Consider the following 144,179-nt stretch of genomic DNA (forward strand, 5'->3'; position numbering starts at 1 on the left):
AAAGTGGGAAAATACAGAATAAAAGTCTCAATAGGTTTCGGGAATGAAGCAGGGTAGTTGTGAGCATCGCGAAGACTCCAGTAAAAGTCTTCTAAACAGAGAAATCAGTGTTAGCACCAGGGTACTCAGTCAAGAGGCAAGGGAGTGCGGAGAGGGCTGCACCGCTCTAAGTCAAAGGAACCTGCTGCAATTCTAACAGTGTGAGCACTATCTTAAAGTGGAAATTCCAGGAGCATCCATATTTCTAAACCAACTCGTCACCAAAAATTCAATAGTTTCTCTTTGTCACAAGGCGCACCTGCAGCATTCCTTGATTTTCCCATCCCACAGAGCTCCAGCGGCCATGTGAACCTTTTCAACATCTTCATTCCTGATACACAATGAATACGAGGCTTCTTCTCCTCATTAAATTATCCTGTTCTTACCAGGAGTTCTCTTCTCAGGCCTCTCTCGCTCTAATACACAATACTCCTTCCTCTAACTAAGAACTCACGAATGCGCACTTGTGAGAAGAACAAACATGTAGAGCACGGAAAAATATATCTCATGTTGCAACAAAGGCCCGGCCAACCAGCTTTAGTTAATCGTTGTCAATGTGCTCTCTAGTCTCTACAGTGAATACGCTTTGAGGAATATGTTTTAATGGTTCACTTTACCGGAAACAGCTTCACTTTACTAGAAACAGATTCACTTTACTAGGAACAGGTTTACTTTACGGGTAACAGCTTCACTTTACTGGGAACAGCTTCTCTTTACTGGAAACAGTTTCACTTTACTGGGAACAGCTTCACTTTACTGGAAACAGCTTCATCTTACTGGAAATAGCTTTACTTTATGGGGAACAGCTTCACTTTACTGGAAACACTGGAAACAGCTCCATTTTATGGGGAACAGATTCACTTTACTGGGAACAGCTTCACTTCACTGGGAACAGCTTCTCTTTACTGGGACCAGCTTCTCTTTACTGGGAACAGCTTCTCTTTACTGGAAACAGCTTCACTTTACTGGGAACAGCTTTACTTTATGGGGAACAGCTTCACTTTACTGTAAACACTGGAAACAGCTTCACTTCACAGGGAACAGCTTCACTTTACTGGGAACAGCTTCTCTTTACTGGGAACAGCTTCACTTTACTGGGAACAGCTTTACTTTATGGGGAACAGCTTCACTTTACTGTAAACACTGGAAACAGCTTCACTTCACTGGGAACAGCTTCACTTTACTGGGAACAGCTTCTCTTTACTGGGAACAGCTTCTCTTTACAGAGAACAGCTTCACTTTACTGGAAACAGCTTCACTTCACTGGGAACAGCTTCACTTTACTGGGAACAGCTTCTCTTTACTGGGAACAGCTTCTCTTTACTGGAAACAGCTTCACTTTACTGGGAACAGCTTTACTTTATGGGGAACAGCTTCACTTTACTGTAAACACTGGAAACAGCTTCACTTCACAGGGAACAGCTTCACTTTACTGGGAACAGCTTCACTTTACTGGGAACAGCTTCTCTTTACTGGGAACAGCTTCACTTTACTGGGAACAGCTTTACTTTATGGGGAACAGCTTCACTTTACTGTAAACACTGGAAACAGCTTCACTTCACTGGGAACAGCTTCACTTTACTGGGAACAGCTTCACTTTACTGGGAACAGCTTCTCTTTACTGGGAACAGCTTCTCTTTACAGAGAACAGCTTCACTTTACTGGAAACAGCTTCACTTCACTGGGAACAGCTTCACTTTACTGGGAACAGCTTCTCTTTACTGGGAACAGCTTCTCTTTACTGGAAACAGCTTCACTTTACTGGGAACAGCTTTACTTTATGGGGAACAGCTTCACTTTACTGTAAACACTGGAAACAGCTTCACTTCACTGGGAACAGCTTCACTTTACTGGGAACAGCTTCACTTTACTGGGAACAGCTTCTCTTTACTGGGAACAGCTTCTCTTTACAGAGAACAGCTTCACTTTACTGGAAACAGCTTCACTTCACTGGGAACAGCTCCACTTCTCTGGGATCAGCTTCACTTGACTGGGAACAGCTCCACTTGAATCCTCTTTAGTACTGAAACTTGGACTTCGCCTGACCCCACCATTGATCTTGGCGTGCCCCGGGGGCTATAACGTAGATCACAAGCCACATGTTAATAAAAGGGGGGGGTTCTGTTTATAAACTGTTGGTGTCCTGACCGCTAACACCAGATGAAGTCCCGGGTTGTGATACGCTGGGCTTCTCTATGAAGACTAAGAAAGGATGTGTGTCCTCGGGTACGCTACATTACCGCCCTCCTGCGCCTGCATCTCCCCATTTACTCCCTTTGATTGGGGGTGATTGCAAAGTAGCATTGACACATTCTAATTTCTTTATATTGGGAGACTTTAATATGTGTGCGGAGGAATCCCCCCTTCCCCGGCACAGAGAATTATGTAATTCCAGCAATGTTTCTGATCTCAAACAGATGGTCTCCGGCCCGACCCAGACCTGTGGCCATACCTTAGATCTTATTTTCACCTCGGAGAGACTGGTTTCTGTACGGGATGCCACACCACTCCCCTGGACAGGCCACACCTTCATAACTTGTCTCCTCCATTATATGATTCCACAAACAAAACCGAGACCTCTCAAACCATCAATAGGGCCTGGCATAAACTAGGCGACTCTTTCTGCAAGGAGTTATCCACTCTGGCTCTATCTTCGACCCAGATAAATCTATAGATGCAAATTGTGTATCGATGGAAGCAAAAACTCATGAACTTCTTGATTCTCCGATCCCCCAACAAATCAGGAAAAACGTAATTGACCATATACCCCTTGGTATAATCCTTCCCTAAAACAATTAAAACTAGCTTGTAAACAATAGCGTTTGGAAGGCTAAAGAAAAAGCCCTGCTAAAATCTCACTTACAAAGATATAAGAATGCAATTAAGAGAGCAAAAGCTGACTATCACGCTTCAGACATTTTAACCGCCCCCGATAGTACTAAAAAGGTATTTGAAACTGTGGGAGAACTATCTAACCCAACCTGTATGGAAAGAACCTCAGCCTTGCCGCATAAATTATGTGATAACCTGGCAATATTTTTCAAGGAGAAGATAAATAAACTTTTAAGAGAGATCAAGGCCCTTCCTACTTTTACTAGTCCAGTAGCATCCAGAATGATCTCTAACATAAATTAGGTCAATAACCTGGTCTCTCCCATCCCCGCTATTTCATTCGTTTCCAAAACTTTGCGGGTTAATCACTGAAGCGCCTAGTGAAATTTGAGCCTATTTCGGGAGAAGGCTTCTGTGCCCTGGATAAGTCTGTCTCCTCAGAGTCCCCCCTATATTCGCTTCCTAACAGAATTTAGAAAAACTTGGTACTTCCCGCTACTACGGTTAATATGTGATCAATCTTTAAACAATGGGACAGTCCCATTAACTCCAAAAAAAGCAATTGTCTCCTCTATTTTGAAAAAATCCTCATTAGATCCAGCCATTCCAGGTAACTACAGACCCATTTCTCTGTTGCCTTTTCCGATTAGAATATTGGAACAACACATAGGAAAATTCTGTCCCAACACCATGAGCACAACACCTTCCTGGAAGAAGACCAATCCGGTTCCCGTCCAGGTCACAGAACCGGATCATCTCTCCTTCAGGCTCTGGATGAGCTCCGCACGATAACTGATGATGGCAGATCAGTTATCTTCATCCTACTAGATCTATCTGCCGCTTTTGATTCCATAAACCATGAGATTCTTCTAGAGGGACTCTGCAGCAGGAGTACAGGGTGTTACACTGAACTGGTTGCAATCTTACCAGTCGACGCACAGCCAGGCTGCGTCTCTTCCTCCGTATCGATCTGCCTTCAGGGATATGACGCAAGGTGTTCCCTAGGGGTCTGCTCTTAGTTCTATTTTGTTTAATCACTACATGAGACCCCTGGTGACCTTAATTAAGCCTCACAACGTCTGTGTGGTGAGTTATGCAGACGATACGCATCGATTCTAGCACTGAACAGAGACACTCTGGGCCAGATTCATGGAACAGTGGCGCAGCGCGGTGCTGCGACAAAATTGGCGGTGCTGCGTCACTTTAGAAATGCAGGGATGAGCCGTATTTATTAGAATATGGCGCACCCCTGCGTTTCCCTCTGCACTGGCTAGCGCCAACTCAGGCATCCTTGCACCATAGTGCAAAGATGTCTGCGTTGAGGGGGGTGATTGTTTATGTGCCGTGATTGTTTATTGTTTATGTAATGGCGATTTGGCACCTCTGTGTGTGCTGCGCAATGCAGCACACCCAGAAGTGTCAAAGCGTCATTTTCAAATGGTTGTTTATGTGCAGGGAGGGACACCTTCCCGCACATAAACAATCATTTCTGGCATTTTGCTTTTTCTATGCGTGCGGCAGAATGCAGCACGCATAGAAAAAGCAAACAATGAGGAGGAATAAAAGTATTCCTCCTCGCTGCGCCCTGCTCACGCCACCCGTGATTTCATAAATCTGAGGCAGCGTCAAAATGCAATGGGTGTTGTTGTGGCACGTCCACGGCAACACCAGTCACGCCCCTTCCACGCACATGCTCTGCATAGCGTGTTACCAAAGCATCTGCTGCTTAAGCTCCAATCTCTGCAGAATGCTACAATGCTGCTGTTTTTTTAAAAGTCCCAAAATTCAGCACTGTCAAAGTATTTCTGGCCTTCATTGGCTGCCAATCTGCAAGAGGGTCAAATTTAAGGCCCTTTGCCTGGTCTATAAGGCGCATCACAAGATAGGCCTGTTCTACCTTAAAACAGTCTTCCTTTGGCATGTGTCCAGCCGTAGCCTTCCGTCCAGCTCAGCTGAGCTGGTGGCCATTCTCAGGTTCAATAAAGCAGATGGAGGGGGGGTAAGAGTTTTTCCTTTTCCACCTGTAAACTATAGAATTCCATGCCTCTCTCTTTAAGATCCCAATCGAATATGATACATTTTAGGTAAATGTTAAAAACCTGGCTTTTCTTCTCTCTTTCCAAATAGGTCCCAACCGTATGGCTTGTTTGAGGACTCTAGCGCCAAGACGCTGTCTGGCATTCACTGGCTTTATACGTTTTTTGCTTACTTACTTACTTAAGAGTAGGGGTGAAGCCATCCTAGGCTCTGTCATCTTCAACCTCTGCTTGGAGCCCCTTGGACCTCACTCCCAACAACACCATCAAAATGTACCAGCATGTCACCGGCTTACAAGTACAGGTGACAACCTCTGCATGCGCCCCGAGCACCGCAAGCGCTGCCCGCATCTCATTCAGACCTAGATGTCTAGCACCACCCTTGCAGTCTACCTCAGCGTACAAAGGTCTTTCTTCTCTCTTCTTCAGCGATAGCAAATAATAGCAACAACACACACACAACACATCATTTAACTTCCAACCCGAAATCCCTAGAAACCCAGCAACCCCCTACTAAAATGTAACATACAATTAATATTATTACAATTAAAAAATACGTTAAGATTAACATAATATAATAAAAAATATAAACTACAAATTAAACAATTAACATGGTTAATCATCAATTAAATGATTAATTTGTAAAAATAATACATACCATTAAATTTAAATCAATGAAAAAATTTTTTCCCACACTATTCCTCTACAAATTCAATAACCCGCTCTTAAAATATCTTAATAATAATAACATTAAAATTAACAAAATAAATTAAAAATATAAAATAACAATTAAACAATTAACACAATAGTAGTTTTTAGAAATGGTCCTTTCTGCAGGGTCACCGCCAGATTTTTTGCCTTTTCCATCCACTTTTTGCTGAATTCGTTTTGTGTTGGCTTTATGACTCTGGGCACGTTACCACTGCTATCCAGTGCTAACGTGCATATACTCTCTCCCTAAAACATCATTTTAGGGAGAGAGTAGACTTCCTAAAGTCCTGTACATACTCTGCCAGGAAGAAGGACTGCTGTGCTGCTGAAAGGACGGTCTCTTTGCCGGACTGCTACTTTGCTGGACTCCTGCTTTGCTGTGCTGACCTCCTCTGCCTGCTGCCCTCTTGCCTCGGAGTGAGATGGACTCGACCTGCATCTCTACAACCCAGAACTCAGAGTGACTCCAAGAGCCCGCTGGCTGGCCTCCTGCTTTCTGATGTCTCAGGGACACAAAAGACTTCCAACCAACCTCCCCCTGCACCTGGACTCTGCCACCTGTAAGTCTGCCCTCGCAAAGCAACGCCATGCAAACTGCGCACCAGGATTTAAGGCACTCTGTTCAGAGGGCCTAATTGGGTGCCTGTATCCAGCCTGCGATCTTTCGAGGTCGGCCTGAACTCTTGTCTTTGTCCCCTTCCGGTGCGGCTAGATTACCACAGTCGACTTGTGCTTTTATGTGCTTTTGTCACCTACATCTTTAAAATTGCATATCTCAGGATCTATTTATTGGATTTTTGTTGTTTTGGTCTTTTTCTTCTCAAATACACTTCCTCTGTATTTGTGGAGTCCTTTCTGTGGTGTTTTCACTGTGTGTCTGTAATTTAAGTGTTCAACAAATACTTCACACATTGTCTCTTAAGTTAAGCCTGACTGCTCTGTGCTGAGCTACCAGAGGGTGAGCGCAGGTTAATTTAGGGAGAGTGCTTGACTTACCCTGTCTAGTATTGTGGTCCTTACTTGGACAGGGTGCAAATCTCTGCCAACTAGATACCCAATTTCAAGCAGTAGTAAATTGAGTAATTTAGTTTTTAAAAGTTCTTAACATCAACTTTAAATTAATTTGAATTTATTTTAATTTAATTAACTTCCCACACTAACCCCAAATAAACCCAATAACCATAGAAATTCACTTAAAAACCAAATGTTACAGGGAAGTTAGTTAGGCTCACATTTTAAATGTACCAAACCATAGAAATTCACCAGTTATAGTTAGAGTTATCTCAAGTAGCTATTACTCGTGCCCCCGCCATGCACAGTTATGTGATCAATAATTTTACTGCAGATGTTACAGTGACATTATCAATAATGTTATCAAAGATGTCATGAGTGCTGTAATTTGTGCAGTAATTAGTAGTGCAATTTCTTTGTATATATAGATAGATAGATAGATAGATAGATAGATAGATAGATAGATAGATAGATAGATAGATAGATAGATAGATAGATGGATAGATAGAGAGATAATCCCTGCGGCCAACCCCTATGAACACCCAACCCCACATGCCCCCCCTCAACCCGGGGCTTGGCCTAAATGTTAAATTTTTTTGGGGGGGAAGGGGGACCACGTGGCCCCCCTCTGAAGGCCGATTTCACTCCAGGAACCCCATCACCTGGAGCCCAGCCTAAACATTTAATTTTATTTTGAGGGGAGGGGGTCCATGTGGCCCCCTCCCCAGGCTGATCTCAGCTCCAAGGACTCCATCCTCGAGGCCTGGACTAATTTCTTTTTGAGGGAGTGCACGGTCCCTTCCCTGGGCCAATCTCTGCCCTGGGGGCCCCATCCCCTGGGGCCCGGCCATGTGACCTGAGTGCCTCCCAGAGCACCCAGTCTCAATGATGGGGACTATGTTGGGAGCCTGAAGGCCCCCACAGTCCAGCTGTCTGCCTACCTCCTGTGGGAGCCGGCATTGCAGTCACAGAGAGGGAGCTGCGAAAGCACCTCCCTGTGACGCCGCGCTCTATTGCGGCGTCCGTTTCTCTTTCCGCGTTCGGGCTGCCGCTCTAAGTATCGGGGCGTCGGCATCACCGCGGCGAAGTTTCCGCATTTCTTTTCTGGCGGCACGGCCTAGAAAGCACATTTCGTGCTCTCAGTCGCGCCGCTATTCTATCTTGCTTTCCTAATGTTTTTCCTTCCTTACCTGGAGGGGAGGGAACTCCTTTTGTTTTCTTCTCTTCTTTTCTTCTTCCCTTTCCACTTCGCCTTTTTTCTTGTTCAGGGATCCATGTTGTCTTCCTGGTGTTCTTTTTCCCAGCATGCCTTTTACTTTTATACTGCTACTTTTTTCCTATTCTGTTCTATTAGGCCTTTCCCAATCCAATATGGTGTCGCTCTGTCTTCCTGTTTTGTCACTTCCTGTCTCCTGGTATATAAGTCCTTCAGTCCTGGTCTTCTTTGGGTTGAAAACACTTCCGCTTGGTGGTGATCCTCGCTCCTGTTTCTTCGTGTTTTTCTCCAGTTCCTGTTGCTCTTGATTGAGATTCAATTTTTTCCCTTTTTTCCATTATTTGCTTTTTCCTCTTTTCAGGAGTTCCTGTGCGTAGGTTTTTCCCACATTTTGTGTTTTTTTTCCCTCTGGGACTCCTTCTGGAGTGTACGGTCTGCTTAGACGTTTCCTGTCAAGCAGCACTGTGGCTACCAGAAAGGGTCGCCCTTATCCTGGTCAGTCCAGAACCATCAGAAGCTCGGTGGTCTTTCAAGTCTCCCAGCCAAAGGTGAGAAGCGACGTGCAGACCATGACACTCCCTCAGTGTGACAGCAATGTTTCCTCTGTCTCCCTTCCTGCATCTTTAACGCAGTCAAGCACACTGACAACAGGTAGAAAATGGGGTAACCATGCCAATAAAGAGGGCACTTTCCTACAAGGACGTTCTACCATCAATGGTATAGTCGGTGCTGCTGGTGGTGGGTCACGATTTAAAGAGGGGAAAGAGCGTCCTATAATGGAGATGGGGTTAGAGCAGTGATGCTTAGATGAGGTGTGGTTATGATTTATTTACTTACAAGTGCGATGTTCATCCCAAATAAGTAAACCTCTGATCACAGCGAGGGAGAGCTGTTTGACAGCTTTCCCTCGCTGCAAGCAGAGTGTTTGCTGTGGTTTGGCAGCAGCTGTCAAAGCTGTCCCTAAGCCACAGAAAACAGTTATGTCCTGGGTGTGGGCACCCCGGGATATAGCAGGAGGCGGCCCTAAGGGGTGCGGTCCCCAGGGTCATCAGTGGCTCCTCACAGGGGGGTCGCACTGTCCCCCTCCCACGAGTATAGCCCCAGGAAGGTGGTAGTCCCTTGGGTTACAGGGGTCCAAAATGGACTTCCTTCCCTTTTTTTTGTAGCCCGGGACGGTGGTGGTCCCCAGGACTGTTGGAGTTCTGCACACCCCCGTATTGAATTGGATTTAAGCCCCGGGAAGGTGGTGGTCCCTGGGGCTCTGGGAGGGCTACATGGCCCCCTCACATATCACTTTAAAGCCCCGGGGAGGTGGTCGTCCCCGAGACTACGGGGGAGGCTATGTGGCCCCCGCATGATACTTCACTTAAGGCCCAGGGAGATGGCGGTCCCCAGGCCTGTGTCGGGGCAGCGTGGCCCCCCTGCGTTGCAAATATTAATATCCCCAGGACTCAGCCCACATTGAGTCTTAAGAATGATGAAGCGCGTGCCTCTGCTTCGATTTTTAGATTTTTTTGCAGGATTTACAACACTGTTGCAAATTTGTGGCAAATGTTTTTTTTTAAGTGCTATTTAGCCCTCGAAGGGTCCATCTAGGATCCCACAACCAGAACTAAGTGCTCAGGTTATCCGTACTCCTGCCTCTTTTCTTAATTTTTACCTTTTTTTTGCTAATCAGATCTCAGCATGCGGTCGGGAGGAGTCGCAAATCCTTCACATCACTCTATATACAATTTAGAATTTTCTTTACTTTCTTTAAAACTACTGAACGGATTTACACCAAACCAAAAAAAAGGTTGTAGGAGGCTGGCCTGGTTTGTAGTGGTACCAAGGGGTACTTCCACTCTGCACCAGGTCCAGTTATCCCTTATTAGTGTAGAAGAGGTGTCTAGCAGCTTAGGCTGATAGAAAAGGTAGCTTAGCAGAGCAGCTTAGGCTGAACTAGGAGACCTGTAAAGCTCCTACTATACCACTGGTGTCATATGCACAATATCATAAGAAAACACAATACACAGATATACTAAAAATAAAGGTACTTTATTTTTATGACAATATGCCAAAAGTATCTCAGTGAGTACCCTCAGTATGAGGATAGCAAATATACACAAGATATATGTACACAATACCAAAAATATGCAGTAATAGCAATAGAAAGCAATGCAAGCAATGTACAGTCACAATAGATTGCAATGAGAGCACATAGCTATAGGGGCAACACAAACCATATACTCTAGAAGTGGAATGCGAACCACAAATGGACCCCAAACCTATGTGAGCTTGTAGAGGGTCGCTGGGACTGTAAGAAAACACTGAGGGTTAGAAAAATAGCCCACCCCAAGACCCTGAAAAGTAGGTGTAAAGTGCACCTAAGTTCCCCAGAGAGCACAGAAGTCGTGATAGGGGAATTCTGCAAGGAAGACCAACACCAGCAATGCAACAACGCTGGATTTCCACACAAGAGAACCTGTGGAACAAGGGGACCAAGTCCAAGAGTCACACTCAAGTCGGGAGTGGGCAGATGCACAGGAAATGCCAGCTGTGGGTGCAAAGAAGCTGCCACCGGATGGTAGAAGCTGTGGATTCTGCAAGAACGAAGAGGACTAGGAACTTCCCCTTTGGAGGATGGATGTTTGATGTCGTGAAGAAGCTTGCAGAGGTGTTCCCACGCAGAAAGACCGCAAACAAGCCTTGCTAGCTGCAAGGGTCGCGGTTAGGGTTTTTGGATGCTGCTGTGGCCCAGGAGGGACCAGGATGTCGCCAATTGTGTGAGGAGACAGAGGGGGCGCCCAGCAAGACAAGGAGCCCACTCAGAAGCAAGCAGCACCCGCAGAAGTGCCGGAACAGGCACTACGAAGAAGAGTGAACCGGAGCTAACTCAAAGTCACAAAAGAAGGTCCCACGACGCCGGAGGACAACTCAGGAGGTCGTACACTGCAGGTTAGAGTGTCGGGGACCCAGGCTTGGCTGTGCACAAAGGAAATCCTGGAAGAGTGCAGAGGAGCCGGAGCAGCTGCAAATCACGCGGTACCCAGCAATGCAGTCTAGCGTGGGGAGGCAAAGACTTACCTCCACCAAACTTGGACTGAAGAGTCACTGGACTGTGGGAGTCACTAGGACAGAGTTGCTGAGTTCCAGGGACCACGCTCGTCGTGCTGAGAGGGGACCCAGAGGACCGGTGATGCAGTCTTTTGGTGCCTGCAGTTTCAGGGGGAGGATTCCGTCATCCCACAGGAGATTTCTTCGGAGCTTCTAGTGCAGAGAGGAGGCAGACTACCCCCACAGCATGCACCACCAGGAAAACAGTCGAGAAGGCGGCAGGATCAGCGATACAAGGTTGCAGTAGTCGTCTTTGCTACTTTGTTGCGATTTTGCAGGCGTCCAGAGCAGTCAGCAGTCGATTCCTTGGCAGAAGGTGAAGAGAGAGATGCAGAGGAACTGATGAGCTCTTGCATTCGTTATCTAAAGAATTCCCCAAAGCAGAGACCCTAAATAGCCAGAAAAGGAGATTTGGCTACTTAGGAAGGAGGATAGGCTAGCAACACAGGTAAGAGCCTATCAGAAGGAGTCTCTGACGTCACCTGCTGGCCCTGGCCACTCAGAGCAGTCCAGTGTGCCAGCAGCACCTCTGTTTCCAAGATGGCAGAGGTCTGGAGCACACTGGAGGAGCTCTGGGCACCTCCCAGGGGAGGTGCAGGTCAGGGGAGTGGTCACTCCCCTTTCCTTTGTCCAGTTTCACGCCAGAGCAGGGCTAAGGAGTCCCCTGAACCGGTTAAAACTGGCTTATGCAGAGATGGGCACCATCTGTGCCCATCAAAGCATTTCCAGGGCTGGGGGAGGCTACTCATCCCCAGCCCTGACACCTTTTTCCAAAGGGAGAGGGTGTAACACCCTCTCTCTGAGGAAGTCCTTTGTTCTGCCCTCCTGGGCCAAGCCTGGCTGGACCCCAGGAGGGCAGAAGCCTGTCTGAGGGGTTGGCAGCAGCTTAGACATGTTACATGGCCATGTTCGGAGTTACCATTGTGACGCTATACATAGGTAGTGACCTATGTATAGTGCACGCGTGTAATGATGTCCCCGCACTCACAAAGTCCTGGGAATTTGCCCTGAACGATGTGGGGGCGCCTTGGCTAGTGCCAGGGTGCCCACACACTAAGTAACTTAGCACCCAACCTTTACCAGGTAAAGGTTAGACATATAGGTGACTTATAAGTTACTTAAGTGCAGTGGTAAATGGCTGTGAAATAACGTGGACGTTATTTCACTGAGGCTGCAGTGGCAGGCCTGTGTAAGAATTGTCAGAGCTCCCTATGGGTGGCAAAAGAAATGCTGCAGCCCATAGGGATCTCCTGGAACCCCAATACCCTGGGTACCTCAGTACCATATACTTGGGAATTATAAGGGTGTTCCAGTATGCCAATGCGAATTGGCGCAATTGGTCACTAGCCTGTTAGTGACAATTTGTACAGAGAGAGCATAACCACTGAGGTTCTGATTAGCAGAGCCTCAGTGAGACAGTTAGTCATCACACAGGGAACACATACAGGGCACACTTATGAGCACTGGGGCCCTGGCTTGCAGGGTCCCAGTGACACATAGACTAAAACAACATATATACAGTGAAATATGGGGGTAACATGCCAGGCAAGATGGTACTTTCCTACAAAGGTTGCTTGCTGGACCAAGACCTAGCTTTCTGCCAAACGTGGTGTTATTCTGTCCAGTGGTTCGAGCACTATCACTGTTCAAAATCCCTATGAAAAAGGAATGGGGATCACCCCAAAACATTTCAGACAGACACTGAAGTTACAACTGGATTTTCTTGGAAAGTTTCATGAATGTTCATCAAACGGTGCCAAAGTTATAAAAAAACGGTGCTTTTCTGTTGAAACTAGGTGCTAACTCTAACTACCTAGTGGCAACGCCACTAGGTAATATCTATATTTATCTATCTATTTATGATTATCTATCTATCTATCTATCTATCTATCTATCTATCTATCTATCTATCTATCTATCTATCTATCTATCTATCTATCTATCTGTCCATCTATCTATCTATCTATCTATCTATCTATCTATCTATCTATCTATCTATCTATCTATCTATCTATCTATCTATCTATCTATCTATCTATCTATCTATCTATCTATCTATCTATCTGTCCATCTATCTATCTATCCATCTATCTATCTATCTATCTATCTATCTATCTATCTATCTATCTATCTATCTATCTATCTATCTATCTACCTATCTATCTATCTGTTACAAAGTGGCAGACACTTTGTAGTTCTAGTTAGAATTCCCAGAGAAAGGAATTCATCTGATATTTGATTGGTAATAACTTTGCCACCATTTGACAAATCTCCATGAAACTTTGCAACCCGTTGCTTTTGCTGCATTGGCTGATGATGCAAACTTTTGTGATGAACAGTTAAGGGGGTGCAAAACAAAGCGGATGGGGGGTTCCAATAAAAAGTTTTTTCACCAAAGCATTTTCTGTAGAGTTTTTAGACAGACATAGCAGCAAAATGGCTGAATGAATTTGTGGGAACGTAGCACCTTTGTGCCATAGTTGCCCCCACTTTTTTGCCCGGTGTCAGTGTGTTTTGACTGTAATTCACTGGGATCCTGCTGGCTAGGATACCAGTGTCGGTGCTCTCGCCCCTAAATGGAGTTGGTAAGTGTATTTCACATCCCACAATTGTCATACTGGCGTGCCTCAGGTAGTCTCTAGTATACGGTTCCTAGTCACCCAGGGCAGTGGTACACCAGGGGTCCCCATGGGCATCAGCATATATTATGCCACCCTCGGGAGCCGATGCAAACTGTGTCTGCAGGCCTGCCACTGGAGCCTGTGTGAAATGGTGCATGCACCTTTCACTCCATATATGAGTCTGGCCTTATTTCATGGTCACTGCACTTGGATCCTATAAGTTACCCCTAAGATAGGCCCTTCAGCCCAAGTGCAGGGTGTATGGTTCTAAGTGTGAGGGCACCCTGCATGACCCGAGGTGCCTCTACAAACCCCAGTCTCCATTTGCTGGGCTTTGTAAGTGCGGGAAAGCCATTTTAAAGTGTGAAGTTGACACTGGTCAACATGAGTAGTCCAACTACATAATGGCTTCACCAAGCCCAGTCATGTTTGGTATCAAACATGTTGAAATCATGCAACTGCACTGATTCCTGTGCTAGTTGCATGATACCATGTTCTCTGGGGCTTCTCTTGGGGATCCGCCATGTCTGCCTGTACAGCCTTGCAGGGTCTGCATGCCAGCCTGTGATGCTGTCGACCCCAGACACGGTTCTGCCCTCCTGCTGCTGAGCCTAAGTCGGGCAGGGGAAAGCAGAACAAAACATTTCCTGTAGAGGAGAGGTGTGATCACCTGTCTTTTAGAAATAGGTGTCTCTGGGTCTGGGTGGGGGTTCCTCTGAGCACCACCAGACAGCTTTGAAGGGCGCCCTCCTTGCATAAACCAGTTCACTCCAGTGCAGGAGCCCCCTCTGGCGTGAAACCACACAGAGGACAGGGGAGTGACCACTCACCTGTCCAGCTCCTCCCCTAGGGAGGTGCCCACAGCTCTACCAGGTGGCCACTTGATTCTACCCTATTGGGAGTAAGATGAGCAGAGGCCTCTGGGAGCATCTGACTGGTTAGGCCAGCTAGGTGACTGATAGGTGGGCCACTGCAAAAAGTGTCCGACCCCCTTCCTGGGTTACTTAACGGCTCCCCTGAGGGTGGGACCCTAGATTTGTCTGATGATTCGTCTCTGGAACCCTCTGAAGACTCTCTGCAAGACACGTCTGCAACCTGGACACTGGAACCACTGCTGGTCTCCTACTGCAACTTTGTTTCCAAGTTTTGCAAGAATTCGGCAAACCTCTGTGGCGGTGCATTCTTCAGAGTCACAAGGACTCTGCACTAGGAAGGCAAGAAGGAATCTCCCTTGGAGTGAAGGAGTCACTCCCCTGCATCCACATGCACCTCAACGATAACGACTGGATTGTGGCTCCTGCTGTCCCATGGACTCTTCAAGGCTCTGAAACACAAGTGATAGTTCTGTCGCTCTCCAGAGGTCTGACCTGTGTACTTTGCAACTGGGAAGACTGTAGTTCCTTGCTGTAGCTGCTTGGCTGGAATGGCCCCTATGCACCTCATCTGGTTGTCACTGCCAAGGCTTGTTGGCTCTTCAGTTCAAAGACCTACTAGCTCCAAGAAGCCCTAGCCTCCAGCACTCTCTAGCTCCAAGAACAACGTTCTCTCTGCAACTCCTGCGACGTAAGCATCCCTCTTTGCAGTGCTGCTGAGGCCTCTCTGCGGGTCCCTCTGCATGCTGCCATAGGGTCATCCTGGGGGCTCTAACGATTCCTTCTGCCTCCCTTCTTTGCTGAGGGCTGGCCCGACTTACCTGCAAAGGTTGAGTCACCTGGAACTTGCTGGTCCCCAAAACCTGCAACACTCCATGCAATGCTTTCTTGCATTTGCCAAGGCTTTGTGCTAGCCCTGCTGAACACTAACCCCTCTGCAATCCGACGACTGGCATGGGACAGCTCATGGATGACTCCCAGGATCTCCGTGCATTGCCAGGACTCCACAGCTGCACTTCCTCTACGACCGTCCATCAGCAACGTATCTCCAAGAAAGGTGGGCATTGCCATCCTGCACTGCCTGGGCACATGCGGGTGGTCTGGACTCTGTCCTCTCTTTCCTTAGGTCCTCTTCTTCTGGAATAGATGTCATTCAATTCTTATTATTATTTTAGCTAAAGCTTCATTTTCGTGGAGATGCTTTATTATTTTTATCAGTTGCCCTTCCATGCAGAATTTATTATTGGCCTCTTGAATGACATTACATCTTGTGCTGTGCCCAAGGCTAAGTGATTATGTATGGGGTATTGCCGGTCCAAAGAGTACATATTGTCACGTCAGGGCAGTTCTTACACCAATACCATCATTTATTATAAAACAACACGCTGCCCTACGGTAGAGGGGACACTCCAGGCTGCACTATGCCGTCGCAGTTCTGCTGAACCTGGCGTCCTCTCTCCATCCACTTCCGAGGACCACCAGCAGACCGACAGACCTCTTCTCTACCGATCACACAGCAATGGGGATTGTGTTTCCTTGCATAGACTAGATGATCATATTTAGGGCTAACACTGCAAATTTCCTCCGCAGCTGGATAGGTAGTACCTATTTGACACAGTAGGTTCTTCAAGCTTGAACCTTCAAAAAGGACATCTGAAAACTGGTGTTTCTAGCTCCGAACTGAGCAATTTTAAAATATGACATCCCATCAATGGGTAGCAATTGCAGCAAACATGAGAGTCCTCTTCACAGCACATTAAAAAAATCATGGCCTTGCAAATGAGGGAGGGGGAGTTACGTTCATAGCTGAAGCTCAGGAAGTATCCAGCACTGCAATTTATTATTCTTGGGTCACTTTTCCAGCAGCAAAAGGGAAAACACACACATTTAATCACTTTACTGTAGCAAACACACCCGTACAATATAGAACATGCATAATTAGAAATACCACTATCTTATCAAGAACACTGAAATTGACTTGATGGCACCCTACCACACGTTGCACAAAATGATCTACTAGGTCCTTTAAGCAATGACGGACCTACATGGCCAGAATTGTCTACTTTCACACCACATCCTAATGCAGGTACTTAGGTGGTAGCGGAAATATGTGGCTTGTTCACTAGTTTAGTAGAAATATATAAATGCTTAATGCAATTTGTAATGCAGACCTTAAACACTGCCCCAGCAAGGGCTGCTCCAGCGCAACCACGTGCAGCTACAGTGGGAATTAATCCTGCTACCGTAATTCAGTTATGGGTAAAGTACCCACCAAACGTAAACAAATTCAGTTTTGGCTAGCACAAAAAAAAGTGCTTTGGAAGCACTGGTTCCCCATAAGGGTCCCCAAGACAAACATAGAGTTCTCACTAGGTGCTTGCCATTTGGGATGGTTCCCTCAGTGGATAACTGTGTCACAAGGGGTTTAGTATTTGCTGCACTATACACTTCCGCACATGGTACAACAACACTTGCAAATCTTACGGAACTGTTAGAGCAGATTCGAAATGAATACTGGGCTGCCCTGGCACTGGACTTGGGGATGCATTTAATGGGTACTTTTGCCAGGGTATTCTCAATAATATTGAGTAATCCTAAAGGGGAAGCATTAGCACTGGTAATATGCCAACATCTCCGGGATGTACCTGTACAGGATCAAGAACACAACCGTCAAAGATTGTTGGCGAAACATGTACCAGTATAGCTCAGTATAGTCTGACCTAGCAAACCACAACTACAAGGTAAATCCAGTACGGATTCTACCAAACAAGCATCAGGTGGTTCTAAAAAAACGCTCGGATAAACAAAATAAAGACAGTCCATAACAAAGACGAGAATCTTCACGAGCAGAGACCTCTGAGAAGCGCTACAATTTAAGAAATAGGGATAATTTAAAAACTCCTGATAGACACCAATATACTGACACTCGCCAATCTTGTTCCTTCCATGACTCACCAGACAGGCGCAGTAAGAGAGAAGGGCGGTAAGAACACTGAAACGAGTATGTGAAACAAAGAAAAGATTCACAACACTCATCTGAAGTTTCAATAAAAAAGAAGAGAAACTTCCACACCAAAAGCCCCAATTTAAAAAGAAAACAATGGCAGCTATTTCAGCTAAAAACACCAATCATATTGAGAACTTCGCTGAAGAACAGGACAATGGCTCGACGACTGTGCCAACATCCTCGCTCCACTTAGGAAAATTACCAACACCCGCACCAGCAAGAAAGCTCCCCGATTCACCGCTGACCTTCAGACCTCCAAGCGAGAATGCCGGAAAGCCGAGAAGATCTGGCGCCAAGAACAAACAGAAAGCAACCACGCCGCCCTCAAAACTGCCATCCGCAAACATCACCAGCTCATCCGGACCACCAAAAGATCCTTCTACAAAGAACGAATTGACAACAATGCACACAACAGCAAGGAGCTCTTCAGCATCATCAAGGAACTCACCAACCCCAAGTCCTGTTCTGCTGACCCCCCACCCCGCTCACAAGACCTCTGCGACTCCCTCGCCACCTTTTTTCACCGCAAGATCACAGACATCCATGGCAGCTTCACACCGCCGACCCCCACCACCACCACTGCCAACGTCGACCGCAACGCACCCATCCACACCAACATCCTGAGTGCCTGGACCCACACCAACAACGAGGAAACCACCAAGACCATGAGCACCATCCAATACGGTTCACCCGCCGTCCCCTGCCATCACCACGTCTTCAATAAAGCCAGCCAAATCATCGCTCCCGAGCTCCGTACCATCATCAACAGCTCCTTCGAGACCGCCATCTTCCCGGAGAGTTGGAAACGCGCCGAAGTCAACACCCTGCTCAAAAAGCCCAAAGCCGACCCCGAAGACCTCAAAAACTACCGACCTATCTCCTTACTCCCCTTCCCTGCGAAGGTCATCGAGAAGATAGTCAACAACCAACTATCCAGCTTCCTGGAGGACAACAGCCTACTCGACGTCTCCCAGTCTGGATTCCGCAAGAATCACAGCACCAAGACCGCCCTTATCGCCTGCACCGACGACCTCAGGAGCAGGCTCAACAAGGGTGAAACCGTTGCCCTCATTCTCCTTGACCTTTCCGCAGTCTTCGACACCGTCTTTCACCACACCCTTCGCACACGTCTCTTCGACGCTGGAATTCGCCACAGAGCCCTGGACTGGCTCACTTCCTTCCTCTCTGGAAGAACCCAAAGAGTCCGCCTCCCCCAGTTCCTGTCAAAAGCCACCAAGACCATCTGCAGAGTTCCCCAGGGATACTCTCCCAGCCCCACCCTCTTCAATGTCTACATGGCGCCGCTGGCCAACATCGTCCGATCCCACTGCCTCAACATCGTCTCCTACGTGGATTACACACAGCTGATCCTCTCACTCATGAAGGACCCCGCAACCGCCAAGACCCACCTCCACACCGGACTTCACACCATTGCCAACTAGATGGAGGCAAGCCGCCTCAAACGGAACTCGGAGAAGACCGAGATCATCATCTTCGGCTCCAACAAATCAGCATGGGACGACTCCTGGTGGCCTGCCACTCTAGGAGCCGCCCCAACGCCCACCACCCACACACGCAGCCTCGGCTTCATACTGGACTCATCGCTCACTATGACCCAGCAAGTCAACACTATCTCGTCCTCATGTTTTAACACCCTCTGCATGCTTCGCAAGACCTTCAGCTGGATCCCAATTGAAACCAGAAGAACTGTCACCCACGCCCTCGTCAGCAGTAGACTGGACTACGACAACGCACTCTACACGGGAACAACGGCCAAGCTCCAGTGAAAACTTCAGCTCATTCAGAACGCCTAAGCACGACTCATCCGTAACCTCCCTTGCCACAAACACATCTCAGCCCACCTGACAAACTGGCTCCCCGTCAACAAAAGGATCATCTTCAAACTCCTGATCCACGCTCACAAGGCTCTCCACGATGGCGGACCTGCCTACCTCAACGAGCGTCTCAACTTCCACATCCCGACACTCCAGCTCCTCTCCGCCAACCTCGCCCTCGCCACCGTCCCCCGCGTCCACCGTACCACAACCAGCGGCAGATCCTTCTCCCACCTTGCTGCCAAAACCTGGAACTCCCTCCCCGTCAACCTACGTCTGACCCAGGACCTCCTGACCTTCAGGAAGTGTCTCAAGACCTGGCTCTTTGAGCAGTAGCACCCCCCACCCCAGCTCCTTGAGACCCTACCAGGTGAGTAGCGTGCATAACAAATTACTGATTGATTGATTGATTGACGTGGGAGGTGACTGCTAGTCAGCGTGGGAGAGGTCACAAAAGTCCACCAGAACCTTCGAGAGCATCTGGATGTGACAGCAACTAAAGACTTTCGTGAAGTCGAAACTGCAGACAGGTGCATCTCCACCACCCGAAAGGTCCACAAAGTGAAAATACGAATTGAGGGAGAAATAGAGTGCACAATTAAAGTAATATTTTGGGGAAGATTAACAGTTATGATGTCTTTCTGGCAACAAAGGTAAGGTATCATTTTGCCATTTTTCTTGGTCCTAGTTCCAGAGATACTATGCTTAATAAGCTTAAGCTGTAGATTGGGCATTGGTGAAGGCTCTAACCCCGTACCACAACCATGCGGGGTGGGATAGTGATTCCCCCTACCATGTCATACCACAGGTTCATCCACAATACCCCATTAAACATGAGGTTGAAACACCAGTGAGAGAAATACTCTCACAACTCTGGTTCCAGAGAGTAATTTAACCCAGCGTATCACCAATGAATAACCTTGGATCCCTGTAGCGAAGCCGAACCATTAATTTAGAATAGTCGTAGATTAAAGATACTTTAATAGTCACACACTCATGTTTGTAATACAAAACACACACAGTACACCACTTAGTGACACTTTAGTGCATAAAAAATACAAACTAACCTTGGGTATTTCTAATATTTTTTCTGCCAAAATCTAGCGCCTGAAAGTCGGCATTTGAGTGCCTTCATTGTGCTTGGCTCACAAGGAAAATGTTGCCACATAACAAAACACAAGGCAGTTGTGTTATTGGCATCACTGGTCAGCCAGCTGTCCCCCCATTCTCTACACTCTTGCACTAAAGGCGGGCCACCCTACAAATTAAGAGGGGGGGCTGAGCGAAGAGTCTGGCAGGGATCTAGGAGCCTGCGCAGGAGCTGAGACATAAAAATGTTTGCCCAAAAAATTGTGCAATGAACATTGTGTAAAAATAGAAAAAATCTTTAAGGATTTCTAAGTAATTTAAGTACATTCAAGAATTTCTTTACCATCTGGGAGCCTGCTCACCTTTCTTCATCAGATTCACTTTACCACATCAGATTACTTCACTGCATTGAGAGATTAAAACTGACGACTTTTAAACATGAACTTACAAACATTCATGCTTCCAATGCCCTGACCACAAATACATTATTGAACTAATAGGCAATGCCATTGCCATGTGTAACTTATATGTGACCTAGAATCATATTATAAATGGAGCAAGATTATATCCTAATAAAGAAAGTACAAAAGAGGTTTTTGTACGGTGCACACTCTGACCTCACGTACTTCAAGGTGCTGTCATATGCAATCAAATGGAGGCACAGTCAGATAAAATATTCGCCTAAGATCACACAATTTGGTCAAGCTTCGAAGCCTAAATTGATTCCAGGTTTTCTGGTTTCATACTGTGCAATTCAGCCACTAGATGGGTATCTCGTTCGCTCTCCTTTTTTTACATCAAAGATTAATTCTTGGGGCCTGATTTTGCCTTTGTGGGCGTCTGTCCATCACCACTTCTCAGTAGTAATCGCTGTGCCTTTAGAGGAACAGCTGACACGCCAGGCATCAAACGTTTTTGATTTTTACAAAAATAAGCTTCTGCTTTGGGAGTTTGTTTCTGAAAAACAAGTTTGTGAAAAGTAAGTGGGTTTGTCATTGAAATCAAAAGAATCTAATGCTTCGCTGCCCTGAAAGCGAACACCCTGGGAGACAGACAGGAAGAACTCTGAATGTCGGCTGTAGAAGGACAAGCAGTCTGAAGTCCTAACTGGACGGCCTCCGACTCCGTCGGGCCAGCAGAGTGAGCTTTCCGATAGGGGCACCTATCTGGACAGGGTGGGCGGACCGTCGGTGTGGTAGGCAGGGTAATCCACCACTCTAGATTCAGGTCTTTGGGCCTGATTGAAATTTTAGCAGAGGGAATACTCGGCAACAAATGTGACGGATTTCCCGTGCGCTGTATTACTATCTCCGTAGGACATCATGGGATCGTAGTAAGGAGGGCAGGAAATCCATCACGTTTGGGACAGAGTATTCCCCTCCGCCAAGACCTAAATCAGACCCTTTGTCTTTAGTTCCGGGTGCATGATGTCAGAGCGTGGGTGGCAGACAAAAGCCATGTGATAGATTAGTTTGTTCCGGGCTGAGGGGTCTGAGGACACCTCGAGTTGAAGCAAAGCTAGCCGTCTTCTCCTCTTGGCACAGAGCACCTCTGTCCTTGCGACTGGGCGTGCCCTCACCCTCCTGCACTGCCCTCTTGGCTCCCGAGCATTGTCCAGGGCCCTCCTTCAGTGGTTTCTGTCTTGATGCGTGGGCTTAATATTATAAAAATAACCAAGGCCACTGGTATTATGCGATTGTGAGGCAGCGGGGATTTTTTCATAATCATAGATTTGACACATTTGCCAGATAATCCATCATCCACTGCATAATCTGCAGATTTTAACAAAAAATTGTTTCTAGCTCAAGCGGTTTAAAAGTTACTAAAAATGGAGGGACACGTGTTGCCGCACAGTGAAAGGCCCTTTGCAAAGCTGGACTGCTCCCTTTTCGGTTGCTTGTTGCTATATTTGGGTGTTAAACTAGTACTAATGAGGTGCCACAAAAGCCCAGACAGTGTTACCAAGTTCAAAAATGATGAAATAATGAACTAATACTACTACAAAACGTGCAGCGTTGTGCCGCATACCTCACCTTTTCTTGCCGCATAATTTACTCAACCATGCCGCATAATTTGGCCCTCTCCTGCTGCATTATTTCAGTGGCCCTGAACATAACCTACTGGGAGAGAGTGGGTACAGGGGTGATTTCTGTCAGCCTGGGTCACTACAAAACATTTGGGCCGGCCAGCGGGTTTCGCGCCAAACGAGGGACTAAGGGTCCACCACGTGCCACGTGATTATGGGAGGGCACGTGCGAGTGGAGGCTCCATTAAAAGAAGTGGCTGACTGTACAACAAGGTGATCTATTTTCCAGGAGCACATCTTCACCTGACGTCAGTGTGTGATCCTGGGCGCGTAGGTTAATCTGACTCAATTCCAGTCCTTTTACCAACTAAATCGGAATTTCTTTGAAATTGGATATGCCGTGGGATGAGGTGACGTTCACCAGCGCAGGAGATGTGCTCCTCCTGTGCCATCCGAGCCACCGTAGACACTGAGTACTGAGGGAGGGCCAGGCTCGTGCAATGGGGCAACCCCCCCACCCTAAAACCCCTGCGTCCCAAACTAGAAGCATGTGTGCACGGGTGCCCCCCACCCCCAGCGCACCTATCAGTCAGTGGCAGCCACGTCATGGGGGGGCTGCATGATTAGCACCCCCCTTTATTATTGGATTCTGTTTTCTATAAGACCCGAGAGAAAGAGGTTTTAGTAACACGATCCGTCCAATAGTAAAAGGGAATATCAAAGCACGAGTTATTTCAACCATCTGTTCTTCTCAGGTTCAAAAGTACAGGCAATGAAGGTTTAATATCCTCCTGCGTTGGACAAGGCTTGTTGCATGCAGCAGGTCCGTGGGGAGGGGAGGGCGGGAGGGGTTGGGGTGTGGAGGTGGAGGAGAGGAGCTGGCCCCAGAGCTGACAGGCCCGGGACGGTGGGGGGCACCATCCTGAGGAGTGATGTCAGAGGGGGTGGGGGACGAGAGAGATGGAGGAACGCTAGGCCTTAATTTGAGGTGGGGCTGGGGGAGCACCAGCAGAAAACTCGTGGGTTGGAGCAGGAGAGGACTCAAGCCCAGGTGACCCCAAGCATATCAGAAAGGTCGTAGTGCATAGTGTCATGAGGGAGGGGGTACAAACCCATCAAAAATAGGGCAATGACCTGAGTTGACCTGAGAGTCCACGAAGCTAAATGTTGCTATGCCGGAATTGGGTGGTCTTTGTTTTGCTCAATAATGCCCAGAAAGAGACTGCGGGTCTCATTCACAAGCCCTTTGCGCCACTGTTGCGCCATTTTTTTTTTTACAAAGTGGCTGCGCAAGCATTGCACTACACTGCTCCATATTTACAAACTGACGCGCCAGGTATAATGTATGCAGGGTAGGCGATCCCACGGAAAAAGCCTCGTAGAACTGATGCAGTGAAATTTACAACTTCTCACTGCTTCATTCTCCCACTTCAATGCATCAACATGTTACTGCCTGCTCAGAGCAGGCGTAAAATTGACGCAGGGCTTTTTCATTTGGGACTCTCTCCGCATTGCTGGAGTTACGTCAGTTTGATGATGCAACTCCAGCACTGCATCAGTTTAACGCCAACAGATGCGTCAGAAATTCTGACGCATCTGTGAAAACATGCGCCATGGAGCGCTGTATTGTAGATACAGAGTATCCATTGCATCATCAGGGGATTGTAGGGCAGAGCAAGAAATCTGACGCATCGCTAATGATGCGTCAGATTCTTGTAAATGAGGCCCAGAGAATAGAACAGTGGAAGTAGGGAACAGGCAGAAAATGAGGCAAAACAGGGAAAGAGTGAGAGATAGAGAGAAATAGAGAGGGGAAAATGAAATAGGTCTAAAAAAGAAAAAGGGTGTGACAAAATAAGGAAAGGAAGGTACAAAAGCGGGAAAAAAAGAACAAGAAAAAGATAAGAAAAGAGAACGATAATACAGGAGCTAGAGTACAGTAGGAGTGTGAAAGCAAGACAAAAGAGAACAACATTGGATAGAAACAGATAGAATGAACTGGGGAGATTGTGAAACAGATAGACTGAGAAACAGGCAGGGAAAGAAGAGCGAAAAGAAGCGAATGAGGGAAGCGAAGAAGTACAGAAAAATGAGAACTCAAAATAGATATGGACATAACAAGAAACAAAGTCAGAGAATAAGGGAATAAGAGCGAAAGAAAAATGAAACAAAGTGAGAAGAGAGGATGGAGGCATGCACAAAGAAAAGAGACAAATAGTGCGAGGGAATGAAAAGTACACACGGAGAAAAAGAATGTGAGAAAAGACAAGTACAAGTCAAAGAAAGCAGAGGAGCAAACTAGAGACAAAGAGATGGAGACACAAAAGAGAGAAGATTCTACTCATCAAAAATGTCGAGACTTGAGCACCTGCATGCAAACATCTGGCCTAGATCATGTCTGGCTTTGTCTAAGTCTGTGTAGAGAGAGAATTGGCCAAGATGAATTACCCATTAAGTAAAAACAAACCCTGTGTGACTCAGAGAGCCATCGTGCACTTAGATCACATCTATGGCCAGCAGTCTGTCTTAATACAATACAACTTTAAATCTCAAAATATTATCTCCATTATTATATTCCCTTATTATGTATTTATGTATCTATGTGTTTATTACTCTAGTCCTACTGAACAATAGAAACATATTACACTTTCATAAGCTTTACTCTGTCTTCCCATCACCCTATGTCTCTATCAATCTATCCTCCATCCCCACTCTGACTCATCCCAAACCCATTCTACTACTTTCATCTCCAAAGTAACCCTGCCGAAGCTCTTCCCTCCTCTTCCACATCAAGCTCACCCAAACCTCAGTTTACTACTATGATCTCCAAAACAACCCTAATAAATTCTCCCTCATTTATCTCACCTTTGATTCATCCCAAACGCCTTCTACTACTGTGGTCTCCCTAACCCTTTCCACAGACTCTTCCCTCCTCCACCTCTCCTTCACTCATCCCAAGCCTCATTCTATTACTATAAACTCCCGGGTTAACACTTCTGGATTCTTTCCTCCTCTGTCCCTCCATTACTCTAGTCAATCCAACTAACAAACTCACATATCCTCCTCTCAAATCAACTCATACCTCCCTATACCAATACTAAGACCGTAGTCATATTTCCCTATAGTAATCCACTATAGTATATTCCGTATACTATTCTACCACTAAACCTTTTGGGTTCCGGAGTAGCGTGCTACGCACCAAAAACAGCTTTCACGCCTCGTCAAATGAATTACAATTACAATGCATTAACTGTCCACAAGCCAACATCCTCTCCTATCACTCATAGACTCTATGCTTTCTTTAACTCTGTACTGTGCTCTGCTGCCTTTCGGCTCGGGTTCTGCTGTATGAGTACACATACATACATGCATACATACATGCATACATGCATGCACACATACATACTGGCATACATACTTACATGTGCATACATGCATACATATATACATACAGACATACATACATGCATACATAGATACATGCATGCATACATGCATGCATGCATACATACATGCACACATACATACTGCCATACATACATACATGTGCATTCATGCATAGATATATACATACATACATACATACAGGCATACATTCATGCATACATATATACATACAGACATACATACATGCATACATAGATACATGCATGCATACATGCATGCATACATACATGCACACATACATACTGGCATACATACATACATGTGCATACATGCATACATATATACATACATACATATGTGAAATAGCATGTCATAACATTGCAATTGAACACAACTTGCAGCATTACAAAACATCAGAGGTGAGGTATGAAACACTACATAGAAATGTTGATAGCAAGAGGAGTGGGAGTAGTAGGTGTAGCAGTATGAGTAGGAACACTGGTAGTAGGAGTAAGAGTAGTAGGAGTAGGGGAGTAGGGGGTAGCAGCATGAGTAGGAATAGTAGTAGGAGCAGCAGTAGAAGTAGGAGCAATGGTAGTAGTAGGAGGAGTAGGAGTAGTAGGAACAGCAGTACAAATAGGAGGAGTAGTAGGAGTAGTAGGAGCAGCAGAATGAGTAGTAGTAGTTGGAGGAGTAGTAGGTGCAGCAGTACAAGTAGGAGTGGTAGGAGGAGTAGGAGTAGGAGTAGCAGTACAAGTAGGAGTAGTAGTAGTAGAAGCAGTACAAGTAGGAGTAGTAGGATGAGTAGTAGGAGTGGGGGTAGTAGGAGAAGCAGTATGAGTAGTAGTAGTAGCAGTACAAATAGTAGTAAGTGGAGTAGTAGGAGTAGCAGTACGAGTAATAGTGGTAGTAGTAGAAGCAGCATTATCAGTAGGAGTAGTAGGCATATGAGTAGTAGGAGTAGCAGTATGAGTAGTAGTAGTAGCAGTACAAATAGTAGTAAGTGGAGTAGTAGGAGTAGCAGTACGAGTAATAGTGGTAGTAGTAGAAGCAGCATTATCAGTAGGAGTAGTAGGCATATGAGTAGTAGGAGTAGCAGTATGAGTAGTAGTAGCAGTACAAATAGTAGTAGCAGGAGTAGTAGGAGTTGCAGTGCGAGTAATAGTGGTAGTAGTAGAAGCAGCATTATCAGTAGGCGTAGTAGGTGTATGAGTAGTAGGAGTAGCAATACAAGTAGCAGTAGTAGGAGTAGGAGTAGCGGTGCGAGTAGGAGTAGGTAGTAGTAGTATATTTTCAGGCCTAACAACTGATGAATGCTGATCCACAATGATCTGTGGGTGTTAATCTCCCCTAGTTACGTCGGCCCTCGACCCGTACTCGCTTGAGCAGTTCTTTTGCTGTCGGCAATCTTGCTGTGACAATCGGGGTCAAAAAAGACAAACACTGACTCAACCTTCATGGCTGTGTTAAAAATGCAACAAAACATCACGAGAGCCCAAAGTCTTGTTTGTGCTGAGAACAAAATAGCAAACAGGGGACCAAACTATTGGGAAGGTAGTTATAAGCTCAGCTGACCAGATCCAGCCCTAGAAAAGGGTCCGTAGATCATAATCATAAAATAGATTAATTTGAGGACACCTTATATGGGTTTTCTCTCAGTATAAGTCTATGTATTCTAATCATGTGACAGAAACTTGTTACTTTCAGCAAAAACGTATCGAATGACCAGGTAGCAGGATCTTTGACCAAAGGAAGCACATGAGAGAACATATAATTTATGAGTACAAAATGGATCTCAGTATTCCCCTAAAACTCCACTTCCGGTTGCCAGGACCGGAAGTGAAGTTCCGCTTTGCAGAAATGTGCAAATGTACAACCTTGCATGAAATGGCTTCTGAGTCTACTGGAACCCAGGCGTTTAGCAGGCACATTTGAGGCTATACAATAAAGTAATGCTATAATCCATGGGGCTATATTATCATTTTTTCACAGATGTATTCTTTGTTCAATGACAACAAACAGTAAACTCAGTAAGTAACTCAGTCCACTCGCTGTTCGTCATCCTTCCAACATTGTTTCAATCTTGCGTCCATCGGCTCTCTTGGCAGGTACAGGGGACGGTCCTGCTTGCAACAACCCTGTAAACATGGAGTCAGGAGGAGAGGCGTAGACCCTCGAGTGTCTGGAAAGATTCAAAGATATGAGTTCAAGGGTTTCAGTGATATTATCACCCATTCCCCATCTTTATTCCTTAAGTCCCAACAAAGTTGACAAACTTTCATCACTCTCTTTGTATCCCTCTCTCACTCCCTCATAAACACACTCCTGTCTCCACCCTAATAATTTCAGCCTTCATTCATTCACTCATCACGCCTTCTCCCTCGCTCTTTACGCTCTTACACAATCCCTTTGTGGTCCTATTGCCACCTTCCCCCCACCCCTCGAATCTTCACATGCCACCTTCTTAGGTCCAGTTTTGTCTGATCTGAGATACCCAACGATTAACACTCCAGATGTGACTTGTGGTCAGTTGCATAACATAAAATGATGGGGCCCTCCAGTGTTGAGGGCCCCAGAGGCTTCCATGTCTCACAGATATTCATAAGTCTAAAATCATATTCACATACTTTTTGCTTTAAATGTGCCCCTTTCGAATTACACAGGTTCATCTATTCGGGTCTATGTTTTTAAAATGAAAATGCACAATTTCCAATGTCTTTGAGTTACTTGACTCATTGCAATTTGATAATTAAGCTTGCTGGAATATATTGTTTACTTTTATCGTGGTTTTGGTTTGGTTTCCTAGATATTATTCCTAAACAATCAACAACATTTCATCAAATTTGATATCTTGAATTTACAGTTTTCATTTCTAAACAGTGAATAATTTTTCACATCTATGTTGATGAGTAACTAGAAGGGTTTTTTATTATTTTTATTTTATTTTAAAAATGTTCAGACAGAGTGTATAAACTGGGACAAAGCATTATTAGATAGACAGGAACTTTGATCCCAGGACTCCAGACTGAGGGCTGTGCAGCGGCTGTAGACACCTTTGTTCGTTGAACACTATGGAGAAGGCACATCAAGGCCTCAGCCAAGCTCATCTGCCTTCACAAGGACAAAATAATCCCCATGGGAATCGTAATGCGGCAGACAGGATGTCCGTCACATTTGTGATGGAGTAATTCCCTCCCCCAAACTCTAAATCAGGCCCTACATCCTTAAACAGCACTTGGAATGGCTTTGTCCTTTCATGATCACATAGTAGAGATCGACAAGAAATTCGGTGGGCTAGCTACTCAAATAGAGGAACTGCAGCATCGCCAGAAACATTTCATCTCTGAAGCTCTCAGTGGAGGGGCAAGTAAATAGGATGAGGACATCAAATGTAAGATTTGTGGCAAGTCTTGAAATTAAGGAGCAAGTGGTCTCATTCCCCGTTTTAATTGAAATTCTGATTCAGGCAGTCACGCCAGGATATGTGGAGGATATGGCCATAAAGGGGTGGAGCTATGCATCCAGGAAGATGGCGGACTCTCACTAGAGCTCCCCCAAGCCCTGTGCCTTTGCACACAGTAACGCGCTTCCCGAGCCACTAAGCTTGACAGCAGGTTTCAGGGCAGGACCACTGACTGGGTGGGCATGGGGTGCAATATGACCTCGACCCGCAGCTGTATGTCAGTGAGCACTCCGACTAGGCCCCGCACTTGCTAGAGCCTGTGCCGGTCGGCTCCCCTGCTCCTGCACCCCTACCCCAGATAAACTGCAACTGGACGCCCTTCACCACCTTTCTGGGTGATGAGAACAGTACACTTTAACCTCTCCTGGCCATGGAACTCTTCGCTTTAAAGACTGGGGACCCCCCCTTCTCATCATAGCTTCCCTGCAAACAAACTAGACTACAGTGTGTGGCGAGTGGCATCTCACCCCAGGGGGTCGCCTATGACACTCCATTCTCTACAGCTTGCTTCCCGCTTCCCTCATAACCACGTCTCAACCTAGGAGACAGATACTCTTTACCCAGGCAGTCTTGGTGAAAACTACCAAGGCGGAACCCACACCACCCGCGTACCAGGCGCTGGAAGCCATCCTGAAGGAATTGCTGGTGGTCTGCCTTTCTAGGACCATCGTGAAGATCACCATGGCTAAAACTGCAATGGATATCATGTCCATCCGCCCCATCCTTGTCTCTTTCAATACCGGTATGCAGCAGATAAGGTTCAAGCTTGAACAAGTAGAGCAGAAAATTGCAGACTCCATCGATTTGGAACAGGATCATTTGTACCTTAAATGCAAAGTGACTGACCTGGAAGACAGACACCAGAGAGATAACCTTCCCATCAGGGGGGTGCCAGAGGGGATGGAGAGAATGTGCATGCTGGCTTGCTTCATTCCTGGATTTAACAAATGTGTTTTTATTCCCCCTCTGCAGTACCAAAGGGCCCACAGTCTTCAATACCATTGGCCTGCGAACACCGAGAGGCTTCGCCAGATCACAGTCTGCTTCTTGTGACATCAGCAAATGAGGCAAATCATCAAAGAAGCCAAAAGATATGGCCTGTTCGCACATGGGGAGCTGAAGCTTACAGTTAAACAAGAGTTTTACCTTGACACCCTCCAACTCACAAAGAGATTTTTGTCACTCCACACCTGGCTTGTGAAATTGAACATTAGGTGTGGGTTGCTGGACCTAGTTCCTCCCCCCCCCAAAGGTAGGTAGTACTGGTAAGGATAATGCTGATCACCCAACACAAAGGGACAACTGGAGGGGTGGCCTGAAACCCCGGAAGGATGGGACATGGCCATCGGACCTCCTGGGGACTCGTTGACGACCCCGGACTCGCAATCGAAGGAAGCCCGCGGAGTCCTGCATCTGGATGAGACGAAACCCCTGGAGGAAGTTACCTAGCAGTGGGCGACTGGCACAAAGCTGAAACAGACGGGAAACTTCAGCATCATCGCAATAAATCAATCAGAGCATTTGTAAAGCGCACTACTCACCCGTGAGGGTCTTGAGGCGCTAAATCTTGCTCCCCATTGAAGCCTCTCACGGGCAAGAACATTCACTGGCAAATCGAGACTTCTGCAAGCCATCTCATTTGATATCATTTGCTGTTTAATGCTATGAGTTTTGTTTATTTCACCTATTCTTGATCCGTAGAAGAAGTCTTACTGGGGGCTTACCAGTAGGGACTACCGTATCGCGTAACCTATTCCTGATGTATATGTGGCCCGAGGGAGACTCCTGCTCTCTGATATTGGGAGTTTCTGCGGGCAATCCATTTTCTTCACATGATAACTTTCCAAGATAACCCACAACTGGATACTATTATCACTTTTTGATATGAATATCCCGCTCTGTGATCCACCTGTTACATGCGCAGCCTTGGCAAGGGGTAGTGGGAGACCTTACCAGACCAGTTCCCTGCTGCACAGTCACAGCGTTTAGTAAGCTCACCGGACTCTTTTTGGTCCCCCGTTTGGTCTCATACCTACATACTTACCTCATCATTTTCTTTGAGGGTGAATCCTTGCTACCATGCAAGGCCTTAAGATTGTTCCTCTCAATTTGAATGGAAGAACCCACCTCCTAAAAAGGAAGACACATATCGATGTACCTACACGCACTGTGCCCTTTGTGGTGTTAATTCTGCAGATGCACCTCTCACATGCTGAAATCCAAGAACTACAAGACTGGGCAGGGATGGAATACCATTACTCTAAACAACCTAGCCTTGGCTCAAAGCTGCAGGCACTGACCAGACCTTAATCTTATTGTGAGGGAGGGGGTAGCTATACTTATCCGGAAGAGCCTGTCTGTCAAACTACTCAAACTTTGGACCAACCCAGTTGCCCATTATGTCCTGGGCACATTTTTCCTGCAGAAACATGCACTCCTAGTGGGTTCTATTTCCTGCACAAGAATAACATATTTAGTGAGCTACCTTGCACACTCCTACAGCACCCATGCACACATGCATTTTGCTGGGGGGGACTGGAACCTACCCCCTGACAGCCACTTGCATAAATCCCATCCTACCACCGTACATCACAAGCTGGGCAATAGCCTGGTCCACAATCTCTTGACTGACTTTTCCCTTCATGACCCTGGTGTTTGTGCCACCCTACGGACAGGGAATACACCTTTACATAAGTTCCCCATGGGAGGAGCTGACGCATTGACTATTTCCTGACCTCAGTTGCGTTGCTGGGCAGGGTCCTTGTCACCTGTATTCTACTGAATCAGGTATCAGACCACAACACAATTTCACTTTCCATTGATCTGGGACCAATCAGACCCCCTTTGGGCCAATGGCTCACTCCTGTCAGTCCTCGGACGAGTATCAACTTACTGCCATGCTACACACATGTCTAGAGGACAATGAACACACAGCAGAGCCGGCACAACAGGTGTGAGTGGCAGGGAAAGACTGTGGGGCTTATTTACAAGCCCCATGCACTGCCGATGCGTCACGTTTTGTGACACACTGGCGGCGCGTAGTGCAGACCCATAACTACAAGACCACACAAAGCCACTGTAGGAAGCTGGTCTAGTGTGTGGGGGGTACCTGAGGCACTTACACCTTATACATTGTCCAGGTATCCCCTATTAGTGTAGTTTAGGCAGTGTCTAGAAGCCAGGCTCTCTAGAGGTAGCTGCGGACGAGCAGCCAAGGCTCATCTAGGAGACATGCAAAGCTCATGCAATGCCACTGTAGTCACACAGCACTCACCCACATGAAAGAAAAGGTACTTTATTTTAGTGACACAAATACCAAAAGGTACTACAGAGGTAACCCTGCAATAGGAGGTAAGTAACACGTTAGTAATCAGAAATATGCATAGAAGGTGATGGAAAACAGTGGAACTGCAAATAAACAATAGTGACCCTAGGGGGAGCCCAAACCATATACTACAAAAATGGAATGTGATTGCAGGACCCCCACCTAGGTAACTGGAATTTGTAGAGGGGAGCTGGGAGTACTAGGAAACCCCAAAGGTAAGTACCACAGTGCCCCCCAGCGACAAGGAAGAAAGGGGTAAGTTACTGGATTTTCCCCAAACCACCCAAAAGAACGAAAAAGAAGATAATGCAACACCCATACAAGACTGCAAGAAGCCAGCGGTGGATTCCTGAAGAGGACAACCTGTGGAAGAAGGAGACCTATTCCAGAAGTCACAGAAGTGCCCAGTGGGGCAGGAGCCCCTACCCACCCGTCTGCGGTTGCAGTAGTTGGTTGACGGTAGGACGAAAATGGTCAGCACTGCAGCCCTGGACTCAGTGGAGAGTTCCTGGAGGATGCAGTTGATGTTCCATGCCAGATGGATGATTGCAGTTGGTCAGTGGCATGGAAAAGCCACCAACAAACTTTGGCAAACGCAGAAGTTGCAGTGAAGCAAACGTACAACTGCCGGGGACCAGCAAGGTCCAGGAGGACTCAACCCATGGGGGGAGGAAGTCCTAGGAGGACCCTCAGCAAGGCAGAGTCCACAGAAGAAAAGGCAGCCCCCATAAGAGACCCACTGGAAGAGGAACCAGGAGTCACAGAGGAACCCACGCACACAACTGGAGAAGGGTCCTACGCCACAGGAGAAGCACGCAGAGGGCTGTGCGTTGCAGGAAGGAGTGCTGAGGGCTGGGGCTACACAGTGCCTGAAGATCCCCTGGGGGAAATGCCAACAAGCCTTGAGATGCGGAGCACAGGGGTACTGTCGTGCGTGAGAAAGCAAAGGCTTACCTCCACCAAAGTTCGACAACTGGTAGAGAGGACAAAGGGGACCACTCCAAATCACCACCTGTGATGCAGGATCCACACAACTGAGGATTAGAGGAGATCCATTCAGCCGGTCGTCGTTGCATTTGGTGCCTGCGGATGCAGGGGAGTGACTCCTTCACTCCAAGGACGATTCCTTCTTACTTGCTGCCTTCAGAGGATGCACAGACGGGGAAATGTTGCAGAAGCTGGAAGGAGCTGTGGAAACAATGTTACAATCAGAGTCTTCGTCGTGGATGCAGATTGTCTATTCCTTGAGGGTCCAGTCGCAGTTCCGGTGGCCAGAAGTCGAAGATATCCCGCCCTTCGAAGTCTAAATCCCGTAGGATATAATGGGATTTAGATATTGGGGAGCAGGATATCCGTCACTGTTATGACAGAGTGACCCCTCTGCCTAACTCTAGATCAGGCCATTAATGACCAAATAAAGAGCATTACAGTAGTCTAAGCATGGCCTGATCATGGCAATGACAACTGATTTGCAAAGTTCAAGAGAGATAAGTGGAAAGATTTTCTTCTGGGTCCTAATGGTATAAAAGCAAGTACTCGTAGTGCGAGTCACCTATAAATCAAACTTCAGAGAACTATCAGAAAGTACCCCAAGGTTTTTTGCCAACTCCACTGGGGTCGCTAGCAGACACAGGTCTCCACAGTTCAGACCAGATAGAATGATGGACCCCAAACATGAGGACCTCTGTTTTGTTTGCGTTTAATTTGATAAAGTTGTTTTCCACCCAGAAACTGATGCTGGTCATATAATGTTTACATTTTTCAGTTACAAAAGGCAAATTATCAGTGATAGATACAATAATTTGTAAACTGTTTAAGGAGATCTGCCAAGTGGTTCTGCTCCACCGGGACAGGACAGGGCCAAAATCACATTGTTACTAAAGGCCGGCAAAGATCGGCCAGACTGTGGCAGTCACCGGCCTGCATCTCTCATAAACACAAACATGAAAAGACTAGGGAAGGTTCTGGCTCGCGCCTCAAGTGCTGTCTCCCGGCCTCGATTCATAGGGACCGTGTCGGTTCCATACCTCGCCCACCCTCAGCCTCTCACCCTAGGACACTCGCTCGGATTCACTGAGTTGTGAAAGATGACAGCGAGAGAACTGTTGAGCTGTCCCTGGACACGGAGAAAGCGTTTGACAGAGTGCAATGGCCTTACCTACCACATCCTGCGTCAATATTGAATTAGCGACTACTGTTTAACAGTGGTCGGGCGGGTATACACTTGCACAGCTGCGGTGGTGGGTTGCAACGGAGCCCCTGGTGATAGCTCTACCCCTGAACACTGGTATAGGGGGCATCATTACGGCTGCAGGGGACATTAAAACGTTTCTTAATGCTGACGATATCTTAGTTACCCTTTTCAACCCTGGAAATTGACTCCACACCTAATGACCACAATTTCGGACTTCTCAGGATACACTATTAATTGCGGGAAGTGGGAGGCCTGGCCTTTAATGCATTCCGCCTCGCCTGTGGGTGTCCAGGACTGTCCTGTTCATTGGAAAGGCCATCACTTGAAGTGCATAGGTGTCCACGTAAACACAGGAGTCACCAAGGTGACAGAAGACAATATGGGGGTCATTACAACATTGGCGATAAAAGCCGCTTACCGCTGTGCAGAAGACCGCCAACACACCGCCGTGGCAGTGGAAATCCGCCACAGCTATTATGACCCACAGCTCGGAATCCGACAAAATTCAGACACCCACACAAGTCCGCCACACCAAAGGTCAGTGATAAACTGGCGAAAATAAAACCTCCACCGTCACGCCAACAGAAATACGCCCACACTATCACGACCCATGAATCCACGCGGCGGTCTTTCAACAGCGGTATTCCATTGGCGGTACACACCGCCGCGCTCAAAATACACACACATCTCCAAAACACAGCCACATTGGACAATTCAAAATACACACACCTGATACACATACACACCACTCCCACACACCCAACACAATATAAAACACACACCCACATCACCCACAAACCCTTACGACCAGAATTGCGATAGAAGGCCAGAGAGAGACACCACAATCTATAACCAGGCATCCACAGGCACACAACACCATCACCCACATTACATCCACGCACCCCACACAACACACCACTAAATATCACCCCACATATCATAACATACACCACCCCACCCACACATCACCCACACCACCCCATGGCACGGCAAAGACACCTCAGGTTCTCTGAGGAGGAGCTCAGGGTCATAGTGGAGGAAATCATCCGGGTAGAGCCACAGCTCTTTGGATCACAGGTGCAGCACACCTCCATAGCTAGGAAGATGGAGCTATGGCGCAGAATAGTGGACAGGGTCAATGCAGTGGGACAGCACCCAAAAAATAGGGATGACATCAGGAAGAGGTGGAATGACCTACAGGGGAAGGTGCGTTCCGTGGTCTCAAGACACCACCTTGCGGTACAGAGGACTGGCGGCGGACCCCCACCTCCTCCCCCACAACTAACAACATGGGAGGAGCAAGTCTAGGCGATTCTGCATCCGGAGGGCTTCGAAGGAGTAGCTGGAGGAATGTACTCTGGTAAGTCAAACCTTAACTATCACAACCCCCACCCTACCTGCATGCGATCACATACCCCCACCCTCGTCACTCCAACTCCTCACACATGTCCCACTATCACAAACCACACATCCCAAACCCAAGCCCTGCATGCAACACCAAAGCATGGACACACATCACCAATGCATGGTCACTGCACATACCCATACACCCCCCTAAACCATCATCACACAAGGTCCCACACAGGAATGCAAGCACTGGGGTACACGGTCACCCACCCATTGCACACCATGGCACACACAGATGCAATAATCATGCTTTTACACCCCTGCAGGACTCCTACCCAACGTCACCGCACAGGAGGGCCCAGGCATGTCCACACCACCAACAGAAGAGGCCCACAGTGATGACAGCAGCTCTGTCCAACTGGATCTACATGACCAGCCCGGCCCATCTGGGACCTCGGGACAGTCGGTTCCCCTCACACAGTCACATGCCACCACAGAGCTTCCCCCCTCTGGAAACACCAGCACAGCACCCACCCAGCGGGCCCATACCTCTGTCCCCAGGACACGTCAATCAGCAGTGTGTCCACCACTACAGGGAACCCAGCTTAACCCACTACCCCAACAACAACATGGACCTGGGAGCAGTGGCAGTGGGCACACCGTTCAGGGGACAGAGGCCCAGGGAAACAGGAGAACTGGGAGGGCTGCTGTGCGACAGGGGGAGGACAGGCCCAGGGAACCTACTCTCCACAAGGCCCTCTCCAACATCATGGGAGCCTACCACCATTCCCAGGAGACGATGGCAACGGTACTGGCCAAGTTTCAGAAGACCCAGCGGCTGCAGGAGGAACAGTATTTGGGCTTCAGGGAGGAACTCAGATCCATCAACTCCACCCTGGGTACCATCGTAGGGGTGCTGAAGGAACTCGTGAACACCAGGAGGGACACTGTGGCACAACAAGGGGCCCCTGACACTAGCCTGGACGATGAACTGCCCACCATCTCCGCCTGCGCTAGTGGACAGGAGGCACTGCCACCGGACCACGACACCCGCACCCCCCCCCCCTGCAGATGGAGAACCACTCCGCAAGCGGTCCCTGAGATCCAGGACAAAGACAGAGAGCAATGCCATGAGCCCCGCCAAGAAATGAGACCACCCTGAATGTCATCTTTCTGTCCTACTTTGTCACCCTGTCCATCCTTAAACTGCCCTAGCTCCACTTCCTATGCCCGTTTGGACAATACACCTGTGAGACAAATAACTGGACTCTGCCATGGACATTCCTCCACCATCACCCCTGACCATTTTACAACCCCCTCCACTATTTAGCACTTAAATAAACACCCTTGAATCAAAAAACTTTCTGGAGTCAGTCTGTGCTTTCACAAATGTGTATTTGCAATAACTGAGGGAAATAGCAATGTCCCTTGTATTGTCAACATACCTAAGTCACTTAGCTCTAGTCCATGAGGTAACATAGCAGAGGTCACACAGTGGGACCCACATCTGTGAAATCAAAAGGGAAAGTGACAAATTAGGGTCCATACAGTGAATGTGACAGACAGATAATAGATCGAACTATTTTATCAGATGTAGGAGGCAGTGATGTCTTACCTGTGACTCACTAGAAGTATTGCTGGATCACGGTGTTTCTGTTGTCCATGTCCTCTTCTTCTGCCTCCTCTTCTTCCCTGTCCACAGGCTCCACAGCTGCCACAACACCTCCTTCTGGACCATCCTCCTGCAGAAAAGGCACCTGCCGTCGCAAAGCCAGGTTGTGCAGCATACAGCAGGCCACGATTATCTGGCACACCTTCTTTGTTGAGTAGTATAGGGAACCACCTGTCATATGGAGGCACTGGAACCTGGCCTTCAGGAGGCCGAAGGTCCTCTCTATAACCCTCCTAGTTCGCCCATGTGCCTCATTGTAGCGTTCCTCTGCCCTTGTCCTGGTATTCCTCACTGGGGTCAGTAGCCATGACAGGTTGGGGTAGCCAGAGTCAGGTGCAAATGTCGAGGGACAACTGTTAGACACACACTAACCATTAGGGACAATCCTAGACCCAGACAACTATTCACACTGTATAGGGTCCTTGTCCTCACCTAATAGCCACACACAGTGCCTCTGGAGTTGCCTCATCACATAAGAGATGCTGCTATTCCTCAGAATGTAAGCGTCATGCACTGAGCCAGGAAACTTGGCATTCAGATGGGAGATGTACTGGTCGGCCAAACACACCATCTGCACATTCATCGAATGGTAGCTCTTCCGGTTTTTGTACACCTGTTCACTTCTGCGGGGGTACCAAGGCCACATGTGTCCCATCAATGGCACCTATGATGTTGGGGATATATCCCAGGGCATAGAAGTCACCTTTCACTGTAGGCAAATCCTCGACCTGAGGGAAAACGATGTAGCTACGCATGTGTTTCAGAAGGGCAGACAACACTCTGGACAACACGTTTGAGAACATAGGCTGGGACATCGCTGATGCTATGGCCACTGTTGTTTGAAAAGACCCACTTGCCAGGAAATGGAGTACTGACAGGACCTGCACTAGAGGGGGGATTCCTGTGGGATGGCAGACATCTGGCATCAGGTCTGGCTCCAACTGGGCACACAGTTCCTGGATTGTGGCACAATCAAGTCTGTAGGTGACAATTACATGTCGCTCTTCCATTGTCGACAGGTCCACCATCGGTCTGTACACCAGAGGATGCCACCATCTCATCACCTGCCCCAGCGGATGTGCCCTATGGATGAGAACAGTGAGCAGAGGATCAGCCAACACTGAGGTACTAAAACAACAACTTTACTGCACACATTTGTCAATCCACTATGTGCCTGTCTTAGTGTGTATGTAAGGCCTAGATATGTGTGACACATTTAAAAATAATGCCATGTGGCCCCCTGAAATGGCGGCTGCCTGACCTGCAATGTGGGACAAGGGGATATGAGGTAACTGCGCTGGCGTTGTACACCGTCGCAGTAAGCGGTCGAAGACCGTGGCGCAATCCTGCATTGGTTAACATTGGACCCTATGGATCCCAGGAGCCAATGACGATGTACGCCGGCGGTGACGGTACGCACCACTGCAGATGTGACCGCCATTTTCTCTCTGTTCACTCACTTGATACCTGATCTTCAACAGGAGAGGACCTACACTGCAAGTGCTGCTGTGACCTCAGTCTGGAAGCGACGATGGCTCATGTGTCTGGGGAAAGGGCCCCTGCCTTCACATCAGAGGAGTTGGATAAACTAGTGGATGGGGTCCTCTCCCAGTACACGCTACTCTACGGTCCTCCAGACAAACAGGTGAGTACACTGCGAGCATGCTGTATGGGCATTGCCTGTTTGGAGTGATGTGGATGGAAGATGTGGGGGGGGTGAGGCATGCATGATCCGACAGTGAGTGTATGTGCGTCAGGGCAAGGGTGGGAACATGGGCCAATGACTGTGATGGTCCGGACTAATAATGTTGTACCTTTTCCCCAGTACTATTCCTCTAGGTCAGCACCCACCAGAAGAAGGATATTTGGCGTGCCATTGCCAAGGACGTCTGGACCCTGGGGGTCCACCACAGATGGAGCACCCACTGCTGTAAAAGATAGGAGGACATTCGCCGCTGGAGCAAGAAGACGGCGGAGGCCCAGCTGGGGATGGCCTCCCAATGTGGGAGGGGTGCCCGTCGCACCATGATCCCGCTGATGTTCCGGATCCTGGCGGTGGTGTATCCGGAGCTGGATGGGCGCTTGAGGGCATCACAGCAGCCACAAGGGGGTGAGTACAGTCACATCCATCTGACTCGCGCATTACGAGGTGTCTGGGTGGGGGAGGTGGGCTGTGGGTTCCCCTAGGCTAGGGCGAGCCTTGTAGGCAAGGACCCTTTGTGAGGCAGGCTAAGTGGCACCCCAACCCCACCAGTAGTAAGAGCCATCTACACCTAGTCAGGCTCCTGTGACTTCCATGTGTGCAGCAATCGGGCATAGGCCATGTACCCCATGTCCCTGTGAGGAATTAGGGAACTCTAAGTGCATGGCGTTGTGCAGAGGGCTGCTGTGTCTGTAGTGTCCGCCAACGGTAGCGGTATTGCATGCACTGAACATGTCTTTCTACTTTCTTTCCCCCCCTTTTTGTGGTCTCCCTGTTCTTGTGTGCATTAGCATCATCAGGCGGAGGAGCTGTGCCACCGGAGCAGGAGGGATCTGCATCCCACATGTCCCTGGAGGGCGACACTATGGAGTCAGAATTCACCAGTGGGACGGAGGGAGAGGGGAGCTCCACGGCGGGGACTGGAGCAGAGACCAGCAACACCAGCTCCTCCTCTGATGGGAGCTCCCTTGCGATGGCGGGCCCCTCTGTGCCCCCGCATCTACAGGTACAGCCGCCACCCCCCCTACCAGCACCGCCCTCCCAGAGGCCCCTCAGCGTGTGCCACGTGGCCGCTCACCCAGGGCGGTGGGGATCTCCTTCGCCCCAGGCACCTCAGCCCCTGCCCCAGTCAGCCCTGCTGCCCTCAGTTAGGAGGCCATTGACCTCCTGAGATCCCTCACTGTTGGGCAGTCTACCATTCTGAATGCAATCCAGGGTGTAGTGAGGCAGTTGAAACAGACAAAGGCATACCTGGAGGGCATTCATTCTGGGCATGCGGTCCAACAGAGAGCATTTCAGGCTCTGGCCTCAGCACTGATGGCAGCCATTGTCCCTGTGTCCAGCCTCCCCCTCCAACTTCCTCTACCCAGACCCAATCCCCTGTACCTTAGCCTATCCCAAGCACACCATCAGACCAGCATGCACACTCATCAACACACAAGAGTGGACATGGCAAACATAAGCACCACACATCCCACAGGCACTCACACAAGCACCATCCCCATGCAGACACAGCAACATCCACTGCCTCGACTGTGTCCCCCTCCTCTGAGTCCTCCTCCTCCCTCCCTGTCTCGTCTCCACTCACACCTGCATGTACTACATCCTCAGCCACTACCTCCATCACCAGCACGCCCATCACCACACACCGCTCACGTGCACTCACCACCCCCACTACCATGCACACATCCCCAGTGTCCTCTCCCAGTGTGTCTGTGAGCCCTCCTCCCAAAGTACACAAACACAGGCACACACCCACCCAACAGACATCCACCTCACAACAGCCTCCGGCCCATGCACCTTCATCCAAATTCAGCAGATGTACAGCTCCTACAACCACTACCTCTTCCTCCACTCCCAAACCCACTCCATCTTCCCGTCCCAGACTCTTCCTGGCTAACATTGGCCTCTTCCCTACACCTCCCCCCCCGTCCTCCCCCTAGGGCCAGGGTGTCCAGATCCCAGGCCAGGACCTCAGACACCACATCCCCAGGCACAGTGGTGCCAGCAAATGCGGGGTAATGGAGTGCGCCACCCATCAGGGCTGCCAGTGTGCCACGCAGCGAGGGCAAGGACATTCCACCACCTGCCAAGGTTAAAAAGGTGCCCACATCCCGGAGGGAGAAGCCGCACCTACCAGCCACCAAGGGCTCAGCAAAAACAAAAGGGGAAAGTGGCAAGACAACTGTGGCACCATCAAAGGTGGCGAAGGGCCAAAGGTAGAAGAGCAGGTCAGGAGAGGGCATGGTGGCAGCGACTGAGGGACCAGTGTCACACTTTCTGTCCACAACCACGCCAACCTTTACAGCGGCGAACACCGCTACTGCCCCGCCACCACAACCGCCACCTGCACCGCCCCCGGCACGTCCACAGCCTCAGCGACAGTCCTCAGCCCCTTCCCCAGTGGGCAGCCATCCAAGGCTGCAGGAGGCGTCCTGCTTTGTCCCTCAGCAGGTGCTGACCCATGCACCGCCGCCAGAGACCCTGCCGCCAGCACCGCCGCCACAGACCCTGCCGCCAGCACCGCCGCCACAGACACCGCCGCAGGCACTGCCGCCACAGTCACCACCGCAAGCACCGCTGCCACAGACACCGCCGCAAGCACCGCTGCCACAGACACCGCCGCAAGCACTGCTGCCACAGACACCGCCGCAAGCACCGCTGCCACAGACACCGCCACAGAGACCGCCGCCAGCACCGCCGCCACAGAGACCGCCGCCAGCACCGCTGCCACAGAGACCGCCGCAAGCAAAGCCGCCACAGTCACCACCGCAAGCACCGCCACGGGCCCCGCGGCGTCCTCGGACACTGGCACCACCGCTGACATGGCTACCATCCCAAGTAGTCAGTCATCTGAGGCTGGAGGAGAGTTCCTGGACCCTGGGCAGCTTCCATGAGGCATGACTTCCATCACTGTTTGCACCTGCAGGTGGAAGGCAAAGCCACAGCAGTGTGGGGTATGTCACTGCCTCCATGGCGTATCATGCTACCTGATCCTCGCCAATCTCGTGGCACGCAAACCCAGGTGAGGGAATTGTACCTGCCACACTGCACGTGGAGCACTATGGGCAACAGGCCCCCTCCAGAACCAGTGGATAATGACATCCACTCCCTCTGTCCTTGGCAGGATAAAGCACTCTTGGCACCAGGCTGTGAGAAAGTAGCCTCTTTCTAGCCTTGTTACCCCCACTTGTGGCCTGTTTGTGAGTATATGTCACGGTGAAGCACTCTGGGGACCAGGCCCCCTCCAGAACCAGTGGAGACTGTTATCCACTAGAGAGACTGTGGCTTTGTACTCCCAGGATGGAACAGTGGGCAAACCACCCACTGGAGAGACTTGAGAGACAGTGGCTTTGCACTCCCCAGGATGAGTCAGTGGGCAAACCACCCACTGGAGAGACTTGAGAGACTGTGGCTTTGCACTCCCCAGGATACAGCAGTGGGCATGGAGCCCCCTCGTGCAGCAGTGGCGTTGTGCGTTCATCAGGCTGAGGTGCCCCCTTCCTCCTCCCCCTGATGTGCCTGTATATTTTCGATCTGATGCCCCAGCAGTGTTCTCTCCGTTTTGAGTCAGGTGTCTTGTGTGGGCTTCGCCCATGCATTTTGGGCCCAGTGGTCCACGGACAATGATTGGTGCACTATCCGGACTTGTGTAGTTGGCGTACATATTTGTATAAACAGAATTTGACTTTTGACTTATAGATTTTTCATGATTACAATCGTTAAAATCATTTCCTTTTGTCCTTGCATTCTTCCAGGGGGTGGTGGGGGTGTATATGTAATGTTGCTGTATGCATTTGTGTGTATGTTGTTGTGTATGAGGGTGAGGGTGGGGGTGTTGCGTGTGTGTGTCACTCTTTTTCCTCCCCCCCTCCCCTGTGTTGTAGGTGAAGTACTCACCATGGTTGCCGCCGCCGCCGTTCGTACTCCTGCTAGAAGAGGAGGTAAACCAACATGGGTAACACCTGAAGCTCGGGCTCAGGTGTTACCCTGGTTCCTCGTTGGGTGTCAAGAGGTGATTGGTTTCCCTTCTGTGTACTGTTTCCGCCGTGCTTTTGATGGCGTTGGTTCCGCCCCGGAAAAGGTGGCGGACAGGCGTGTTGAAATACAATGGGCGGTACTTTGTCCTCCGCCTGTCTGTTGGCGGTGTCCACCGCGCTGTTTGTTTCTACCGCCGTGGCGGTCAGAGTGTTAAAGTGGCTGTCTATGTTGGCGGTTTCCGCCACGGTCGTAATCCCATTTTTTTTCCACCGGCCTGTTTGCGGTATTACCGCCGCTTTAACACCGACTGTCAGGGTTGTAATGAGGTAATGAGGGCCAATGTCTCTGGGCTACCTCAGGAAGAGTCAAAACTGAGACAAGACAAACAAAGATCTCTGCAGCAAGTACATTAACCACCAGAGTTATCTTTCCATTTGTTATTAACCCCTGAAAATTCTGGGCACACAGACATCTCTGCAGGCTGCTTGAGTCTCGCCTGACCTGTTCTCCTGTCAGAGTGTGACCAGCACCCCACCCCCTTTTTCAGTGCTTGGTGGTTGGTGCAATGGCACCAGTCGCATCTCCCTAAAGCTGGCACTATGAGCACCCACCCGTCCATTCCTAAGTGCATCATCACATGCAGTCCTATAGAATGCATCCTGTATGGTTCAGGCTCCCTCTCTGCACTTTCTCTGCACACAGAAAGGCTTTGAATTCAGACAAACACACAAATAAGAGAGCTTAGGCCGTCATGTACAAAGATTCCGTTTAAGGAATCATAAATTGCGACAATTAACAATGCTCAATTTGCAATTCTTTAAGTGGAATGTACAAAAATGAGTTTATTAGAAATCCATTGGAGTTTTGTGAACCGACCTATGTATTAGTAGGTTGGTTCTCAAAATACCGATTGGCATTGGGTCGCAGTTTGACCTACCTCATTAATATGCTTGAGATAGGTCACAAATTGTGAACCACTGTGACTGGCTACAATGACAGGCATGGTGGCCTGCTGGGGTCAGCAGGCTCTGTGATTTCTTTTAAATAAAGCAATATTTTTTTTAATGGAGCTCATTTTCCCTAAAGGAAAACAGGATTCCGTAAAAACAATACTCCAACATTTTTTATGAGTAGGTGGTGGTCTCATGTACGACTGCTTGCTCATAAAAAAGGTTTTGTGGACATTCACAACAGAGAAAGTGGTCCCATGGGAACCCCCCTCCCATTTGCGAATGGCTTGCTACCTCCTTTAGGAGGTGAAGAAACCTTAATGTTTTGTGACTGGATTTCAGTCCCACAACATTACATAACTTAAAGATTCAGTATCTGGTGGGGATACCCTTAACACCCCCATTCCAAATACCACATCTGTATTTATCCCAAGCCCAGTTTGCCATTCAGTAAGATTTGGTAATGTTACTAAATGGCTCTTTGGGTTTGTTGAATTACAAAATGGCATTTTGGGGACAGAAAGGCTCTGAGTTCATGAATCGGGCCCTTACCGACCGTAAAATGTCACAGAAGGCGCTACCAGTGCTAAAAATCAGAGCGCAAGCAGTGCAGCGTGCGTTAAATCAAAGTGCAAGCAGTGTGGTGTGCGTTAAATCAGAGCGCAAGCAGTGAAGCGTGCGTTAAATGAAAGTGCAAGCAGTGTGGCGTGCGTTAAATCAGAGCACAAGCAGTGCAGCGTGCGTTAAATCAAAGTGCAAGCAGTGTGGCGTGCGTTAAATCAGAGCGCAAGCAGTGTTGCATGCGTTAAATCAGAGCGCAAGCAGTGCAGCATGCGTTAAATCAAAGTGCAAGCAGTGTGGCGTGCGTTAAATCAGAGCGCAAGCAGTGCTGCATGCGTTAAATCAAAGTGCAAGCAGTGTGGCATGCGTTAAATCAGAGCGCAAGCAGTGTTGCATGCGTTAAATCAGAGCGCAAGCAGTGCAGCATGCGTTAAATCAAAGTGCAAGCAGTGTGGCGTGCGTTAAATCAGAGCGCAAGCAGTGCAGCGTGCGTTAAATCAAAGTGCAAGCAGTGTGGCATGCGTTAAATCAGAGCACAAGCAGTGCGGCGTGTGTTAAATCAGAGCGGAAGCAGTGCAGCGTGTGTAAAATCATAGCACAAGCAGTGCGGTGTGCGTTAAATCAGAATGCAAGCAGTATGGCATGTGTTAAATCATAGTGGAAGCAATGCGGCGTGCGTTAAATCAGAGCGCAAGCAGTGTGGCATGCATTTTCCATCCATTGGTGGAATGCCACAAAATCTCACAGAGTTTTTATAGAACTCTACGTGATTCTTCGGATTGAATTTCCGTAAATTCTGTCCAGGTCTAGTTTGCATCTAGTTCTGCTTTTGATGTTAGACGAGCGGGCCTTATAGGAGTTTATATGTGTAGTGAAGACGTTTACTCTGCAACTTTTTGAAGTTTTTTTGATAGTTTGCATACTTAATGAACTTCATGAATTTGCACACATTTTTTTAGGAAAAACATGTACCCTTCTGCTGAATGTAGGCCTAGGAGGGAGAAACTTTGGGCCTGCTTACGATCTTGATGGACAGGGTTACTCTGTCACAAATGTGAGAGATATCTCATCCTCAGTATTATAATTCCATTATATGCTATGGAGACCGTAATACACCAGACGACATATCTGTCGCATTTGTGACAGCGTACTCCATCCGCCAAGATTGTAATCAGGTCCTAAGTGAAAAAACCTCACCTCTAGTTGGGGAATTCTCTCGCAAAACATATTTTTTGTGAACTGCGAAATTATGCAACCTTTCCCAGCTTTGAGTGGAAAGTTTGACAAAGGTTCTTGGTTTATGACCTAGTTTCTGACGAATCCATATAATTTAAATTGAGTCATACTTAATGTAGATGGAACTAAGATAAAACCACCCTAATACCTTAGAATACTCTGTTCTCATCCAGTAGAGACTCTCACAGCATGAGGCTCCTGTTAATCTGTCACATCACTGCATCCCCAGGGCAGAGCTGTCAACGAGCAGTCACAAACCAAGAAAGAGATCAGGGAACACCTTGTGAGGTTAGAGTGAGGACACAGCTGGGCTGCTCGGAGGAAGCAGTAAATGAATACACGAGTACTCTCTGTCCACAGCATCATGACACAGAAAGAAGATGTCTGGCACTCACTGGGTTCCATTTTATGAGGCAGCGACCCCCAGCGGCTGGGCTGGCACACTGCAGGTCATGTGCTCTGATTTATAGAGGCCCAGATGGACTCAGCAGCCTCTGCTTAGCAGGGGTCTCCACACACAATAGTAGAGTCTCTTGGGCCGGTGGGGGCCACATCAGCGCCACTTCTGACACCACACGTCTCTCTGTGGCTGTAGGTGCCACTGACGAGATGGTCTGCAGCTGGCATCAAAGATGGAGTGTGTTGTGTTCCTTTGCATTGCTGCCTTCTCTTCTGCAGTCCTCAGTCCTGCAGAGATCAATTGTGTTCTGGGCTGTTGCATGTTGTGCCTGCGTCCTGTTGTGTTCTGTTGCATTCTGGTGTGCTCCATTTTATTGTTTTTTATTGTGTCATGCTTTCATCTATTTAGTGTCAGTGGTTTCTGCTGCATTCAGTTGTGTTCTATTCTGTCGCATTGTAGTCCATGATGTGGCCGTCTCTTGTCCCTCATTGTACCCCCTTTCCTCCTCTTGTCCCTCATTGTACCCCCTTTCCTCCTCTTATCCCTCATTGTACCCCCTTGCCTCCCCTTGCCTCCGCTTGTCTCTCATTGTCCCCCCTTGCCTCCTCTTGCCTCCTCTTGTCCCTCATTGTACCCCCTTGCCTCCTCTTGCCTCCTCTTGCCTCCGCTTATCTCTCATTGTACCCCCTTTCCTCCTCTTGTCTCTCATTGTAGCCCCTTGCCCCCTCTTGCCTCCTCTTGTCCCTCATTGTACCCCCTTTCCTCCTCTTGTCTCTCATTGTACCCCCTTGCCCCCTCTTGCCTCCTCTTGTCTCTGATTGTACCCCCTTGCCTCCTCTTGCCTCTGTCTGTACTCCATTTCCTGGTCAGTGGGTCTTTTCAAACTACAGTGGCCATAGCATCAGGGATGTCCCAGCCTATGTTTTCCAACGTGTTGTCCAGAGTGTTGTCTGCCCTGCTGAAACACATGCGCAGCTACATCGTGTTCCCTCAGGTGGAGGATTTGCCTACAGTGAAAGGTGACTTCTATGCCCTGGGACATATCCACAACATCATAGGTGCCATTGATGGGACACATGTGGCCTTGGTAACCCCCGCAGGAGTGAACAGGTGTACAGAAACCGGAAGAGCTACCATTCGATGAATGTGCAGATGGTGTGTTTGGCAGACCAGTACATCTCCCATGTGAATGCCAAGTATCCTGGCTCAGTGCATGACGCTTACATTTTGAGAAATAGCAGCATCCCATATGTGATGGAGCAACTCCAGGGGCACCGTGTGTCGCTAATAGGTGAGCCTAAAGTACCCACACAGTTTCATTTGCTGTTTGGGAATGGGGCTGTCCCTAAGGGTTAGTGTGTGTCTAACAGTTGTCCCTCAACATTTGCAAGTGACTCTGGTTACCCTAACCTGTCATGGCAACTGACCCCAGTGAGGAATCCCAGGACAAGGGCAGAGGAACGCTACAATGAGGCACATGAGTGAACTGGGAGGGTGATCGAGCGCACCTTCGGCCTCCTGAAGGCCAGATTCCAGTGCCTCCATCTGACAGGTGGCTCCCTATACTACTCACCAAAGGTGTGTCAGATAATCGTGGCCTGCTGTCTGCTGCACAACCTGGCTTTACGACACCAGGTGCCTTTTCTTTAGGAGGATGGACCAGATGGTGGTCTTGCGGCAACTGTGCAGCCTTGGAAAGTGAAGAGGAGGCAGAAGAAGAGGATATCGACAACCGAAACAACATCATCAGGCAATACTTCCAGTGAGACACAGGTAAGAAGATGCCACTGCTTCCCACATCTCATTCTATTGTTGGAGCTAGCATAAGTCTGTCATTTTCATTTAGTGTATGGACCCTGACTTGTCACTTTGACTTTCCATTTCACAGATTTGGGTCCCACTGTGTGCCCGCTGCTATGTTTACTGCTGGCCTACAGCTGTGTTACATTGGTATGTGAACAAGTACATTGACATTGCTATATTCCATAGATATTGCAATTACACATTTGTGAAACATGGACTGACTCCAGATTGTTTTGTGATTTAAGTGTGTTTATTCCTGTGCTTATAAGTGGAGGGGGTTGTAAAATGGGCTGGGGTGATGGTGGAGGAATGTCCATGTCAGAGTCCAGTCTCTTTGTTTCACAGGTGTGTTGTCCAAAGGGGCATAGGAAGTGGAGCTAGGGCAGTTTAAGGATGGACAGGGTGACATAGTGGGGCAGAAGGGTGACATTCAGGGGGGGGGTTTCATTTCCTGGCGGGGGTCTTGGCAATGTTCTCTGTCTTGTTCCTGGATCTCAGGGACCGTTTGCGGGGTGGTTCTCCATCTGCAGGGTGTGGGGTGCTGGTGTCCTGTTGTTCCTGTGGCGGTGCCTCCTGTCCACTAGCGCCGGCGGATGTCGTCCAGGCTAATGTCAGGGGCCCCTTGTTGTGCCACTGTGTCCCTCCTGGTGTTGGCGAGGTCTGCCAGCACCCCTGCAATGGTGACCAGGGTGGTGTTAATGGACTTCAAGTCCTCCCTGATCCCAAGGTAGTGTTCCTCCTGCAGCCGCTGGGTCTCCTGAAACGTGGCCAGTACCGTGCCCATGGTCTCCTGGGAATGATGGTACGCTCCCATGATGTTGGAGAGTGCCTGGTGGAGAGTGGGTTCCCTGTCCTCCCCCTGTCGCACAGCAGTCCTCCCAGTTTCCCTGTTATCCTGTGCCTCTGTCTCCTGAACAGTGTGCCCACTGCCACTGCCCCCAGGTCCCTGATCGTCCTGTGTTAGTGGGTTTGCCTGGGTTCCCTGTAGTGGTGGACACACTGCTGATTGACGTGTCCTGGGGACAGAGGGTTGGGCCCGCTGGGTGGGTGCTGTGCTGGTGTTTCCTGAGGGGAGAGGCTCTGTGGTGGCTTGTGACAGTGGCAGGGGAACCAACTGTCCCGAGGTCCCAGATGGGCCGGGCTGGTCATCTTGATCCAGGCGTGCAGAGCTGCTGTCATCACTGTGGGCCTCTTCTGTGGGGGGACTGAATATGTCTGGCACCTCCTGTCCGGTGACATTGGGTAGGGGGCCTGTTGGGGTGTAAATGCAGTTATTGTATCTGTGTGTGCCATTGTGTGCAATGGGTGGTTGACCGTCTACTCCAGTGCTTGCATTATTGGCTTGGCCCTTGTGTGATTGGTGATTTTGGGGCATGAGCGAGTCTCTGTACTGGACATGCTATGGTGATGGGTGTCCATGCATTGGTGTTACATGCAGGCCTTGGTTTTGGGATGTGTGAGTTGTGTTGGTGGGGCATCTGTGGGTTGTTGGGGTGATGGGTGTGAGGGTGAGGGTATGTGATGGCATGCAGGTGGGGTGGGGGGATATGGTAGTAAAGATTTACCTTACCAGAGTCCAGTCCTCCAGCTACTCCTTCGAGGCCCTCAGAATGCAGAATCGCCAAGACCTGCTCCTCCCACGTTGTTAGTTGTGGGGGAGGAGGTGGGGGTCCGCCGCCAGTCCGCTGTACCGCCAGGTGGTGTCTGGTGACCACGGAACGCACCTTCCCCCATAGGTCGTTCCACCTCTTCCTGATGTCATCCCTTGTTCTGGGGTGCTGTCCCACTGCGTTGACCCTGTTGACGATTCCGCGCCATAGCTCCATCTTCCTTGCAAAGGATGTCTGCTGCACCTGTGATACGAATAGCTGTGGCTCTACCCGGATGATTTCCTCCACAATGACCCTGAGCTCCTCCTCAGAGAACCTGGGGTGTCTTTGAGGTGCCATGATGTGGTGTGGGTGATGTGTGAGGTGGTGTCTGTTGTGATGTATGTGGGGATGTGTTAGTGTGTGTTGTTTGAGGTGTGTGGATGTTGTGTAAGTGATGGTGTTGTGTGTCTGTGGATGCTGGTGTTGTTTTAGGTAGTGTCTCTCTCTGGCCTGCTTTCAAATTTCTGGTAGTGAGGGTTTGTGGGTAATGTAGGTGTGCGTTTTACAGTGGTTTGAGTGTGTGGGTGTGGTGTGTGTATGTGTATCAGGTGTGTGTATTTGGAATTGTCCAATGTGGTTGTGTTTTGTATATGTGTGTGTATTTCAAGCTCGGCGGTGTGTACCCCCAATGGATTACCGCGGTTGAAAGACCACCGCGTTGATTCGTGGGTCGTGATAGTGTAAGCCTATTCTTGTTTGCCTGAACGGTGGAGGTTTTGTTTTCGCCAGTTTATCACTGACCTTTGGTGTGGCGGACTTGTGTGGGTGTCTGTATTGTGGCGGATTCCGAGCTGTGGGTCGTAATACCTGTAGCGGAATTACGCAGCCGCAGCAGTATGTTGGTGGTCTTCTGCACGGCGGTAAGCGGGATTTACAGCCAGGGTTGTAATGAGGGCCTTAATGTGCCTGCTGCAAAGCACATCATGTAACATGCAGATCACAGATTTGTATTTTATGAAGATAGTTTAGCAGTTCACAAGGCACCGTCCTTCCGATATAGCACAGTGAGCTATGAGCTGCCACCAAAGAGCCGCATGTCAGTTGCAAGGGATTTCCGTAGGTTAAGGTTTGCGATAAGCAAATAGCTAATTTTTGTGATTAGCTATTTGATAAACGCAAACACAATTGTACTAAAGTGTGTTGAACACGTTTGCGATTCCCAGTGAGTCGCAAATAGACCTACCTCATTAACATTCATGAGGTAGGTCTCAGTTTGCGGCCCAATGGGAATGCAAACATCACATGGACGGTGGCCTTCTGGTGTCAGCAGACCACCATATAAATGATTGCTTTTCAATAAAGCAATGTTTTCTTTTTTTTTTTAAATGCAGCACGTTTTCCTTTAAGGAAAACGGGATGTGTTTCAAAATGAAAAATGAAAAGTTTTCTTTTTATTTTTTGAGAGCAGACAGTGTTCCATGGGACCACTGCCTGCTCCTAAAATATTTTTACAACCATTCTCAAAGGGGAAGAGATCCCTTGGGAACCCGTTCCCATTTACAAATGGGTTACCACCAACTTGAATTTGGTGGTAAAATGCGAATGTTCTCAGCTGCATTTCGATCGCAAAACATTCACACATACCACTGCAATTCATTATTTTGAAGGGACGCCCTAAACACATCCCTTCTTAATACCAAATCGCAAACCCAATTTGTGATTCAGTAATAGATTACTGAATCCCAAATAGGGCTTGGTACTAACCAAAATGCTTTTTCCTGGACACAAACGGCCCGATTCTGCGAATCCGTCATGTTATGACCAGAATTGGGCCATTTGTGACAAGAAAAATCCTTCATACATCTGGGGCAGGATGTACGACCATTACGGATTGCAACTCTCAATTCGCATTTTTTGGGAGTTTTTTTGGAAGTCGCAAATTGAGAGTCTCAAGCTGTAATGTACAACAGTATCCGAGACACTATTAGGGATTCCTAAATGGATCGCAAAGGACCTGCCTCATTAATATTGATCAGGTGTGGCGCAATTTGTGACCTGTAGGAGGCTGGCCTGACTTATAGTGGGTACCCTGTGGTACTTACACCTTGTGCCAGGTCCACTTATCCCCTATAGTAGATTAGTAGTGTTCTAGCAGCTTAGGCTGATAGAGGTAGCTATAGCAGAGCAGCTTAGGCTGAACTAGGAGACGTGTGAAGCTCCTACTATACCACTTATATCATATAGCACTATATCATAAGAAAACACAATACTCAGAGTTACTAAAAATAAAGGTACTTTATTTTAGTGACAATATACCAAAAGTATCTCATAGGATATACTCCCTTAGGAGGTAAGTAAAATACACAAAATATACACACAAACCAAAATCAGGTAAGTAAACAGTTAGAAAAGTAGTGCAAACACTATAGAACGCAATAGAATGCAATAGGAGACAATAGGCCTAGGGGCAACACAAACCATATACTCCAAAAGTGGAATGTGAACCACAAATGGACCCCAGGCCTAGTGTAGTGTGTAGAGAGTCGCTGGGAGTGTAAGAAAACACTAAAGGTGTCCAAGATACCCCACTCGAAGACCCTGAAAAGTAGGAGTAAAGTTACCCTACTACCTCAGAAAGACAGTAAAGTCGAGATAGCGGATTCTGCAAAGGCAACAACTGACTGCAAAGCACTGAAGAAAGATTCCTGGACCTGAGGGCCTGTAAAGGAAGGGGACCAAGTCCAAGAGTCACAAAAGTGTCCGGGGGGGGGGGGCAGGAGCCCACTAAACCCCGGATGAAGGTGCAAAAGAGCTGCCTCTGGGTGGAAGATGCCGATGATTCTGCAAAAATGGAAGGTGCCAGGAACTTCTCCTTTGGTCAGAAGATGTCCCAAGGTGTGCTGGAGGATGCAAAGTTGCTTCCAAGCAGAAAGACCACAAACAAGCCTTGCTAGCTGCAAGAATTGCAGTTGAAGGTTTTGGGTGCTGCCAGGGCCCAGGAAGAACCAGGAGGTGGCCCCTTGGAGGAGGAGACAGAGGGGGCACTCAGCATCACGCAGAAGCAGACAGCACCTGCAGAAGCACCTGAACAGGCGTTCAGGAAATCTGAGCATGGCAGTCATCTCAGCACAACAAAAGAGGGTCCCATAAAGCCAGAGGTCAACTCAGTTAGTTAGGCAATGCAGAACGGAGTGCTGGGGACCTAGGCTGTGCTGTGCACAAAGGAAGTCTTGCAAAAGTGCACAGAAGCCCTAGCAGCTGCAGATCACGCAGTACACAGGATTACTGTCTGGCGTGGGAAGACAAGGACTTACCTCTACCAAATTTGGACAGAAGGACCACAGGACTGCCGGGGTAACTTGGATATAGCTCCTGTGTTCCAGGGACCACGCTCGTCAAGATGAGAGGGGACCCAGAGGACTGGTGATGCAGAAATTTGGTGCCTGCGTTGTCAGGGGGAAGATTCCGTCGACCCACAGGAGATTTCTTCTTGGCTTCCAGTGCAGGGTGAAGGCAGACAGCCCTCAGAGCATGCACCACCAGGAAACAGTCGAGAAAGCCAGCAGGATTAGGCACTACAATGTTGCTGGTAGTCTCCTTGCTACTTTGTTGCGGTTTTGCAGGCGTCCTGGAGCAGTCAGCGGTCGATCCTTGGCACAAGTTGAAGAGAGAAGTGCAGAGGAACTCTGGTGAGCTCTTGCATACGTTATCTGAAAAGAAACCCACAGGAGAGACCCTAAATAGCCCTCAGAGGAGGATTGACTACCTAACCAGGTAAGAGCCTATCAGGAGGGGTCTTTGACGTCACCTGCTAGCACTGGCCACTCAGAGGCCGCCACTGTGCCCTCACACCTCTGCATTCAAGATGGCAGGGGTCTGGGACACACTGTAGGAGCTCTGGGCACCTCCCTTGGGAGGTGCAGGTCAGGGGAGTGGTCACTCCTCTTTCCTTTGTCCAGTTTCGCGCCAGAGCAGGGTCTGGGGGATCCCTGAAACGGTGTAGACTGGCTTATGCAAGGAGGGTGCCATCTGTGCCCTTCAAAGCATTTCCAGAGGCTGGGGGAGGCTACTCCTCCCCAGCCCTAAAGACCTATTTCCAAAGGGAGAGGGTGTAACACCCTCTCTCAGAGGAAATCCTTTGTTCTGCCTTCCTGGGACTGGGCTGCCCAGATCCCAGGGGGCAGAAACCTGTCTGAGGGTTGGCAGCAGCTGTAGCTGCAAAGAAAAACCCCAGAGAGCTAGTTTGGCAGTACCCGGTCCATGCTGGAGCCCCGGGGATGCATGGAATTGTCCCCGCAATACCAGAATGGCATTAGGGGGACAATTCCATGATCCTAGACAGTTTAAATGGCCATATTCAGAGTTACCATTGTGAAGCTACACATAGGTATTGACCTATGTATAGTGCACTCGTGTAATGGTGTCCCCGCACTCACAAAGTCTGGGGAAATTGCCCTGAAGAATGTGGGGGCACCTTGGTTAGTAATGCCAGGGTGCCTTCACACTTTGTAACTTTGCACCCAACCTTCACCAAGTGAGGGTTAGACATATAGGTGACTTATAAGTTACTTAAGTGCAGTGGTAAATGGCTGTGAAATAACGTGGACGTTATTTTACTCAGGCTGCACTGGCAGGCCTGTGTAAGAATTGTCAGAGCTCCCTATGGGTGGCACAAGAAATGCTGCAGCCCATAGGGATCTCCTGGAACCCCAATACCCTGGGTACCTAGGTACCATATACTAGGGGATTATAAGGGTGTTCCAGTATGCCAATGTGAATTGGTAAAATTGGTCACTAGCCTGTTAGTGACAATTTGAAAAGAAATGAGAGAGCATAAACACTGAGGTTCTGGATAGCAGAGCCTCAGTGAGACAGTTAGGCATCACACAGGGAACACATACAGGGCACAACTTGTGGGTCCTGGGGTCCTGGCTAGCAGGACCCCAGTGACACAGGCAAAAACAAACATACATATAAGTTAAAAATAAGTAAAAAATGGGGGTAACATGCCAGGCAAGATGGTACTTTCCTACATGACCCATTTGCAAATGGCCGAAGTCACCGGGATGGTGGCCTGCTGGGGTCAGTAGATCACCATGTCTGTGACTGCTTGTTGAATAAAGCAGTTTTTTAAAAGGAAAACAGGATGCATTTCAAAAATAAAAATGAAAAGTTTTCTTTTAATTTTTTCAGTGTAGGCAGTGGTCAGCAGGACCACTGCCTGCTCTAAAAAACAGTTTTGCCACCATTCACAAAGGTTATGGGGTCCCATGGGGACCCCTTCCCCTTTGCGAATGATTTAACACCAATTTGAAATTGGTGTTGACTGTGATTGTTTTGCGACCGCTTTCACAGTCGCAAAACAATCACACATGGGCCTGTGAGATGCTATTAGAAAGGGACGCCCTTGGAACTCCCCTTCCTAATTGCAAGTCTCAATCCCTATTTTGCGAGTCGTTAACAGGATACTGACTTGCAAAATAGAGCTGGTGCATTGTACAAGGCCATTTTGTGGTTGCAATCAGCAAAATTCTCCTTTTGCGACTGCACAGTTGCTTTGCACATCAGGCCCTTGGCCCTAAATGAATGGGAGAGAGGGGCTGTAAAGACATGAGGGGCTCAGCTGGAGGGTGGCAGTGAGGGAATAGATGGAGCAGGTGTGTCATTGGGCAGGGGGGTGGGCTCACCAAAGATTGTCGCACTGGGAACCCCCAGTGCTAAAGCTGGACCCATGTGCTTGTATCATTAGTGCCCACAAATAACAGACTGTGGCCCTCATTTCGACCTCAGCGGTCTTTTGGCAAGACCGCCGAGGTACCGCTGTGCTGAAGACCACCAGTGGTGGCGGTTTTCCGCACAGCGTATTATGACTGCTGGCAGCCCTCCGCCCTTTTCCGGACGGAGAGCCACCAGCAGCCATACTGGCGATCGGCGGTGAAGTGGAGGCTGCTCCACCTCCACCACCACGTCATCAGAACACCGCCCACCGAATCACAACCCAGGATTCGGTGTGGCGTTGTTCTGGTGACGGGGAGCTGGCGGCGGAGCAGCCCCCATGGATCCCGTTCCCTCCCGGAGGATCACCGGACCAGGTAAGGTGATCGTCCATTAGGGTAGGGGGATGGGGGGTGTTGTGGGTTGTGTGCGTGCATGGGGGGTGCGTGTGAGTGTGTAGAGTGGGTGTGTGAGTGCGTGTATGCATGCAGGGGTGTGGTGTGTGTATGGGAAATGTGTGCGCATATGTCTGTGTGGATGTCTGTGTGTATGTGTGCGTGTATGTCAGCGTGTCTATGTAGTTCGTGTGTGCGTGTGCGTGTAGGGGTGTGTGGGGTAGAGTGTCAAGTTGGGGGGGATTGGGGAGAGGGGTCCTGCCACCTATGGGGGGCGGTAGGGGGGTCGTGGGTGTGGGTGTGGGGGGAGGACTCAGGGGAGGGGGAAGAGGAGACCTCTATCAGTGCCAGGGAAGGAATTCCCTGGCACTGATAGTGCCTACCTCCATGGATTTCGTGGGGGTTCCAAACCCCATGAAATCCATGGCAGTATGCAGGGTCCTGATACCGTCGGCGGTCTGGTGACAGTCGCCGGGCTGGAGACCGCAGACTCTAGCCCAGCGGTCGTCACCGCCGTGGCGGTCGGAGAGGAGAAGTGGGGGTTGACCATGGCGGTAACCACCATGGTCATAATTCCATTTTTTTTTACCACCGGCCTGTTGGAGGTATTACCGCCACTTCTCCACCTACCGCCAGGGTCGTAATGAGGGCCTGTAAGAGCTGTTAACACCTGCAGCAGAGGGTAATAAATTAAAGTTTTAAACTTTGCATAATAATTTGGGACCCTTCGTCTTTTGAGAAGGTGGGTAAAATTTCCTGCAGGTAGAAGTCCTCCCAGGAAGGGTGGGGCTTCCAGAGTCCAGTGCACAGGAACAGTAGAGTGCTGCCTGAGTATAGCGCACTAATCACCCGAGAGGGTATCCAGGCACTCTCCTAGCCTCGAGCAGCAGCTCCTCTCCTCCACTCCTCTCAGAGCTGACTTTCTCTTGGAGGGTGGCTGGTAAGCAGCCACTGGCCGGCAGTCATGCTCAGGTGATTGCATGCCACATGAAGTCCTGCCCCTAGGATGGAGAGACTTCCAGTAGAATGCATGGCGCTGATGCCAAGTGTGAGCCATCTGCTCACTGCTACCAGTGAACTGCGGCAGAAGCATTTTTACATCAACGACCAAAGAAATATCTTAGTGAGAAAAAATAATTTGAGGAGAGTAGTGTCCTTAAAACATTGGAAGAAAAGAATGACAGATCCACTTCTACTAAGAATGACAGAAACATGCTTCAAAGTGTTGTGCAAGAGAATATGGGTTCCCACAACCCCCGGGCTTTCCTGGCTAGTCATGCAAACCTAGATGTATGGGCCATCCATCTTTGCACTACAGACCGCTAGAGTGATGCAACAGAGTCAGTGTAAGGGAAGTTGTCACGGCTTTGCCGCTAACAGTGACAACCGATGCTGGGAGGTTTTACAAGCACCAATCTTCAGTATCCACCAGATACAACTGTAAGAGGTGGGAAGGTTTTATGAAAACCAAAAGGGATCCTGGGCCCTGGCCCTTCGCCTCCTTCCCAACAGGAACAACCTTGAAAGGTAGCCCAAGTGCCTAGAAAGATGGCCGCGTCTTGATCAGAAAGCAGGTTCCCTGACACCAGGACAAATTTGTCACCAAATCCCCCCTTCTTCTAAGTCAACTTAGTTTGTTCCACTTTCAGTCTTTGCAGGAAGTCATTGAGGACCAGAGACCTCATTAGCTGCCCTCGGATGGCTCTAAGAATCAGGTGCAAGTACAAACGACAGCCCTGAGACGAACGCAGGTGCTCAGTCACATCCTGCTAAGAAGGCCCAAGATGGCAAACCACTGAGCTAGCTGATAAATACCTAATATGGGGACCTGCACCCATTATAGTGTAGCTTATAGTTAGAACAGACATAGGCTTGCAGAGCTGAAGGAAAGACATCTGGGGATACTGGGTTCCTCACTGTGGCCCTTGCAGCCAGTCAGAGAGGCAACCAGACTGTGAGTTCTGTATTTGTCACCATAGTGGCCAGTCGGACGCTAGTCCGGTCAGTGGACCGTCACTGTAGTTCAGAGATAGATGCTTTCTCATATCTATGCCGAAAGTGTTTTTATGACTCATGTTCAAGGCATGTGGGACAGAGGCTACTGAGTGCCTGAGCTGGTGGTGAAAGGAGACTGTTTAACAATATTGTCACCTGGTGATGCAGGAGGACGACCTTTCCAGACAGAGGACCTGATTTTGATATTGAGTTACTCCTTCACAACAATGGCGGATATGCCATCTGCTGAAGTCTTATATCCTATGGGATTTAGATTTCGGTGGACGGGATATCGACACCATTGTGAGGAAGTGACTCGTCCGCCAATATCTAAATAAGTCCCTGAGTCTGGTCCTGGGTATCAGCTCGAATCCAGCACGTCATTGTTACAACAGCTCTCCATCATCTCTGGACCTCTGAAAGGCTTCAATGCACTCCTTGCAGCCCCTTTCACCGGATGAGGTCTACACTTTGAGGCAGGCTTCTCCAGACAGCAACACTGACATGTGCAAAACTTCCGGTTTCATCTGTGTTAGTTGACAGTGACTACTAATCCCTTTGGGTTCCGGAGTAGTGTGCTACTCGCCGAAAAGCACTTTGACGCCTCGTCATGGGTAGTAAGCGCTATATGAATATTATTACAATATTACAATATTACATGGCTCATCGTCCTGGAACAGTAACAGGTGCACACAGGGTGAATTACAGGAACACCTTGTATTTAAGAGCAGGGGAAGTTCTGGGGAATCACCTGCAAGTGGCCCAAAATGCAGCCACTATGCTTTTTTGTGTCTTCCTAGGCACTCTTAGGCCTCGTCGGCACTGAAAGCTCTGCATTAGTTGCCGGTTAAGAAACAGATTCTATTCAAAGCCTTAGCTTAGGTTCTCAGGGCAGTGTATATCTCTAGTCCGAGCTTTTTAGCAGAGAGATTCCTCCAGTATCTCCCTTCCAGAGCACTGCGACCGGCTTGTGTCCCACTTCTGTCAATTCCATGCTTCAGTCGTGTGCACACAGACTGCAAAGCTTTTTCTTTTCTCGCTGCTAAAGCTTGCAATGAGATCCCTTGCCATTTACACCTCTGAGGCCACATTCTGTAAAAGACTTAAAGCCTGATCTAAGAAACATGGCGCTGCACCCAGGTCAGCGCCACTTTTCTTGCGCCCCTTAGCGCCTCCCTGATGCCAGCATGTGTGCACAGTATCTAAGAAATGGTGCGCCATGGCGGAAGTTAGGGAACTAGAGTAAAAAGTGTTAATGCTAGTGTCGAGCTTTGCAGGATTAGCGTCAAAAAGTTTGATGCTACTCCTGCAAAGCCCATTGAGGCCCATTGATCCCAATGGTGCGCCTCCTTTTAACGTCTGCTCTGTGCAGGTGTTAAAAGTGCTGAAAAAATGACACAAAGAAATCTCTTAGGCATACAGGCATAATGTAGTGCGAAGGATCACACAGTGGTGCAATGCATGCATTGCGCCACTTTGTAAATTTGGTCCTGCGATTTTGGCCTTGTTGGGCCACATTAGCCTAAAAAAAAAATGACACTAATGTGGCATAAGGAGGTGCTTGGGGCTCTGAACTCTGCCCCTTAAAACCTGCCTCTTTTCCGAGGGGCAGTAGGATTTGGGTGAGTGTACCAGGGCTTCACCCATCAGCACAGGGACACTCTCTGGAGTAGCTGTGTGCTTTATAAATACCTCCATTCATTCATAACAGCATTCTAAGTATTGGAGTGTAGCCCCCACTTAAATTTTTTTTTGACAGCTAAGCAAGCAGCCCACCACCAATCAGATTCTATTCAGTGTTTAAAGATGTGGCTCCAACCAATAGGGCTCGGTGTATCTTTGCAGTGATTGTACCATAGGAGAGGCTCAGGGCCTGGTGTGACCTGGATCTCTTTTGTGTATTCTATTGCCAAGCCAGACATGAGAAAAATAGCTTAGATGAAAAAGCTTCCTTCTGCTGTTCCTCATGAGACTTTAGGCTCTCTTTCTGAACTTTCTTCCACAAGGTTTATTTGCTAAAAGGTCTGTTTGTTGTCCTGAGACAGAAGAGAAAGGAGAATGGTTGTGGGTGGGCGCAGGGAAGAGCCCCACTCCACGCTTCTCTCGGGGCCCAGGATTTATCATGAACCAGGCAGGGAGGGAGTCCCCTCAGAGGTGGGAACCAACTAAAAACATGAAAGAAAGGAAGGGCTCCTGTGGTTGCTAGGAGTGGAAAGCACTCTGATAGGGATTTTCAACAAGCTCAAGCTTCAATTCACTGCTGTTGTTATAGTCGGTGAGTATTCTCCACTGGACTATGGAGCCACCATCTACAGCTAGTTAGTCATTGTAACTTATGCCGCAGACAGGTATCAGCGACATTGTGAATCCTACCATTGGCGTACCACAAACAGATCTCCTACGAGCAACTAGGATCATCAAAACCTGAAGTGATGGGGTGACCTCTTTAGAACTGGGAAGGACGGGGCTTTTTAGAGCTCCCAAGAGGCTGTTTCAAGTCTGAGGAGCTAGCGCATGGCGCATAGCTCCACTGAACCAAGCTGGTCATCTTCTGGGACACGGCCGGGGGAGTATTTGCATTTCACATCTCAGAGCGTGACTAAGTATAGGTAGTGGTATTTATTACATCAGGAGCATGATTTACTCTTTATCCTTTTATTGTTGGGGTACATTAGGGTAAATTGTGGTTAGAGACCACATCATAGGGCCCTGCTGTTTTAGGGGTCCGTGTATACAATCTATGGTCTCCAAGTCCCAGCAGAATGTCGCAGGATAGTCACCCACGCCTTAGTCACAAGCAAGCTTGACTACGGCAAAGCCCTCTATGCCGGCACCTCAACTAGGAACATCAAAAAACTTCAACTCATCCAGAATGCTGCCGCCTGAGTCATTCTGGACCTCCCTCACCGAGAACAGATATCCCAATGCCTGAGGTCCCTCCACTGGCTACCAGTCGAGAAGCAAATCACCTTCAAGCTTCTCACCCACATGTACAAGGCCATACACAACGCAGGACCAGCCTACCTAACCACTGCGTCTCTTTCCACACCCCTACCAGATCCCTCCGCTCTGCCCAGATGGCCCTGGTCACCGTCCCTCGCATATGCAAAACCACCACCGGAGGACGATATTTCACCTACGCTCCAGCAAAGAGCTAGAACAACCTCCTCCTGCACCATCTCCAGGAAGAACCTCAAGACGTGGCTCTTCGGATGAGGCCCCTCCTCTCCCCCAGGTGCCTTGAGACCCTCACGGGTGAGTAGCCGCACTTTACAAATATTGATTGATTGATTGATGAGTAAAACCAGCAGCTATAAAAGACTCACAAGCAACTTAAAAGTTCCTCCTTGGTTACGGCAGCCACATTGACCCTACAAGTTGCTCCTTCTTTACAGCAGCCACATCGTCCTTACGAGGTGCATCTTGTTTAGGGCAGCCACATTGACCTTACAAGTTGCTTCTTGTTTACGGCAGCCACATTGACGGTCAGCTGCATTGACCCTACAAGTTGCTCCTTTTTTACAGCAGCCACATTGATCCTACAAGTTGCTCCTTGTTTACGGCAGCCACATTGACCTACAAGTTGCTCCTTGTTTACGGCAGCCACATTGATCCTTCAAGTTGCTCCTTGTTTACGGCAGCTACATTGACCTACAAGTTGCTCCTTCTTTATGGCAGCAGTTGCATCTTGCTTACAGCAGCCACATTGACCTTACAAGTTGCATCTTGTTTATGGCAGCCACATTGACCGTACAAGTTGTTCTTTGATTACTGCAGTCACATTGACAGTCAACTGCATTGATCCTACAAGTTTCTCTTTGTTTACGGCAGTCACATTGACCCTACAAGTTGCCCCTTGTTTATTGCAGCCACATTAACCCTACAAGTTGCTCCTTGTTTACAGCAGCCACTTCGACCCTACAAGTGGGTCCTTTTTTATAGCAGTCACATGGACCCTACTAGTTGCACCTTGTTTACAGAGGCCACATTGACCCTACACTCTTGTCTTTGTTTATGGCAGCCACAATGACCCTACATGCTGCTCTTTGTTTTCGGCAGCCACATTGACTTCACAAGTGGCTCCTTGTTTATGGCAGACACATTGACCCTACAAGTTGCTCCTTGTTTACGGCAGCCACATTAACCCTACAAGTGGGTCCTTTTTTATGGCAGCTACATTGACCCTACAAGTTGCATCTTGTTTACGGCAGGCACATTGACCTTACAAGTTGCATCTTGTTTACGGCAGCTACATTGACCCTACAAGTTGCTCCTTGTTTACGGCAGTCACATTGACCCTACAAGCCTCATCTTGTTTATGGCAGTCACATTGACCCTACAAGTTGCTCATTGTTTGCGGCAGCCACATTGACTTCACAAGCGGCTCCTTGTTTACAGCAGCCACGATGACCCTACAAATGGGTCCTTTTTTACGGCAGCCACATTGACCCTACATGCTGCTCTTTGTTTACAGCAGCCACATTGACCTTACAAGTTACATCTTGTTTACGGCAGCCACATTGACCTTTCATGTTTATGAAAGCCACATTGACCCTACAAGTTGCTCTTTGTTTACAACAGCCACATTGACCTTACAAGTTACATCTTGTTTACGGCAGCCACATTGACCTTTCATGTTTATGAAAGCCACATTGACCCTACAAGTTGCTCCTTGTTTACGGCAGCCATATTACCGTACAGGTTGCTTCATGTTTACGGCAGCCTCATTGAACTACAAGTTGCTCCCTGTTTACGGCAGTCACATTGACACTACAAGTTGCTCCTTGTTTATGGCAGCCACATAGACCTTACAAGTTGCATCTTGTTTACAAAAGTCACATTGACACTGCAAGTTGCTCCTTGTTTACGGTGGCCACATTGACCCTACATGTTGCTCCTTTTTTACAGCAGTCACATTGATCCTACAAGTTGCTCCTTGCTAACAGCAGTCACATTGACTTTACAAGTTGCTCCTTGTTTACGGCAGCCACATTGACCTTTCATGTTTATGGCAGCTACATTGACCCTACAAGTTGCTCCTTGTTTACGGCAGTCACATTGACACTACAAGTTGCTCCTTGTTTATGGCAGCCACACAGACCTTACACGTTGCATCTTGTTTACAACAGTCACAATGACACTGCAAGTTGCTCCTTGTTTACGGCGGCCACATTGACCCTACAAGTTGCTCCTTGCTAACGGCAGTCACATTGACCTTACAAGTTGCATCTTGTTTACGGCAGCCACAGTGACCTACAAGTTGCTCCTTGTTTACGGCAGCCACATTGACCCTACTAGTTGCTCCTTGTTTACGGCAGCCACAGTGACCTACAAGTTGCACCCTGTTTACCACAGTCACATTGACCTACAAGTTGCTCCTTGTTTATGGCAGCCACTTTACCCTACAAGTTGCTTCTTGTTTATGGGAGCCACATAATCCTACAGGTTGCTTCTTGTTTAAAGCAGCCTCATTGACCTTACAAGCTGGTTCTTGTTTACGGCAGTCACATTGACTCTACAGGTTGGTTCTTGTTTACGGCAGTCGCATTGACCCTAGAGACTGGTTCATGTTTACGGCAGCCACAGTGACCTTCAAGTTGCTCCTTGTTTACGGCAGTCACATTGACCTACAAGTTGCTCCTTGTTTACTGCAGCCACATTGATCTACAAGTTGCTCCTTGTTTGCGGCAGCCACCTTGACCTTACACGTTGCTTCTTGTTTACGGCAGCCACATTACCCTACAAGTTGCTTCTTGTTTACAGGAGCCACATTACCCTACAGGTTGCTTCTTGTTTAAAGCAGCCTCATTGACCTTACAGGTTGGTTCTTGTTTACAGCAGCAGCATTGACCCTACAGGTTGCTTCTAATTTACAGCAGTCGCATTGACCCTACAGGCTGGTTCTTGTTTACAGCAGCCACGTTGACCTCACTGCCGAACCAGTTGACACGCCCCGTGTCTCACACTGAGACACGCTATGTTTACTTGTACACAATACCTTGAGTCGCAATCAAAGATCACCGCTCTGCTCAGCACTTACTTGATGAGGGAGACACACATGGGACCATCAGATAGTGTGGACTCAGAAACACGGTTTGAAACATCTTACAATCTTCTCCCAGGCCCCCTTGGGCAGGAGCGATGGTGAAGCGTGATCTGCAGAATCCCAACTGTTCTGGAATAGATCCAGGGGTGGTGAGTCGAATGGTGTTGTCCAAAGCAGCCACCATTGGACAGGTCTGACTGGGGCTGTGGCCTGGGGAGGTCACCGACTAGGAAGAGATCTAGCTGAGGGTAGGATAGGCTGAGGGGGGGCCTTCTCTGTCACTTGCCAGAGGAGAGCCCCAGCTGTTGGGATACCCAAGCTCAGAGGAGAGTTGGATGTGAGGACTGTGGGCATCCAGTTGTGGGGAGGACTGGATGTGGGTCGGACTGCTCCAGGTACAACAGTTGGGGTGGAGGGGTGCTGTCTGTGTGGATACCCTAAGTGTGGGTCGGACTGCACCTGGTACATGTCAGTGGGGGCTATCTGTGAGGATACCCTGGCAGTGGGTCAGACTGCCCCTGGTACATGTCAGTGTGGCGGGGGAGACCTGTCTATGGGGATACCCTGAGTGTGGGTCGGACTGCCCTAAGTACATGTCAGTGGGGGCCTGTCTGTGAGGAAACCCTGGCAGTGGGTAAGACTGCCCCTGGTACATGTCAGTGTGGAGGGGTGGGAGAACTGTCTGTGGGGATACCCTGACTGTGGGTCGGACTGCCCCCAGTATATGTCAGTGGGGGGCCTGTCTGTGGGGATAAACTAACTGCGGTCTGACTGCCCTGGTACATGTCAATGGGGGACCTGTCTGTGGGGATACCCTGACTGTGAATACAGCTACCTCTGGCACCTCAGTGGTGAGGGGCTGCCTGTGGGGATACCTGGACAGTGGGTCGGGCTGACCCTGGTACATGTCACTGGGGGGTTGTCTGTGGTAATACCCTGACTGTGTGTTGGACTTCCCCTGGTACATGTCAGTGGGTAGGTAGGGGAGACAAGTCTGTGGGGATACCCTGACTGTGGGTTGGGCTGCCTCTCGTACATGTCAATGGAGAGGGGGGGCTGTCTGTGGTAATACCCTTACTGTGTGTTGGACTTCCTCTGGTACATGTCAGTGGCTAGGTGGTGGAGACCTGTCTGTGGGGATAAGCTGACTGTGGGTAGGGCTGCCCCTGGTACATGTCAGTGCTGGGGGGACTGTGTGTGGGACATCCTGGCACTGAGGGTGTCTGGATGTGGGGAGAGCCAGTGGTGTGGCACAGATGCAGGCACATCTTAGTGGGGGATCTATCTGTGGGATACCCCAGCTCTTAAGGTATCTGATTGTAGGGAGAGCCCCTGGAGGGGAGTCTAGGCTGTGGGGTGCCACAGATGCAGGCACATGTCAGTATGGGGACCTATCTGTGGGGATACCCTGGCTCTGAGGATATCTGGTGGTGGGGACAGCCGGTGGAGGGGAGCTAGGCTGTGGGGTGACACAGATGCAGGCACATGTCAGTGGGGGCTGTCTGTGGGGATACCCTGGCTTTGAGGATATCTGGTGGTGGGGAGAGCCAGTGGAGGGGAGCCCAGGCTGTGAGGTGAGAAAGATGCAGGTACATATTAGTGAGGGGCCCAACTGTGGGATACCTTGGCTCTGAGGATATCTGCTGGTGGGGAGAGCCCGTGGAGTGGAGACCAGGCTGTGGGGTGACACAGATGCAGGCACATGTCAGGGGGAGGCCCAGCTGTGGGTATTCCCCGGCTCTTAGGATATCTGGTGGTGGTGAGAGCCGGTGGAGGGGAGCCTAGGCTGTGGGGTGACACAGATGCAGGCACACGTCACGGGGAGGCCCAGCTGTGGGGATCCCCTGGCTCTGAGGATATCAGGTGGTGGGGAGACCCGACGGAAGGGAGCCTAGGCTGTGGGGTGACACAGATGCAGGCACATGTCAGTGGGGGGCTGTCTGTGGGGATACCCCGGCTCTGAGGATATCTTGTGGTGGGGAGAGCCGGTGGAGGGGAGCTAGGCTGTGGGGTGACACAGATGCAGGCACACGTCACGAGGAGGCCCAGCTGTGGGGATCCCCTGGCTCTGAGGATATCAGGTGGTGGGGAGACCCGGCGGAAGGGAGCCTAGGCTGTGGGGTGACACAGATGCAGGCACATGTCAGGGGGGGGGGCCATCTGTGGGGATACCCTGGCTCTGGGGATATCTGGTGGTGGGGAGAGCCGGTGGAGGGGAGCCTAGGCTGTGGGGTGGCACAGATGCAGGCACACGTCACGGGGAGGCCCAGCTGTGGGGATCCCCTGGCTCTGGGGATATCTGGTGGTGGGGAGTGCCGGTGAAGGGAGCCTAGGCTGTGGGGTGACACAGATGCAGGCACATTTCAGTGGGGGGCCTGTCTGTGGGGATACCATGGCTGTGGGGATATCTGGTGGTGGGAAGAGCCCATAGAGGGGAGCCCAGGCTGTGGGGTGACACAGATGCAGGCACATGTTAGTGGGGGACCTATCTGTGGGGATACCCCAGCTCTGGGGATATCTGGTGGTGGGAAGAGGTGTAGAGGGGAGACCAGGTTGTGGGGTGACACAGATGCAAGCACGTCAGTGAGGGGCCCAGCTGTGGGGATACCCCGGCTCTGGAGATATCTGGTGGTGGGGGGAGACGGTGGAGGGGAGCGTAGGCTGTGGGGTGGCAGAGATACAGGCACAGGTCAGTGGGGGACCTATCTGCGGGGATACTGTGGGTCTGAGGATATCTGGTGGTGGGGAGAGCAGGTGGGACGGAGCCTAGGCTGTGGGGTGGCACAGATGCAGGCACATGTCAGTGGGGGGCTGTCTGTGGGATACCCCAGCTCTGGGGATATCTGGTGGTGGGGGGAGCCGGTGGAGGGGAGCCCAGGCTGTGGGGTGACACAGATGCAGGCACATGTCAGTGGGGGGTCTGTCTGTGGGGATACCCTGGCTCTGGGGATATCTGGTGGTGGGGAGAGCCGCTGGAGGGGAGCCTAGGCTGTGGGGTGACACAGATGCAGGCACATGTCAGTGGGGGGGTCTGTCTGTGGGATACCCTGGCTCTGGGGATATCTGGTGGTGGGGGCAGCCGGTGGAGGGGAGCTAGGCTGTGGGGTGACACAGATGCAGACACATGTCAGTGGGGGGGCTATCTGTGGTGATACCCCGGCTCTCAGGATATCTGGTGGTGGGGAGAGCCGCTGGAGGGGAGCCTAGGCTGTGGGGTGGCACAGATGCATGCACATGTTATTGGGGGACCTATCTGTGGGATACCCCAGCTCTGAGGATGTCTGGTGGTGGGGAATGCCGGTGAAGGGAGCCTAGGCTGTGGGATGACACAGATGCAGGCACATGTCAGTGGGGGGCCCAGCTGTGGGGATACCCCAAGTCTGGGAATATCTGGTGGTGGGGGGAGCCAGTGGAGGGGAGCCCAGGCTGTGGGTTGGCACAGATACAGGCATATGTCAGTGGGGGGGCCTAGCTGTGGGGATACCCTGGCTCTGGGGATATCTGGTGGTGGGGAGAGCCGCTGGAGGGGAGCCTAGGCGGTGGGGTGGCACAGATGCAGGCACATGTCAGTGGGGGGCTGTCTGTGGGGATACCCCAGCTCTGAGGATCTCTGGTGGTGGGGAGAGCCGGTGGAGGGGAGCCCTGGCTGTGGGGTGGCACAGATGCAGGCACATGTCAGGGGGGGCCCAGCTGTGGGGATACCCCGGCTCTGGGGATGTCTGGTGGTGGGGAGAGCCGGTGGAGGGGAGCCCTGGCTGTGGGGTGGCACAGATGCAGGCACATGTCAGGGGAAGGCCCAGCTGTGGGATGATCCGGCATTAGAGGTGACAACAAGCAGCACAGCTGGCCTCATCCATCAGGCATCACCACCTCTAAGGTGAGGGGTTCCTCACTTCCGGGCCATCCCATGTGACGTGTCTGCTTCTGACCGGGACACGCCCCCTCCTGGCAGCTGGTCCTTCAGTTACAACAACATGGCTGTGTTTGGGGAGATGTCAAGGTTGAGAGGTGCTTGAAGTGCGCGGACCTGGCAAAGTGTGAGAGCGCAGACAAGGGAGGCGATTAATGAGCCCAAATCACACTTCACCAGGGCTCTGCTAATGACAGACACAGACAGGGTGCCACGATGCAGAGCGGAGGCCACAAAAGCAATTACCACTTGTAAACAAACATTGGAGGGTGTGAGTCTGGAGGCAGAGTACAGAGGGGCAGAGATGGCTTCAGAGCACAGAGGGGCTGAGATGGCTTCAGAGCAAAGAGGGGCTGAGATGGCTTCGGAGGGGCAGAGATGGGCTCAGAGGGGCTGAGATGGCTTCGGAGGGGCAGAGATGGGCTCAGAGTACAGAGGGGCTGAGATGGCTTCAGAGCAAAGAGGGGCTGAGATGGCTTCAGGGGGCAGAGGGGCAGAGATGGCTTCAGGGGGCAGAGATGGCTTCAGGGGGCAGAGGGGCAGAGATGGCTTCAGGGGGCAGAGATGGCTTCAGGGGGCAGAGGGGCAGAGATGGCTTCAGGGGGCAGAGGGGCAGAGATGGCTTCAGGGGGCAGAGATGGCTTCAGAGGGCAGAGGGGCAGAGATGGCTTCAGGGGGCAGAGATGGCTTCAGGGGGCAGAGGGGCAGAGATGGCTTCAGGGGGCAGAGGGGCAGAGATGGCTTCAGGGGGCAGAGATGGCTTCAGGGGGCAGAGGGGCAGAGATGGCTTCAGAGCACAGAGGGGCAGAGATTGCTTCAGAGCACAGAGGGGCAGAGATGTCTTCAGAGCACAGAGAGGCAGAGATAGCTTCAGAGCACAGAGGGGCAGAGATGGCTTCAGAGTAGAGATGGGCAGAGATGGGTTCAGAGGGCAGAGATGGGCTCAGAGCACAGAGGGGCAGAGAAGGCTTCAGAGCACAGAGGGGCAGAGATGTCTTCAGAGCACAGAGAGGCAGAGATAGCTTCAGAGCACAGAGGGGCAGAGATGGCTTCAGAGCACAGAGGGGCAGAGATGGCTTCAGAGCACAGAGGGGCAGAGATGGCTTCAGAGCACAGAGGGGCAGAGATGGCTTCAGACCAAAGAGGGGCAGAGATGGCTTCAGACCAAAGAGGGGCAGAGATGCATGGAGCTAGCTCTGTTCTACAGGGGGTCTTGCCCTGATGACCTTTAACAATTCTTAAACGGATTGTTTTAAATACCATTTTCTTTAATTTATTTTTAATGTGAGTGATGTGTGAGAGTCTATTACAAACATTTTGCAGAGAAATGCTGTGTTTATGTTTCAAGCAACATCCATAAAAAGTTTGTTGGATCAAACCAAGACCGCACATAGGAGAGCCTGGAGTGTCACAGAGATTATTTGCAGTAACATTACTGAGCTGCTGCTGAGTTACAATACTGAAACCCACCTCACTGACCCTGAATATTACATATAAACACATTTAGAATTTTGACCGTGTCCTGTGCACTCAGTGACCTGGGCAGAGAGGGCACGAAAGAGCTGAAACTGGATCATACATTCAAAGCTGTTCCCAACAGGGCCCCCAAATAATTTTGGCTCAGGGCCCCCAAAGTCCTTCAGATGTCCCTGGAGATGCTTCAGAGGGGCTGGGATGGGTAACATGGGGTATGATGCCTATATCCTTCCGAGACCCTTCATGTGGCACATTCTATAGGTCGGCCTGCCACTCACTTACTAGCAGGTTTTACTGAGAATGGCTCATTTGGGTGGGGGCTGCCAGTCCCCGTTTAGACCTGTATATTCTCTTTGGGTGACGCACGTTTACGACCTGCCTCGTCTCCGTCAGCATTCTCCACCTCTGTTTCTCTGCCGAACTCTTACACTTTTTACCTCTTTTGTCCTTGCCTTACCTCTCTCCCCACTGCGACTCTCTCACTCCCCAGTGCTTAATTTGTGAAAGGGGGGCTACCGGTGCCCGAAGCTCTTCTCGGAAGCCCGTGGCCGGTGCAATAGAAGGTCGGCGAGCCTAATACCAGTGCTGGCGGCTTTAATTACCTACCAGACCCCCCACCCCCCCATCTATTCTTGCAGGTTTCCGCGTTCTTCCTTTAGGATAGTTTTTCGGTCTGTGTCTTCCTCCATCTTTAAGTATTTTTCTCAATCTTGCTTTCCTTAAATGTCAGATGCAGAAAAATAAGGGCAAGTCCCCAAAAATGAGCGCCAGTGGGCCCCAACTGGAAGCACCGGCTCAAATTAAACACTGTCTCTACCTCATCCCTAGCTCTACCTCTCTCTAGGTCACCTCTTGCTATACTGGACTCTACCTATCAGTCCTTCTCCTGACACCCACCCTCTCTCATTTCACAGGTCGCAGTCTGGCAGGAGACATTCTCCCAAGGAGAGGAGAGACATGGCGGGAAAGAGAACTCAAGATCACGTGACCAGACATAGCCTGATGCACTGGCGGCACTCCTCAGAGCAGAAGAGGGCAACATTATGCGGCAAGGCTGACCAAATTATGCACACGAAAATGCAAATTATGCGGCATGATGCAGAATATTTTCTGATAGTATTACGTCACAGTTTTGTCATTTTTACCTTTGTTAACACTATCTGGGCATAGCTTGTACTTCATTAGTGCCAGTTTGACACTCAAACATAGCCATAAACAATAAAAAAGTGACCAGTCAACCTTCACAAAGTGCCTTCCACTGCGTGGCAGCATGTCTCATTGCATTTTAATAACGTTTAAACCGGTTAAGATAGAAACAGTTTTCTTATGTAAAATCTGCAGATTATGTGGCAAATACGGGACCTAGAAACATATGTTTTGGTAAAATCTGCATATTATGCAGAAGATGATGGATTATGCGGCAAATACGGGACGTAGAAACATTTCTTTTGGTAAAATCTGAAGATTATGCGGCAGATGATGTATTATGCAGGAAACGCGGGACATCCTTAATTATGCAAAAATCGGGGCAGGCGCACAATCGTATAATTCCAGTGAACCTGCCTATAGATCAGTCCCCAAAAGAAAAGATAGCTGAATGTTCAGAAGAAGTAAAACAAACAGGAGGATGGGACAAGTATCCTAAATAGCTGTGGACGTTCCACCCTACTCTACGCCAGGGGGGCTTTCTATGGGCGTTGCAATGAGTGTTCCACACAACACCCATGGATTTTGACGCATCCCCAGATTTGCTTGATGACGTAACCCGGGAATGAGCCAAAACCCTAAACCTCCCCAGATCAGGCATGACGAGGGAAATATTTTTATTTCTTTGCAAACTCAGCTCTTTTCGACCTATTATAATCTATTCTGTGGGCTTTAATGACGCCCATCTCACGCCCATCACTTTCATTCCTTCCTGGGTCTGCTTTTCAAAATTTCCTTGATTTTGTAGGGAAATGCTTTACGTTTGTCCCGCCTTGAGACTGCTTTGTTACCGCCTTGGAGACTGACCCTATTAAATGGATTATTGCGCGATCAGCAAGATACCTTAGTGTGACACACTATTTTTTTCACACGGGTGGCCGTATGTTGTTTCTTCCTCTTCCTTGTTTCTATTTTATTTATTTCACATTCATTTCATTTTTTTTTTAAAAAAGGTACATAGAGCGTAAACTCAGTCGGAGATGCGCTTTACATGCGTACATGAAGTTTCATATAGCGCAAACTGTTTCGGAGGCGCGCTTTACATAACAGTGAAGTTTCATATAGAGCAAACTCGATCTAAGGAGTGCATTACACGACTATCCCAAGTTTAGCAATTACAAATATACAAACTGGAGCAGTTACAACAGTGAAAAGCATAGAAATCCCTAACGCGGCTCTCCCTTCACAGCTACTACAATATTCACTGCACTCGGGGAAACTCGCCGGCATTTCTTTTTCAATTTTTTTTGCCCATAACTCAATCTGTGGTGGTCCTAGGACAATAGGACCACCATCAAAACGTCCAGCACGATTCACTCTTTCTGTCTTCGTCTTCTCTGGGTCCCCACTACGTTGAGGGACCCCAAAACAATAATATAAAAAATATATAATAAACAATAGCAATATTTTCATTTTTTGCTGCAGATAGAGGAAGAAGGTAAATGGAAGTGCTTTCGTTATATGCTGGGCCACTAAAAATTATGTGGCAGAGAGGACCAAATTATGCGGCAGGGTTGACTGATTTATATGGTACGAAAAGTCCAGTTATCAATTTACAACGCTCATACCTCTAGCTCAAGCAAATGCGAGACCTACTGCATTGCAAATGCTTGTTTCTCTTTCTACGCGGGCTGGACACAGACACCCTTGCACCAGGGTACCAGGGGGCCTGCAGTCAGCCAATTGTGCGCCAGCGCAGGGGGGAAGGCCAGGAATGCACAGTATTGCACAAATACGGCACAGTCCTGCCCTTTCACTTTGGCGCAGGGCAGCACAGCAAGAAGAGTTGCGGCGCTGCCCTACGCCGATTCCCCATAAATACGGGCCCCAGTCTGGAGTATTGTGAATGTTCAGTTCTGGAGACCTCACGTGGATCAGCAGAACCAGTCAGGAGGTGACTTACGAAGCACCGGGTCCGGGTATAGGGCCAGACTGGAATATTCTGTCCAGGCCTGAAGGCCACGACTGGATTGCTGAATTCAGCTCCGAAGCCACATCTGGAATAACGTCTCTCTCTGGAGGCCACATGTTTCCAGAGGAAAGACGATTATTACAGAAAGAGAGGTTCCAAACTACTGTAACTACTTTCTCAGGGGAACCAATGGCTTCCAGGGGTTACTGGGCCTCAATTATGGCACCTGAGGTCATGTAACACTGGAGGCCCAGGGTCCCCACATTATAGTCACCCCAAACTGGAGACCACGTACAACCCATGAGAGCTCAAGGTGGCAAACGCAGAACAGTCCAATGTGATGTGGGCTGGAAACTCAGAACACAGTAACAAACATGACAACACTCAATGAACCGTTTCCTGGTCAGTGTTTTTACTTTAAAAAATAAGTACTTTTATGTACACAAAGCTTAATACTATAAATAAAATTACAAACATTAATATACAATGTACACTTGGGTAAACAGTATAGCAAACTGTGCACAGGTTCTTGATGGGAATAACAATTTACAATCATTCCTAAGGTGGGTCCAACAGATAACCAGGCTAGAAATAACCTACCTTAAAGATTTGTCACTGAACTAACCCCATGAAATTGTCCTGTTGACATTATCTGCAAGGTATCTAGAGAGTGACAAATGTCATGCCTGCAGAATATAACTTGGAAAATCATATTATTTCTAACTCATCAAGATCAACATAGTTAGGCCTAGAGTGTGGGAAGCTGCGTTTTCGTTGGAGGACCCCCTGCCCCACCACAGTTTCTTGCCTGGGACCTGATGTGGTTTTGAACTGTAAGAGCCCTGGGCCCCTTCTAAACAGGTTCCGAAGGACGGATCTCTTTCCTCAAAACTGTACTATGTATTGGCATTTCAGTCATCTCTGTAAGTCCCTAGTAAATGGTACCGCTGGTATCTAGGGCATGGGTACCGAAGAGGGCTCCCCACAGCTCTAGCACCAATTGTGCCACTCTGAGAGACCTCACACCAGCCTCATGCAGACTGCCATTGCAAGTGCATGACAAGGTGTATTTAAAAGTTCCAAACTGGACATGGCACTCGCCAAGAGTGCCCTGTCCATTAACACTGCATGCTCTATGGGTAAGTCACCACTCTGGCAGGCCTTACAGCCCTAAGACAGGGTGCACTGTAATGCATGTGAGGGCATATGTGTGCATGAGCAAATATGCCCCTACTGAGTCTTTTCAAAACCTTAAGACATAGTTAGTGTACAAGGAAGCCATAGCAAGTGCATGTGCTGGACACTAGTCATTACGAGCTCCCCAGCTACATGATGGCCTCTCTGAATACTGGGTTGTTTGAGATCAAACAACTCAGAATAATAAACCCACGCTGATGCCAGTGCCGCATATATTATACCTTGTACCCAGAAGGCACCTTGGAGGTGCCCCCTGCAAAACCTAACAGCCCTGGCCTGGTTGCTGACTGGTCCTAACCAACCTGCCACCAGCAGACAGAAGCCTGGACTCCTGGGGTGAGAGCCTCTGCTCTCAGGAGCCAGAACACAAAGCCTTTCCTGGTAGAGGTGTTACACCTCCACCCTCCCAGGCAGGCACCGTGGCCCAGCAGTCAGCTTCAAGGGCTTTACCGCCTTTGAAATCTGACCTCTGATTCCACTGCTAGCAGCAGATGGCTGCCCAATGGTTTTCTGCACTTTAAGTGGAGAAACTGGTGGGAAAACCTAGCTAGAGTAGGCGTAGTGACCACCCCCAGCCTGCACCACCCCTCAAGTGTGGCAGGCAAGGTGTCCACTCCATTTCATTTTCCTCCATCTTGGATGGCAGGAAAATAGCCAATCAGGGTTAGGGATGTGACCTCTTCCCTCAGGAAGTGGTCACATAGTGGGTGAAGCCACTCTAAGGTAGGTGGCCCATTGGTCACTGCCAGGGCATCCCCCTAACGCCCACTAGATGCAGTATTTAGTGATCATCTCTAGGCCTGCAGATCAGATTCGATGGATACAAGAAGACCAATGACAAAGAAGACCCAAGGTTTGAGAACAGGAGTCCTGCTGCAAGAAGAAAAAGGCCCCAAACCCAACCGTCTGCACCCAGGACTCGACAATCGCAGCTGAGAGGTCGACTGAACAACAGGCAGTCTCTAAGAAACCCCAGAGAACCTAATGACGTCTGAAAATCACAGAGAATCTTCCTTTGAGTGAAGGCGTCACTCCCTGCACCCCACAGGCAAGAAACCAGTTTACTGACTGCCTGCTGACCAATGAACCGGGCACAGCATCCTGACCAAACTCCACCCGACAGACGCGATGGACAAAGTCTACCAGTGTACTAAGTTTAGTAGAACTGCGACTTTCAGGGCCAGAGAAGTACCAATATCCAGGGTACTGATCCCCCAACATTTGACACCCAGAAGAAAAGGCCACAGAGGACTTGAAAAAGGACCAGAAGTACCAGTCAAGTGACTTCAGGGCACCCAAGAACCACCTTCCAGAGTGGCCCTGCTTGCCTACCATCCACCCTTTAAGTTACCTGCCCCTGGCTCCCAGGATCCTAGGATGCACAACCCTTGGCTGACCAATCGACGCAGCACCCAGCCTCCCTGGCCCCTGCATCGACAAAACAGCTGTGAACTAGGGGTCCCCAACCCCTTGCAATCTGTACACTCTAAGGGGACCCTCCAGACTTGCCTTTAAGTCCATCTGTGCAGTGTGTTTCTAACTGTCCCCCATCACCATTCAGCACCAGCTCCAAGACTTTCAGCCGCTGCTCCTTTCGAAACGGGGAACTACCCAAATTTCTCCACCTGGCCCACAGGACATCTCGATAACTGTGACCTAAAATAGAAGGTGAAACTTGTAAGAACATTGCCTGATTTCATATGCAACTTTGAAGTTTTCTCCCTTTGATTCCTATGGTGCGTAATTACGCACAGAAACAGAACATTTTCTAACCTTTGAGAAATCATAACTTAAAAAGTACTTACCCTATTTTGATGATCTTGGTCTTAAAACCTGTATAAAAATCAGAAGTATTTTTGTAAATTGGTCACAAGCTATTCTTCCGAGTGTGTGTCCACATTCATTGATACTGTGAGTACAACAAATGCTTACCACGTCTCCAAGCTAAGCCTAACTGCTCGCCCACACTACCACAAAAACAGAGCATCAGGTGATGTGCTTTTATTCTTGGATTCTGTACACAGTGCACATCACTTCTGTACACTATATAGAGACCCAGCCTCCTACATACAGACTTTGGCAATGTCATCACAACCAATAAAGCCCACCTGTCTTTGCCAAAGCCTTCACATCCAAGGGCTTAAACACCATGGATGAATGATTAAAAACACTAGCAGAGAGAGCATGCTCTCTCTCAGCCTAGGGTGACTTGCTTAATCATAGAGCACCTAGGATGACATACTTCGACATAGAGCGCCTAGGGTGACATGCTTCGTCATAGAGCGCCTAGGGTGACATACTTCGACATAGAGGGCCTAGGGTGCCATGCTTCGTCATAGAGCTCCTAGAGTGACATGCTTCATCATAGAGCGCCTAGGGTGGCATGCCTCGTCATACAGCATGTAGAGTGACATGCTTCTTCATAGAGCACCTAGGGTGACATGCTTCATCATAGAGCACCTAGGGCGACATGCTTCATCATAGAGCGCCTAGGATGACATACTTCGACATACAACGCTTTGGGTGCCATGCTTCGTCATAGAGCTCCTAGGGTGACATGCTTCGTCATAGAGGTCCTACGGTGACGTGCTTTGTCATAGAGCACCTAGGGTGACATGCTTCATCATAGAGCGCCTAGGGTGACAAGCTTCATCATAGAGCTCCTAGGGCGACAAGCTTCATCATAGAGCTCCTAGGATGACAAGCTTCATCATAGAGTGCATAGGGTGACATGCTTCATCATAGAGCGCCTAGGGTAACATGCTTCGTCATAGAGCGCCGAGCATGACATGCTCCATCATAGAGCTCCTAGGGTGACATGCTTCATCATAGAGCGCATAGGGTGACATGCTTCATCATAGAGCGCCTAGGGTGACATGCTCCATCATAGAGCGCCTAGGGTGACATGCTTCGTCAAGAGCGCCGAGCGTGACAAGCTTCATCATAGAGCGCCTAGGGTGACATGCTTCATCATAGAGCGCCTAGCGTGACATGCTCCATCATAGAGCGCCTACGGTGACATGCTTTATCATAGAGTTCCTAGGGTGACATGCTCCATCATAGAGCACCTAGGGTGACATGCTTCATCATAGAGCTCCTAGGGTGACTTGCTTCATCACAGAGCGCCTAAGGTGACATGCTTCATCACAGAGCACCTAGGGTGACTTGCTTCATCATAGAGCACCTAGGGTGACAAGCTTCATCATAGAGCACCTAGGGTGACATACTTCATCATAGAGCACCTAGGGTGAAATGCTTCATCATAGAGCTCCTAGGGTGACTTGCTTCATCATAGAGCGCCTAAGGTGACATGCTTCATCACAGAGCACCGAGGGTGACCTGCTTCATCATAGAGCACCTAGGGTGACAAGCTTCATCATAGAGCGCCTAGGGTGACATGCTTCATCATAGAGCACCTAGGGTGACATGCTCCATCATAGAGCACCTAGGGTGACATGCTTCATCATAGAGCGCCTAAGGTGACATGCTTCATCACAGAGCACCTAGGGTGACTTGCTTCATCATAGAGCACCTAGGGTGACAAGCTTCATCATAAAGCGCCTAGGGTGACAAGCTTCATCATAGAGCTCCTAGGGTGACAAGCTTCACTATAGAGCAATTAGGGTGACATGCTTCATCATAGAGTGCATAGGGTAACATGCTTCATCATAGAGCTCCTAGGGTGGCATGCTTCATCATAGAGCGCATAGGGTGACATGCTTCATCATAGAGCACCTAAGGTGACATGCCTCATCATAGAGCACCTTGGGTGACATGCTTATCATAGCACACCTATGGTGACAAGCTTCATCATAGAGCATGTAGGGTGACATGCTTCATCATAGAGCATGTTGGGTGACATGTTTCATCATAGAGCACCTAGGGTGACATGTTTCATCATAGAGCACGTAGGGTGACATGTTTCATCATAGAGCACCTAGGGTGACATGCCTGTTCATAGAGCCAAGGTTTTGCTCATATTCATACAGGGTGCTGCTGGAATGGCGAGTGGGTGTGTGCTCTCTAGCACGTGCAGCCCTTGTAATAGTGCAAGCTGGTATGGTGCATGACGGCATACATGCAGAGTTGCCTTCTCCAGTGTGGGGCATGCTAGGTTTACTTGAGTTGGTGCTTGCATGTGCAGATGCCTTTTGTGGTACAGTACATGACAAGCATGCATGGTTTCATTCTCCAGTTTGAGGCATGCTAGCTTCACTTGCACTGGTGCTTGCATGTGTAGATGCCTTATGCGGTATAGTGCATGAAGGATATGCATGTATGGTTACCTTCTCCAGTTAGGGACAAGCTAGCTTCCCTTGAGCTAGTGCTTGCATGTGTAGATGGCTAGTCCACTAAGTGCATGACGGCATGCATGTACGGTTGCCTTCTCCACTTTGGGGCCTGCTAGTTTCACTTGAGCTGGTGCTTGCATGTGTAGATGCCTTGTGTGGTGTACTGCAGGATGCACGTACATGCACGGTTGCCTTCTCCAGTGTGGGGCATGCTAGCTTTACTTGAGATGGTGCTTGCATGTGTAGATGCCTTATGTGGTGTAGTGCAGGACGCATGTATATGCATGGTTGCCTTCTCCACTTTGGGGCATGCTAAAGCTTTACTTGAGCTGGTGCTTGCATGTGCAGATGCCTTGTGTGGTGTAGTGCAGGACGCACATACATGCACAGTTGCCTTCTCCAGTTTCGGACATGCTAGCTTTACTAGAGCTGGTGCTTGCATGCGTAGATGCCTTATCCAGTAAGTGCATGACAGCATACATGCACGGTAGCCTTCTCCAGTTTCAGACATGCTACAGCTTTATTTGCTCTGGTGCTTGCATGTGCAGATGGCTTATGAGGTGTAGTGCAGGACGCACATACATGCACGATTGCCTTCTCTATTTGGAGCACACTAGAGCTTTACTTGAGCTGGTGCTTGAATGTGCAGATGCCTTGTGCGGTGTGCTGCAGGACGCACATTCATGCACGGTTGCCTTCTCCAGTTTGGGACATGCTAGCTTTACTTGAGCTGGTGCTTCCATGTGTAGATGCCTTGTGTGGTGTACTGCAGGACACACATGTATGCACGGTTGCCTTCTCCAGTTAGGGACACACTAGCTTTACTTGAGCTGGTGCTTGCATGTGTAGATGCCTTGTGCGGTGTACTGCAGGAAGCACATACATGCACAGTTGCCTTCTCCATTTGGAGCACACGAGAGCTTTACTTGAGCTGGTGCTTGCATGTGCAGATGCCTTGTGCGGTGTACTGCAGGACACACATACATGCATGGATGCCTTCTCCACTTTGGGGCATGCTAGAGCTTTACTTGAGCTGGTGCTTGCATGTGTAGATGCCTTGTGCAGTGTACTGCAGGATGCACATGCATACACGGTTGCCTTCTCCACTTTGGGGCATGCTAGAGCTTTACTTGAGCTGGTGCTTGCATGTGCAGATGCCTTGTGCGGAGTACTGCAGGATGCACATACATGCACGGTTGCCTTCTCCATTTGGAGAACACTAGAGCTTTACTTGAGCTAGTGCTTGCATGTGTAGATGCCTTCTGCGGTGTACTGCAGGACGCATATGCATGCACGGTCGCCTTCTCCAGTTTGGGACATGCTAGCTTTCCTTGCCCTGGTTCTTGCATGTGTACATGCCTTGTTTGGTATAGTGCATGGCATGCATGCATGCACAGCCGCCTTCTCCAGGTTGGGGCATGCTAGCTTCACTTTTGCTGTTGTTTGAATGTACAGATGCCTTGTGCGGTGTAGTGCAGGACGCACATACATGCACGGTTGCCTTCTCCAGTTGGGGACGTGCTAGCTTTACTTGAGCTGGTGCTTGCATGCAGATGCCTTGTGTGGTGTACTGCAGGACACACATGCATGCACGGTTGCCTTCTCCAGTTTGGGACATGCTAGCTGTACTTGAACTGGTGCTTGCATGTGTAGATGCCTTGTGAGGTGTACTGCAGGACGCACATTCATGCACGGTTGCCTTCTCCAGTTTGGGAAATGCTAGCTTTACTTGAGCTGGTGCTTGCATGTGTAGTTGCCCTTTGCGGTGTAGTGCAGGACGCACATGCATGCACGGTTGCCTTCCCCAGTTTGGGACATGCTAACTTCACTTGAGCTGGTGCTTGCATGTGTAGATGCAGTTTAGCCTGAGAGGTAAGTTTTGCTGCTGTGCTGAGGGCTTGAGAAGTGCTGTGAACCTGTTGATGTGACTTGGTGCTGCACGGATTCGGGGTTCAGGGAGGATGAAGAGCAGAGGATCACACGTGTTGTGAATCTCTTCCAGACTGGCCAGGCAACAGACTGTGTCCTCTAGGGTTGGGCAGGACCTTTCCTGGGTTGGTGTCTGTCCAGACGACGTAAAGACAAAAATCACACCCAAAACGTAACAAGTCCATCTCGGGGCAGCGCCTTGAAGCCTTTCTACTGGTTTTCTGTGTCACTGATCACCCCTCAAACTCAGCGTCGGTGTAGAAGTGATTCAACCAACTTCTCCGGTTTATTTTACTGAACAAAACAACAATTATTACCACTCCTGCCCTTGTGTGCAGCGTTGATGTTCGATGTGTGAATATGCGCTATAAAAATACATAAACAATCGTGAACATATTGGGGGCATGTCACGTCAACGTCTTGGCCATGGTGGATGTTGTGGTCATTCAGTACAACGGGGGTCGAGGTGGGGCCATCAGCATCAGTGCCTGGCCCATCCAGATATGACATAAAACCACAGGTGTATGAACCCATGAGTGCAAAACAGCTGAAGAGATCAGGACCCAGGCCCAGTCCTGGGGTTCGCTTCTCCTTCTCGGGTTAGGGGGCACAGGGACCCCCTCTTAGCCATGTGTAGACCAAACTGTTGGGAACATCCCTGGGGAGATAAACCTGTGAATGGCAAGCTGGTTAACATGCTTGGGAGACCTATCTATGGCACATGGTATGTGGCACATGTCAACATCGAGGCCCATCCATGACTTGGGTGAGGGGCACATGTTAACATGGCGACTCTTCTGTTGCCATGTTAGTGTGGAGACCCACCGGTGGCACATGTTAACGTAGAGACTTTTCTGTTACCATGTTAATGTGGAGGCCCAGAGGTGACACATGTTAATGTGGAGACTCTTCTGTTACCATGTTAGTGTGGAGGCCCAGAGGTGACACATGTTAACATGGAGACTCTTCTGTTACTCTTCTGTTACCATGTTAGTGTGGAGACCCACCGGTGGCACATGTTAATGTGGAGACTCTTCTGTTACCATGTTAGTGTGGAGGCCCACCAGTGGTATATGTGAATGTAGAGACTCCTCTGTTTCCCATTGGTGGTGCATGATAATGCAAAGACTCTTCTGTTGCCATGTTAGTGGCGAGGACCACCAGCTACAATGTTCATGTGGAGGGCTACCAATAGAAGGTTAATGTGGAGACTCTTCTCTTACCATGTTAGTGTAGAGACCCACTGATAGCGTGTTAATGCAGAGATTCTTCTGTTACCATTGGTGGTGCAGGTTCCCACCGGTAGCACATGTTAATGTGGAGACTCTTCTGTTACCATGATAGTGTGGAGGCGCACCAGTGGCACATGTTAATGCAGAACCTCTTCTGTTACCATGTTAGTGTGGAGGTCCACCGGTGGCACATGGTAATGCGGAGGCTCTTTTGTTTCCCATTGGTGGTGCCTGATATGTAAAGACTCTTCTGTTACCCTGTTAGTGTGCAGGCCCACCAGTGGTGCGTGATAATGCAGAGACTCTTCTGTTACCATGTTAGTCTGGAGGCCCACCAGTGGTGCATGATAATACAAAGACTCTTCTGTTACCATGTTAGTGTGCAGGCCCACCAGTGGTGCGTGCTAATGCAGAGACTCTTCTGTTACCATGTTAGTCTGGAGGCCCACCAGTGGTGTGTGCTAATGCAGAGACTCTTCTGTTAGCATGTTAGTCTGGAGGCCCACCAGTGGTGCGTGCTAATGCAGAGATTCTTCTGTTACCATGTTAGTCTGGAGGCCCACCAGTCGTGCGTGCTAATGTAGAGACTCTTCTGTTACCATGTTAGTCTGGAGGCCCACCAGTCATGTGTGCTAATGCAGAGACTCTTCTGTTACCATGTTAGTGTGGAGGCCCACCAGTGGTGCGTGTTAATGCAGAGACTCTTCTGTTGCCATGTTAGTCTGGAGGCCCACCAGTGGTGTGTGTTAATGCAGAGACTCTTCTGTTACCATGTTAGTGTGGAGGCCCACCAGTCGTGCGTGTTAATGCAGTGACTCTTCTGTTTTAGGTCTAGAGCTCGCCCCCCACGTCTGCAGCACCAACCTGCTGTCTCCTGCCTCTGACCCCCGCCCACGCTGCTGCTAGCGTGTTCGAGGCTCTCTTGAGCCGTTGTGCCGTGTATTCCGCCGTCCTGTAAGTGGTTTCTGTTTTCTTCTGCTCCTCGCCTCTTGCGCGTCTGCCCCCGTTGTGCCCCTCTGATTGCTGTGCCCCGATTGTATTTTGTGCCAATACTGTATTTTGTGACTGTTTTTCCGATTTTGTGCCCGACTTTCTTGTGCCTTGTTTAAGTTGTTTTTCGCCCCTTGGGTGCTCCCCCTTGCTCTCCGCTCCCTGCCACTGCCTCCCTGCGGCCCCGCCCCCCTCGCGCCCCCATTCGCCGCTCCCTCCCGCCTCCCGCCTCCCGCCTCCCAGCTGCTCCTCCCTCCCCCCTCCCTTCTTAATGGCTGGCGCTGCGCGTCGCGAGTGAGCGACCTCTGACCTGTTTTAGGTCTAGAGCTCGCCCCCCACGTCCGCAGCACCAACCTGCTGTCTCCTGCCTCTGACCCCCGCCCACGCTGCTGCTAGCGTGTTCGAGGCTCTCTTGAGCCGTTGTGCCGTGTATTCCGCCGTCCTGTAAGTGGTTTCTGTTTTCTTCTGCGCCTCGCCTCTTGCGCGTCTGCCCCCGTTGTGCCCCTCTGATTGCTGTGCCCCGATTGTATTTTGTGCCAATACTGTATTTTGTGACTGTTTTTCCGATTTTGTGCCCGACTTTCTTGTGCCTTGTTTAAGTTGTTTTTCGCCCCTTGGGAGCTCCCCCTTGCTCTCCGCTCCCTGCCGCTGCCTCCCTGCGGCCCCGCCCCCCTCGCGCCCCCATTCGCCGCTCCCTCCCGCCTCCCAGCTGCTCCTCCCTCCCCCCTCCCTTCTTAATGGCTGGCGCTGCGCGTCGCGAGTGAGCGACCTCTGACCTGTTTTAGGTCTAGAGCTCGCCCCCCACGTCCGCAGCACCAACCTGCTGTCTCCTGCCTCTGACCCCCGCCCACGCTGCTGCTAGCGTGTTCGAGGCTCTCTTGAGCCGTTGTGCCGTGTATTCCGCCGTCCTGTAAGTGGTTTCTGTTTTCTTCTGCGCCTCGCCTCTTGCGCGTCTGCCCCCGTTGTGCCCCTCTGATTGCTGTGCCCCGATTGTATTTTGTGCCAATACTGTATTTTGTGACTGTTTTTCCGATTTTGTGCCCGACTTTCTTGTGCCTTGTTTAAGTTGTTTTTCGCCCCTTGGGCGCTCCCCCTTGCTCTCCGCTCCCTGCCGCTGCCTCCCTGCGGCCCGCCCCCCTCACGCCCCCATTCGCCGCTCCCTCCCGCCTCCCGCCTCCCGCCTCCTCCTCCCTCCCCCCTCCCTTCTTAATGGCTGGCGCTGCGCGTCCGCGCGCAGCGGGCGCGCCAGAGGCAAGCCCGTCTGCGCCCGTCCGCGCCTGGACCGCGCCCAGCGCCACCCCCCCTGGTCCCCACGTCCCACGCAACCCCTGCTTCCGATACTCGACCAACGAACTCAGCGCTCTCAACCCTGGCCCCTCCACTGAGTGTTTCCTGGCCACCCCGAAGCACACCAAAGGACCTTTTTCCTGCCGCAACTGCAACTTCTCCTGCAACAGAACAACGAAGCCAGCAACAACCAACACTAACCACCTGCACTGCATCCTCATCAACACACGCTCCGCACGAAAACACGCCATCGAGCTCTGGGACTTGCTCGAGACCATCGCCCCAGACGTGGCCTTCCTGACCGAAACCTGGTGGAACGACTCTTCGGCCCCTGACATCACCATCGCCATACCGGACGGATACAAGATCACCAGAAGAGATAGAACCAACGGAGTCGGCGGAGGAATAGCCATAGCCCACAAATCTACCCTCAAGATCCACACCCACACGGACGACACCCTCAAGACAGCCAAATACCTCCACTTCCAGATCCACACGGACCCCAACACGACCCTCAGAGGAACCCTCCTATACCGCCCTCCAGGACCAAGAGCCCCCTTCAGTGACACCATCTCCGACCTCATAAGCACCCACGCCCTCGCATCTCCAGACTACATCCTCCTGGGAGACCTAAACTTCCACCTGGAAAACAACAACGACGCCAACACCGCTTCACTGACCACCAACCTCCTCAACTTTGGACTCCGCCAACTGGTCAACACTCCCACCCACATCGCCGGTCACACGCTTGACCCCCTCTTCACCTCAAGCAACCACATCTCCTTCAGCCACACCTCCGAACTCCACTGGACCGACCATCACTGCGTCCATTTTTCCTTCAAGAGAAACACCGAACACCACCACATCCCTCTACCGCCCCACCGACGCTGGGGAAAAGTCACGGAAGATCGGCTAACCAGCTCCCTCGCCAAAAACCCACCACCCGACTCCACCGACCCGAGCGCTGCCGCCATCAACCTCCATCAATAGATCCTTGACTGCGCCAACATCTTAGCTCCACTCAAGAAACCCACCGCCAACCAAGGAAAGAAAAAACCAGCCTGGTTCACAGAAGAACTGACCACCTCCAAACGCACCTGCCAGAAGCTCAAAAAGAAATGGATCCTCGAGCGCACGCCCAACAACCTCGCCACCCTCAAAGACGCCAACCGTGATCACCACCAACGGATCCGACTCGCCAAGCGCGCTCACTTCACTGAACGCCTCAACAACAACGCCCACGATTGCAAAGAACTCTTCAGCATCGTGAAGGAACTCTCCAACCCTAACGCCAACATCAACGACGTCCCACCCTCCCAGAAACTCTGCGACGACCTCTCCACCTTCTTCCACCAGAAAATCGCAGCCATCCACGACAGCTTCAACACCGCACCTCCGCCAGACCCCACCCCTGACGACTCCGCCCACGCCTGCCGCCTCACCACCTGGACCCAAGTGGACGACGCCGAAACCCTAACAACCATGAATTCCATCCACTCAGGCTCTCCCACGGACCCATGCCCACATCACGTTTTCAACAAGGCCGACGCCACCATCGCCCCCAAACTCCGCAAGATCATCAACCTCTCCTTCAACTCCGCCACCTTCCCGGACAGTTGGAAGCACGCAGAAATCCAACCCCTCCTCAAGAAACCCAAGGCCGACCCCAACGAAAGATAGTGTGGAGGCCCACCAGTGGTGCGTGTTAATGCAGAGACTTTTCTATGGCCATGTTAGTGTGGAGGCCCAACGGTGCCACATGTTAGTGAGGAAACCCAGTGGAGTAATAAGAGGTGATGAGGCTGTGAAGAGGATCCCCTGGGTCTTCCATATCTCACACATGTGCACTGGCTTTGGGCTGAATGGGGGTGTCCTGAAGGTTTGGGGGCCCCTTGAATGGATGACCTTCCTCCCTCTGCATCTCAGGGGCAGGAGGGACCTCTGTTACACCCTAGAGGAAATCAATTTGTGGCACTTTGGAGAGCAGGCTTCCTGCGCCCCTCTAGCCTGGAGGCTCATTTGTGCATCTGTTAGCGTAGATGCCTCCTGTGCACCTCTACAGTGGAAACTCATCTGTGCACATGTTAGTATGGAGGCTGTCTGGGTCCTCTACGTTGGAGCCTCATCTGTGCATGTGTTAGCAGGGAGGCCTCCTGTGCACCTCTAGAGTGGAGGCTCCTCTGTGCATATGTTAGCGTGGAGGCTGTCTGGGTCCTCTAGAGAGGAGGCTCCTCTGTATATGTCTTAGCGTGGAGTCCTCCTGTGCACCTCTACAGTGGAGCCTCATCTGTGCATGTGTTAGTGTGGAGGCTGTCTCGGTCCTCTACAGTGGAGGTTTGTAAGGAAGTGCCTCCTTGGCATGGTTACCCCCTGATTTTTTGCCTTTGCTGATGCCAAGTTATGATTTGAAAGTGTGCTGAGGCCTACTAACTAGGCCCCAGCACCAGTGTTCTTTCCCTAACCTGTACCTTTGTTTCCACAATTGGCACACCCTGGCATCCAGGTAAGTCTCTTGTAAATGGTACCCCTGGTACCAAGGGCCCTGATGCCAGGGAAGGTCTCTGAGGGCTGCAGCATGTCTTATGCCACCCTTGGGACCCCTCACTCAGCACAGACACACTGCTTGCCAGCTTGTGTGTGCTGGTAGGGAGAAAATGACTAAGTCGACATGGCACTCCCCTCAGGGTGCCATGCCAACCTCACACTGCCTATGGCATAGATAAATCACCCCTCTAGCAGGCCTTACAGCCCTAAGGCAGGGTGCACTATACCATAGGTGAGGGCATAGGTGCATGAGCAAAACCTTAGACATTATAAGTGCAGGGTAGCCATAAGAGTATATGGTCTGGGAGTCTGTCATACACGAACTCCACAGCACCATAATGGCTACACTGAAAACTGGGAAGTTTGGTATCAAACTTCTCAGCACAATAAAGGCACGCTGATGCCAGTGTACATTTTATTGTAAAATACACCCCAGAGGGCATCTTAGAGATGCCCCCTGAAAACATACCTGACTTCCAGTGTGGGCTGACTAGTTATACCAGCCTGTCACACACCAGATATGTTGCTGGCCACATGGGGAGAGTGCCTTTGTCACTCTGTGGCTAGTAACAAAGCCTGTACTGGGTGGAGGTGCTTCTCACCTCCCCCTGCAGGAACTGTAACACCTGGCGGTGAGCCTCAAAGGCTCACCCCCTTTGTTACAGCGCCCCAGGGCACTCCAGCTAGTGAAGATGCCCGCCCCCTCCGGTCACGGCCCCACTTTTGGCGGCAAGGCCGGAGGAGATAATGAGAAAAACAAGGAGGAGTCACTGGCCAGTCAGGACAGCCCCTAAGGTGTCCTGAGCTGAAGTGACTCTGACTTTTATAAATCCTCCATCTGCAATAGGATTGGGGATGTGCCCCCCTCCCCTCAGGGAGAAGGCTCAAAGAGGGTGTACCCACCCTCAGGGCTAGTAGCCATTGGCTACTAACCCCCCTGACCAAACACACCCCTAAATTGAGTATTTAGGGGCTCCCAGAACCTAGCAAGATAGATTCCTGCAACCTGAAGACGAAGAAGGACTGCTGACCTGAAAGCCCTGCAGAGAAGACGGAGACACCAACTGCTTTGGCCTCAACCCTACTGGCCTGTCTCCCAACTTCAAGAAAAACTGCAACAGCGACGCGTTCCACAGGGTTTACTTACCTGCAAAACTAACAAACACTTACCTCCCCCAGGAACTGTTGAAAATTGCACTGTGTGTAGTTTTAAAATAGCTCATTGCCATTGTTGTGAAAACTGTACATGCTATTTTGCTGATTCAAAGTTCCTAAGTTACCTAAGTGAAATACCTTTCATTTGAAGTATTACTTGTAAATCTTGAACCTGTGGTTCTTAAAATAAACTAAGAAAATATATTTTTCTATACAAAAACCTATTGCCTGGAATTGTCTTTGAGTGTGTGTTCCTCATTTATTGCCTGTGTGTGTACAACAAATGCTTAACACTACCCTCTGATAAGCCTACTGCTCGACCACACTACCACAAAATAGAGCATTAGAATTATCTCTTTTTGCCACTATCTTACCTCTAAGGGGAACCCTTGGACTCTGTGCATGCTATTTCTTACTTTGAAATAGTACATACAGAGCCAACTTCCTACAAGGTTCTTCTTTTCATGTGTTAGCGTGGAGGCCTCCTGTGCACCTCTACAGTGGAGCCTCATCTGTGCATGTGTTAGCGTGGAGGCTGTCTGAGTCCTGTAGAGTGGAGCCCCATCTGTGCACGTGTTAGCGTGGAGGCCTCCTGTGCACCTCTACAGAGAAGCCTCATCTGTGCATGTGTTAGTGTGGAGGCTGTCTCGGTCCTCTAGAGTGGAGGTTCTTCTGTGCATGTGTTAGCGTGGAGGCTGTCTGAGTCCTGTGAAGTGGAGCCCCATCTGTGCACGTGTTAGCGTGACGGCTGTCTGGGCCCTCTAGAGTGCAGGCTCCTCTGTGCATGTGTTGGCATGGAGGCCTCCTGTGTACCTTTACAGTGGATCCTCATCTGTGCAGGTGTTAGCGTGGAGGCTGTCTGGGCCCCCTAGACTGGAGACTCATCTCTGCACATGTTAGAGAAGAGACCCAGAACATTAGTGGGGAGATCCATGGTCTGCAGGCCAGGCTAGCACACGCTTTTTGGGAGACAGTGCTGCAGTGATGATAGCCAGGGACCACACCTGGCCCCATCTTTCAGGCACCCCTGCCCCCCTTAACTCCGAGGTGATGGGTTCCTCCCCTTTACCCTTTGTGGTGTGGCCTTGTGTAAAGACACGTGTGATGCTCTATTTAACACTTCTGTGAGGTGACTTGTGTGGTGTTTGGGAGGAGGGGACATGTGGTGAGGTGTGACTGCCCTTCTCCTAGCCACAGACAGACACACATGACAAGGCAGGAGAGCAGAAAGTGATGTGTGTGGTGTCTGGGAGGGGTACATCTGGGAAGGTGTGACTGCCCCTCTCCTAGCCACACATGACAAACAAACCCATGGCCAGGAGGTGTCAGGGCGGCAGGGTCACTCCCTGATGGGACCTAACACCAAACCCACGTCTGGCAGAACCCACCCACCGGGGCTGACCTGGACGCACAGGCCATGGGCAGCTGCTGTCCGAGGGGCCACTCTCAGACTCACCCCTGGTGACCTCCCTGCAGCTTCTGAAGAGGTAGAATAGACCCCACCTTGGGTCGTGCGGCGCCTTCGGTCCCCACTTCTGGCTGCTCAGCCATGCGCGCTTTGCATTCTGGGACTCGGAGGCGAAACTACAAGTCACAGAATGAAAGCTCGCAGACCAAGGCTTGGCTGAATCTCTCACACCTGCCTTGCGTACACGCCAACATTTTGAAACTAGAAATGTTAGGGACAGATTAAAAATAAAGTTGGGGGACTGTGTTTTCATCGAATGCTTTAATTGAAACAGAGGCAACATCAAGCGGAAGACTGGCAAAGTGAAGCTTTTAAAAATCGGGAGTCTCCCGCCTGAATCGGGCCTGTTGGCATGTCTGACCCTTTGCCCACACGGTAGTGATGAGACTCAAAGCATGAGTATAGTCTAAAGCCTGGTGTCTGGTGGGAGACCGGAAGGTATTCACTGTTAGTGGGCACAGGACGTGAACAGGATTGTTGGGCTTTTGGCGAATTCCTCTGTGTGCAGAATGCAGCACACATAGAAAGAGGAAAAAACACGAGGAGGAATAAAGCTATTCCTGCTCTGTGCGCCCCCCCTGCGGAAGCGTAAGGTTTTGGTGCATCCACAGATTTGCATCGTCTTGTAAATCAGGGGATGCGTCAAAATCCATGGGTGTTGCGTGGGGAAAACCCACCACCTCCTCGTGGAACGCCCCCCCTGTGAAGAGTAAGGCAACGCCGCGACTTTCGTTGCCTTGCCTTACTCCATATCTACAAGGCCAGGAAAAGCCACGGAAAGTGGCTTTGCGTGGCCTCAATGATATGATTCAGAGGTTTGCGCCGCCGTTGCATTACAAAAAGTGATGCTATGGCGGCATGAGGGGCTCGTTAATACGCCCCTCAATATCCAGGGTGGGTTGGGTCGTTGTTGAGGGACAGTTGGGAGGAGACGTGGCCTGACAGCCCGAGCTGCCGACTTTCTAACTGGGAAACCAGGTTCAAGTCCCGGCGTCAGCTCAACATCCTGTGACTCTAGGCAAATCACGTAATATCCCGTGCCCGAAAAAATATCTAACATTGCGACATGTAATCTGCTGCTCATGTAAAGCTCACTGATTCCTTTAGGTTAAAAACGTGCTAAATGAAAAGTGCAAAAAAATGTGATGTGACCTGTGACGGAGTCATGGCAGACTTCCTGTCCCTGGCACCTGTTTCACATGGATAGTTCACGCATCCCAACCGATACTGACTGTCCCGTCACACAGCCCTCCTTTGAACACCCTCCCTCAGTCCCTACGCAGGGATGTGACCTGTGACGGAGTCATGGCGGACCTCCTTTCCCTGGCACCTGTTTCACATGGATAGTTCACGCATCCCAACCGATACTGACTGTCCCGTCACACAGCCCTCCTTTGAACACCCTCCCTCAGTCCCTACGCAGGGATGTGACCTGTGACTGAGTCATGGCGGACCTCCTTTCCCTGGCACCTATTTCACATGGATAGTTCACGCATCCCAACCGATACTGACTGTCCCTACACACAACCCTCCTTTGAACACCCTCCCTCAGTCCCTACGCAGGGATGTGACCTGTGACGGAGTCATGGCGGACCTCCTTTCCCTGGCACCTGTTTCACATGGATAGTTCACGCATCCCAACCGATACTGACTGTCCCGTCACACAGCCCTCCTTTGAACACCCTCCCTCAGTCCCTACGCAGGGATGTGACCTGTGACGGAGTCATGGCGGACCTCCTTTCCCTGGCACCTGTTTCACATGGATAGTTCACGCATCCCAACCGATACTGACTGTCCCGTCACACAGCCCTCCTTTGAACACCCTCCCTCAGTCCCTACGCAGGGATGTGACCTGTGACGGAGTCATGGCGGACCTCCTTTCCCTGGCACCTATTTCACATGGATAGTTCACGCATCCCAACCGATACTGACTGTCCCGTCACACAGCCCTCCTTTGAACACCCTCCCTCAGTCCCTACGCAGGGATGTGACCTGTGACGGAGTCATGGCGGACCTCCTTTCCCTGGCACCTGTTTCACATGGATAGTTCACGCATCCCAACCGATACTGACTGTCCCGTCACACAGCCCTCCTTTGAACACCCTCCCTCAGTCCCTACGCAGGGATGTGACCTGTGACGGAGTCATGGCGGACCTCCTTTCCCTGGCACCTGTTTCACATGGATAGTTCACGCATCCCAACCGATACTGACTGTCCCGTCACACAGCCCTCCTTTGAACACCCTCCCTCAGTCCCTACCAGGGACATCGTAAAGATATTCGGGGCCCTGGACCAAACCTATTTTGGGGTCCTCTGTTCAGAACAGCTTTGAATTTATGATCCAATTTCAGCTCTTTCTTGCCCTCTTTGTCCAGGTCACTGGTCCAAACTATAAATGTGTCTACATCTAATATTCAGGGCTAGTGAGGTGTGTTTTCAATATTGTAGCTCAGCAGCAGCTCAGTAATGTTACTGCAAGTAATCTCTGTGACCAATCACATTTCACATATGCGAGGTCCTGGTTTGATCTAAAATAAACTTTTTTACGGATGTTGCATGAAACATACACGTTATTTCTCTGCAAAATGTCTGTAATAGACTCTCACACATCACCCACACTAAAAATAAAGGAAAATGGGACTTAAAACATTGAGGAATATTTACGAGAAAGTGGTGCATCAGTCCCGGTGCGCGACTTTCCTGCATCTCCCTACCCCCCTAACCACGCCGTAGTTCCGCCGTATTTACAGTACAGCGCACCATGACAGTCGTTACCACAACAGCGTCAACATTTTTGACACTAGTGAAACAAAATACAGGGAGGCCTATTGATTTAAATGGGTGCGTCACTTTAACACCTGCCCTGAGCAAGCGTGAAAAAATGACGTAAGAAATGGCGCAGTGAAATCTTGTAAATTTCACTACACCATTCCTTCAGGCCTCCCTGCATGGGAACACCCCCCTTGCATACATTATGCCTGGCACCAGCATAATGTGGTGTAAGGGATTGCAAAGTGGCAGAATGCATGCATTGCACCACTACGTAAATATGGCGCGAGGAAATGGCCAACTTAACGCCACCTTAGCATCAGAAAAATGACGCTAAGCTTGCTTTATGGCGGGACAAGGGGCTTGTAAATCTGCCCCAATGTGTTTAAGTATTATTCAAGGTCAGAAAGGGCAAGGCTCTCTGCAGAACAGAGCTGGCTCTGTCAGGGGGTCCCTGAAAGGCTGGGGCCCTTGGCCAGAGCCCACTTTGTTCATGGCTTAAAGTGTTTCTGCCCCTAGGCGAGGTTAACCACATACACCAGCTAAGTGCCAGGATAAGCTTGCAGGTGATAGCACACTCTACAAATACACGTAACATAACATCACACTAAACTGATCCACAGCCCAGATAGAGGAAGTGTGGCCCTGCGGGGTCTCTTCCCCTCCCCCACCTCACCTACTCTTTACCTACCCAGGCAAGAGTTATGGTTCAGATACCCCTGCAGTCCAAAGGCCTTTTTTGTTTGCTGATAACTATGGTGCAGGCTGACAACTCCACCAAAATTCAGGAGACATTTTGAAAATTAAGCCCAATGAGAGGAACTCATGTTTCATGCAGCAATCACAGGATTGGAGGGAGAGGGCAAGTTAAAGGAGGGTTAGTGTGGGGGGGGTGCGGGGTCAAAAGGTTTTGATTTGCTAATAAATTCAGCATTGTTTGAAGAATCTGCACAAAGGTTGTGATGTCAACAATGAACTTAATAGTGCACAGCAGAGCATGACTGTTTGGCCTGTGCATGGACAGTAGAGTGCTGGCTGCAGGGAAGGTCGGGTGCAGAGCCCGACTGCTTGGCCTGGACACGCACAGATGGTGTTCGCTGCAAGGAAGATCGGGTGCAGAGCCTGACTGCTTGGCCTGTGCAGGCGCAGTTGGTGTTGGCTGCACGGAAGGTCGGGTGCACAGCTTGACTGCTTGGCCTGGACAGGCGCAGTTGGTGTTGGCTGCATGGAAGGTCGGGTGCAGAGCCTGACTGCTTGGCCTGGACAGGTGCAGTTGGTGTTGGCTGCACGGAAGGTCGGGTGCAGAGCCCGACTGCTTGGCCTGGACATGCACAGTCGGTGTTCGCGGTACAGAAGGTCAGGTGCAGAGCCCGACTGCTTGGCCTGGACAGGCGCAGTCGGTGTTGGCTGCAGGGATGGTCAGGTGCAGAGCCCGACTGCTTGGCCTGGGCATGCGCAGTCGGTGTTCGCGGTACAGAAGGTCAGGTGCAGAGCTTGACTGCTTGGCCTGGACATGCGCAGTTGGTGTTGGCGGTACAGAAGGTCGGGTGCAGAGCCCGACTGCTTGGTCTGGGCATGCACAGTCGGTGTTCGCGGTACAGAAGGTCGGTGCAGAGTATGACTGTTTGGCCTGGGCATGCGCAGTTGGTGTTGGCAGCACACAAGGTCGAGTGCAGAGCCCGACTGCTTGGCCTGGACATGCACATTCGGTGTTGGCTGCACAGAAGGTCGGGTGCAGAGCCTGACTGCTTGGCCTGGGCATGCGCAGTTGGTGTTCGCGGTACAGAAGGTCGGGTGCAGAGCCCGACTGCTTGGTCTGGGCATGCACAGTCGGTGTTCGCGGTACAGAAGGTCGGTGCAGAGCATGACTGCTTGGCCTGGGCATGCGCAGTTGGTGTTGGCAGCACACAAGGTCGGGTGCAGAGCCCGACTGCTTGGCCTGGACATGCACATTCGGTGTTGGCTGCACAGAAGGTCGGGTGCAGAGCCTGACTGCTTGGCCTGGGCAGGCGCAGTCAGTGTTGGGTGTACAGAAGGTTGGGCAGTGCCTGGCCAACTGCCAAATCCTTCTGGTCTGGTTCTGATGCCAGCCCTTTCAGTGGACACCAAGGGCTGAGCACTAGGACGGGTGGGCGGTGTTGGCCACACAGAGCTTTGTTGGATTTGTGCAGCAGGCCTGACTGCAGGCATAGCTGATGGAAGTGGGTGCTTAACCAACAGGAAGTTGGGCATAGTGGAACATAAAAATATCAGTGTTACTTGTAGTAAATTATTGAAAAATGACTGAAAGAAAGCATGAGTAAGTTTTAATTTCTTCTTGCATACTATCATGCTATCATAATGATTCAAGACCGGAATGGAGAGGCGATAACTAGTCACTTATTAGTTGCACAGTTTCTCAAAATCAGGAAATAAAGTCCCCATCAAAGACACGAAAGCCCTGAGGAAGTTCCACTCGTATAGGAATGAAACACGTTGGCTGTTTTGTATGTTACAAAGATTTTTAAGTTGAAAAATACAGGATTTTAATTGTGGATTCAAATGAGGGGCCTCTTTCGTCTTTTTGATACAGAATCATTGCCTGGTTTTGAGAAATTATGGAACTAAATACTATGGCCCATTTGTAAGAAACTTCCAATTTGCTAATTTTAAGAAATTGCTATTTAGGAAATGCAAACTGGAATGTCCTGAATTTGCGATGTCCTAATAGCGATTACAGTGGAGCCACAGTCACTATTAGGAAATCACAATTTTTGAAATGCAAAACCTTCCCTAGCTATGGGTCCAATGCCCCCCTTAAATCTAAGAGGAAAAAAGGGGGTGCACTTGGAAAGCGCCCCTCTGCCTTCAGGGCTAGTGAGCGCTTCAAGGCACTGCAAAAAGGGCATTTTGGGTGCCTTTGTGGAATTTGCACATGGTCACCATGGAACTGGGTGCGATGGTGATAGCATTTCCTAAGTCCCCATTTTGCATTTAGGAAATGCTTTGTACATGTGCTTAGGAAATGAGAAATAGGAAATCTCTATTTGCGATTTCCAATTTTGGTAACCGCGAAGTGTGATTTCTAACACCACAGAGCCCTTCGTACATATTGAAAGCCTATTTAGCATTTCTTAACGCATCTAAACAGCGATCCCGTCTACTAATAAATGCTAAATGGCTTTCTAAATATGGGCCCAGGTGCTCAGTGATTTCACGTTTCCTCTCCATCACTGTATTGCTTCTCCCCCTTATGTCCGGGGGCGGGGGGCACATGGAGGTGGGTGACAAATACTTTGAGAATTAAAGCATTAAACTGCTAAGAGGAGCAGTTACCCACTGCAGCTGTTCGTCGTGCATTATTATGGAGATTGAATGTTAATGCACGTGTGCGGCCTAACTTATGCGAGCAAACACTACGTACTGACTTACAGATTGCATATCATTACTAATTGCAGTCTCGCTAATATGGAAAAACACTGCTTACTGACTCACGAAGTGCATGTTAATATCACAATATTGGGCCTGATTCAGAGGGGCCGACAGGCTACTCCATCGCAAATGTGACGGATATCCCATCTGGGGTGTTGCGATTTCCATAGGATATAATGGAATTTGTAATATGACGGACAGAATATCCGTCACGTGTGTGATGGAGAAACTCCAAACTCTAAATCAGGCCCAAGGTCTTTCTAACTGGGACAACCTGCTTATGGCTTACAGAGCACATCTCTTTTAGCAAAGGAAAGTCTAACTAATTTAAGAAAACACTACTTACCGACTCACTGGTGGTCTGTTATGAACATAAAATACCGTGAGTGATACAAGGAAATCTCTGCTTCAAGTAACTTATGGCGCCTATTATTCTTTATAACAAAAATGAGAGACATCCCTTTCATTCTAGCCAGTGCTGGACGTGGTAAATAAAGGCCCTGTAGATTAACAAAAGGCATGTGTAGACGGGTGGTGGACCTGGGGTGTGTAGGTGTCCCATAAGGCAAAGCATGGACCGATGTCAGGAATATCTGCCAAAATTTGAACCAATGCGGAATTATCTGCCAGAAGTCAACTTTCTTGGTAAAACATTAGTGCAGAAATGTGTGGCCTGCTTGAGCAGTGAAAAAAGTTTAGCCTCTGCACTTAATTTATTTATTTACAGACTAGTCTCTCTTTTTACGAACTCATATGTTATGCAGATTTGCACAGCGCGCTATCACCCGGAGGGTGTCCTGGCGATGGCCCCAAGTAATTACCAGTGGAAATATGGTGAAAAGTTTAACCAACAGGCGATCATGTTTTTTAGTAGGTTTTGAAAAGTTACCTCTTGGAATGGTTTGAGGTTTCCTTCCTTCTTTTTCCTGACTATAAGCACAAGTGCACTTTATATCTTTTAAACGGGCTCTTTCTCTCTTTGTTTCTTGATAGAATGGGGGGGTTGAATTGTATTAAATTAAATTATTTAAGAATTATGGGCCAGATGTAGGAAGGCATTAGCGCCTCGCAAACGGCGAAAAACGCCGTTTGCGAGGCGCTAATGCCCTCACGCGATGCAGAAACACATATTGCGAGTCGGTACCGACTCGCAAAATGTGTTTCCGACTCGCAAATAGGAAGGGGTGTTCCCTTTCTATTTGCGAGTCGCACCGCAATGTAAGTTGATTTGTGACCGCGAAAGCGGTCGCAAATCAACTCGCAGTTACCATCCACTTGAAGTGGATGGTAACTCATTCGCAAATGGGAAGGGGTCCCCATGGGACCCCTTCCCCTTTGTGAATGATCACAAAATTATATTTTCAGAGCAGGCAGTGGTCCTATGGACCACTGCCTACTCTGAAAAAAAACGAAACTAAAAGGTTTCGGTATGTTTTCTATTTGCAGCTCGTTTTCCTTTAAGGAAAACGGGCTGCAAAGAGGAAAAAAAAAACTGCTTTATTAAAAAGCAGTCACCAACATGGAGGTCTGCTGTCTCCAGCAGGCCACCATCCCCGTGAGTGCCCAGACTCGCTATGGGGTCGCAAACTGCGACCCACCTCATAAATATTGATGAGGTGGGTCTTTGCGACCCCATAGCGAGTCGCAGAAGGTGTCTGAGACACCTTTCTGCATTCGCTTTTGCGAGGTGCAAATTGCAAGTCGCAGGGACTTGCAATTTGCACCTCGCAAAAGGGAACCTTCCTACATCTGGCCCTATGTTTAAAATAAAAAAGTTTTGTAAAGTATTGAAGGGTAATGGTATGTATGTATGTGTAAGTATTTTTTAGTAATTGGCCTAGGGGTGTTGTCTTATTGTGATAAAGTGAGTAGTCCTAAGTGACAAGAACATGCCCAGACGAGGTCCAAGGCTTGCTAAAGACCTCTCCTCATTGATAAGCTTTATTAAGGTCTAAACTCATTTTAGGTTTCTTGTGTCAATGGACTGAGCGGATTGGACTGACTGTTTAGGGCAGGACCTAGATTTGCATATGATTAGGGGTGGGTGAAAACTTCAGCTCTGCCTGAGGAGTTTGAGAGTTTTGCCCCCTCGCGCAGAGTTTCCGCAAAACTTCAACAACCGTCATGTGGTGAAGTTTTTTCTCATGCACAGCTCACCAGTGTTACGTTGTCAAGGGTGGGTGAGAATTTGCGTCCCCTAACGCAAGGTTCGGTACTAGAATGCCACTCAGGCACAGCAGGTCGCAACCGTTCGCGCTGAGAAAGCTGCCAATCAAGTTGAAAATATACTCGAGCGGCAGAAAGAAGCAGCCCCCTCTGGCCTCCTGCACGTTGCCATTTGTGTTGATTTCAGGGTACAGTTGAAGCTTCCAGCGCTAAAAATCAGCGCGAGCAGCACAACATCTCTGATTCCGCCCGCTCGCGGAACTCCACAGAATCTTGCTGAGTTGTTCCACGGAGTGAAACTCTGCGAGTTCCACCCAGGCCTACATATGATAGATTGTATCTGCAGTGGTTGCAATGAGCCAAAAAATAATGATATGGAATATTTACAGATCAATTACGAGTGGTTCATCCCTTCCATCAGTCTCATTTGTACACTCTAAGTGAGTCATCCCACATGATGTGGGAATGTCCAAGTGTGTGCTTGGAGGTTTTAATGTTCTCTCTCAAAGCTGGAGAGGCTTCAAGAACCACAGTCTTTTTGTTGGAGAACCAAGACTGATTTGCAAATAGCTGGTTCTTGTCTGAGCTAGAACAGTAGCTCTAACAAAGAATTAAATGTAAGATTCCAAAAGCAATAACCAGAAAACATTGTCTGGAAGCAATAAGTCAAATTTGCAGTAATCACTTACATGTGCAGTTCATGGTTGAAATAGCCCTTTCCTTCTCTCTAGCTTTGCATTGTGGATGAATGAATTAATTATTAGCTTTTATATAGCGCACGGCTACTCAGTGAGGGCCCAGGAGTTAGGCATATAAGAACAGGCGAACGGTTGTACGTGCAGCTCAGTATGAGACGTTCGATTAAAGTTTTCATAAGTAGATTTTCAAGGATCTTTTCAAGGTTCCTTGATCTGTAATGGATCTTAGATGGACAGACAACAGGTTCCAGATTTTTGCAGCCAGGACCATGAAGGAAGCACTCCCTCACTGTTTTTTCCTAAAGGGGGGGACTGTTAACAGGCGAACAATACTAGAACGCAGAGTCTTACCAGGTCTATGTTGTAGTTAGGTTTGTACTCCACTTCTTTTAACCCAGTCTTTGGCTGTGCTCACTTCAGTAGTAGATTTAAATTCCTGATGGGCAACTTTCCCTCTTTGGAGCTCTTTGGAAGAGTGTGGCAATCCTGGCTGGAAAGAAGTTGAATTGCACAGCACCTCAGCACCTTCTCATTAGCAGTCTCTTCTGTAAGAGGTTGTCTCCGCAATCAGGGCAAAATGTATGGGGATTAGGCGTAGGGCAATGCAGCACGTCACCCTGCACTGCCATACGCCAAAGTGAAAGGGCAGGGATGCACTGTATTTACGTTACGCAGCGCATTACTGCCTTGTCCCCCTGTGCTGGCGCTGTTTTGTCAGCCTACTGCCGACGCACACACTATCTGTGTTGTCGGCAGAATTGTTTTTTTGTAGGAAGGGCCACCTTCGTGCACAAAAACAATCCTCAGAGACTTTTCCCTCTTTCCGTGTGTGCCACAGAATGCAGCACACAGAGAAAGAGGAAAACACAAGGAGAAATACAAATATTTCTCCATGTTACACCTGCCCTGGGAAGGCGTAAGGATAGGATTTTACGCATTCCTTGTAAACCTGGGAATGCGTCAAAACCTATGGGAGTTGCATGGAAAAAGCCACCGCAATGCCCATGGAACGCCCCCTGGTGCAGAGTAAGGAAACGCAGCGACATGCGCTGCCTTGCCTTACTCCATATCTGTGAGAGCACTCAAAGCCACGAAGAGAGGCTTTGTGTGGCCTCGTAGATATGGGTCTGCACTCTGCGCCACCGTGGCGTCACAAAAAGTGACGCACCGGCAGCACACAGGCTTGTAAATATGCCCCTCAGTGTGTCGTCCCTTGCCTCTAGGAAGCCACAATGGAAAAGCATGCAATGGCAAAGGCAGGAAGCCTCACTTCTCTAATATAAGTAAAGAGATTTTGGCTTTGCCAATGTTTGTCTGTAAAGGTTTCTTCTAAACAAGTAGAAGAAAAAATATTTGAAAATACTTGAGTAAAAACAAACACGTTTTATTTTCTCACTAAACTCAATATTGAATTCAAAATTTCAATCATTATTTAATAGCTAATTTTTCAAACACTTTTTATTCAGGAAACTTTGATCAGAATTTAAAAAGAATCAGGTTGTGTCAGAATATAAAAGAAACACTTGCCAATGCCTAGTTTGCTTTTAACTGGCTTCATCAATTTGGTCTACTGCAGTAGTCCAGGGATCTTGTTTATGGGCCTTCAGGAGCAATGTTATGCTAAGTACACCTTCTGCCTCATAGGTCAGCGGAGTGAGTGCAGAGATGGCCTTTCCCCGGCCATAAAAGCCTTTATGTGTTAAAGTTTGTGATTTGACGCAATATGTGGAGTGCAGCAGATAAAGCAAAAAAACCTTTACATTTTGCTCTTCAGCCAGAACCGCAACTCAGTGGAGCAGGAGTATTTAAAGGGAAGAAGAAGCGCAAGAGGCAGTTAGAAAACACAGGCACTCTCATGGAGGGCTGAGTGAAAAAGAAAAAAGTAGTTCCCTGAACTTGAGCAGTGGAAGGATACAAGTCATCCAATTAAAATAATCCTGGAGAGGCTATGCTGCTGGAGAGGGACAAGAACAAGACCAGCCATCGAATAAGAATAAAGCAAATGAGAGTGACAATAAAACCAACCAATGGCAAGCAATGGGCGTGTGCTCCAGGCCCACTGTAAGTTCCCAATAGGTCTTTTGCAACCAGGCAGCTAGTGCTCTCTGGGGGGCAAGACCTAACCAGATGAAAAGCCACATTGTGTGGAAGCTTTTAATGAAACCGGCAGCAATCACAGGTACATTTCATGGCTTAGGTTCCAACCTCCTTTTCTCTGGTCTTGCTTTGCACTGTGGACCTTGGAAGGCGTTCCCTGGACTGAAATGAGAGGCTTTTGCCAATCGGGTTACTGGGCGGGCAGCAGGCGTCTTCAGCTCCAGGTTAGATGAGGGAGTGTCTAGACGCAGGGCCTAATTTGTAAAACCATGAGTGCAGAGCCCAAGGATGTGCCCAGAAGCCCACTGAAGGCGCTATTTCAGCTTGCAGTACTGGAAGCTAAGGCTGGGTAGGTTTGATTCCACCTCATGCTTCTTTAATCCACCTCCCGGCACTTCCTGCCTCTTTGTTTTACGCCTGCAGATTCCTTTTCATCTCTGCCTTCTCCTGAGTTTCCATTTTCTCCTTTTTTCCTCCATTTGTGTTTTTCTCTCCCTTGCTCTGGATCAAGTGCTGCTCCCCGATGAGTGTCGTTGGGCCCCACCCAGAGCCACGCCTCCAGGCACAGGAAGGACACAGAGAGCAGGAGAGGGGGTGCAGGAGATTGGAGCTGATGGATGCTGGGCACAAGGGGGAGAGGAGAATGCCTGCCATGGGGGTTGGGATTGTGCCAAACACCCACCAGTGGATCCTAAGGGAGAGTCGTAGTAGAAAGGCCCGGCTCAGGTGGTGTGAGCGGAAGCGCGTGGTGGCTTTGATGGACCATCGAACGGGTGGTGAAGGTGAGGGGTTGCGACAGTCATGAAGCTGACAGTGTAGCCAGAGTTGTGGTGGATCAGGAGAGAAGGTGAACTTCCAGGAAGTCTGGTGCTCTGCTGAGATTCCTTACTTCTAGGTGTGTTACTACTCCTGTTGGACGTACTACGTAAGAATGTGTGTGAGGTCTGGATGTGTTTGGAGTTGTTTGCGCCTACCTGTGGTATGATGTGCAGTCTCTGTTCCAGAGGCTTATAATGTTATACTGGAGTGTATCTGGGATGTCCAGGGCCCTGTTTTATTCTCTTTCAGCTGAATTGAGTTGCACTCAGGGCCACTACAATTAGGCAGTTGTGCGGCTGCAGCAATTTTTGCATCATTAAATTTGCTGCATTTGCCACATAATCCATAATCTGCCACATAATATGAAGATTTTAACAAAAAAATAAATGTTTGTAGGTCAAACGGTTCAAAAGTTACTAAGTATGCAGCGACACCTGTTGCTGAGCAGTGGAAGGCTCTTTACAGAGGTTGACTGATCAGCTTTCTGGTGCTTATTGCTATGTTTAAACTAGTACTAATGAGGTGAAACCAATGTCCATATAGTGTCAGCAAGTTTAAAAATGAAAAAAATTAGGTAATACTATTACAAAATGTGCCGCATCATGCTGCATAATTTGCCTTTTCTTGCCGCATAATTTTCTCAATCCTGACGCATAATTTGGCCCTTTCCTGACACATAATTCCAGTGGTCCTGGTAATACTGTTGTAAAAAACTTGATTTTTATTGAATCTGCTCCACTTGTCCGTACAAAGGTGTACGGTTTTTCAGAAGGTGAGGCTCTTTACCTCCAGTAGCGTCCCAGATGTATTGATAAAGATAGGCCCAGAGCCTAGTGCTGCATTAACGTCATTTTTTTTACACTCAGTTGGCGCTAAAGGCAATTTTTCCCCTACGCCAAGTTTAGATGCATGCATGCATTGCGCCACTCTGTAACCCTTTGTGCTAGATTATGCCTGTGCCAGCCATAATGTATGCAAAGGGGGCGTTCCCCCGTTAGGGGGACGAAAAAATGGCGCAAGGAAATCTACGAGATTTCTTTGCATCGTTTTTTCCTCACTTTTAACGCCTCCTCAGAGCAGGAATTAAAAGGGGGCCACCATTGTTTACAAAGGGCCCCTGAGTATTGTTCATGGTTAGCGCCAACATTTTAGCGCTAACCGTGAACAGTATAGCAATAGCGTCAAACATTTTGAGACTACTGCCCCCTACCCTGCACCAGGGTGCGCTGTATCTTAGGCACGGCGCACACATGGTGGCGGTAGGTGGGCGCTAAGAGGCGCAAGGAAAGTGGCGCTACACTGGGTGTAGCGCCACTTTCCATAAATGTGCCCCATAGTTTCTCACGCCTTTAGCAGTAATTCGGGGTCACCATTAGGTGGCGTCCTAATGCTGCTGACATTCCGTGCCCTAAGGATCTCGCGCCAGAGCACCAGAGTGCTCAACCAGAGCAGCCCATAGCTCCTAGAGGTCGGGCTGGGTTAGCTGGTTTCATTCAGAACACTCAGCCCCTTCCACATCCGGTCTGCGCTTCACGATAGCTCACTCCTCTTACCGGCCGCCCCCCCAAAAAAAAACACAGACACGAGGCTCCTCCCCGACTCTTTTGCAATTAAATGTCCTGTGACAGATAAAGTGATTTCTGGCCGAGATTGCTAATCCCATTAACCTATTTACCAGAGAGCGCTATTTTCTGCTAATCTATTATTTATCAGGCGGCTTGCAATAACGTTTATTGGCTTCGCCTGGAATTAAATAAAGGGCAGAAATGCGGATTTATAAGTGATGAGTGTTTCTGGCTCCTCCAGAAAGGCATCAATCTTTTATACAAAACATGTAGGCGGACACCCAGGGCCGGGGCGAGACTTTCACTATTTAATTCTTCAAATATGAATTTTATATGGATTGCAAAACATATAAATCTAGGCATAAATATCCCGATTTTGGACTTGGTTTAGGATTTAGAGGGTAACACAAAAACACCGCCCTCCGATTACATGTTGTTTATTTCTCATAGAATACTTTCTTTAGGCATGTATTTATTTACTACATAATGTATAGCGCCAATGTGTCATCTTTCATGCCTGAAGGCACTCTATACGTGCAGAAATGTGACTAGCAGAAAGAAAACAGTAAAAACAAATAGGAATTGCCCAATGTGTCACAGGCCGCAGGAGTATGAACAGCCAATCTACGCCTCTTTTTAGTAGGTAGCGGTTCTACGTATGCAATTGGTTACTTAGGACCCCCACAACTGTTACTTCCATTTGTAAATGGAAATAGGGCTCCCAGGTGACTGAACCTCTCATTGGTGGTAGTTAGGCCCCTATCATTTCACATCGATCCTCCCCGCTTCATACCACGCAGAGTAGGTTGCTGGAGAACAAATTCTCCAATTTGGACCTGGCCGCTGGTTGTGCGTGCCCTGTGTTTCACCCTTCTTCGGTTTGGCCCTCCCGTGGGGACTCTGCCATTTAGCACCCCAAGGCCCACTGAGTCGAGAGCACCATCTCCCTTGCAGCTTTACAGCCTGTTGTAGCCATTAAAGGCCCGCTCCAGCTTTAAAGGCCTGACCCAAAGGAAGGGCCTTTAACAAGGGAGCGGGCCTTTAATGGCCGGGATGGCCCAAAGCAGGCCAAAAAGCTATTAGAACATTCCCCCCATCAGGGCAGAATGTTCTAGTTAGTAAGTCAAGGGCCTCACGGAGCACGAGGGGGTTGAAATCCCTTTGGGCTCCGTGAGGCCTTGTTCACAGCTGTTGCTGTGAACAACGAACATTGGTATGTTGGAGATCCGGGCTTTTACCAGCCCAGAGCTACTCCATTGCCTTCAATGGAGCGCTCAACATTCCAGTGTTCTAATCGATTGTCTTCAGTGGAGACCTCAACGTTCCAATGTTCTAATCGATTGTCTTCTGTGGAGCGCTCAACGTTCCAATGTTCTAATCGATTATCTTCAATGGAGTGCTCAACGTTCCAATGTTCTAATCGATTATCTTCAATGGAGCACCCAACATTTCAATGTTCTAATCTATTGTCTTCAGTGGAGCACTCAACATTTCAATGTTCTAATCAATTGCCTTCAATGGAGCGCTCAACGTTCCATTATTCTAATCGATTGTCTTCAATGGAGTGCTCAATGTTCCAGTGTTCCAATAGATTGTCTTCAATGGAGCGCTCAACATTTCAATGTTCTAATCGATTGTCTTCAGTGGAGCGCTCAACATTTCAATGTTCCAATCGATTGTCTTCAGTGTAGCACTCAATGTTCCAGTGTTCCAATAGATTATCTTCAATGGAGTGTTCAACGTTCCAATGTTCTAATCAATTGTCTTCAATGGAGCGCTCAACATTCCAATGTTCAATTCTATTGTCTTCAATGGAGCGCTCAACGTTCTAATGTTCTAATCGATTGTCTTCAATGGAGCGCTCAACATTCCAATGTTCTAATCGATTGTCTTTAATCAGACACCTCAGTGAGTGCATGGTATGGTTTATTCTGCCACAAAGACATTGCAGTGACTGCATGGGATGCTTTGATCTGCCACAACAACACCGCAGTGACTGCATGAGATGGTTTAATTTGTCACAAAGACACCGCATTGACTGCAAAGGATGGTTTAATTTGCCACAAAGACACTGCAGTGATAGCATGGCGTTTAATGTGCCACAAAGACACCACAGTGACTGCATGGGGTTATTTAATCTGCCACAGAGACACTGCAGGGACTGCATGACACGGTGTACTCTGCACAAAGACACCACAGTGACTGCATGTTGTGGCTTAATCTGCACAAAAACACCACAATGACTGCATGGGGTTATTTAACCTGCCACAGGGACACTGCAGTGACAGCATGAGGTGGTGTAATCCACCACAAAGACACCAGAGTGACTGCATGGGGTGGTTTAATATGCCACACAAACACCACAGTTACTTCATGAGGTGGTTTAATCCACCTCAAAGTCACCTCAGTGACTGCATGGGGTGGTTCAATCTCCCATAAAGACACTGTAGTGACTGTATGGGATGGTTTGATTTGCCACAAAAACACTGCAGTGACTACATGGGCTGGTTTCATCTGCCACAAAGACACTGCAGTGACTGATTGGTATGGTTTATTCTGCCACAAAGACATCACAGTAACTGCATGGAATGGTTTCAGCTGCCACACTGCAGTGACTACATGGGGGGTGGTTTAATCTGCCACAAGCACACCTCAGTTACTACACTGGATGGTTAAATCTGCCACAAAGACACTGCAGTAAATGCACAGGGTGGTTTAATCTGCCACAAAGACACTGCAGTGACTGCATAGGGTGGTATAATCTGCCACAAAGACACTGCAGTAAATGCACAGGATGGTTACATCTGCCACAAAGACACTGCAGTAAATGCACAGGGTGGTTTAATCTGCCACAAAGACACTGCAGTAAATGCACAGGATGGTTAAATCTGCCAAAAAAACACTGCAGTAAATGCACAGGGTGGTTTAATCTGCCACAAAGACACTGCAGTAAATGCACAGGATGGTTAAATCTGCCACAAAAACACTGCAGTAAATGCACAGGGTGGTTTAATCTGCCACAAAGACACTGCAGTAAATGCACAGGATGGTTAAATCTGCCACAAAGACACTGCAGTAAATGCACAGGGTGGTTTAATCTGCCACAAAGACACTGCAGTAACTGCATAGGGTGGTATAATCTGCCACGCTGCAGGGACTGCATGGGATGATTTATTCTGCCACAAAGACTCCACAGAGAGTGCATGAGATGAGGTAATGTGCCACAAAGACGCTGCAGTGACTGCATGAGATGGTTTAATCTGCCACAGAGACACCACAGTGACTGCATTAGGTGGATTAATCTACTGTTAAGAAACCACAGTGACTGCATAGGATGGTTTAATCTGCCACAAAGACACCACAGTGACTGCATGGGGTTGTTTGAACTGCCACAAAGACACTATTGTGACTGCATGGAGTGGTTTAATCTGCCATGAAGACACTTCTGTGAATGTATGAGATTATTTAATTTGCCACAAAAACACCACAGTGACTGCATGGTGTGGTTTAATCTGCCACAGAGACTCTGCATTGATTGCAAGGGATGGTTTAATCTACCACACCAACGTGACTGCATAGGATTGTTTAATCTGTTAATCTGCCACAAAAACGCCACAGTGACTGCATGGGATGGCTTAATCTGCCACAAGCACACTGCAGTGACTGCATGGGATGGTTTAATCTGCCACACTGCATTGTTTACATGAGGTGGTTTAATATGCCACAAAGACACTGCAGTGAGTGCATGGGACGATTTGATCTGCTGCAACGGCACCACAGTGGTGCTCCGTGTCAAAGATCAAAGCCACATGAGATTACGTAAGGCCACGTTGGGCAAAGGAGGACAGAGGAGAGCTGTTTAGATTCCATCCCTTGGCTCGAGATGTGTTGTGATGTGAAGCAATGGTGTCTCAGCCCTGGGCATGTGGAGCCACTGGATGGACTGCGTCACGTCAGGGGCCTAGAAGGCCGCCATCTTGTCACCGGTGGGCAGAGGTGTCAGTCCCACTGACATCACACCCTTGGCTTCAGGAAGTACGTACAACAAACCGCACAACAGATGCTTGTGCCTGGTGGGGACTCTGCTTCTCACGGTAGGGTTAGACCTTCAGGCCAGGCAAGAGCTGGCCAAGGAGTGGGAGTACCCCAACCCTTCAGGGTGTCCCCAACTCTTCACAAGGGTCCACCTTCATTACCTGGTGGAGACTGTGCTTCTCACGGTAGGGTTAGACCTTCAGGGCCAGCCAGGAGCTGGTCAGGCAGTGGTGTGACAGGGGCTTCTGGGAGGTAGGGGTGTAACACATGCCCCTGCAGGTTCCCCAACCCTTCAGGGTACCTCAACCCCTCAAAGGGGGCTCCGTTCATTGCCTGTCGGAGACTCTGTTTCTCAAGGTAGGGTTAGACCTTCAGGCCAGGTCAAGGGGTGGTGTGACAGGAGGAACACTTTTTCTGGGCCTCTGGGAGGCCCAGAGGTTCTGAACCCCACCGAGCCGGGAGTACTGGAGCACAGATAAGTGTCCTACAAAGAAAACCAGCGCTTTGGGTACAATCTGGGGTGTGTTGTGTCAGTTGGAGGGCGTTGTATCAGTCTGAGGGTGTTGTGTCAGCCTAGGGGTGTGTTGTGTCAGTCTGAGGGTGTTGTGTCAGCCTAGGGGTGTGTTGTGTCAGTCTGGGGGTGTACCTGAAGCCACCTGAGGACTTGCAGCTCAACCACGTGGTAACATTTGAATTTATGGCGGGAAGAGCAGGTTTTGCATTTGCCAGTGTGGGCACAGAATATAATATTTAAATATTGTGTCGCACCCGAGCTGCCGGTTCAGTAGACCTGAAATCTGTGCAAACCTCCCCGTGTTTTACCAGAGCTCGAGGTCTCCTACCCCGTGGGTGTGTAGCGCCTCGTTGTGTCCCATCTAGTTCACGCTATGTCAGCACTTGAATAAAAGTTGGATTTTTACTGCTAGTGAAGACCTTTCTATCAGTCTGAAGGCCGCACTGTGTGATAATCAGTACAGTGTTGTGTTATGTGTTTAACCTGGACAAACGTAACTCCGAGTTGTGCACAGTTCGAAGGCGCCACGAGCGGGGACTCCAGGCGCTGCGCTCCGAAGCAGATGGCCAGGCGGTGTTTTTGGAGGGAAGTGTTAACACAGCACGAAGCAGCTTGTAAAAGCAATCAGGGCATCAGGGCGGGGGCAGCTAGGGGTAATTAAGAGGGGTCAGGGCAGGGCTTGTGTGCCCAGCACAGGTCACCCTGCCTCGTTTAATAGCCCCTTGCAGTGAGTGAGTGTTGCCTCCCGGGGGACCCCGTGCTGTAATTACAGACCCATCACCGCCCCCCTCCTCCCGCCCCCAGGGGGCTGCCCCCAGACCGATGGTAATTGCTGAAAGCGAGAACCTGGGGTTAAAACGAGACGAGGGAGAGCAACAAACCTGCATTAACGAGGCTGTGGGACATTCTGCGATGCTCTGGAAACTTGTCATTTATAGCGCTTTTCACAGGCTGTGGATTCTCGGCACCTCAGCCGGTCTTCAGCTGCTTGCAGGCTGTAACAACAGAAGCACTCTGCCCTATAGCGCCTTGAGTGCAGATAATGCCTCACAGCACGTGGGTAGTGCAAGCCGAGCTACGAAGCAACGGAGCACAGGATCAGAAGAGGGGTGAGCAGCAGAATGTGGGGGTGCAACTAGAGCGAAGAGAGGGGGTTGTGGGAAGCTGGGCAGGAGAGTCGCAGTATTGTAAATGTATTTATATAGCGTTTACTACCCCTAACGAGGCGATGAAGCGCTTTACACCGGGCAGTGTGCAGTCACTGCAGTGTCTTTGTGCAGATGAAACCACCCCATGCAGTCACTGCGGTGTCTTTGTGGGAGATTAAACCACCCCATGCAGTCACTGCGGTGTCTAGGTGGGAGATCAAACCACCCCATGCAATCACTGTGGTGTCTTTGTGGCAAATCAAACCACCCCATTCAGTCACTGCGGTGTCTTGGTGGTGGATTAAACCACCCCATGCAGTCACTGCGGTGTCTTGGTGGTAGATTAAACCACCCCATGCAGTCACTGTGGTGTCTTTGTGGCAGATCAAACCACCCCACGCAGTCACTGAGGTGTCTTTGTGGAAAATAAAACCACCCCATGCAGTCACTGCAGTGTCTAGGAGGGAGATCAAACCACCCCATGCAGTCACTGCGGTGTCTAGGAGGGAGATCAAACCACCCCATACAGTCACTGCGGTGTCTAGGAGGGAGATCAAACCACCCCATGCAGTCACTGCGGTGTCTTTGTGGTGGATGAACCCACCCCATGCAGTCACTGCAATGTCTAGGAGGGAGATCAAACCACCTCAAGCAGTCACTGAGGTGTCTTTGTGGAAAATAAAACCACCCCATGCAGTCACTGCGGTGTCTTTGTGGCAAATAAAACCACCCCATTCAGTCACTGCGGTGTCTTGGTGGTGGATTAAACCACCTCATCCAGTCACTGCGGTGTCTTTGTCGTGGATTAAACCACCCCATGCAGTCACTGCTGTGTCTTTGTGGCGGATTAAACCACCCCATGCAGTCACTGCGGGGTCTTTGTGGCAAATCAAACCACCCCATGCAGTCACTGCGGTGTCTTTGTGGCAGATGAACCCACCCCATGCAGTCACTGCGGGGTCTTTGTGGCAGATGAACCCACCCTATGCAGTCACTGCGGGGTCTTTGTGGTGGATTAAACCACCTCATGCGGTCACTGCGGTGTCTTTGTGGCAGATTAACAGATTAAACCATCCTATGCAGTCTTTGGTGCCCCCCGAAACTTGGGCATTCACTCCTTAGCCACCCTCCCCCGACTCCCCCTCTAGCCCCCAGGGGGAGGCAGCATTCTTCAGGCAGAGGTGGCTTCTCGACTGTGAGGCTCCACTGGTGATGGCAGGTGGTACCTTGCACAGACCAGTGTTTTATTTTATTAAAAAAAGGCTGGTGTACTGTTTACAATTTTAAATTCACATCCAAAAATGCAGAATAAAGGGAATGAGTACAATGGTTCTATCAGACCGACGTGCATTTTGTGATGATCTTTTGTAAGGAGGTATCTCTCTCATCCACAATGTTTTGTGATCACACAGGCAAGTTTCTGTTGAAGCTTAGCCAATAAAATGATTTACTAACATTTTATGTTTTTAAAGCTCCATTAAGTAGATTGTTCCAAAAACTCATTACTTAAAAAACAAAATTAAAACATGGCTCTCCAAATCCGCTGAGAATCTGTAACTAAAGAGCAGACAAGAAAGTACAAAATTGCTCACAGATTAAAATTAAAATTTAAGAGCATCAGGGACTTATTAGTTGGGAGCTCATAGCTGGCCCGGCGTGCACTGATACATAGCTATACGTAAAGGGCCAGAAAGCTATATAATGACCAGGACAGATCATGTTTTATCATTTCTAATCCACTTATTACATGACAATGAAAGCTCGGCCTGCTGCCAGGTTCATCAATCCTAAAGAGTTTATCCTGCATCTGAAACCAATACACATCCCTCGCCACTTTCTTAAAATTGCATTAAATAAAATTAAATGTGAGCATTGAATTAATTACGCGCGGACGGGACCTCAAGTGCTCAAAATTGTCATCCGAAGAGGTTGTCTTTGAGAAATATATTGAAGGGGCCTGCTACCTTCTGCCAAGGTTTGACTTTCCACGTCCTGCACATCTCAGAAGCAGGACCTCTAAGCTGTGGGTGTGTTCACAATGTCCTACAACTGATTTACATCTGGGGGTCCCAGAAAGCTCACTCACCTTGGCTCACCTTCAATGTGGGGAGGTGTACTGGTGCACGATGGGTCAGGGGGTTTATTAAATATAGATCACCTACTGGAGTTAACTGGTCACACACACGTCATCCACAAACTGTGGGGGTATTTATGGGGGCTTGGTGCAGGTCAGTGCCACAAATCTCTTGCTGAGCTGCCCTACACCAGAGTGAATGAGCAAGAAATGCTGCTCATTCCTGTACAGTCCCACTGCGTTGGCGCAGTTTCTGCAGCCTACCGCCAACGCAGGCACCCTTGCACCATGTCCTTTGCATGCAGCATTGTTTTTGTGCAGGAAGGGGCACCTTCCTGCACAAAAACAATCCATAGAGGCGTTTCGCTCTGGGAAGCCAAAAAACACAAGAGGAATAAAAATAGTTCTTCTTGTTACGCCTCACCTTGGGAGGCGTAAAGTTTTGGCACTGCCCCAGGTTTACCTGATTTTGTAAATCTGGGGTAGCATTAAAATCCATGGGTGTTGCGAGGGAACACCCACCACAACGCCCATGGCATGCCTCCATGGCTCAGAGTAAGGCAACGGAGCAATTTGCACTGCGTTGCCTTACTCCATATCCATGAGGGCACGAAAAGCCACGCAAAGCGGCTTTCTCGTGGTCTCATAGATATGGCTGAGAGGTTTACGCCGCCATAGCGTCACAAAAAGTGACGCTCCGGAGGTACAAGCCTCTCATAAATAACCCTTGTGTCTACCCAAACTGATGAGGAAGTCCCACTGCCTTATGAGGGTGGAAGCAGGACTTCTGCCAAAAACAACGACATCCGTCCTCGCCATGTTGCCTTCCACCGCTGCATTTGTTGGTGGTGGCAGGCAGGCTCATTTATCCCTTCCATCAGGTGTAGCCTCAGGCAGCGTTGACGCAGCTGTAAATGGAGGGGTATTAGTGGCTTGATTTAGGGTAAATGGTCACCGACATTTTCTGCATAGACTACAACTAGAAGTACCGACCTGCAGCCCATGGCCGTCTCACTCAGACATTTCTATAGGTGTCCATGCGTGCTGCTGCAGCTCCCAACATGTCAGCTAGTGTGGTTGAAAAGCAGAAGGTTTACAGTTTGTTTTATCTCCCGTGGAGTGGAATTGAAGATAAACCACTGCTCCTTGAGGGGTTAAATCCCCAAACATGATATTTCTTGTTGAAGCACTGTGAGGGGGGTGTTTGGATAAAATATTGAGTTAAAAATATGGTGTGGACAAATATTGTGTCAAGAATGTCGAGGACAAAAATATTGTGAAAGTAAGATCCTGTAGGAAACCAAAGTTTTACTATAGGTTCCACTATATATATATATATATATATATATATATATATATATATAACATTCAAGATACACAGGTGTGGAGTTAAGAGTAGCAAATATGTACTTCCCTATTTACTCTCACCGTCTCCAGATTTTCGTCCTCGATGCTAACATGATATTCTGTCCAGTGCAATATTTCCAGTTCCGGTAATCTGTCAGACAACCACCGTCTCCCCAGCAGTGATTACCATTAAGTTAAGGACTATGGTGACCCCAACAATATAGGATAGCACAAGGGTTCCTCGAAATGAGGAATTCTTCTTTTTCAGTGCATTTCTTCTGAAATCCTCCCTTATTCCAATCAGGATTCTGCAAAATTCGACTAATCTTCTTCCGCGTAATTATGCAAAAGTTTGGCAAAATTATGCAAAGTTACTCGCAATGGCACAAAATGGAAATCTGTCCTTTCATGCTATTCTTTAGTGAGAAATGTGTCCTTGAGTCAATTTTTGGCACAAAGATGGATTTAAATAGAAAAACTGCAAACAACAGCTGCTAGTATTCTGGTCCTGTATTTTGATGGCACGTTTGTTGCAAAATTTTACTGCGAATGTTGCATAATTATGTGATATGGCATGATGGCATAATTTTGCCAAATTCGTGCAACAAGCATAGTGTGAAATTCCCCAAATTACATGAATTCCGCTGGCGTAACGAAAATTTCATTCTGACCTAATTTCATCCCATGGCAGGAGGATGTTGAAATGGCAAAATGCACTCAGTTTTGTATTCGCTTTCCGCAGATGGTGAACCGGGTATCTCACCCACCCCATATAAATTGCCAGCACCCACGTATTGTGGCAGCAGTTTCGCAATAGTGTCACTGAACCGTAATATTTGTTTACCACATGCTATCCTTTCAGCTCATCTCCTGACACATGGACAAAAGTATTACCGTAAGCTGGTCTGGACATAGCAACCATGGACATCATTTAGCGGTTACCAGGGGTCACAGTCGCGACCCCTGGTTTGCAGCTTGGGACCCCTGCCACTGTCTTTGCGACCCCTGGTCTCCATGCCTGGGACACAGGGGCGGCTCACCTTAATGGTAGTTGGCTGGGGCTTCGCTTTTCTGGTTTTCTGTCAATTTTCTTATTACACACAAAGTGAATATTATTCACCGTTACTGTAATAAAATGGAGTACAGTGAGCTGGAATATGACACTATCTGGCAGCTAAGTTAAGTAAAAATGCTCTCAAATGTATGTTGTATGAGGGCTTGCAGGTGAGAGTGTGTTTATGTGAGAGGGAGTGCGTGGAGGTGTATGTATGTGTAAGCGTGTGTGAGTCAAAGTAAAGGTCAAATAGCGTGTGATGTCACTTCCGCTAACCCTGGCATTTTGTTGAATTGACGCCCATGATGGCAGCAAAAACAAAAATCCCATCTGTAGAAAAGCCACATCTCAATAACTCAGACCCTCCTCTGATGACGTGACGAATGCCACACCGGTTATATGTTTACTTCGGACGAGATTCTATTTTGCTGTAAGAGACAAGCAGCATTGGGCATACACAATGTCCCTTGTGACTGCACAGTTACAGTCAAATTCACTGAGAGAAATCAATCAATCGATCCATCAAGATTTGTCACAAAGATCTGGATTTAATCCATAGTTTTTTGCTCACCACACCACCCCAGATTGGACCTAGCCATATGCAAATCAGTTTTGACCAGGCTTCCCATGGGAACAGTCCAGCCCAAACTGCCAAGGCAGGTCCTCTCTCAACCAGAAACAAGCATCCTAGGACTGATTTCAAAGTATCACCCTTCATTATTTAGACAAGCTTGAATCCAATGGCGTAGTGAGCATGGGACCCACGTCTGGACATACCCTTCCCACTTAGGGCGACAAATGCAAAAAGAACAGATGATGGACGGAGTGCTTAACAATGCACACATTCACCCCCAGTCACAAAGATCTGGGTTTAATCCATCGTTTTTTTGGCCACCATTCCACCCCGGATTGGAACCAGCCATATGCAAATCAGTCCTGACCCTGCTCCCCATGGGAACAGTCCAGCCCGAACTGCCAAACCAGGTCTTCCCTGGACTGGAACACAACAAGCATCTAGTACCATTATACAGAACTTTCCTGCAATTGAACCCTCAATAGCATTGTTAACCACCTTGCACTATCATGCAAATAAAGTTAATATAATGTCATTTCCAGGAATTTTTACCTCAAGTGCTCTAACAAGACTATTGGATACTTGATTACCAGAAGATACATTCTTTGAATGGTTATCAATGAACACCTCATTATTATTATTATTACACAACGATTGGCTTGAAGCCAAGATGGTGGTTAGGACAGGTGCAATCTCCTCCAGTCTGCACCTGCTTCAATCTGAATACTTCCATCGAGTGAACTACACTCCAGAGAAACTACATTAGATGAAGAGATGCCTTACAGATGTGTGCGCTCACTAAGGATCAGGGATGGGAACTCTGTCGCACATGATTTGGGAATGTCCACAAATTCGACCATATTGGTCCCGGGTCCGAGCAACCCTACGACGAGCGCTTGGTTTATCCTGTATTTCCTGACCCTCAAAAGACACTTCTCGGTGTTCATCAGGGATTGGATGGGCCGAGTGGGGACACTTTGCTGTTTCATATTGGTTTCTTAGTAGCCAAGAGGGATATTTCAAAACGCTAGCGAGAGTGGCTACGAGGGATGTACTATTGCACCCTGCTCGAGGCATGATTTACAGAACCAAGGCTGCCCAAGCAAGCATAAGGAGATACAGGGTAAATGGCTCGGCAACTTTCAGGATTTATTGCCTCAGAGTTCTTAATACTGCATCCCAAGAAGTGAGTGACTTTGCCTTGATGCCTTTTCTCTTGTTAGGGGTGAGCACAAAGTGCTTCGTCCCGTGTTGTAATACCTCTTTGGGCTTCTAACTACACCCGTGTCAGTCACTTTCATTGGTTTGTGGGCTTGCCTTTTAAAATTCACTTCATTTGCAGACGTCATGCCTTTTCTGGTGTTTAGCCCTCCTGAGCGCACTGACCAACTACTGAAAACATACGAGCCTCGATGTTTTCCGTCCGGCTGCTGGACTACTTTTTCTCTTTATTTAGCAGTGCGATCTTTCTGGGCAGTAGTCGAGCACTTTGCACAACATCGATCCTGTTACATAGGTAATTGCACTGTTGCCGGTTACATAGATAATTGCATGTTTGCCGATAGGTTTCACTGCAAGTGAACTTTTATTTCCCTTTGTGTGTCTGCTTTGCACTGATGGCCTCCGTCGGCTCGCTTATGTGAAACTTTTACTTTTCAATTTATGTGGCAAGAAAAGTTTGGTTAGGAGTTTACAATGCTAATATCTCTCACTCAAGCAAACACAAGACCCATTGCATTGAAAATGCTTGTTTTTACAAAGGAATTATCTCAGTCAGTATGATGTACTGTCATTGATACTATCTGATCACTAAGCTGTCTATTGTTTTTGCTTAAAGCAATAAGAAGATTTTTTAAAAACAAATCTAAAAATTCCCTGGGCAGTGGGCAGGGGCTGCCCCTGCTCCTGGCAGGGTCTTGGCTGGTATTCTCGAGGTTTTGCACTTGCCTGTGCTCTGGGTATGTAGGCACCTTGGTGTAGGGCTTGTCTTCTTCAGTGGCACACAGGGTCCTGGCCTTTGTGAAGGTTCTGGTGCCCCCAGTTACTTGTTTTTTACTACCCTGACATGCTTGTTGATAAGGGATGGGTCTTCTGCCCTTTTCATGCAGTTTTTAGGTTGTTGTGAGTACTCTGTGGGCTTTTAACCACTCCCACATCACGCCCATCACTTTCACTCGTTCATGGGCTTGCCTTTCAAAAATCCCTTGTTGTCATTGGTAAATGCTTTACATTTGTCCCGCCTTTGGGAGGTTTTGTTACCGCCTTGCAGACTGACTGTGTTACCTGGATTATTGCACAATTGGCGATATACTTCAGCATGGGCGAACATTTTTTTTCTTTTGTGTCTCCCCTTAATGCTCCATGGCGGCCAGGGCGCTCACAGCGCAGTCAGCAGAGCAAACCCCATCTGCGGTATTGAAGCGCTGGTCACATTGTTCACTCTGTTACCTATTCAGAGTAATTACTTTTGTCTCTGACCTTCACGCTCCATAGCTTTCACAAAAACACCTGTAATTGATAAATGCATCACGTAAAAAACACAGCAGGAGAGCCGATACTACAATATTCCCTGCACTCAGGAAACTCGTCCTATAATGCTTTGCAAGCATTCTTTTACAAAACATTTTTCCCCATAACTCAGCCTGTGGTGGTCCTAGGACAATGGGACTACCACCAAAACGTTCAACATAACACACCCTTTCTGTCTATGTCATCTTTGGGCTCCCACACTAGGTTAGTGGAGACCCCAAAATTATAACCCCTCCCACCATTCAGTGTCTTTTCAAGTTCTCTCATGGCTGAAACTTTTGTTTTAGTGCTGTGATTAGTTAATATTTAAGGCCCTTGTCTATACAGTCATTGCAGTAGGCCTGCCAGTTCTGAAAATGTGCAATGCACTATGCTCTCTAGGTGCTAAATATGTGTTTATACTGCTTTATTTTCACCCATTCTGTGTTCATGTAGTTATGCTCTCTAGGGGCTGACTATATGGTTACATGATAATGTTTTTTATAAATACTATTTGTATCGTGGTGTTCTCTAGGGGTTGTTTTGAGCATTACAGTCAACACACTACAATATTTGCAGCACTCAGAAATTCGCCCCATGATGCTTCGCAAGTATTGTTCTACAAAACATTTTTGCTCATAACTCAGCCTTTGGTGGTCCTAGGACAATGGGACCACCACCACATGTTCACGGCAATTTGCTGTCTACATCATCTCTGGGTCCCCACACTCGGTTAGTGGGGACCCCAAAATAATAACCCCTCCCACCATTCAGTGTCTGTTTAAGCTCTCTTATGGCTGAAACATTTGTTTTATAGCTGAGAGTAGGTTGTGTTTTAAGGTCCTTGTTTGTAATATTGTTGCAGTAGGCCTGCCAGCCCTAGAAATGTGTAATGCACTACGCTCTCCAGGGACTAGATGTATGCTAGCCCTGCATTATCTTTTCCCATTCTGTTTTTGTGCTGTTATGCTCTCTAGGGGCTAACTATTTGGATATATGACCATGTTTCTTACAAATATTACATTTATTGTGGTGTCCTCTTGTTTGCAATACAATTAGCCGCCCTTCTAAGTATAGACAGGAGACATTACCACAACCCCAATGTCCACCACAGGGGACCAGTGTTCCCACGACATCCCCAAGAGAACCAGTGCCAGCCAGAGGGGCCCAGGTAAATGGCCCCCAGTGGCACACAACAGACAAGCACATATACTTACCTGGGATGGGCTCCCTTCTCCTGTAGTGTCCCTGTGGTGTGGGTTGTGGTGATGGGTGGGGGCTGGGGTGGGCCTCTATGTGCCCAAAACAGTGACACCATGGTGAACTCCATAGTGTTTCCCTATGGGAATGTGCCTAACAGCACTTTAACGCCTGGTCTGACCAGGCATTAAAATTTGACGCTAATTTGATTTAGCGTCATTCTTTAGGTCCACCTCCTTAGGGTGCGTCGTTTTAGCATCGGGAGGTAAAGAGAATGCCTATCTTGCATATCATCGTCGCAATTCGAAGTTGGCGCTTCCTAAAAATGACGCTAACTCAGATATTTTTACGCTAGATGGGTCTAGCATCAAAATATAAATATGGAGTTAAGTTAGCACCACTTTAGCGGCAAAACTAATAATGCTAAGGCGGCGCAAACTTTCCATAAATATGAGCCTAAATCCTGTAGGGGCTAAATATGTGGTTGCACTGCATTTTTTTCTGCTGTTTCATGTGGTTATGCCCTCTATGGGCCAACTAGATGGATACATGGCAATGTTTCTAAGAAATGCTATTTTTACTGTGGTATTCTCTAGGGGCTGTTCTGAGCATTGCAGTCAACATACAACAATATTCACGGCACTAGGAAACTTGCCCCATAATGCTTTGCAGGGCATTCCTTTTTTGCTCATAACTCAGCCTGTGGTGGTCCTCGGACAATGACACCACCTTCAAAGTGTGTTCACCACAACGTGCTCTTTCTGTCTAGATCATCTCTAGGTCTCCACACTAGGTTAGTGGGGACCCCAAAATAATAACCCCTCCCACCATTCAGTGCATTTGAAAGCTCTCCTATGGCTGGAACTTGTGTCTTGCTTTTGTCTATGTTTTAAGGGCCTTGATGGAAAAAATATTCTGGTAGGCCTCCTAGCCCTTTAGTTATATGCAGGGCCCCTGGAATTATGTGGCAGAAATTGCCAAAATATGTGGCAGCATTGACCAATTAATGTGACAAAAGAAGTCCAGCTATATATTTACAATGCCAATAGTTCCAACTCGAGTAAATGAAAGACCTTTTGCATTGCAAATGCTTGTTATATAGTGTGCGTTAAATATAAAAGTGCAGGTGCTCTCTATTTAGAGTATTTGTTTGCTCATGAGAAGTGCTAGTACTCATCCATGGTAATGTAATGTAACAGTGCTGAGAAGTGTAGCTACCCTCCTCGCCAAATTAAAGATGTTCAGGTGGATGTTCAGGTGCTCAGTACCGGACAGAATCTGCACATAGAAAGCACTGACAGTTCACAAGGACACATTCGTTTTTTTTCTTTTTTTTGGTAGGCACAAGGAGATTGCGTGATTTGCCCAGAATCACAGGGTGTTGAGCAGGCGCCGAGACTCGATCCTGGTTCCCTAACTCGAAAGTTGGCAGCTCTGGCCGTTACGCCACATCCTCTCCCTCACCCGCTTCCCCTGCTGTGTGTTGGATGCCGAGCTGCTGCCCTGTGGGATACTGTTTGCCCTGGCTGGAGTTTCCTCTTTGGTTTGCCTTTGGTACGCAGCTCAAGCTTTCCAGCTCTTGTTTTGGGCGAGGTGTAGGGCCCACTTGCGAACCTCCACCTGATCTCTCAAGGGTGCTTGGGGATGTTTTTGGAGTCTCAGCTTCATGCCCCAGGTATGAGACTAGAGTTGGGGGCGTCCACTCTCTCCTGCGGGCTCTCATTTTCTGTCGAGCCTACCAGACTGTGGAGTCCTGCCTTATGGTTGATTTTGGTGGCTCTCCTCCTCCAGGTCACTGGGATGGGTTTGTGCTGCGGTCTTCAGCGTCCTGGGCTCTCCTGTTGTCTTTTCTGCCTTTTGGGCCCCTATTCTCCAGACACACTGGTTCTGCTTCTTACATTTTGGGTCTCTAGGCTCTTGTTGGTTTGCTTTGGCACTAGCAGCTGGGTCTTGATTTTGTGGGGCCGGGGACTCCTCCTTTCTGCATAGTTTGCCTTTGTGGGTAGTTACCTCTATGTACAATGCCAGTACTGCGTGCTTTGGTAAATTCCTCTGATGTGTGGAGAAGCCAATACTTTGATTTTTTTTTTCTTTTAGGTGGGAGGCAGGGTGCTGTTTCCAGGGCAGGGACGTGCTTTGTGATGTAAGGAAGTAGAATCAGAGAAATGGGATTACTAGCAGTGCTTAATTTGAGCCGATGGTTTCCGGTGCTCGGCAACGGCACTTAAATTTCAACACAGGCACTTATGATAGTCTACCACATGGTGGCGCTCTTTGTCTATCTTAGACACAGCACAACAACAGTTGTTGGTAAATTCAATATACCCTAAAATGACTAATATGTGCCTCCCAAGCCATTGTTATAGCTTTGGGGCCTGGAATAATCTGAATTGTCACACTTGGAGGAGTGTGATGCTTAGCAGTTGTGTTGACAACGTCGTTGGGGTGCTGCCAGGGGCAATGAGTGGTGCAAGCTGCAGTGGCCCATTGGAGAGGGCCCGGCACTTATTATTTCACAAATTAAGCACTGCAATAGCAGCATTATTACCTACTCTCAGGTATGACAGAGAAAGGAAAGGTGCAAGTAAAGCAACATGCCCAGGATCAGACAGTTGTGAGTGCACTGGGGTAGCCGGGACTCGGCTCTGGTGGCTAGTTGCCCGTCTCCGAGGAGGGTCTCACCTCCACCTGGCACTCCCTCCATTACCCCCTGCTGGCTGGCCGGCTCACAGGCCCTGGGAGACCGGCCTGGCCTGCATTGCAGCCGGGACCTGGCAGCCCCTCTCCTCCCGGGCAGGTTGATGTGGAGCCCGGCTGCAGATTTATGGGGCTTGTATTTCATCTCCATAAAACGTGCATCAAACATCCAGCCTCGGTTCAAAACGCTGTCTGCAGCAATAAATAAGCCGTTTTGCTCGATGAGAGCAAGTTTGTCCCATGTAAATGGAAAGAAAGAGGAAGTTTCGCCACAGGGGTCCGTGCTGAACCGATTTCATATGAAAGAAAGTGCATGTTGAGGAGGCTTTTGTGGGATTATCTGAAGCTAATCCGGTGCAGCTGCACCCGGGCCTCACTGCGGCTGTTCTTTGGGGCTTGCTTCACAAAGTGCACTTGGTAGTATGCGTACTACAACAAAATGTAGTACAAAGGGCTGTTCACAAACTATGGCCCAGCTTTATGGTGGCCTGGCGCCATTCCAACGCCACATTAATGTCATTTTTTTATGCTAACGTGGCACTAGAAGGGCAAAAACATCGCACCATATTTACAAAGTGGCGCAATGCTTGCATTTGTACCACTTTGTAACACCTTGAGCCACATTATGTCTGTGCCAGGCACAATGTATGCAAAGGGGCGTTCTGGCACTCGGGTGGCTGTAAACATGGTGCAAAAGAATCTAAGAGATTCCTTTCCGCCATTTTTAGCTGCATTTTTTAACATCTGCTAAGTGCAGGCATTAAAAAGCGGCTTCCATTGTGTTCAGTGGGCCTCTGGGTGCTTTGCAGGATAAGCGTCATACATTTTTACGCTCAGTCCTGCAAAGCGCCAGACTAGAGTAAAAAATTATGACGCTAGTCCACCTGGCTACCGCCATGGTCCGTCGTATTTTAAATACAGCGCACACATGGTGGCGTTAAGAAAGCACTAGGTGCACCAGGTTCAGCAGCACTTTTCATAAGTCTGGGCCTAGGTGCGGACTTTACGCCTCTGCTTCACCCATTCTTACGTGCAAGGGGGCAGCCAGAAAATTCAAATACCCCCAACTTTTGATCAAAGCTCTAATGGCACCAAGGAAGAGAAACAAGTGATTGCGACCCTCCCAGAAGAGCTCTTCTATCTCTTCAAGCATCTATTCATTCATGCTTTCATCCTTCTATCCACACACTGATATACACCATTTCACCTTTACATTCTCTCAATCCATCCGCCTATCCATATCCAAACCTATCCATTCATCTCCAAACCCATTCATCCATCCACCCATTCACCCCACCCTACCCTCCATTTATCTATTCATCCATTCACTCACTTCCCCACTCTTTTGCGCCAATTATGAGCCTTTGTCTGGCGAGACCACCCCACTGTAGCTCCTAACGCGGGGGTGGCACAACACCCCTGCTTATGTGAGTAATTCTCCACCCCAACTGCGGAGTCTCTGCTCATGCAAGTATACATTTTAGTAATACATGTGGGAGGGATCATGGGAGGGGCTTCAAAAAGGGGCAGACATTACTAAAGGGTATGGAATGAGGGAGGAGTAAGTGGGGTTTACGGAGGGTCAGGAGGGGTTTAAGGAGAGACGTCGCCCTCCCTTCCCCTACCTCGCGGTGCAGACCTTTGACACGCTTCCTCTCCACCTCAGGCAGCGCCCGCGCTGATCCAGTTCAGGAAGGATCTCAAGACCTGGCTATTCGACTGATCCGCTGATCCGCTGATCTGCTACCCCCGACCCCACACAGCGCCTCGAGACCCGGCGGGTGCGCTAACTGCTACACACGGGCTGCGCAGACATTGCACGTTTGTAGTACATTTACACTTGGAGCTGGTGAATGCCAAAGAGTAGTAAACATACTCAAAGGTGTAAATTACTGAGTATAAGTTACCTTTGTAAATCAGGCCCTCGTTGTCCGTGGCTCGCGCGGTTAGCGCATTGTACCTCCATCCCGCGGTTCCTAAGTGTATCATTCGTTGCACAATGATCGCTGCTTCTCTTCACTATTCAGTTATTGTTCCGCCACTTTCCCATTGTTTCATGCATTTCTTTCTGTCTCTCTCCTCTCACCCTCTCTTTTCTCTTTGTCTTTCCATTCCATCTCCCTACCTCCTTCCTTCGCTTTTCATTTCTTCTTTTTTGCCTTCTTCCCTTTCTTGCATCTTTCTTCCTTGTTGCCATCTCCTTCCTTGCTCCCTTCCTTCTCTCTTTTCCTTTCTTCCTCTTTCCTTCATTGATTCCTCCCTTCATGTTCTCCCTCCAGTCCCTTTACTCTCTCCCTCTATCTCTCCTTCTCTCTTTTCCTTTCTTTCTCCTTCTTTGATTCCTCCCTTCATGTTTTCCCTCCAGTCCCTTCCATCTCTCCTTCTCTCTTTTCCTTTCTTTCTCCTTCTTTTATTCTTACCTTCATGTTTTCTCTCCAATCCCTTCCCTTTCTCTTTCCCTCCACCCTGCCCACCCTGCAGTCATGACCTCCTGCTTCTGGAAGTGAGAAGCCTTTGCAGAGAGAGGGCTTCTTCTGACCAGGCCCATCCATGCCCAGAGAGTCCAGGCTCATGTTCGGCCTCCAGGGCAGGACCAGACCTGGGGAAGATGTTTTCCAGTCCATGGTAAGTGGAGGTAAATCCTGGTGGAACACGCCTTCTTCAGGAGATCCATTTCTGCTTCTTGCGTCCCCAGAAACAGGATGGAGGGGGAACCTGGAACAGCCTCCCCACCCAACTCAGGGCAATCCCCTCACTTCTGGAACTCCGAAGGGCCCTCAAAGACCCGTGCCCAGGAGATCAGACTGATCCCATGGAATGACCCTACTGGATCCGAATGAATGAAGGGTCAGTCGTGTCGTGGGACCACTGAAATCCCACTCTGGCTTCAGACGCCTCGCCCAGCTCTGGTCTAGTTGTAGGGACTGTGGTGGTGAGTGTGAGAAGTGGCCCTAAGCAGTTCTGGCCTTTTTAAATGCAGTTGACACATAGAGAAGACCTGGGCAAAGTGGACTCGGGCCCCAAGCTTTTAGGGGCCCCTGATAGAGCCAGCTCTGGCCCCGGGCCCAGCCTCTCAGGGCCCCTGATAGAGCCAGATATGGCCCCGGGCCCAGCCTCTCAGGGGCCCCTGATAGAGCCAGCTCTGGCCCCGGGCCCCAGCCTCTCAGGGGCTCCTGATAGGGCCAGCTCTGGCCCCGGGCCGAGCCTCTCAGGGCCCCTGATAGAGCCAGCTCTGGCCCCGGGCCCAGCCTCTCAGGGGCCCCTGATAGAGCCAGCTCTGGCCTCGGGCCCAGCCTCTCAGGGCCCCTGATAGAGCCAGATCTGGCCTCGGGCCCAGCCTCTCAGGGGCCCCTGATAGAGCCAGCTCTGGCCCCGGGCCCAGCCTCTCAGGGGCTCCTGATAGAGCCAGCTCTGGCCCCGGGCCCAGCCTCTCAGGGCCCCTGATAGAGCCAGCTCTGGCCCCGGGCCCAGCCTCTCAGGGCCCCTGATAGAGCCAGCTCTGGCCCCGGGCCCCAGCCTCTCAGGGCCCCTGATAGAGCCAGCTCTGGCCCCGGGCCCAGCCTCTCAGGGCCCCTGATAGAGCCAGCTCTGTTCTTCAGACAGTCTTGTCCTAATGAACTTGAATAATTCTTACACAGATAGTTTTAAATACAGTTTTCCTTCAATTCATTTTTAATGCGGTGATGTGTGAGAGTCTATCAGAGGCATTTTGCAGAGAAATGTTATTTTTCATGCAACATCCATAAAAAAGTTTCTTTTAGATCACAATAGAACCTCACACATGAGAAAGTGTTACGGAAATTATTTACAGTCATATAAGTGAGCGGCTGCTGTGTTACAATACTGAAAACACGTCACAACCCTGAATATGAGATGTGAACACACTTGGAAGTTGAACAGGTGTGTCCTATGGAGCGTCAGTGACCTGGACAAAGGGGGCAGGAAAGAGCTGACACTGAACCATCAATTCAAAACTGTTCTGAACAGGGGCCCCCAAAAAAGGTTTGGCCCGGGCCCCCAAAATCCTTAAGATATCCCTGAGTTGACAGGAACATCGGTGACATCAACAACACAACCTGTGACCTGGTGTGAACTTTCAGGATATCCCTGGTCACATCACCACGGCCTGAAAAAGAGGGTCACTCTGCTTGGAGAGATGGCCGTACACCCCAGAAAAGCAACACGACCCCTCGTGACCTCATTCCCCAGTGTCCGAGAGGAACTGGCGCAGCTCCTGCTCAGCCAGTCAGAGCTAGCGCCCCCAAGCGGTGACGCTTCAGCTGCAGGGCCAGGTGAGCTGTGCTGGGCACCACAGGGGTCCGGTGCAGACATTTATTCAAAATGTGCATCTTTTTAAAGTATTAGTCCTGAGGGATAATTGGATATGGGGGGGAGGGGAAGGGGTGAGGGAGACAGTGTGTGTGTGTGTGTGTGTGTCTGGCCAGAGAGAGGGACAGTCTGTGTGTATGTGTTTGTGTGTGTGCGCTTGTTTGGCCAGAGGGACAGAATGTGTGTTTGTGTCTGGCCAGAGAGAGAGAGACAGTCAGTGTGTGTGTGTTTGTGTCTGGTCAGAGAGAGAGACAGTGTGTGTGTGTGTTTGTGTATGTGTGTGTGCGCGCGAGGTACACAATGTGTGCTTGTGGCTGGCCAGAGAGAGGGACAGTCTGTGTGTGTGTGTGTGTGTTTGTGTCTGGCCAGAGAGAGGGACAGTCTGTGTGTGTGTGTTTGTGTCTGGTCAGAGAGAGAGACAGTGTGTGTGTGTGTTTGTGTATGTGTGTGTGCGCGCGAGGTACACAATGTGTGCTTGTGGCTGGCCAGAGAGAGGGACAGTCTGTGTGTGTGTGTGTGTGTTTGTGTCTGGCCAGAGAGAGGGACAGTCTGTGTGTGTGTGTTTGTGTCTGGTCAGAGAGAGAGACAGTGTGTGTGTGTGTTTGTGTATGTGTGTGTGCGCACGAGGTACACAATGTGTGCTTGTGGCTGGCCAGAGAGAGGGACAGTCTGTGTGTGTGTGTGTGTGTGTGTGTTTGTGTCTGGCCAGAGAGAGGGACAGTCTGTGTGTGTGTGTTTGTGTCTGGTCAGAGAGAGAGACAGTGTGTGTGTGTGTTTGTGTATGTGTGTGTGTGTGTCTGGCCAGAGAGAGGGACAGTCTGTGTGTGTGTGTGTTGTGAGAGTGTGTGTGTGTTTGTGTCTGGTCAGAGAGAGAGAGACAGTGTCTGTGTGTGTGTTTGTGTGTGTGCGCGCATGTTTGGCCAGAGGGACAGAATGTGTGCTTGTGGCTGGCCAGAGAGAGAGAGACAGTCAGTGTGTGTGTGTGTGTGTGTGAGTGTGTGTTTGTATGGGTGTGTGCTTGCGTGTTTGATCAAGCAGCCCGGAGAATCAAGGAACCTTTGGAGACCCAGATTTCTGCTGAAGGCCAACACCTCAGTGTCTTGGCCAGCAGAGCACAAACGCAGTGTGACTTTTGATCCTGATAGACAGACCCTACAGTCTGTACGTTTAGGAAACGAGTGAGGCCAGGAGATGTCTGGAAAGGGCAGATTTCCTCTAATCTCTGATTTGATGCCTCCAGGAAGGGCCTACTTACCTCTGGTTGTTACGCCAATCTCTACTCCAGCGGCTGGGGCAGACATTGGTTCAGTTCAATGCCTGAGTCCTACACACCAGCGTATCCGATGTCCCATGTGCACAGACCCTACCTCAGTACCTCTACGAAAGCATCCATATATATCATACATAGGTGAAGTGACATGCTGAGAGTCAGAGAACTACCAACTAAACATCTCTCAGGGACCTGCTGGTCTTTAGGTCTTCTGTGTAGAGACCCAACTACCACTATCTCCTGTACGTACAACTAAACATCTCCTATGGACCTGGCTGGTGTTTAGGTACTCTGTGTAGAGACCCAATTACCACTATCTTCTGTACGTACAACTAAACAACTCCTAAGGACCTGGCTGGTGCCTAAGTCTCATGCATAGAGACCCTATCATCAGGACCATCAGACAACACAACTAAACATCTCCTAAGGACCTGGCGGTGCATATGTCCCATGTATAGAGACCCTATCATCAGCACCATCAGACCGTACAACTAAACATCTCCTAAGGACCTGGCTGGTACCTATGGCACAAGCGTAGAGACCCTACCATCAGCACCACCAGGCCACACAACTAAGCATCTCCTATGGACCTGGCGGGTACCTATGTCACAAGCGTAGAGACCCTACCATCAGTACCATCAGACAACACAACTAAACATCTCCTATGGACCTGGCTGGTGCCTAAGTCCCATGGATAGAGAACCGATCATCAGTACCATCAGGCCCGCAACTAAGCATCTCCTATGGACCTGGCTGGTACCTATGTCACAAGCGTAGAGACCCTACCATCAGTACCATCAGGCCCACAACTAAGCATCTCCTATGGATCTGGCTAGTACCTAAGGGCCAGATGTAGCAAGTTCCGATTTTGCGAATCGGAAATTGCGAGTGGCACCGACTTGCAATTTCCGATTCGTAAAATCGGATGCAGAACGGTGTCTCAGACACCTTCTGCGACTCGCTATGTGGTTGCAAAGACCCACTTCATTAATATTAATGAGGTGGGTCGCATTTTGCGACCCCATAGGGATTCCCTGCACTCACAGGGATGGTGGCCTGCCGGAGACAGCAGACCTCCATGTCTGTGACTGCTTTTTAAATAAAGCAGTTTTTTTATTTATTTTGCAGCCTGTTTTCCTTAAAGGAAAACGAGTTGCAAAATAAAAAAATAACAAAACCATTTGGTTTCGTTTTTTCAGAGTAGGCAATGGTCCATTGGACCACTGCCTACTCTGAAAAAAACTTTTTGGCAACATTCACAAAAGGGAAGGGGTCTCATGGGGACCCCTTCCCTTTTGCGAATGGGTTACCACCAGTGTGACACTGGTGGTAACTGCGAATTGCTTTGCGACCGCGTTCGCAGTCTCAAAGCAATTTAGCATTGCGATGCGAGTCACAAATAGGAAGGGGACACTCCTTCCTATTTGCGAGTCGCATTCACAATTTGCGAGTCGGTACCGACTTGCATATTGTGAATGAGCATCACAATGAGCATTTTGCATGGCGCAAACTGCGATTTTCGCAGTTTGGACCATGCAAAATGCTTCCTACATCTGGCCCTAAGTCTCATACGTAGAGACCCTACCATCAGTACCATCAGACCGTACAACTAGATATCTCCTATGGACCTAGCTGGTGCCTAAGTCACAAGCGTAGAGACCCTATCATCAGGACCATCAGGCCGCACAACTAAACACCTCCTATGGACCTGGCTGGTGCCTCCTAAGCACCACGCGTGGATACCCTGTCAGCACTATCTACAGTCCGCGTGACTAAAATGTCATTAAAGTCTGAAGATTTTTGTAGCTGGGATGAAATGCTATTTTTCTTAATCAAGATGTTCAGAAATAAATTACTTCTGGAATGGGATTTGTTTACCACAAAAAAACAAGCAGTAGAAACGGCAGCGTAAGCAGGCAGTGCGTGCACAGAGGCCTCTATTGCATCAGCTCACAGGCGGGCTCTGCTTGCACGACAACAAGGAGCTGCTCCTAAGTGGATTTCAGATGGAAATGAATCTGGATTTACATATTCTGTGTGCGGTGAGGGGTTGGCGCAGCCATGCAGCACTCCTGAGCCATTGATTGGCTGAGAGCAGGAGCCAGGGACTATCTGCAAATTAACAGTTCACACAGAAGGGTTTAGGGCCTGACTTAAGAGGCCTTAGCGCCACCATAATGTCATTTTTTTTACGCAAAGGCTGCACTAAAGTTGCTCTTTACACGCACCATATTTACAAAGTGGAGCAATGCTTGCATTGCGCCACTTTTGAACCCCGTGCACCACATTATACCTGCGCCAGGCAAAATGTGTACAAGGGGGCGTTGCCCTGTTAGGGGGCCGAAAAAATGGTGCAAGGGAATCTAAGAGACTTCCTTGTGCCCTTTTGTTCAGCACTTTTGACGCCTGCTCAGAGCAGCCACTAAAAGATGGCACACCATTGAATGCAATGGGCCCCTGTGTACTCTGCACGAGTAGCGCCAAAATGTTGGTGCTTCTCCTGCACAGTACATCAATAGCGTCAGGAATTCTGATGCCATTGTCCCCTACCCTGCGCCATAGTGCGCCATATTTTAAATACGGCGCACACATGGTGGCGTCAGGGGGGCGCTAAGGGGCGCAAGGAAAGTAGGGCTGCACTGGGTGCATCACAATTTTTCTTCAGTCAGCCACTAAGGGCATGCATTGCACCACTTTGTAAACACTTGTGCAACATTATGCCTGCGCCAGGAATAATGTATGAAAGGGGTGAGTTCTGCCCTTAGGGGGACCGAAAAAATGGTGCAAGGAAATCTAAGAGATTGACGCTAAGGTGGCACTAAAGTGGCTTTTTACGCACACCATATTTACAAGGTGGCGCAACGCATGCATTGGGCCACTTTGTAACTCCTTGTGCCACATTATGGCTGTGCCAGGCATAATGTATGCAAGGGGGATGTTTGGGGGGCCAAAAATGTGCTGCAAGGAAATCTGAGAGATTTCGTGTGCCATTTTTTTTCAGCACTTTTACCGCATGCTCAGCGCAGGCGTTAAACGGGGGCCTCCATTGAATACAATGGGCCCCTATGTACTCTGCAGGAGTAGCGTCAACATTTGGGTGCTAGTCCTGCAGAGTAGATCAATAGCGTCAGGAATTCTGATGCCATTGCCCTCTATCCTGTGCTGTGGTGTGCCGTATTTGAAATAAGGCGCACTTATGGTGGCGGTAGAGGGTGCCAAGGGGCGCAATGAAAGTAGTTCTGCACTGGGCGCAGCGCCACTTTTCTTAAATGAGCCCCTAAGATGCCCCCCTTCCATACATTGCGCCACTTTGTAAAAATGGTTCATGTAAAAAGCCACTTTAGCACAGAGGGAGGGGGTGGGGGACATGGAAACATACAGACAGAGGCCGTAAAGGGGACAGTGCCAGAAACTGAAAAAGATCAGTGTTTTACCCTGAAATCATTTACATTATTCTAGAGTTTCTAAACAACCGACCTACCTGATATCTTCACCCTGGTGTGCTCATCATGGCACACTCACTTCCTGACACACTCATTCTCTGACACGCACTCCCCACACTATATCATGTGAAATACCAGAAATGTACCCGCAGACTGTACAAAGCTACCAGCAAACTCAAAGACTGTAAACTGTGCGTCTGCGTCTCTCGCCAGATCATCCACCACACGTTGCACCCCATAACACGATAACCACACCTCATGGTCATCACGCACAACATCATTTTGTAACATTTTTTATTGATCTAATTTGTGCACAGCATAAACATCCATACATCAAAATATCTGCATTCCAAGGATTCAGTTGACAGTCACTGCAATATGTAATATATCAGCCCCAACCAACAAGGCGTCGTGCAGCATCGATAGCAGCGATGGCATCTGGTCGGAATCCCTCTGACTATCTGTTTAAGTGAGGAGTATTTATACAGATCTGCTTGGACCCCTGACATAGGTCTGTTTCCAAACAATAGATAACAAGACATGCTTGGAACTGTAATTTATGTAAACAATTCCCTCGAAAGCGTGAAGAGGGAAACAGGAAACTAAAACATGGGCCTAACTAAAAACATGGCAGCCATCTTAAAAGATTTAAGTAAATAAATGCCCTAAAACAGAGCAAGCCAAGTAGGGTAAACGTCACCGGGTGACGGGGCCACGGGTCTGCAAGCCACAGGCTAAGCAAACTCCTGTATCCCATTAAAACAAACAAGGATTCACCACACTTACAACTGTCCAAACTTGGACATGTACAATGAGATTTCAATATCTAGTGAAGTGCAATGTCACATATGCCTGTACGGAGGGTAAAGAGAAATTTAACAGAAAAATCAAATATCTAATCAAAATATACATAACAACGAAGCCCAAAAGTGCCATACCTCCGTTACCCCCACCCGCCGTCCTGGTCCTACAGTGCTCCAATGTAACTATCTCCAGTGATACAGGCAACCCACAACCTATGTCATTCGGATGTCAAGCATCAATCGCTAGGGGACACCAGAGCATTATCAGTCTGACGATGTACTCCACCCATTGCTCCATAAGGCTACTCCTTCCGTCCTTGGCATGTGTATCAGACCTAATTGAGAGCTCTGCCGAAGCCCAAAGGACCACATCCCTCTGCCAGCCCAAAATGGTGGGGCGTGGCTGGTGCCTTCCAAGACAAAGCTGGATGCCTTTCGATAGGACAAGTGCTAAACCCTGAAAGCGCATCAGTTGCTTGTCTCTCTTGGTTACCATCCTTGTATTAAGGAGGCACTGAGTGGATTTGCATGGTAGGGCAGAGTTTGTCGTAGCTCATACCCACAAGGTGACCGTATGCCGGCTGCATGCCAGTATTCCGAGATCATTGGACCTGTCCATATCATGGGTAAGAAGTCCGTTGTATCATGATGGCATCTGGGGATTTTAGCATTGGCACCTGGATACATCTTACCAGTTCTATCCGGGGAAAGCCATATATGATGCAAATAATTGAATTGTGTGAATCAGAACCAAGCGTTCCGCGATACTTCTTTGAGACAGCCTAGACACCTCTGCCAGACAGCGTTCGGTAACTCTGTGTTTAATTTGTCTACCCACCAGTCCCAAATGGTTCCGTGGTATGGATCCCAGGGATTATGATTCAGAGTTATATAACACTGATATCGCCTGTTGCAAACTTGTAGTAGTCAGCATCAATTTTAGTGGCCCGTCTATCGTCCATCGGTCCATGTTTTGCCATCGACCTCACGGAGGGCCGTAAATAACAGAAATTGCCCCGTATTTAAGTCACTACCTTCCAATATATCCTCAAATATGCATAGTTTGCAGTAATATGTCTCCCCATTTTGTATATCCTGCTGCCGTCCCGTCCTCCAGCGAGTAAAGGGTCGGTAGAGGTTTGCACAGTGGTGCTTCCCACAACGGTAAACTGGGTGTATACGGGATCCCTTTCCTGCCCTGATGAACAAATTTCCTCCAACACCATATAGTTACTTTCAATAAAACATTGGGCACCACACGGTGAGAGGGACATGTCAGCGACCACCCAAGTATGGAGCTGTCTCTGAGATCAAGACCTATTGCGTCTTTTTCTGGACCAGAAGCAGCATGAAGCCACCGTAATGTCAATTGGAGTTGAGAAGCTGCATAATGAATCTCATAAGGAACACCTAGGCCCCCCAATTCAAGTGCTGGGGTCAACGGTTCAACCCTAACTCTATGTCCCTTGGAGCCCCACACTAAAGAGGTGATCAAACATGTAGTTCCTGGAAGAAGGGGGTCTGTAATATCACTGCAGCACCGCAAAAAAGTAGAGGAGAAGAGGGAGTATTATCCAATATCCAATCTTTGGATGAGGCCCAGTCCCTCCCCCAGCACCTTGAGACCCTCACGGGTGAGTAGTTGTGCTTTACAAAAACTGATTGGTTGGTTGAACATCTTTGCTATGGATATCCTGCCCCTGGCTGACACCAGCAGTTGCGTCCAAAAAGGTAGTGATTGGCATATAGACGTGAGCGCTTTACAGCGGATACCATCTATCATATATTTTTCCAGGTGATATTCATGGACCCCCAGGTATTTGAAGGTATCATACGTCCACGGTAGAGGGGAGCTTACATCTGAATCATGCCTCAATTCAGGTGTCTGTAACAGTGAGAAAAAACATGACTTCACCCAGTTAATCCCAAGTCCAGATGTCTGGCCAAAGTTATTTAAGACTGACTACTGCTGGTAGTGTCAATGGGACTGCCGTCAAGTAAGTCAGTTTGTTCATGACGCACAACATGGACACACTTCACACAAAGGATCACAAAACATTAATAGCATCTTTCCATCCTCACACCTACATGTTGTAGCTCCTCATGTAGACAAGTGCTTCAGCGCCCACATAGGGGTAGTAAGCACTAATTAAATGCTACAAACCAATACAGTGCTGACTGACGCACTCTGTGAGGCAGGGCTCTCTGTAGTGAGTAAAACAGGAGTCATTGTGTTCTCTAAATTCAAGAAAACTCTGGGTCACTAGTAAATAGTGCACAGCTCACAAAAGACAGTGGGGCACTCGCTCGCTTGACTCTCGGGTAGATGTGGGTAGGCAGTGCAAAGTTTACATCAAGAGAAGGTAAGTCTAGGACAGTCAAACACAACGATACAAGCAACAATAAAGTCTAAGTGTGTGCAAGCAACCCTTTTTGTGTATATTGATAGACAAGAGAGGATAAAAAAACATTCAATATTCACAACACAAAACTAGACACTAGAGCATTACTACACAATATGATACAATGAGCCAGTTTTCTTGCTAAGAGAATCGTATCCTCAGTGGAGAGGACTGAACACAACAAAGGCACTGAAAACTCCATACAGTCCTAACACCAGGGCCATCGGACGAACACTATAGACAATGTTCATGAACAGTATTAGTTGTCTAATGATAGGTAGCACAAACCTAGTCAACCAATCAGCTCGGATTTATATAGTGCAGCTAATACCCCGAGAAGGTATCCAGGTGCTATGTTCTTGCTGAGGTCAGTCGAAAAGCTATGTCTTGAGTCCCTTTTTGAAATCCTGGAGAGAGAATGCTGTACGAAGGTAAAGTGGGAGGTTGTTCCAGGACTTGGCGATGAAGTAGGAGAAGAAGCTCACTCCACTGTTGCTTCGGCGGATGTGGGGAGCATGTGTGAGGCTGAGGGATGCTGAGCGCAGGTGTCTGGAGGGTTGGTGGAAGTTCAGGAGATGGTTGATGTACACTGGTCCTACCTAGGTCATGGAGGGCCTTGCAGGTGTGTGGGTCGGTGTCTTGAAGTGGCATAATCTGTTAATATTATTACATTTTCCAAGCAGTCACGGGACCTCTGAGGAGGCTTCCCGGACCCCTAGGGGGCCCTGGATCACAGGTTGGGAACCACTGCTGGAGTTGATATTCTCCGGGCCTTCATAACACCTAGGATTCTGGAATGTTTGCGCCCAGAAGTGCCAGATGCACGCTGCTCCGCCATAAAGCTAGAAGTCATCTTCTCATGGATGGAATACATCAGGTTTAACTACCTGGAGGTTTCTAGTGTCCTTCCTGTTACAGAAGAACATGTCAGTGGCAACAACTGCTGTGGAGAACTCACTCACTGCCTGCTGCCCCTTAAAACCATGTTTGTTGTAAGGACAGAAGTATGTTGCCACAGCTTGTACAGGTCTCGGCTTCCTTTTCTGAGACCCAAAGGGGTTAGTAAGGATTTAAAAAACAACAAGGTTATAGATGGAATACTTGACTTTCTTCTCAACCACGCACCTCACTTAAGATCCAGTCATATCCAAATCACCCTTGACGCTAATCCCCATGGGAACAGTCCAGTCCAGGTCAGGTACTCCCTGGCGTTGAAGCAAGCATCCTGGGACCGGTCTCACCCTAGTTAGGTCTCTTTAGCAGGTATAGCTTGGTTCCAGTGGCACAGTGAGCCCGGGACCCACATCTGGGCATACCCAGGGCACTCAGAGAGGCAAATGCAAAAACAACAAGGCAATGGATGGAAAGCGTGAATTAATCTCAGCCACTGGCAATCACTCAGGCTACATCCCAATCCATGCAAGACTGATTTGTATATGGCTGTGTCCAAACTGAGATGGCACGTGAGCAAAGTACCGATGGGTTAGGATGCTACCCCAACAGATTACTAGTGGTTAGACTTGTTGCAAGCATCCTGCCATCACCTTTTATGTGGTAGCAAAGGTTTCTTCATGAGGAAGTGCAGTGATGGCGTGACACTGGTAGAATTTGTAAGAGGCTGGCCTGGCTTATAGTGGGTACCAATGGTACTTGCAACTTGTGCCAGGTCCAGTTATCCCTTATTAGTAGAGAAGTAGTGTTCTAGCAGCTTAGGCTGATAGAGGTAGCTATAGTAGAGCACCAAGGCTAAACTAGGAGACATGCAAAGCTCATGCAATACCACTTATATCATATAGGTACTATGGGGGTCATTACGACCCTGGCGGACGGCGGAGAAGCGGCGGTAAGACCGGCAACAGGCTGGCGGTAAAATGTTTGCAATTATGACCATGGTGGTTGCCGCCATGGTCATCCGCTGCTTCTCTGTTCCGCCCGCCAGGGCAGAGACGACCGATGGGCTGGAGACCTGGGTCTCCAGCCCGGCAGTCGTCACTATACCCCCGGCAGTATTTGGACCCGGTGGACCGCCATGGATTTCATGCGGTTTGGAACCGCCATGAAATCCATGGCGGTAAGCACTATCAGTGCAAGGGAATTCCTTCCCTGGCAATGATATGGGTCTCATTCCCACCCCCCACCCCGACTCCCTCCCCTACACCCCCCACCTCCCCTGCCATCCCCCAAAGATGGCAGGACCCCCCTCCCCACCCCGACCCCCAACATCACTCATTCACACATTACACGCATGCAGGCACCACTAACACACATACACGCACACACACCGACATACATGCCAACATCCACACACACAGTCAGACACACACACCCACATTCAGACATACACGCACACCTCCATACAGATATACCTACAGACATACACGCACTCATTCCCAAACACACAACACCCCTGCAAGCATACACGCACTAACACACCCCCTCTACATACACACATGCACACCCCCATGCACGCACACAACACACAACACCCCCCCACCCCCCTCCCCTAACGGACGATCGCCTTACCTGGTCCGTCTATCCTCCGGGAGGGGACGGGATCCATGGGGGCTGCTCCGCTGACACCACACCGTCAACAGAACACCGCTACGCCGAATCACAGGCTGTGATTCGGTGGGCGGTGTTCTGTGGCGTTGCGGTGGAGGTGGAGCAACCTCCACTTCCCTGCCGACCGCCAGTATGGCTGTTGGCGGCTCTCCGTCCGAAAAAGGACTGAGAGCTGCCAACAGTCATAATACGCAGAGCGGAAAACCGCCACCACTGGCGGTCTTCAGCACGGCGGTCCCTCAGTGGTCTTGACAAAAGACCGCCAAGGTCAAAATGATCCCCTATATCATAAGAAAGACAATACTCCGTGTTACCAAAAATAAAGGTACTTTATTTTAGTGACAATGTGCCAAAAATATCTCAGAGGATATACTCCCTTAGGAGGTAAGTAAAATACACAAAATATACACAACAAACCAAATCAGGTAAGTAAAACAGTCAGAAAGTAGTGCAAACACTGTAGAATACAATAGGATGCAATAGGCCACAGGGGCAACACAAACCATATACTTAGAAAGTGGAATGCAAACCACAAATGGACCCCTAGGCTAGTGTAGTGTGTAGAGGGTCACTGGGAGCGTAAGAAAACACTAAGGGTGTCCAAGATACCCCACCCTAAGACCCTGGAAAGTAGGAGCAAAGTACTACTATGTCCCCAGAAACACACTAAGGATTTTGCAAGGACCAAAGCACTGAAGCCGTATTCCTGGACCTGAAGTCCTGCAAAGGAAGGGGACCAAGTCCAAGAGTCGCTAAAGTGCCCAAGGGGGCAGGAGCCCACTAAACCCCATATGAAGGTACAAAATGGCTGCCTCTGGATGGAAGAAGCTGAAGATTCTGCAACAACGAAAGGAGGTAGGAAGTTTTTCTTTGTGTAGAAGATGTCCCATGGTGTGCTGGAGGATGCAGTTATTTTCTTGGCAAAATACCTCAAACAAGCCTTGCTAGCTGCAAGAGTTTCAGATGGAGAAAAAGGGTGCTGCCCGGGCCCAGGAAGGACCAGGATGTCGCCACTTGGGTGAGGAGACAGAGGGGACCCTCAGCAATGCAGAAAGCCCATGCACAGGCATGAAACACCAGCAGAAGTCCTTGAACATGGGTTCAAGAAGACTGAACACAGCGGTCTTCTCAACACTGCAAAAGAAGGTCCCACGACACCGGAGATCAACTCAGGGAGCTGAGCATCGCAGGACGGAGTGCTGGAGACCTACGCTTGGCTGTGCATGCAGGATTTCTTGGAAATGTGCACAGAAGCCTCTTGTAGCTGCAGAATACGCTGTGCACAGGATTACTGTCTGGGGAGGGGAGGCAAGGATTTACCTCCTCTAAATTCGGACAGTTGGACCACTGGACAGTCTCGGTCACTTGGGTCCACTACCCGTGTTCCAGGAGCCACGCTCGTCAGGATGAGAGGTGTCCCAGAGTACCGGTGAAGTTGAAGTTTGGTGTCTGCTGAAGCAGGGGGAAGATTCCATCGACCCACGGGCGCCCCCAGAGCATACACCACCAGATAACAGTTGAGAAACCCGGCAGGATTAGGCGCTACAATGTTGCTGGTAGGCTTCTGGCTACTTTTTTGCAGTTTTGCAGGTGTCCTGGAGCAGTCAGATGTCGATCATTGGCAGAAATCAAAGAGAGAGGTGCAGAGGAACTCTGGTGAATTCTTGCAAGTCGTTATCTGGGGAAATGCCCACTGGAGAGACCCTAAATAGCCCTCAGAGGAAGATTGGCTACCTAGTCAGCTATGCCCCTATAACGAGGGGTCTCTGACGTCAACTGTTGGCACTGGCCACTCAGAGGCCTCCAGAGTGCCCTCACACCTCTGGAAACAAGATGGCAGAGGTCTGGGACACACTGGAGGAGCTCTGGGCACCACCACTGGGGTGGTTAGGGACAGGGGAGTGGTCACTCCCTTTCCTTTGTCCAGTTTCGCACCAGAGCAGGGACGGGGGGTTCCCTAAACTGGTGTAGACTGGTGTATGCAAAGAGGGCGCCATTTGTGCCCTTTAGAGAATTTCCAGAGGCTGGGAGAGGCTACTCCTCCCCAGCCTTTAACACCTTGGCAGCAGCGGTAGCTGCAGAGAAAACCCCAGAGTGTTGGTTTGGCAGTACCCGGGGTCCATAGTGGAGGCCCGGGGATGCATGGGATTGGCTCCCCAATACCAGAGTTGGAATGGGGGTACATTTCCATGATCTTAGACATGTTACATGCCCATATTCGGAGTTACCATTGTGAAGCTACATATAGGAAGTGACCTATATGTAGTGCACGCGTGTAATGGTGTCCCCGCACTAACAAAGTCCGGGGAAATGGCCCTGAACAATGTGGGGGCACCTTGGATAGTGCCAGGGTGCCTCACACTAAGTAACTTAGCACCCAACCTTCACCAGTTGAAGGTTAGACATATAGGTGACTTATAAGTTACTTAAGTGCAGTGTAAAATGGCTGTGAAATAACGTGGACGTTATTTCACTCAGGCTGCAGTGGCAGTCCTGTGTAAGATTTGTCTGCGCTCCTTATGGGTGGCAAAAGAAATGCTGCAGCCCATAGGGATCTCCTGGAACCCCAATACCTGGGTACTGAGGTACCATATACTAGGGAATTATAAGGGTGTTCCAGTATGCCAATGTGAATTGGTGAAATGGTCACAAGCCTATAGTGACAAATTTAAAAGCAGAGAGAGCATAAGCACTGAGGTTCTGATTAGCAGAGCCTCAGTGACACAGTTAGTCACTACACAAGTATACACATTCAGGCCACAAACTATGAGCACTGGGGTCCTGGCTAGCAGGATCCCAGTGAGACAGGCAAAAACAAACTGATATACAAGTAAAAATGGGGGTAACATGCCAGGCAAGATGGTACTTTCCTACAGAACTCCAGGACCCTTGATATATTGGATTATTACCACAAAATGACTACATTCACAAAAGGAGAGGTGTAATCAAATTACCCATAGTTTACATTTTTGGATTTAGAGAAGCCTGATGGTAGAGCTATGTTCATGATAAGCTGCATTTAACTACAAACATTTGCACAAGAGCGGGAGAAGCACATGCATACACACAGAATTATACCTTACGTATGGTAACATTGCAAAGTTGTGGGGGCTGGAAGATGGGACACATAACAACCCTGACTTTATCGTCACCTACGTGGAGTGTTTGCTTCACGCTTGTGTATGTTACTGTGGCAGTCAAGGTGATGGAGATATTTGTTACAATGAGCTGACATCAGTAAGAAGTGATGGTGGAATAGAAGGCTTCCCTGTTCCCTTTGACATTTTTTGAAAGAAGAAATAGTCCTGATGGCAGGAGGCGTGGCACTCCTGAGTCTGGCCGCACTTCACAGTGTGATTTTTAGGTCGAACCTACCAGACAGCTAACATCTTCTTGTCAGCATTCTGAAAGCTTCTCTGGGAATACGCTCACCCATTGCTTACCATTGGCTTTGTGGTTTGCAACTCACATTTGCTTGCTTTCTATTTGCTGGCTTTATGTTTTTTGGGCTGTCCAGCTTGAGTTTGTCTATCAGGTGACGCATTGCCTGTTTACTGTACCATTCTGAGTGCACATTTTTCTGTAATCAGGCCTTTAAATCTTGTTCTTATCTTCCCACATTTGCTTTGCATTCAAAGACGAAGGTGAAATGCCAGACTTTGTCTTCCAAGGAGCTGGTTATTTACTTTTCTTTCTCTGACTTCAAAGTGAAAGAATTTATGTGACAATCTTGTTATGAAACGAAAGGCTTTTCCTAACATGCCACAAAAATGAACTGCACTGATCTTTAAGAATATACCAGAATTAGGAAAGTAGAAATTAAGGTTATGCTTTGTAATTCTGAAGTGTGATGGAGACAAATATTTGAATACAATAGAACACACCAATACACAAGGTGATGACATTTCCACACAGAATCGTTTGTGAGCAGTAAACAGTAAACTTTATGTCTGTGCAAATGTAATGGTCTTTTCAATTGAAAATGTCTTGTCTGTGATGGCAGTGTGCTACCACACCATGAATACTCCACTCTACGCTGCTGCACTCTACCCGAAGACATTCTACAACCCCCTACTCCACTCTATGCCCTTGCACTCTAAGCCTCGCCACTCCATTCTACGCCCCTCCACTCTAAGACACTGTACGGCACTCCATGCCACTGTACAGAACTCGACGACATGCCATTCCATTCTGTGCCATTCCACGTTACTCTACTCCATGCCACACCACTTCCCTCTATGACACTCAATTCCACTCCACTCCATGCCACTCCACTCTACTCTGTGCCACTCTACCCTACGCCCTTCCACTCTACCCTCCTCCACTCTCTGCCCCTCCACACCACTTACCCCACTCCACGTCAATCTACCCCACTCCTATTCTACAACACCCTACTCCACTCTACGCCCTTGCACTCTAAGCCTCGCCACTCCATTCTATGCCACGCCACTCCACTGTATGCCCCTCCATTCTATGACACTGTACGGCACTCCACGCCACTGTACTCCACTCGATGACATGCCATTCCATTCTGTGCCATTCCACGTTACTCCACTCCATCTCACACCACTTCACTCTATGACACTCAATTCCACTCCACTCCATGCCACTCCACTCTACTCTGTGCCACTCTACCCTACGCCCTTCCACTCTACCCTCCTCCACTCTCTGCCCCTCCACACCACTTACCCCACTCCACGTCAATCTACCCCACTCCTATTCTACAACACCCTACTCCACTCTACGCTCTTGCACTCTAAGCCTCGCCACTCCATTCTATGCCACGCCACTCCACTGTATGCCCCTCCATTCTATGACACTGTACGGCACTCCACGCCACTGTACTCCACTCGACGACATGCCATTCCATTCTGTGCCATTCCACGTTACTCCACTCCATCTCACACTACTTCACTCTATGACACTCAATTCCAGTCCACTCCATGCCACTCCACTCTACTCTGTGCCACTCTACCCTACGCCCTTCCACTTTACCCTCCTCCACTCTCTGCCCCTCCACACCACTTACCCCACTCCACGTCAATCTACCCCACTCCTATTCTACAACACCCTACTTCACTCTACGCCCTTGCACTCTAAGCCTCGCCACTCCATTCTACGACACGCCACTCCACTGTATGCCCCTCCATTCTATGACACTGTATGGCACTCCACGGCACTGTACTTCACTCGACGACATACCATTCCATTCTATGGCGTTCCACGTTACTCTGCTCCATGGCACACCACTCCACTCTACGACACTCAATTCCACTCCACTCTATGCCCCTCCACTCTATGACACTGTACGGCACTCCACGCCACTCCACTCCACTCGACATGCCATTCCATTCTATGGCGTTCCATGTTACTCCGCTCCATGGCTCACCACTTCACTCTACGACGCTCAATTCCACTCCACTCCATGCCACTCCACTCTACTCTGTGCCACTCTGCCCTACGCCCTTCCACTTTACCCTTCTCCACTCTCTGCCCCTCCACACCACTTACCCCACTCCACGTCAATCTACCCTGCTCCTATTCTGTCTAATTTATGTCATGGAGGGGGGGTGGGGGTAGGAGCAGAATGCCCTGTGAGTGGCATAGACAGGAGCAGTGGACAGGAGTTGAGGGGGGGGTTCAAGGTCTATCTGAGTTTTCACCAACCCTTGGAATCTGGAGGATGTATCCTGCCCACGTGCCTGCCCTAGGGCAGTACAGATGCTCACCATGGCTGCCTTACATTAAACCCTTTCATCTCTTAGTGGCCAGGGTAGGTCCAGCCTTCTCAAGTGATTGTTCCATGCAGTGTTTGAGTAGTTGGGGTCCCACCACAGGGTTCTGGGTGGGTGACAGACCTCGATGCTGTTAGATCACCCATCACAAAAAACATGCCAAGAGCAGGCACAGAGCTGACTGTCTGGTACCACAAGGGGGACACAGCAGAATACATCCGCAGAACCCCCCTCTTGGACCCATAACAGCGCCCTCCAACCTTGGTCTTTGAAGCAAAGAGGCTTTGGTGCAGGACTCTGGGGCATCGCCTGTCATTCCCACAAGGAATGTGATCAAAGTGTGCTAAGGACTGATATCGACTCTTCTCAAGTGTGATTAAGTCATCACCCAGAGTCAAAGATGAGGTCTGCATGTACAGAGATAGGTATGTGTGGTGCACCCAGTGTGAGGTCTGCAAAGCAGCCAACTTGGTAACACAAAGATGTGCTGCAGTTCAGGACCTTGAGCGAGTGCATCAAACACTCAACAAATACCCAATAACCTTTGGAGTACTGATGTACAGCACTCTTAACCCGCATTGTTGACACTTTAACACAATTGCATAAATGCACAAGAAACAACTGAAGGTGAGTTCGTGTTTGCACCCTGGGCGGTGGCCAGGCACTGAGGCAAGGTTGCTTTCACAGGTTACAGATGAGAACCTTAGGAAAGGGGCAGCAGGTGTTATTGTGAAAGATCACACCACCTCGGCTCACATGTCCAGCTGCCTCTTAAGAGCCAAAGAAACAAGCACTTACCTATGTTTTAGGGATCAAACTCTACATTTCATTATGTTTCTGTGTCTGGGAAAACTTCAGTACAGGGGCTTCATTCCCACGAAATGAAAATAAGGTACCTGACAGCACTCGTCACGTCCCTGTTTACACCAAGGTTTGTAGAAAAATAGCTGCCCTCATGCCAACCCTCCAAGGTGGTGTGATACCAAACAGTGTCCAGCTAGCTCTGTTTATAAATTCGGGTGGTGTGAGCTATTCTGAGTGATACCAGGCCATGCACAGGATAATCCCCATGGAAAAGTTTTGTAAAGTTTACCAAGTTGCATGGTATGTCACCTTTACTGAACAGGACCTGGTGAAAAAAAATGTTGTGAGAACATGAGTTTTGATGTGACAGTTTGTAAACTGTTTTACCTCAGAAGTCTCACGCAAAAAAAAAAACCATGGGAGTTGTTTTTCCTCCAGAAAATCCAAATTTTGTAATATTTTTCACGAGGTTTGTTAAACGTTCGCCAACTTCATGTTGGTCATTTATTTAGGACAATCTTTAAAACGTCTCGAGTTTAATTAGAACTGCTAATAGTACAAACCTGAGCAGAGCAACAGAGACTGCCAAGAAATCTGAGCTTCGTTTCTACGAAGTGCGAGAGTTCACATCCTTCATTTAGGTAAAGACCCCTCTGTGTGCACAGTGGGCCAGGGCTGCAGGGAGGGCTTTGTGGCTCCCTCAGGGTCAGTGCCCACATCACTGCTCTTGGCGTCTCTGAGGGTGGCCTTCAGCCCTGCAGCTCCTGCCCCAGGGACTCCTGGGTAAGAGGTGGAGCCTCCTCATAGGCACCGCTCCACCGGTCCTGGGTGCAGTGGGCACAGCCCTTCCAGGGGCATCCGGGCTGGGCCGCTTGAGGGGCGCCCAGCCTGGGCCACGCGAGGGCTCTCGGGGCACCCCTCACCTTCGGCCATCAATCTCCTCAACTCACTCCTTTGGCTTTCTCTGCATAAAAAAGCACTGAAATAAGTTTCTAGATGCGAATTTAATTAACGTGGAGCTATCCCACTGGCCCCAGCAGTATTTAGTTGTAAGCATTGAAAGCGGTCGGGCACAGAGACCCCGAAGAACCCACAGGTGAAGCAGATTGAACTATAAAGGTGCCACCTCTGTCCCCTGCTCTCTGTGGTGTGAAGAACCTAGACTGAGCTGTGGGCATCTGAAAAGTTGAGCCTTACTGGCATCTCCAAGGCCCATCTTGCACCCCCTAAGCACTCTTACATTCTACACAAGTCTGGGCGGCACTGAGCAACACACGGCACCCGTGACCCGCCTGGATCACAGATCAGGTATTAGACATGGATGCCCTTGAGTACGTGGCTCACAACCTGACCATCCCAGAGCTCTAAGAGGCAAGACACTGCTGTGACTCAGCAGCCCCAGGACAGTCAAAGATCAACAATGAAGCTCTGCTCAGGCAATCAATCAGTCAGGGGTTTATAAAGCGTGCCAAATCACCTGTGAGCGCCTCAAGGCGCTAGAGTTGTAGACTGCTTTGTGGTGCTCTGTTCAATTGAATGGCAAGGTCTTGAGGCCTTTTCTGAATTCTAGGAGCGATGGAACGGTCCTGAGGTGCCGGGAAAGGTTGTTCCAGGCTTTGGCCGCCAGGTGAGAGAAGGAGAATTCTCCGCTGTTGGATTAGCAGATCCAGGGGGTGTAGGTGAGGAAGAGGGAGGTGGATCACAGCTGTCTGGTCGGTTTGTGGAAGGTCATTCGTTCATTGATGTATGCTGGTCCTTCTTTGTGCAGGACTCTCACTTCATAGTTCAGACTGACCACAGGCCTCTCAAATGGCTACAACAGATGAAGGGTGAAAACCCCAAACTGCTTAAGTGGTCCATTTACCTACAGGTGATGGACTTTAAAGTGAAACACAGACCTGGGACTGCCCATGCCAATGCAGATGGCCTCTCCAGGTTCTTCCACTTAGAGGATGAAGACTCACTAGGCAAAGGGTAGTCTCATCCACTTTCATTTGGGGGGAGTAGCGCGAGAGAGGGCCTCTTTTGTCATGGTTAGCCCCCACGCTGTGCCTGGTATATGATGTAGTCTCAAATTTGTTAGTGCCCAGGTCCCCTGCTAACCAGGTTCCCTGGGCCAGAGCTCTTTCTCTAAAACTGTTGTGATGCATTGGCACAACTGGATACACCCTTAATTATAACTCTAGTAAATTGGTACCTAGGTACCCAGGGCAAGGGGTACTATTGGTAAGCCCCTGAGGGCAGCAGCACTGATTGTGCCACCCTCTAGGGCCATGCATCCAGATACACCCAGCACTGCCAGTGCAGGCTGAGTGTCCTGGAGCAATCCTAAAATACAAACTTGACATGGCACACTACACACTGCATGCACTATAGGTAAGTCACCCCTCTGGCAGGGCTTCCAGCCCTAAGGCAGGGCACACTATACTTTAAGTGAGGGCATAGATGCATGGACAGAGCAGCCATTTAATACATGCGCTGGACACCGGTCAGTACGAGTTCTCAGCTACGTGATGGCCACTGTGAACCCTGGGTTCTTTGGTATCAAACAACTAAGAATGATGAATCCAAACTGGTACCAGCACTGGATTTCTTCCAATATGTACCCAGGGGTCCCCTTAGAGGTGCTCCTTCTGGTAACATCCAGCCTGCCACCACCGGACAAGATTCTGGAACCCTGAAGTGAGAGATTCTGCTCGCTGAGTCCCAGAACAAAGCCCTGGCCAGAAGTGGTATCCTCCCAACCCCCCCAAACTCCCTGCCCTGCTAGCGAGCTTTAAAGGGCTTACCACCCTTGAAACTCGACCCCCAAGCTTGCTGCTAGCAGCACATGGCCGCCCCCATTACAAACCCCCACTTTTGGTGGGAGCAGCAGTGAGAAAACCACACAAAGGACAGGAGGAGGGGGGGCCTCAGCTTGCACCACCCCTAAGGTGCTACATGTGAGCTGACTCCTCTATTTCATTTTCCTTCATATTGCATGGAAGGAAAATAGCCAATCAGGTGTAGGGGAGTGACGTCTGCCCCAGGAAGTGGTCACTTAGTGGGTGTAGCCACCCTAAGGTAGATGAACTATTGGTCACTGCTAGGTACTCCCCTAAACGCCCACTAAATACAGTATTTAGTGGGCACCCCTAGACAAAGAAATCAGATTCCAAGGACCAAAGAAGACCAGCCTTAAAGAAGACTCCAGGCTCGAGAACTGAAGTCCTGCTGCACAAGAAAAGGTGCCAACCCCTGCCTGCTGCACCCAGGACTCGACAATCACCTCTGAGGGGATGCCTGAGTTGGATGGACTCTGCAAACCCCCAGAGGACCTCCATTCTTCGTAAATCACCAAAGATCTCCCACCAGAGTGAGGGCATCACTCTCCTGCAACCCATCACCAAAGACCCAGTGAAG

At 49.1% G+C, this 144,179-nt stretch overlaps 1 protein-coding gene across 1 annotated transcript; it reads right to left on the reverse strand.

Moving 5' to 3' along the window:
• Positions 1-26,212: 26,212 nt before the first annotated feature.
• LOC138287890 (uncharacterized) lies at positions 26,213-26,857 on the reverse strand. The gene has a single exon (XM_069228903.1). It carries the CDS (start codon positions 26,855-26,857, stop codon positions 26,213-26,215), a length of 645 nt encoding a protein of 214 aa, XP_069085004.1.
• Positions 26,858-144,179: the final 117,322 nt, after the last annotated feature.

Source organism: Pleurodeles waltl, chromosome 1_1, assembly GCF_031143425.1.
Source record: "Pleurodeles waltl isolate 20211129_DDA chromosome 1_1, aPleWal1.hap1.20221129, whole genome shotgun sequence".
In the NCBI taxonomy this organism is placed as follows: domain Eukaryota; kingdom Metazoa; phylum Chordata; class Amphibia; order Caudata; family Salamandridae; genus Pleurodeles; species Pleurodeles waltl.

Excerpts from the sequence above, each read along its gene's own strand:
- LOC138287890 (XM_069228903.1), bottom strand. The coding sequence starts at position 26,857 with ATGCCTACTACTCCTACTGATAATGCTGCTTCTACTACTACCACTATT.